The 144,179-nt window shown below is 37.9% G+C and overlaps 7 protein-coding genes across 11 annotated transcripts in view; 4 read left to right on the top strand and 3 right to left on the bottom strand.

Moving 5' to 3' along the window:
• Positions 1-1,412, bottom strand: part of LOC756696 (putative N-acetylated-alpha-linked acidic dipeptidase) — a 51,974-nt gene extending 50,562 nt beyond the window's left edge. For all 4 annotated transcript variants that reach the window (XM_030986811.1, XM_030986812.1, XM_030986813.1 and 1 more), the window contains exon 1: positions 1,318-1,412. The gene's annotated coding sequence lies outside the window, so the exon portion shown is untranslated. The remainder of the gene's footprint in view (positions 1-1,317) is intronic.
• Positions 1,413-2,697: 1,285 nt separating this feature from the next.
• LOC105442813 (cilia- and flagella-associated protein 251-like) lies at positions 2,698-4,264 on the bottom strand. The gene has a single exon (XM_011675391.2). The coding sequence runs from the start codon at positions 4,226-4,228 to the stop codon at positions 2,969-2,971; it is 1,260 nt and encodes a 419-aa protein (XP_011673693.2). The 5' UTR covers positions 4,229-4,264; the 3' UTR covers positions 2,698-2,968.
• Positions 4,265-7,026: 2,762 nt separating this feature from the next.
• On the top strand, positions 7,027-20,739 carry LOC755749 (OTU domain-containing protein 3). Of its 2 annotated transcripts, XR_004064338.1 has the most exons (10): positions 7,027-7,174; positions 8,559-8,835; positions 9,552-9,700; positions 10,605-10,717; positions 12,422-12,550; positions 13,557-13,706; positions 15,345-15,453; positions 16,933-17,099; positions 17,891-20,123; positions 20,288-20,739. XR_004064338.1 is itself a non-coding variant. In XM_001191596.4 (9 exons), exons 2-9 carry the CDS (start codon positions 8,585-8,587, stop codon positions 18,059-18,061), a joined length of 1,239 nt encoding a protein of 412 aa, XP_001191596.2. In that variant the 5' UTR covers positions 7,027-7,174; positions 8,559-8,584; the 3' UTR covers positions 18,062-20,143. The 2 variants fall into 2 exon arrangements, 1 of the variants encoding a protein (XP_001191596.2); XM_001191596.4 differs by lacking the exon at positions 20,288-20,739 and having other exon boundaries at positions 17,891-20,143.
• A 3,915-nt stretch (positions 20,740-24,654) lies between these two features.
• Positions 24,655-31,497, bottom strand: LOC592218 (sperm-associated antigen 7). The gene is made up of 6 exons (XM_030986810.1): positions 31,362-31,497; positions 30,349-30,505; positions 29,656-29,740; positions 28,254-28,343; positions 27,670-27,829; positions 24,655-26,133 (listed from the first exon to the last, which is right to left on the bottom strand). The coding sequence occupies exons 1-6, from the start codon at positions 31,438-31,440 to the stop codon at positions 25,907-25,909; spliced, it is 798 nt and encodes a 265-aa protein (XP_030842670.1). The 5' UTR covers positions 31,441-31,497; the 3' UTR covers positions 24,655-25,906.
• A 10,243-nt stretch (positions 31,498-41,740) lies between these two features.
• Positions 41,741-42,766, top strand: LOC764560 (histamine H2 receptor-like). Its single transcript, XM_001200918.2, has one exon. The coding sequence runs from the start codon at positions 41,741-41,743 to the stop codon at positions 42,764-42,766; it is 1,026 nt and encodes a 341-aa protein (XP_001200918.2).
• Positions 42,767-55,451: 12,685 nt separating this feature from the next.
• Positions 55,452-89,986, top strand: LOC584552 (phosphoinositide 3-kinase regulatory subunit 4). Its single transcript, XM_030986809.1, has 30 exons — positions 55,452-55,543; positions 57,976-58,182; positions 59,496-59,631; positions 60,283-60,432; positions 61,619-61,720; positions 63,018-63,214; positions 64,061-64,187; positions 66,142-66,314; positions 67,581-67,716; positions 68,357-68,452; positions 69,278-69,372; positions 70,657-70,696; positions 71,231-71,395; positions 72,109-72,183; positions 72,778-72,897; positions 73,515-73,616; positions 74,302-74,436; positions 75,318-75,455; positions 76,196-76,378; positions 76,728-76,828; positions 77,767-77,962; positions 79,015-79,359; positions 80,936-81,098; positions 81,779-81,968; positions 82,821-83,036; positions 83,886-84,088; positions 84,804-84,929; positions 85,589-85,746; positions 86,913-87,091; positions 88,390-89,986. The coding sequence occupies exons 2-30, from the start codon at positions 58,046-58,048 to the stop codon at positions 88,619-88,621; spliced, it is 4,416 nt and encodes a 1,471-aa protein (XP_030842669.1). The 5' UTR covers positions 55,452-55,543; positions 57,976-58,045; the 3' UTR covers positions 88,622-89,986.
• A 14,162-nt stretch (positions 89,987-104,148) lies between these two features.
• Positions 104,149-127,668, top strand: LOC100893373 (E3 ubiquitin-protein ligase MIB2). Its single transcript, XM_030986808.1, has 21 exons — positions 104,149-104,443; positions 105,734-105,905; positions 107,002-107,108; positions 109,743-109,952; positions 110,565-110,674; positions 111,198-111,305; positions 111,889-111,993; positions 112,583-112,739; positions 113,386-113,525; positions 114,409-114,557; positions 115,462-115,618; positions 116,458-116,612; positions 116,994-117,120; positions 118,341-118,550; positions 119,685-119,863; positions 120,920-121,191; positions 122,135-122,312; positions 122,552-122,681; positions 123,349-123,465; positions 124,396-124,541; positions 125,464-127,668. Exons 1-21 carry the CDS (start codon positions 104,215-104,217, stop codon positions 125,729-125,731), a joined length of 3,426 nt encoding a protein of 1,141 aa, XP_030842668.1. The 5' UTR covers positions 104,149-104,214; the 3' UTR covers positions 125,732-127,668.
• The last annotated feature ends 16,511 nt before the right edge of the window (positions 127,669-144,179 follow it).

Here is a 144,179-nt window from a genome sequence, read left to right as displayed (position 1 = left end):
AAACATTTTCTGTGGTAATGAACTATGTTTATTTATTCCAAGTAAATTATTAATTTCTCGCCACGTTTTAACCATGTCACCTTTGACTATATAGAATAGTCTAGAATAATATTCAGCTTTCGAAGCTCTAATTATAGAAGTTAACCTGTTTTTGTAATCATTATATATTATTTTTTTCCTTGTATTTAATGTATGTTATGAACTTCAACTTTATACATTCTATCTTTACGCTTAATTGATCTCAAAATGCCATTAGTTATCCAGGGTTTCTTAAATTGTACTTGATGACTAAATTTGCGTGATGTTGAAGTACATACAAGAAAACATTCATCATATAACGTACAAAACTTGTCAATAAAATAGTCATAACATACATTTACATCATTGTTATCATATATTGTGTGCCAATCAGTTGTACCAAGTTTCTCCTTGAACATAAATATTCCTCTGTCATCGACTAATCTTTTCTTATAATTCTTATTGTAAGTTGGAACAAAATAATTTTCGTTATCTTTACATAAACAATATATAGGGAAATGATCAGAGAGATCGGAATAGATGAGTCCTGAATATTTACTTTTATGAATTGTATTAGTAAATATATTATCTATTAATGATGCTTTATAAGATGTAATACGAGTGGGTTTTGAAATCAAAGGATACATATTAAAAGAAAACATTAAACCTAGAAAATCAGTTGTTTTGCAATGTGTGTTATAGTTCAGTAAATCAATATTGAAATCACCCATAATATAAACATCTCTTCGCTCACTTTCCAGTTTTACTAGAATGTCATTCATTTTATCATTTTTTTAGATCTATAATAAATTCAAATTGTCTAGATCTAGATCTATTTCACTTTGAATTTGCACTGAATTATTTTACCTGTTAGCCATTTACAGAACTGAATAATTGTTTGCAAAATACGAGAAATCATAAATTGAATATCATGATCCCTTGAAATATCAAACTGTGATTGTTCGCTAAAGTTGGACAGCCCCAGCCAGGCGCTGGCCATGGCCGATCATCATCGGTTCCCAATCATCCGGCTGGCGCAGGCCGATGCTTTCGGGGCGGAGCTGAGGAGCCGACTTCTACCGACTACCGTGTAAGACGGTACCATGTACCCAGCACTTGCACTTGTGCAGTGCATCAGCATCAAAGTGACACTGCCTGCCGAATCAATCTTCGACTGGATTGTCCCTTTTAATAATGTTTTGTCAATTTTTGTTCATCATTCTCAGAAAAAAAAACATCCAATACATACATCAATATGTAACAAACGTCTCAAAATGTTATGAAAATGTCTAAAATTACCTTTGTTCGGTGACGGCGGCAACGCTCTCGATCGTGATGCAAATACCAAAGGAGACGAGATTGATCAATGCATAACAACTGTTCTGTAGTCTGCATTCAGGCTTTAATACAATCTTTTTAAAATACATGGACATTTCAGCCAAAGCCTTGATATTAAATGTCTGGGATAGCTTCATATGTAAAATTAAGACAATTTTGACAAATTGTTAACCTGTATTATAATCATTGATGACTTATTTAAATCAATACAAGAATCAGAGTGCATTATATGTGTTAGAGGCTTATAAATGCAGACTAACAACAATGCAAATTGAAACAAAAACAATGTTTGAGAATATTAGTCAAGAAAATTAAAAATTGTGTGATTGCTCTAAATCAATCGCAAGTTTGCAGTTTCCTAGCTCGTATGTACACAGTTGCGATTAATCGCAACTGTTTATAAGACCGTCCTAGCTATAGCTGATTGATTCACACTTGTAATGTGATCTTAATCTGTGTATAGTTGGAAAACTTCTTCTTCAAACTCACTGTTATTTATCAGTTGAATGTCCAGGATGAACAAGCACCACACATTTGATTTCCCCTCCAAAAAAATGGTTGGCTTGAGACAGATTACGCAATGGATGCCCCCCGTCCCGTTCCCCCCGTTCTCTCTCTCTCTCTCTCTCTCTCTCTCTCTCTCTCTCTCTCTCTCCCTCAGTCTCTCTCCCTCCCACTCTCTCTCTTTCTTCCTCTCAGACATAATGTTATTGTTTTTTTTTTTCTCTCAGTCTCCGACTGCATTTCTTTTTCAACTGCCTCTCAATCTCGTTATCCCCTATCTCCTCTCATTCGTATTCCCCTAAGTTTGCCAGTTTCTCTCGTCTTTCTATCTATCTCTCTATCTATAAATCACTTTCTCTAAGGTAATCCATTCTCTTTTAATATCTTTCTCTTTTTCTCTCTTTCTCGGCCTTATATTTATTTATTTATTTATGCATATTCACAATTTCACAATTCATTTGAGTTTACATCACATGAAAAAGAATATAATATAATGAATCATTTTCAATTTTACAATCCATTTGAATTAACATCACGTCAAAAAAAATATAACAAAGTTTTATCAAAGACAAGTTGCAACTATGATACACACAAAGGTGATAAGCAAATAGAGCATGAATCGTTACAACACCTTTCAAAATGATGACAAATAAAATTCCTAAAGGGTTGTGAACTATTTACACTATTTACAAAGAACAAGGACAAACAAGAAAAAAAAAGAAGAATGTAATATACATGTATATATCTTTTTCTCTTTATCTCTCTGTCTCCCTCTCTCTCTCTCTCTCTCTCTCTCTCTCCCTTTCTGCTATCTCTCTCTCTCTCTCTCTCTCTCTCTCTTTCTCACTCTCTCTTCCATCCCTGTCTCTCTCTGTCTCTGCCTCTCTCTGCATCTCTCTTCCTGATTTCACAGTAAGTTCTCCCAAGCATTGTCTTCCAAAAACTGTGAGTCAAATTATATTCAACAGTCCTGGCTACATATTTTATGTACAAATGTTTACGTCTACGAAGTGAATGATCATGTATTATCATGATTATGAGTGCCTTATACGGTTCCTCCTCCGATCAAAACAGCATAACCATTTCCATCATCTTCTTCTTCCAGTTTCTACCAAAAAATGCTATCTTGAACACTTTCCGTCTTCACATCTTCATCCTTTTCGTTCATCCATTTTCGTCCATTTTCAGAGTCTTGTGTCTCCTCCAACACATCTTTCATTTCATTTGTGTTCCCTTCCTCTTCCATTTGCTCCACGATTGATGAAAGTCTGTTATTTCCACCCTCCTTCATTTCCAGAATCTCTTCTGCCCGATTCCAAGTCTTTAACTTCTCAACTTCCACCATCAGCATCTGCGCCTTTTCCATCTTCATCTTCTCCATCCACATCTCCTCCCACAAGAGGTCAGCAAATTCCCTTAACTCCTCCGTCATTTCTGAATCCTTCTCCACCTTCTCCTTGCCCTCTAAAGAAATTGCAAGATCCTTCTCCTCTTCCTCTTCCTTGTTCTTCTCCGGCTCCATCTCCTCCACCCCCTCTTCTCCCTTTTCTTCTTCACCCACCTTCTCCTTGCCCTCTAAAGAAATTGCAAGATCCTTCTCCTCTTCCTCTTCCTCTTCCTTGTTCTTCTCCGGCTCCATCTCCTCCACCCCCTCTTCTCCCTTTCCTTCTTCACCCACCTTCTCCTTGCCCTCTAAAGAAATTGCAAGATCCTTCTCCTCTTCCTCTTTCTCTTCCTTGTTCTTCTCCGGCTCCATCTCCTCCACCCCCTCTTCTCCCTTTCCTTCTTTACCCACCTTCTCCTTGCCCTCTAAAGAAATTGCAAGATCCTTCTCCTCTTTCTCTTCCTTGTTCTTCTCCGGCTCCATCTCCTCCACCCCCTCTTCTCCCTTTCCTTCTTCACCCACCTTCTCCTTGCCCTCTAAAGAAATTGCAAGATCCTTCTCCTCTTTCTCTTCCTTGTTCTTCTCCGGCTCCATCTCCTCTACCCCCTCTTCTCCCTTTCCTTCTTCACCCACCTTCTCCTTGCCCTCTAAAGAAATGGCAAGATCCTTCTCCTCTTTCTCTTCCTTGTTCTTCTCCGGCTCCATCTCCTCCACCCCCTCTTCTCCCTTTCCTTCTTCACCCACCTTCTCCTTGCCCTCTAAAGAAATGGCAAGATCCTTCTCCTCTTTCTCTTCCTTGTTCTTCTCCGGCTCCATCTCCTCCACCCCCTCTTCTCCCTTTCCTTCTTCACCCACCTCCTCTACCTCCTTCAAGTCCTTCTCTTCCACAAACTTCTTTCTCTCCTCCTCCTTCGTCTCCTCATGATTTGCGTTCTCATCCGCTGTGTCCTCAACCTTGTCCTCATCCCTTACCAATTTCTTCATCCCCTCTTCCGTTTCGATATCCTTCGCATATCGAGTGATATCTAGAATAAATTAAAAAAATATATTTAGAAGAGAATGATGCAACCAATTTCGTAGAATAACAATATCCCCATTCATTAATAATGATGAGAATGATCAGAGTCAAAAGATAATAAAAAAAGAGATAACTTTGTAACTATTATGCAGATCATGATGCGTGCGCACCTACCGTACCGCATCTTTATTTCGTCACAATACACCATAGAGATAGCTCAATGCAATAAACGCATTTTTATTTCGTCACAATGAATACATTTCTCTTGATATAACTATAAGTAGAATAGACTGATCGGGCCAATAATCAGAATAAACTGTACGGAGTTGCGTCATTAATCGTATGGCATTTAAAGTATCAATTAAATTGCTTTTACGAAGAGCCGGGATGGAAGGGTGTCATCGGTTGAGGGAGGGAGGGAGGGAGGGAGGGAGGGAGGGGGAGGGGGGGGGGGGGGTTCGAGATCAGAAATAATAACAATTGAGAGGGCTTTGTGGGGGTACCTACAAAGGATGTATGAATTTCGCTACACAAAATAAAAATAAACGTTAGGTAACAAGGATCCCAATTTCAACCATAATACTTGCTCCTATATCAGCTATATTATAAACTGTGTTACCTCCTATTGGTCCGATGATATAGTCCTTCTGTGGGGAATCACATAATTCAATCTTTTTAATCTATTTTTAATTCAAAATTTGTGTGGCGACCAAGTAGATTGCATTTCATTTAAAAAATAAGATTACTTGGCAAAATTGAAAATTCTTAATAATAATGTAAATGATGTTTTATGCTAATTAAATCATATCAGGCCTTTTATTAATTTTGTTCGTGGGCGGGGGGGGGGGGGGGGCGAGGGAGCTGATATGGTCAGATCTGCTATTAGCCTAGGGGTGATGTATACCAAAGTTGTCCCTCCCGGGGGCAGGGGGGGGGGCATAGCGCGCCACCACTTTTTCAAGTATCCCAAAATTGATTGCCCTTTTCAAATCTGAGAGGTGCCCCTTTAACTTTGACACACCCCTTTTTAACTCGGATAAGTGCACCTTATGTTTTTACAATGTGTTCCTATGCACCCCTGGTAAATGACCCTTTTCATCACGAGAAGTTACTCCTTTTCACTTCGAGAAAGTGCACTTCTTTTGAACGTTTTGATCTTCTAAACTATAGATTCGTGCGATTGGTTAATCTCCCAACAGATAAATACCATACACAGTTCTCTTCAAGCAGTATGTTTAATTTGTCAATCACCTTGTATAATTTAGGCCCTGTTTTTCTTCTCAAATATTTTAGTGATTGCGGACGGGCGAAGCAGGTGCGGAATAGAACATTTGGGCTTCGTCAAACACACAACCATGCACGAGTGACACCAGGAAGCGGAAACACTATTAATGATTACTGAAACACAGTTGTCAAAATAATTATGTTTAATTCTTCATCATTTTTAAACAATTATTTACTACAACATGTATTAGTATTTTGTGTTGTTTTAGATAGCTTTGTAAAGCGCAAAAATCCTTAGAAATAAACTACTAAGGAAAGGTATAATGCAATGATGCAATTTTACCCATGTTGTAGTAGTATAGTAGTATATATCCCGTCTCTTCTGTCTTGCACACCCCTTCCGCTGCTATCGCAAGTTAAAAAAAGGTCCCAATGTCCGCATAGTAACTAAGCGAGGTATGTGTCCATTAACAACATGATGTTAAACATTAGCACTTAAAAGCATCTCAATCTAACGGAGGACGATGTGAAGAAAAATGTAATGGTGCAGATAAATACAGAAGTAAATCAGCGGCATTCTAAGTCATGAAGCAATCACGCATTTATAATTTAACTAAGGCTTGGCCAGGGCAAATAAAGTTGACTACAACCTGTCAGCCTGTTTGGAACCTGTTTGGAATGAACGATTTTTGGGGGAGGGGTCGTCCTTTATCAATTTCTGTTAACACTCGGGGATGGGTCTGTGAGTATGATTTATATTTTGTTTTGTTTTGTGAATATATATAGCTGGAATTTATGCAATACGAAAGCCTTTACAGTGATCATTTTGTCATTATGCATTAAACATTGGGGAATAACATCCTCCCACCCCCGGAATGACAGTTTCATGCATGCCGACTTTATATTTTATTGGTACAGTACTCCTAAATGATTTGATTTGATTTGATTTATTTATTTCTGTTACATTATCTTTTTCTATTGCATTTTTACAAATATATAACAAACAAACCATTGCAAATGTTACACATTTCAAAAGAATATAATGTCGAATAAAGTAAGGCTGGCTGCCCTAACTAATCGAAAACATCAAACAGGAGGGTTGACATTTAAGTAAACAAAGCTTGTCTGAGCATGACTACCCTCAATGGATACATAATAATACGACTATGGAGGAACATATATTGGGAAAAGGGGAAAAGAGAGCGAGAGAGAGAGAGAGAGAGAGGAAAAAAGGAAAGAGGGGTGTACATCCAGATTCACAGATGTATGTGGTGCAATATGTAGTGGGATTTCAATTCGATATAATCTCATTCTCATTATTTATGCCCTATAAACTATTTCCTAATCATGTATTTCGTGGAAGTGTCTTGATTTTGGAAGTCAAGTCTAAAGTTGCACTTCATTGACCTCATGTGTTCCCTCAAAGTATCAGTCCATGTTTGGGGCAATATGTCTCCTATGCCCCTATGGCTCCCCCTTCGGTTACCTGTACCGATTGGAAATCCCCAACTAATTTTCATTCTGTAAACAAACTATATTCAAGTATCAATGACGTCATAGCGATGGTGCAAGCTGGCCGAGAAGGAAGGAATACGAAATTGACAATGTCGATGTTTTAACGTTTTGAGATACATTCTGATTACAATTACAATCGGAATTCATTCGTTTCTAAATAAATATTATCTTAGGTAATGTATTATATGATTTTACTACAGTTTAAAAAACGTTTTCAGTGTGTTTTTGACGTGAAATGAGCGTGTAGTTGGTCCGTGCAAAAGACCATTAGTGAGCACCTAGTCCCATGTATGGAAAATTGTGTTCCTTATTTAGTACTGTCGTTTGTGTTTTAGAAATAGTTTTTCTCGTGAAAATATATGTCTTCATGAAACTAGATCAGTATTAAAAGGTAAAAAATAACTTTGCTATTTAGTGGTGAAGGAAACCACTCGTTCGTTTGCATGCATGCACTTATGACTGAGTATTAATTAGAGGGACCATTTAATTTTCAGCATTTCGGTAGCCAATTACTTTTTGGTCAAGTTGCCTTGGAGATTTTAGCGCTTCCCAGCTTTGATGATAGATTTCCGACTAAATATTTTCAAAGAATTGTTTTTTCTCTATCTTTAGTAAGTTGAATTTGATTGTAGTTTACTGCTATTTAGATGTCATTATAATGGTAGTTACTAGTGCTAATTTTGAGTGAGTTTTGGTGAGATTTGTACAGAGGTGTTTTGAGAGTTTTCGGAAACGATAAAGAGTGTCCTAATGCGACGCTTTCCAGGAACTGAGGCACTTAAGTAAAATTAACTTTTTCAAAGATGCAAATGATGATAATGAGAATGGCTTGAATTTGCTTCTTGTATAGCACCGTTGTCCTCTCCTGGGCGCACATGGGGCTTGCTTGAGAATGTCTCACAAATTCTACATTCTTTATAGGTTGTCAAATTGAGATACCGTTAGTTTATTTTTAACTTTCTATGTTAGCATTATTATTCTTGGGATGATGTTGTAGAAATGAATAGGTAAGTCTTTACAAAAAAATTGATACCCAAGTCTTACAATCATTTACTTTCTTGCCAACCAGTCCATGTTTGTTGCCTTAGGACCTTGAAAAACTGCTCATTGGCTATTCCATGCCATATCTGTGTCCCGTACATTTCATATAGGTCTACGTCATAAAAAAGGGAAGAATCTTTTGGGTACCGGTATATAATGATACTTTCTCATATTACTACCATTAGTGTTTATTGATAGTCATATCAAGAGAGTTCTCACTCATAGATGATGTATATGAACAAATGTCATAAATCATATGGACACATTGCACAGAATATTTTAATTTTCTTTATATTTTGTTAAAATGTCTCATACATGATACAAATTAAAATGAAACACATGTATTTAAAATATATCTTCATAATACAAAATGATGATAAATATAATATAAGTAGAAACCAAGAATATGGATAAAAAACCCAAAGAAATAAGACATTGCACTGAATTGCCATAATGTGAATCCTTGGCTAAGGGAATGCATTTCTGAGACTTTCTCTGTTTGTTTTTTTGCCACAGGGGTTTATAGTTTAAAGCCGTAGAGGATGGCCCGTTCTGCAGCTCAGAACCAGGAGCGCCAAGGCCAGCGCTCTGCTCAACAAGGGGGTCAATCCAAGCCCAGCAAAGGACAGCGTCAGGATGCAGCAGAACGGAAGAGGGACGAGCGAGCCATCAGGAATGCTTACAGGAAGACGAAAAAGGACGAATCGTACCTTGCAGACGATCAGAACTTTGCAAGCTTTGCCACCCAGCTGCAGAGTATGGGTCTTCAATTGAGAGATATTCCTGGTGATGGGTGAGTTTCAATGTCCATCAAAGTCTGGGTGAATCGTGTCCTTTCACATCTTCAAAATAAACAATAGTCCTCAAATATTTTGGTTAATAGTGCACTTTCATATCTTTAAGATGCACTTTGGCAAGTCCAAGATATTTCTCCCATATGTTACTGACATCATTAATTTTGTGTATACTTGATGATTCTATCAAGTTTACAGCCCTTCAAGATCAACTAACAAGAAAAGTGACACCTGCGATGTTGATTTTTCTTTATTTTTCATGATTCTTGTTAGATGTATTGAATGTGGGAGCTAAAAATGACAAAAATTTCAAGTACTTGCTCATAAAGTCTCAATTGATGAGTCATACATAATTGCTTTTGATTGATTATTTGACTAAGATCTAGGAATGATGTATAGGAGTGAGTTGTATACAAACACTTATTGGCATTGTAAGAAGTGGTCTAATGATTGCTCATGGCTAATGATTGCTAGAGCTCCTGTGAATAATGTGCTGACTGGGCTAGTCTCTTGAATCGTTAGTGAGCGGAGCAGCTGGAGGCACCGGGCCCCACCGGGCAAAGCTGAGGATTGAAATGGGTGATATAAATATTGCAAAATTGTTTACTTCACTTGCATTAAAGAGAGTTTTTGCTGAGCTAGCGCTATGAGCGTCCCTAGACGGTGTGTGCACTCTATAAGTTTACACTATTATTGTTATTATTATCCTTTTCAGAAACTGTTTATTCCGAGCTCTTGGGGACCAGTTGGAAGGCCACGGTCGCAACCACATGGCTCACCGGTTAGACGTTGTACAGTATATGAGAGATCACAAAGACAACTTTGAACCCTTTATGGAAGACGACGTACCATTTGAGAGACATTGTGAGTACTTACAAACATGTACATAACATGTACTGTATATAAGATTTCAGACTCAAGATTCAAGTTTTATTGTCTATATATATTACATTCTCTGTACCCAGTTACCCACATCTAATGTCAAACCTGGCCAGGCATGGTACATACACAAGGAACTGAAGTGCAATTACCTTGTATCGGCACCATTATCTCTATGAAATCTTGGTCCGCATAATATTGTATTTTTTGGCTACGGGTATTAGCTTATTGAAATATATCATACGTTCTTAGTAATAACTAGTCCAGAATCTACTCGGTCCTTTATGTTCCCTACATACTTTATTCAAGCCAACGAAGATGGCATTATCAACGAACTCATAATTATGCTCAACAGTCCAGTTATTTTTTCCCCGTCTTTTGCTTGCAGCAAGTAAGTGGGGCAGGTCGCATTGCTGGTGTTGTGGAGATCAAATTAAATAGGCCAAATTCTGGACTAAGTAATGACTTGACTTGATACATGTAGCTTAGGATCAATCTGTCATACTCTGTTCCCTTGACCATTGCCCAACCTAGCTAAGCCTGGTACCTCTGGCACTGTTATCTCCTGGAAATCAAGGTCCACACAACATTGCATTTTTGGCTACCGGTGTTAGATTATTGAAATATGCGTTCTTAGTAATGACTTGACTTGAAACATGTAGCTATCAATCTTTCATTCTTTGTTCCCTTGTCCAGTGTCCAACCTGGCTATAAGCCTGGTACCTATGGCACTGTTATCTCCTGGAAATCCGGGTCCGCACACTATTGTATTTTAGGCTATCGGTTTTAGATTACTATTGAAATATCATGCATTCTTAGTAATGACTTGACTTGATACATGTAGCTTAATATAATGGTCAATTTGTTCATACTCTGTTCCCTTGACCAGTGTCCAACCTGGCCAAGCCTGGTACCTATGCAGGAAATGACAGTATCGTGGCCTTTGCTCGCCTCCTGAAGGTCAATGTGGTCATTCATCAATTGAATCTTCCAGTATGGAGGGTAAGTAGCCTGATAATATTCCATTCTTATAGAAAATATCACATCATGATATTGAGGGTTCAGCGACACAAAGACGTAACTCCATTTTTTTCCAAAATGAGTATTTGATATCAAAATGTTCTTTGCTCGCCTCCTGAAGGTCAATGTGGTCATTCATCAATTGAATCTTCCAGTATGGAGGGTAAGTAGCCTGATAATATTCCATTCTTATAGAAAATATCACATCATGATATTGAGGGTTCAGCGACACAAAGACGTAACTCCATTTTTTTCCAAAATGAGTATTTGATATCAAAATGTTCAGAAAAATGTGGGCCTTCCAGGAAACAAAAAAGAGTTAACTCCACCCAACACCCCATTGAAGTCAATGGCTAGTGAAACATAGACTAAACTCCTTAAGGCCCAAGTGGTCAGTGACACATAAACCACTTTTGCTCAAAATGGCCAAAATGGAGTTACGTCTTTGTGTCACTAACGCCTCGATATATATAGTTCGACTGTGGACATAAAACAATTATCACTTGGGCTTTAGCTTTGGCATCTGTGCTCAGTGCATTCAAGAAATAAATCCTACCAAAATGCCCACTTACTACACCTGGGTTGAGTGTGGCAAGTGTAAATTAATGTCTTGCCAAAGGATGGTAGTGCTGTTGCAGGGAAACAAACCCCATATTTACAATGCGGCAACTTCTTCTTCTTTAGTTAAGTACAGACCGCCGTTGGCGTATTATCGTACTTGTGCTTGTCGAGTGCCCAGATGAATAGTGCAAGTAAAAATCTCCCTACAAGTTGATACTATGCGCGGCTAAAAAACAGAAGAGGCTCAACGAAGCCTCATTTGTTGTACCCCCTGATTGAAGATCACTAAGGAGGTGCTGTTGACTATACTTGGTGGGAGAGAGTTCCATAGTCTGATTGCATCAGGAAAGAATGTCTTTTGATACGTTTGGGTTCTGGCGTGGGGGACTTGGAACTTGTCTGGATTCCCACGTGTAGATGGCCCAGCGGTTGGAATGAGGTTTACGTCAGGAATGTCAATTAGTCTGTGGATTATGCAGTAGACGATACATACTCTCTGTTGTGCCCTTCTTTCCTGAAGTGTGGTCCACTGGAGTTGCTTTAGCATATCAGTTACGCTGCTTGTACGCCTAAAGTCTCTTAAGGCATCTTAAGGATGGTAGGAAGGTAGTGTTCTGTAAGACAAGTTTGTTTACCTGTGATACCTTTTATTTGGTATATTTTGATGGTTTTTTGTTCTTGTTTGTACATCATACATGTACATGTACATATGTAGCTCTTTATTCTTGAATAAGTTTGCAAAAAACTTATCACAAGCTTCAAGTTCATTAAAGACCCTATCCGATGAAAATACACCTTTATATCAATGGAAAGCTGAATGAATGTAGAACAAAAATGTAAATAATTAAAATATTTCGATAATGATATCATTGATTTTTTTATAAATTAACACTTTCTGGGAGAAATTTCAATTATTTAAAGATATTTGTGGCTTACACCTAGTAAATAAGATTGATCGATCGATCTGGAATTGAAAAACAAGTCAGAAATGATATTATTGATATATATATTTTTGATACGAGTCAGTACTTGTGAATCCTTCAACATGAAATAGTTTTACCATCGCACTCATAACCATTATAACCATGACATTTTTAATTTTTTTTTTTACTATTCTCCCTCCAGATTGTAGGTTCAGATAAGCCCTCATGCAAGGAACTTCATATATCCTACCATAATGGTGACCATTACTCTAGTGTAAGGAAGCTGGGTGACAACTCAGAGAAAGCTACCAACTTCAGGAACGGTGGCGAGGTAAAGTTACATTTCAATGATTTTGTCCGGTAGAACCAGCTATCGGAGTGATTTAATGAGGAGCAACGAGGGAACTTCAGATTATTTTCAAAAAACGTAGAGTGAAACTAATGGCTCGTTCACATAAGGTGCAAGAAATTGCAGCATTATTATTTTTTACCATGTACATTAATGAGAATACGCCCCAGGGAGTGGAGATGGTGCACATTGTAATATATTATTATTGTGTGTGAATGAATCCGATGACCGAGGTACTAATATCTGTTAAGCGCTTAGAGACGGTATTTCGTATTAAGCACTATATTAATCCAAATTAATATTGTATCATTTTTTTAAAAGACACAGTGGTTTCACCACCTTTTCTGTGGATGAGCCTTATTACAAAATTTTACAGGTACATGTAACACCAATTATTATTGAGAATTTGATGTTTGTATTGACCCAGTCATGTTATATTTACTAGTAATTAACCTATTGAATACTCATCCTGATAGCCAGGGATTCTTTGTGTCTCTGTCTCTAGATCGCTTCATCTCCGATGATCCGATATACCTGGCGATAATTTCTCCTTGTTTTATTTCATTAAAAGCATTGGGTTAGGGTTAAGGTTGCAATCGGGCTTAGGTTAGGTTTAGATAAAGTCTTAGGTCCAGGGTTGAGGTAAGGAATTTGGTCAGTGTAGGAAACTGTTGTGGAGCAATTGTTGCTGGAGCAACAGTTGATGGTTGATTATTCTTTTACCTGTCTTCTAAGGAAGCATGTATATGTTTGTAAGTGAGCAACCAGGGGACCGGCGGCTTTAAGTCCTCTCCAAGGGACTTGGTATTGAGGATTAATGCCTTATCAAAGGACACAAGCGCATCGAGTTGGTTTTGAACTGCTCAGTTATGAGAACACTGCTCTACCACTGAGCCATCGCGTAAAGTGTGTCTCTCTCTCTCTCTTTCTGTATGACTCCTCCACTGTCTGTCCGTCTCTTACAGTACGTCTCTTTTTTCCTTTACAGTCATCTAGTTCAGACATTAAAACCAAGCCTAAGGCCAGGACAAAGTCCAAAGTGAGCGATGAGATCGATGCACCGTACACCAATGGAACAGTAGAAGAAGATGGTCTCATCGACGTAGAATTACATATAATGGTCGAGACAGGCTGTGAGGTAAGTCAGAAAGTGAACTACAAAGTATGTTGGTACTCTTCAGAATATGCTGTGGTTATAAAAAGGGGGGTGTTTCACAAAGACTAAGATCAGGCCTGATAATTAACTGATTTAAATCAGTTTCCTTACTCAAAAGGGGCGAATGTTGTTAGGTGCCAGGCTGTGAGGTAAGTCAGAGAGTGAACTACAAAGCATGTAGATACTCTTTCAGAATATGCTGTGTTTATAAACAGGGGTGTTTCACAAAGACCAAGATCAGGCCTGATATTTAACTGATTTAAAACGGTTTCCTTACTCAAAAGGGGCGAATGTTGTTAGGTGCTATTTCCCCCCCCCCCCCGAATCCTCTTTTTTTTTTTACTCAAGGGGGGCGTGGTTGAGGAGGAACCCCCCTCCCCCTTTTTTTTTTAGTGCTCACTATCCCCCCTGTAAGATCGATTTTTAGTTGGACTCAACTATGACATGCTGTTCATGCCACTGTGAGGGACCAATGCCAGTAAATGGTGAAAACAAACAGTGGCATGAACGGCCTGCCATAGTTAAGTCCAACTTAAAGTCGATCTTAGTCTTTGTGAAACACTTATTTGAATTAGCTGGTGATAGGGGCAGTTGTCCTGCAATCATTTAATCCATTGCCGACTGGAACTGGGTGGCCCCTGCATTAAGCCTATGGCAATAAGGGAATTCAGTAATCAGCGGGTTAAAGACCGTGTGCAACCATGTCAAGAGAGACAATAAAACATAGAAATTCAGTATGACCTTGTTTATCTTCTGGATAAATTAAAATTATCAAATACTTAACAGGAAAAACGCCTGATAGAGATTTGACAGGAGCTAGAAAATATGGCGGAGAGAAACGAAAGTTGTTGATAGAATGGCCTTCTTAGATGTGATCGCACCACACCACATATTGCTACCGGTAGTTGCGACAATTCATACAAATTTGACATTGGTATTGTCAGTTTTTCAGGACAAACCCAAGGCATTTTAGTCTTGTATATTACCAAAGATTTTTATATACCCAGAGCATTGGTCACACCAAATATCAAGGAAAAATCACATACTTTCATGATGGGTAATTATCTTCATTATTCCAGTTGATTTGTAATGTATGAGATAAAAATTACCAGAGCTGCCAACTAGTACGATGTTTAAAAGTAAATACGACAGTACCATTTTTTCCTCAATAAAACATAATTTTCAACAAAAAAATAATAATAATAAAGATTTTCCGAAATATTTGTATGTACTTGTGTAGTTTTGTTGGTGGCCATTTTGAATGGCAAATTGCACATCCTTTCTTGTAAAGTATCCTACAAGCATCTCACATCAGCAATTTGGGGATTATCATTGGTTCATTGAACGATCCGAACTCTTGCATATTCAACACAATGTTTGTAAAATGTACTCATGCATAATTCTTCAGTGTCGACGAACACAGTCTAACAAAAAGAATGTACTTATCGATCAAAAATAGGATTTTAATTATGAAAATAGAATTTTTGGGGAAAAAGAACAGTTTTTTTTTGTGGAAAAGAATAGGATTTTTGTTCAGTTGGGATTGGCAGCTCAGGTTCACACGCTCTTTGTTATTTTATCAACTAAGCTCAGAAACTGTTTATGTTTATTGCTTTACAGGATGTGCAATTAATACGAGAGACTTTCATGGACAATGAATGCAACGTGGATGCAACTATAGGAGTGTTACTTCAAGTCACCAACGCTGACTGTGATACATTTTCTCATGGTATGAATGCGCATTTTGTGTTACGATTGTGTATCACATTGCATGATTAATTTTTATACGGGTAAACCAGAAACATATGTGAATCGTGGAAAACGGCATTTCGTGTGAGAAATTGTTGTGAAAATTGCAAAAAGATATAACATGAGTCATGTCTATGAATTATGTTTGGCATGAAACTTTTGTGACACTTAACCTCTCGTGATGTTCGGTCAAAAGTCTCGTTTTACGGTTATTGCTCTGCAGTGTATATTGATATCACAAAGTATCATTGTCCAAGATTGTTTAGTAAGATCCTTTGTCATAAATTGTATGATCTTACATTACATGTCGCTGGAGGAAAGACATGTTTTTTGTTAAAGCATGGGAGAGTGTAGTGTAGAACAAGAAAGAAACGAAGAATAAAGACCAACCGGAACCACATATGTAGAAAGACCACCTATTTGTGTCTCATGAACATTGTCTCTCATTGAAACCTTAGGTTAAAGATAAACTTGAGTTCTGGTAAAAAAAAAAAGAAAATGAATTCTCACAGAATCTAACAAAACTTACACTGAATGTACAAGATTACAAATAAATGTCATTTGCCAAACATTTTTGGTAGAAATGTATACTGGCTGGGTAATGAGCATAGCAAGATAAGGAATTCAAGGCAAGTAGCCCGACACCATTTGTGTAGTCCCATAAACATCCTTCTGTGTACAGTGCTTGTTACTTTACCAAGACTGGGCAAAATTTATTATGATTTTGATGACTCCAGAACCTTGCAGTACACACCAATACTGACATGATCAACGTTTTCTGATCCATTCCACACCTTTTCTTTCACAATGCAATCGCATGACCAGAACTCACAGGGAATAATTTTCCTGGTATCGCATCGCAATTTGCTATGCATTTTTGCAAGACTGCTATACAAAATATCTTTTGTGTAGCAGTTTTCTTCCATAGAAATGTACAGAATTTCATTTGAAATATTTATCCATCAGCTGAAATTGCTAATCAAAAAATTTAAGGAAAATTATTCCCTGACTCAACTTTATCTTTAATAAGGACCAGCAAATAAGGGCTGACTGCTTTGTACTTCTGCTTTTCTTGTTTCCTTCAGGTAGTTGTTATCAATAGGTTTGACTTGATGATATTGCTTATCAAGCAATCTGCTTATAATGACAGTCCTTCTTCCGCAAATAATTTTATAATGTTTTATAATGTTTGAGGAAATATAGTATTTATGACAGTTTATCATTTCGTTTTTGAAAATAGCAATTTATATATATATATATATGTATTTGCTTATTCATGATTCCTTGTCAGAAAAATACTTATTGTACTTTATATTATTATTGTTATTGAAAAACTCTATGCTTACATGAATGCAGAAGGAAAATAAAATAACATAAAATCAAATATTCTGCCCACACATCTTAGGGAAGGAAAAAAAAAGATCAAACTTTTTCTTATCCTAAAATGTCCACCATTCAGATAAAAACTCTATAAAATCAGGAGAGCGATCACCTCAGGGTGCTGCCGGCATCTGGTCTACAGACGGCTCCGGAACTAGATTATTTGGTGTACCTGAAGACAGTGATAGTAGTAGTAGCAGCAAGACACAGCCAAATAGGACTCCCGGGGGGAAAGCCAAGAATCAGGTAAGATCACCGGCCAGGAAACCACCTCTGGGCAATCTGGGAGGTGTTTCACAAAGATCTTAAGTTGAACTTATCTCTAAGTTGGACTTAACAATTATGGAAAGCCGTAAGCAGCTTTGAAAATATTTTGTAAAAGTTGTTTTAAAAGGCATAAATGTTGATTCAAGGCTGTTCTTGATGTGGAATTTATGAAAAGTCTAAACTACTACTAATTTTTGCTTTTGATTATTTAAGGCTACAAATGGCTCTCCATAATGTTTAAGTCCAACTTAGAATTAAGTTCGACTTGAGATCTTTGTGAAACACCTCCCTGCATAACCATTTCAAAAGAGCTCTCATTGTAAAGGGAAATAAATAAGTAGCTTTTCTAAAGATATCAAACGACATGATCCACTAGATGAACATATTTTCCATCCATCTCCAATCTTGATCTTCTTTTTGGCAGGGTTATGTATATATTTATAACCTGGATTTTACGCTAAATTGGGTTATATAGGCCTGGGCCCCGTCTTACAAATAGTTGCGATTGATCCAATTCAATTGCAAGTCCTCTAATCAATCACAATTTAGCAATATCCTATCTCTTATGTACATAGTTGCGATTGATATAAACTCTTTGTAATACAGGGCCCAGGTCTGTTATATTTTCAGTTTCCATTCTACCAGGTTTCATCATCTCAATACCTTTTTTTCTTCTTCATATCAAAATTACACTTCAATGTACTTCAGTGTTCTTTCGTAAATAATGACTAACATGTAAGAGCTCCTTTTACTCCTTGTTATTTGTACAGAGTACCAGGCAGCAGAAAGCCCAGAAGCGGCTCGAGAAGAAGCAGAGACAGGCGGAGAGACATCGACAGAGGATACAGGGCGAAAATTGCCATAGCAACACGACAACCAGCAGTGACGAGGAAAGCAGCAGTGTTGTGCTCGTCGGCCAGATGGGAGCGCTCTCAATATGACGACACCAGATGCACTAGTTATGTTACGAAAATAGACACTTCAGGGATTCAATATAGTATCTGAGTTTTCATTTCATTCTGTCTGTGACGACCGCGCTTTGATGAACATTGCTAGCTGAGAATGATAGTTTGTTATATAATTTTATGAGCGAGTACAAGCAGCTCTTTTGTTTAGATATTCAATGCAAGAGATGAATCAACCGAGGAACTAATTTTGCATTTAGCACACCAGAAGCTAGCTTATGATGATAGTATATTACATAATTTTATGAGCGAGTACAAGCAGCTCTTTTGTGTTTGGAGATTCAATGCAAGAGATGATTCAACCGAGGAACTAATTTTGCATTTAACACACTAGAAGCTAGCTCATGATGATAGTATGTTACATAATTTTATGAGCGAGTACAAGCAGCTCTTTGGTTTAGAGATTCAATGCAACGGATGAATCAACCGAGGAACTAATTTTGCATTTAACACACTAGAAGCTAGCTCATGATGATAGTTTGTTTTATATTTTTATGAGCGAGTACAAGCAGCTCTTTTGCGTTTGGAGATTCAATGCAACGGATGAATCAACTGAGGAACTAATTTTGCATTTTGCAAGTTTTTTAGGTTCATATCCCTGTATTAAAGAGAATGAAAATACAATGTAATAAAATTCTGAATCTCTATCCAATGGGCGATTCAGTGTAATGTTTCCAGTTCGACATATCGTCGGCCGGCTGGCAGAAGGGCGTTAGCGCGCAAGCAACTCAAAAACTACTTTTCGAATTATTCGCATTTAAAGATTTGTTTTATACTTAAACTGCTTTCCATCCCAAAAATTGGTTTAAAACTTAAAAGACTAATAGAAATGTTATAGTAGAACATGGCCACAAGTTTTGTCGGAAATAAGTCTGTTTTATAAAAGTTTGAGGCGATTAAGTGCTAACGCCCTTCTGCTTAACGCTTCATTTTTTACCTGAAATTTGAGCTAACGCCCCTCTGCCAGCAAGGCGACGATATGTCCATTGTCCCCATAATTCGTCAATAAAGAAAGAATCTCTTGATATTGCAATTGAACATTGCTGCTTTCTGATATCACTACAGTTACACTTTATCAAGAGATTTTTCATTCATGGATGAAATTTCATGTGATGATTTTGAGAGGGATACATATAATAAGGGATAAAGAATATTCTTTAATTTAATTTTTCAACCGTACTCTTACTGAAAAACATCCAAGTAGGACGTCTTGTAAGTTTTGAATTTTTTTTTTTATTTCAACTGTTGTTTGATCCTGTATATCAGTCTTACTACCGGTACTAGAATCACACAAATTGTGGTATCTTATCTACAAAGCATTAACGAATGCCAAGAAAATTAGTCATGTTGTACATGAATTGAAGCAGAAACAGTTGAATTTGTTCTTTTTGTTCCCTTCATGGACAGTCGTATTAAAGCTTTTGTCCAAATAAACATTATACTGTGAGCATTAGTAAGCATTGTGCCCCCAATTACTTTTGTAAAGCAAAGAGTGTTAGAATCCACTAATGATTTAAAAAGAATTCCATTTTAGTTATTTGATTCATTTCAAAGTCTTATATTTATATTTTCCTCCTTTATCTTGCCCTTCTTATCCTGTGGATACCGATTCTTATTTTTATAAAGTGCTTAGAATTCAAAGGAAATACTACCGTACATGTTCAAGTATATGCTGGGGCGAATATATGTAAGCATACTTTCTTTAGACCTAGGATACTTTATATTTTTTTGAAGTCTTTTGGATTAGAATTATTATAGGATGTATGGGATGCCTAGTGACTCCAGCACACAGGCATGGTTTTGAACCTTAGACCTCGGTATTCCTAGACCATAGCTTTAACCACTAAGCCATGACACTTCAGTATGCTGCTGTGAGTTCATAATGATGTTCACTGTTTGTTCATTCTTACCAGATATTATAGGGCCCTGTGACACAAAGGTTTGCAATCGATAGATGAATTAACCACATTTGGAATATATTCTGCATACATTACTTGTTGCTATATCTGGCAAGCTCAGGCTGTTACAAACAAACTATGTTTAAAAACTATGCATAAAGCCTCGGTCACAAATGCCATTACGAACTGCTACGAACGCCGTACGAACGATTTTCAGACAATGGAAATTCGGAAATATAATGGAAAAACAGGGAGATTCGTACGAAATTATCGTTCGTACGAACCTTTGTGACCGTAGCATAAGATTTAAATATGTTAGTGAACCGGACTAGTGCAAAATGACGATGGCCAATCAAGATCATTGTTGCATGTATATCATATGTATTGTTAACAAGGTCGACTATTTACCAATCAGAATCAATATTTCATATTTACAATTGATCGCAAACCTTTGTGTCATGCCCCCCCCCCCTCCCCCCAGATTGTACGGAGACTTCATTTGACTTCAGAGTATAACATGTGTACTTTCCTTTTTATATCGGTGAATTTTGTTGTTTTTATATCTATATGGCAATGTTTAAGTGAATTATCCTCTATAGTCTGTACTTAAAAAATGCAAACATAATTTGTTTAACTCGTTAGTCGTTACTATCAAATAGCTTGCTAGTCTTCTTTAGAAGTGATATCTTTAATGGCTTAAAGGTTGAAATGGAGAAAAAAATACTGCTGTGTCACATATTTTGCACTTGAAATTGAAATCATGTTGGAAGGTGACGGTATCTTTGCAGAAATGTTACTTTTGTAAATAGTAGAATATTATTGTACATGTCTACTATAAAACTAAATATAATATATAAAATACTTCAAGGTTTGTGGCATTATTTGTTTTGTATCTTCTATCAATTGTTCCTTTCTATCTGTGTATTTTTTAAAATACATAGGGTATACAGTATATATACACAGTCTTACCTGCTTTTAGTGACCACCTGTCTACAAAGACCACATTTTTTGTTTCCCTTGAAAATGGTTTTTCATTGAAACATGTACTAAACGAACCTGTCTACAAAGACCACCTGCCTACAAATACTACTTTTTGTGTTTCCCTTGGGCAGTCGCTATGGACAGGTTTGACTTAATAGAAATCCCAAAAGGGACAACGCTAATGCCTAGGTCACATATAAACCGGGCCCTGTACGATTTTCCCTACCTGACGACTTGCCGTGGATTTAGAGACCGTACAGGAACCATCCGATTTTCATTTCTACGGCATGTGTGGTCACATATTCTGCTGCGCTCGGGAGGTGCCCTGAGAAAATTGGTCGAGTGAAATCCAAGGCGTCCGTAAGGGTGCCGGCAGGGTGCCGGCCGAGTACCGGCCAGTAACCCTACGGGCTCCGTCCGATGACCAGGTGTACCAATGGCTCCGAGGTGCCCTGCCGGGGCCTGGCCGGGGTCCTCAAGGCGCCTGGCCAGGTGCCGTGTGGTGCACTGAACTACAGAGTGAGTCAGAAAAATGTCCCACTTTTGAAAAGTTGTATTGTTTGAAGTATGAATATTAAATCATGGGTTTCATGATATATCTTGATAGAGTTATCCTCCCAGTACATTTAGGTACCATTTGAATCTATGCATGCATCACTGAATATCAGACAATCTTTACAAGACTGCCAGATCTCTCTTGCGCCAAGTTACTGGATGAGGAATAAAACAGTGCATTGAACAAAGACAGTCAGACACGCGCACACGCACACACACCCACACATACCCACACACACACACGCACACACACGCGCGCACACAACACACACGGTGACAATTGTTTCATAATTACCCCTTTTCTGATTGTGATTTCTGATTGATTTTTATCAAGATCGCTGAATGTTTAAGTGGCATAACCCTACAAATATTTCCCTTTTGTACACATTCACTACCAATATCATGTCATCATCATCACCATTGTCATCATCTTAATCTTCATCATCATCATCATCATCATCATCGTTATCATCATCATCATCATCATCATCATCATCATGAAGCACAAGATCCGCCTATACGCACCAAGAGGATAGCGGCCTCTCAACTTTTCGTACGATAAGACGAATTCCCGACAAAAAGTAACAGTTTGGGTGGGCCTTGTCAAGACTGGAATGCTCATTCGTGTGCGTGTGCGTGTGGCTGTGTATGTATGTGTGTGTGTGTTTTTGTCTGTCTGGCTAATTGGATAATTGAAAAAAACTGGCTGTCTTTGTTCAAAACATTATTTTATTCCTCACCTATAACTTGGCGCAAGTGAGATCTGGCAGTCTTGTAACGATTATCTGATGTTCAGTCATGCATGCAGATATTCAAATGAAAATGGTACCTAAATGTACTGGGAGGATAACTCTATCAAGACATATCATGAAACTCATGATTAAATATGCATACTTCAAACAAAACAACTTTTAAAAAGTGGGACATTTTTTCTAACTCACTCTGTATGTGTTCTCTTGTATCCGCACCTCCTGTATTTTAAACTGCGTTGTACATTTCAAGATGCCGCCGCGAGGGACCCGCACGGACAATATTCATTTTAAATGGCCTCCCCCCCCCCCCCCCCCCCCCCCCCCCCCCCCCGGACAGCAGACACCTTGTGTTGTGCATATCACCCGGGGCTCTTGAGGGACCCGTGAGGGCGCCGTAGGGTGCACGTACGGAACCCTTGAGCACCTCAAGGCGCCCATGAAGATTTTTCATGAGAATTGACCCCCAAAATCGTGAGGGGCCCGTTTCGGGCACAGTCCGGAGCCCGCACGGGACCCGTAAGGTGCCCTAACGGTCAGATAAAAACGCCCCAAAATTCCCAAAATGTCTGATTTTACTCGCCGTACGGGCCCCGGAGTGTATATGTGAAAGCTCCATTACCCAACAAATTCACTTTTTATGCATTCAAATATCTAAGACCACATCCAAACAAACCACAAACATTCACAACTAAATTTTCATACCTGAACAAAAATCAGACGTACAATAATTCTTGTGCCTAGTACATTCTTTATACTTTGCACTCTATATGCAAATACAAGATATAGAAACTGAAAACAAGTGGCCAAATTGATTTCTATTCAAATTGTAACAAAATTTAAAAAAACATAAACAAACAAAATTAGACTTTTCCTGGTACTTGTAGCAGGGGTCAGGGGACAAGTCATTAGACACCCACATGTGTGACATTCACCAATAGAAGGAGTAGTGTTATTTTTCTGAAAATACATTGTATGTGTACACTTTTCAAAAGCTTATTACAGTTAAAGGTAATACAAAGTTTTGGTAATATTTCAACGGGATTAGATTATGAAATTTTAAATTTGCATTACCATTGTAAAATCTCGTGTTAGAATAAGCAACTTTGAAAAAATTGGGCTCTATGATTTCGAGAAATTAGAATATCAAATTTATTGGTGCTCCTGATAAATTTCAAATAGCACCTACGGCCATACAATAGTAGCTGCAACCATGAAAATCTAGGAATATGCAGTTCTGATATCTAATTTCCAAACGGAAGTAGAAACTCAGTCGATTTTAGTCAAGAAACATTGTTTTCAAGCTACAGTAATATCAATCTTGAGAGGGAGCTATACAACATAAAGAGTTAATTCAAAATTTCATCACTTTAGACTTGATATCAACCGTGACACCGATCATTGAATATTGTAGGATCGGCATGCTTCCAATATGTTCATTCGAACCAAACTCATGACCCCATATCAAAACTTTGTATTACCTTTAACAACTCAATTATTCATACCCTTTGTAATTTGATGTTTTTGTTTTGATTTTTGTAACTCAAGAATTAAAAGTGGACTGGTTGAATTAGGGCCTTTGTTAAATACTTGTAGATGTAAGCCTTAATGTGTCACATTCTGAAGAAATATAAATCGCGACAAATCAATTTTTCAAATACTTAAAAATTACAAAACTTGGTAAGGGTATGAATAATATTACTTAAAGATACTATGTCCCTTTTGCAGCCAACATCAAATTGTGTAGAACTTTGCAGGAAATATGACTATGTCATGTATGTCCTATCTGTGAAATTTAAACGTTACCAGTTTCCTAATATTTCACTGTCAGACGCTATTGAGTGACTGACCAGCTTTTTTCTTTTTTGGTAATAACATACATAAAATGAGCTGTAAAGAGTACATGAGCATTTTTCTACGTCAATAACCCAATTCTTGTAATGGCCAAAATTAAACTGATTGAATCTGTGCGCAGCATAAAACGTAAGACCATTCGGTACAATGGTCTGAAAATTAGACTATGACTTACAGGCTCTAAAGCTCTTAAGTCGTTTTGACAACTAATAGTCGTTATTTTCTCACTTAAAGACATTTTCAAGCCCCCTTTTTTCAGGGAAGCTCTAAATTAGTATTATCTTTCAAATGCCGTTGGAATTTAACCTTTTCTTTTTTTTGGCCTGCAAATGGGACATAGTACCTTTAAAAGTCAGGAGGAATTAAATCACACTGATGTGCAAAACTGAAAGTGCTCATATGAAATCTACATGTATACCGGTATATTCATGATTTTTTTTCCCTGCTATATTTGGGCAAGTTCAAGCTTTTTTGGTTGTCTCATATATACTACCAACCACATCCACAAATATAAAGACATCAGCATATTGGATGACTGTTAAATTTGCAAGCCCTGCTAGAGCTTGAAAGGAGAAAATTTATTAAGTAGCATGATACTTTTGATGTCAATTTATATACATGTATGTTCAAAATATAAAATATAACACCAAAGATTTACTGGTAAGTACATCAGATGATCGTATGAAGTTTATCATTAGCTCTATTCTACAGCTTGGAGCAGAGTACTAAATAACAAGTAAAATGATACTTCAATTGTATATTTTTTTATATCATTAATACTTCAAAATGTATACTTCGTAAGAAATAGGACACCAAATACCTTCTATTTGCCCCTTGAAACAAAGAAGATTGCTAGTAATGGACAATAATTGATGCATCACTTCTTTATCACATTAAAAATCAATATAAATTTTGTTTTTTTTAAATAAAAAAAATCATTTTGCAGATAAATGCTTATGTGAATTGTATTTCAATCAAAGAGGAGGATGTTTTTGTATGTGTTTTAAATTCTATTTTATTCCTTACAACATATCTCATTTCAGAATGTTTAATTTTAGATGAACATGATTACAAACATTAATATGATAGGGCTCCACACAAACTGGAACTGGGGTTCTTTACAAATTGTCTCACACAATTATGCTTCTGAGTCCCACATCCTAGTGGTCCTACCCATACATTGTAAAAGTAAATATGGCCTTCAGACCCCTTAAAGGGAAAGACCAGTTTTGGGAAAAAAAATGAAATGGATGCTCTTTATTTCTAATCATGTGAAAGAATATGTTTTGACCAATACATGATGATAAAAAATTTGCCGGGAAACCGCCTACTAATTGATATATTTGGTAAATTAGTTTATCTATTGGACTGTGAGAGATAAACGCATGTGTCGCGCATGTGTGCGTAGTCCAATACACATCTTCTGTGTAAGTGCTTGTAACTTTACGAAGACTGGGCCAAATTTCTTATCATTTTGATGATTCCAGAACCTTGCAGTACACACCAATAGTTATATGCTAGATGATCAACCTTTTCTGATCGATTCCACAACGTTTCTTTCACAATGCAATCGCATGACCATAACTGGTCTTTATCTTTAATATCATTTTGGATCCAAGCAATAAAATAAAAGCGTGTGGGGAGCCCTGCCTTCCATCACAGCTTTAAAGAATCCTTGATATTTGCATGAGAAGTAAAATGTACTTGCAGTGGAAAAATAAACTTACACAAGCATAACGAAAAAAAAATACATATAAATATCTAGAAACTGAGGGATACAAGCATCATTGATCTTCTGTTTTTGATGAACTGCTACTCTCTGTCTTTGCCTCAATTTGACTAGCACTTGGAACCTCCACGATGATTTCTGTGTTTGATGTACTGCAAAGCTCTGCCACGATATTACTCGGAACTTGGTGGATACCGTCATCATATTTCTTCTGCTTCTTAGCTCGTATTGCATCTAACGTCTCCTCCACTGAACGTTTGTCTCTTTTATTTTCGCTCGGAACTGTGAAGACAGAATACAATATATAGATACCGGAGGTAGAATGATCAACGATTATTTGATATGTGGTCTGTATGCACATATACCATTTTGACATCTCATACACCCTTTCCTTATCTCACTTTGCATCTATCTAATAGTAAGCCCGATTAAGCATATATACATGCCTATCTATTGAATCTAAGAAAAACTTTCTATTTTCAAATCAAAACAGAGAAAAAGTTGACTAAGTAACACTGTAATAAATAATTAAATATATTTAATAGTCCCTTTAAATATCATGAAATTAATTAAATAACACTCGTTAATGTCATCTTCACTCATGTAAAAAAATTAAAAATAAATTTAAAAAATGCATATGGTACAATGAAAAACTTTCTATTTTCAAATCAAACCAATGAAAAAGTTGACTGCAATGAATATATTTAGTAGTTCCTTTAAATATCATGAAATTAAAGTACATGACACTCGTTAATGTAATGTAAAAAAAAACTAGATGGAACTTTGACTGCGCGCAGTCGAAAGTGATGCCTCCGTCATAGAGCAATTTTAGAAACCAAAATGGAAGAAATTTTTCAAATTCAAGTTCGGTTGAAATCCATTAACAGGTTCTCAGAATATCGTGATTACAAGATTTTTCTCATATACATGTATGACCCTTTGATCTTTGACCTCATGACCCCAAATGCAAGATACATACATGTCTTGAGTTTGATGGTAATCCATCCATCGGTTCTAATGATAATGCAATCACAAGCTATTTTTGCATACATAATGAGCCCCATGATCTTTGACCTTGACCTCATGACCCCAAAATATAATCAGTTCATTGCCTCATCAAGATACATACATGTCCTGAGTTTCATGGTAATCTGTCTATCTGTTCTAATGATAATGTGATCACAAGCTACTTTTGCATACATAATGAGCCCTTTGACCTATGACCTCATGACCCCAAAATCTAATCAATTCATGGGCTCTGCAAGTTACATACATGACCAAAGTTTGGTAGGAATCCATCAGTCGGTTCTTGAGATAACGCGATCACGAGAACGGGACGTACGTACGTACTGACGGACAACCCGAAAACATAATGCCTCCGGCTACTTCGTAACGGAGGCATAAAGATAACAACAAATAAAGAAGTACATGGAAATTAGAATTCCACCCTCGTAACCATCAAAGTTTCACAGTGAATTTTGGTTCCATAACCCTTGCTCCAGCGCATATTGCTCTGCAGTCATTTCCTTACGGTACACACACACACACAAAAGAAATAAATCTGAAATTCAAATTTGGACCCAACACTTCACCTCAACCCGGCCCTAAACAAAGCACCCAAATTGCAACCATAACCCATACCCTGTCTTTTCCACAAGATAAAGACTGTCCAGAGGAAATTTCACCTGATCATGTGACAGATCACATGACTTTAATACTCAGATCATGTGACAGATCACCTGACTTTAATACTCGGACCATGCGACAGATCACCTGACTTTAACATAGATGGATAGGAAGAATCAATGGAAGACTTACCGAAGCCAAACTGCTTGTTTGGTGTGAGATGACGGGCTGCATCTTTGGCACTCTCCTCCCCGATCAAGTCTTTGTACTTAGCCTTGTAATCTGAAGTGGGTACCACCTTGACCGGTTCTCTTGCCTCTTCCACCTGCCGCGCCTTCTCCGCCTCCTCCGCCTGCACGGATTTCAAGCAACAGGAAAATAAAATAATGCTGTAATATATTCATTCATTAAAGGTAGTACATAATTTTGATTTACCTCATATTTGAAGCCCAGAATTTGAATCATAACTCACATTTGTAATTGATGTTGTCTTTTTTATAAAGTCTTTATTTCAACATTCTAAAGTGACTGAGATGAACCTACAATCTACATCAACATATTTAGTTCATACTGCCAGTAATATGTCAATGACATTATTCTATTTCTCTTTCCATGGGTTGTACAAACATGGGGAAAGAAAGAAAAGGAATAAGCCACACATTTGTGTTACTGATTATATAAATCAATTACAATAAACTTACTGAATTCTTATTGTAACAGGCCACACAAAACAAGAAAACAGAAGAAAAGAAATGAACGATTCTATTTCGACGTACCACTTTCTTTGCCAGGAACCTGGCCTCCTCTGGGTCCCACTTCTCTCCTCTCTTGTAGGCATTGAGTTCCTCCTCAGTAGGAGGGATTTCCTGTATCAAGAAAACATTCAATAAAAGGAATTATGCACAAGACACTTTTGGAACATAATGTACCTTCACAAGCACAAATGATTTGAAGTTGGGTGTTTAGGGCTGGTGTTAGTGTTGAATAAACACTAACACCAGCCCTAAACACAAAAATGGAAATCAGCTGGTGTTAAGGCTTTGACCTCTGAATACAGGGGTGGATCTAGCTTTTTGCCAGGGGGGGGGGGGGGGGGGGGGTTAACCCAGTGGCAGATCCAGGATTTTCCAAAAATTGCGCTGTTTTACTTTTTTTCTTCTCTCCCCCCCCCCCCTTTTGTCCACTTTTTTTCTTCCCTTGGGCGCCCATGGAGGGGGGGGGGGGGGGGGTTTAAACCGCTGAAACCCCCTAGATCTGCCCCTGGAATATCGTCAACTTCCGGTAGCTAGTTTTATCGACTTTGCAAAATTACACTAACACTAACACTAATACTAACATCCAACTTGAAATCACTCAATGTATCCGTTATGCATGTTTGGAAGTTAGTACATGTACATGTATTTAAATGGAAGACACATGACGCATGATTAGTTAGTTTTGTCCCTATTCTTAAAAGTCAGCAGACTCTGGTTGCTGAAATATACCTCAAAATAAAGGAGAAATGGGAATTACAAAAGGATATTACTGTATTTAATGAAGAAACAAATGTGACCAGCCAAACAAGTCTACATTACTTTTGTTTTGATCCTCTTACGGCTTTCAAATTAGACACTATACGACCGACTAGGATCTGATTTGGGAAGAATTTGCAAAAAAATTTGTTATAAACATTCAAAATTCAAAAATCTTAATACGATTGAGGATCTGAATAGTCATATGATGAATAAAATCTAAACTTAAAGGAAATTCATTCTTCTTTGGAGAAGGAAAACCTAAATCAGCTCAGAATCGTAGTGACGTCATACCACTAGTGCATTTGACTATGATTGGAAACTAATTTGGCTTGTATTCTGACTAGAATAATTAGAAATTATGGTTGTGAGGAATATTGATTGTTTAGAACCAAACTCAGTTTAATAGATGATGTATGTTTAGATTTCCATATTTAATAGTAATACAATTGCCATTTCTTCCAAAAATCGGATAGCAGGGGGATCCTGTAGAGCACGATGGGCTTAAGAGTTAAAACCACCAAAATACACTTTCACTGATGAATACATGACAATAACCGACACTGCAATATCTCTCACATCACCATGCAAGCCATTACTTATAAGCAGCATATATCTCTCATATCTCTTATTAATTCTTGAAGCAGCAAAAACCATTGCCCCATACCTTTTTGAACAACATGATATAGCGGTCTACCTCTGCCTCTCCGAATGAGAATGAAGTCATTCCAGCTACCTCTGCAACATCATGTCTGTAAAACAGAATATTTCAAAGTGAAATGACTCATCAAAATTGGTGGCAGGATTCTGAAGTATGCTTTAATGTCAAAGAGTACCATATATACATCTATGTCATTTTCCAAAAAGATTTGTTCATAGACAGTGCAAATAAAAAGTTTGCCCAAAATATTTAATTAAATTATACATATATTCTAAAGTTATAACATTAAATAATTAGGCCATACACAGATTCCCACCTTTTATATGTATTTCTTACAACCAAATTCATTCTGGAAAATCAATACATATTAAAATCTTTAAAGATTATACTTGTGATAGGGCAACAAAATTAAATAAAATTCCAAAGATAATAAACATTATGTATAAAATATGTCTTTTTGCAGGGTAGGAAAGACAACTTTAATTGGGGATTTGGAGGTCTACATTAATGCTTAATCTGGATTTGATGACACAACTCATTATCAAATTAAACAAAAGTTGTATCTTTGGAGATTCTTTTCTCATTTAGCTTTCTAAAAACATCTTAGAGGTACATTGCCTACAACCCTATTTTTGTATGTTCAGTTCACCGACTTGCTGTATGATGGATGGAAAAACATAGGATTACGGTAAGACTTACATTATGCTGCGATAAACCTTGTCAATTGGTGGATACTTCAGTCTGGTTCGTGCGCTGTCATTCAGAAATGCATCAACTTCTTTCTCGACTTTTGCTCTGAATTCGTTCTTCCGCTTCCTGTCCTCCAGCTTCATCTTCTCAATCTGGTTCTTCCTCTCTTCATTTGAAGAAGGTCAAGAAGAGAATAGGGGTCAGGAAAAGAATAAGGATCAAGATAAGACGAGGGGTAAAACACAGAATCAATCCCAACAAAGCTCAAATAATACACACAAAATTGCATGGCCATTCTACATCAACAGCAAAATGTGCAAGGTAAGCAAAGCCCCTTTGTATGCATCGAGCTACAAGTTCATAATGACGTTATCACAGTTTTTCTTCATAATCATTTTGCCTTCTAGAAGGGATGATATTTAGACGACGTCATGCGCAGAGAGAGTTTAAAATACGGTTTGCAAGATTTTCAACATGGATGTCGATTTCGACCCATAATTTCCTGAAAATGGACCATTAAACAGATTTATTCAGTCAAGAAGGTAAGTGGATCCGACGTATAATAGCCTAGATCTAGGCCTAAATTACAATATAGAATAAATTGGATATGCATGAGGTAAAATGAAATTTTGGGGAATTTGGGGGGCATAAAAATATGGCCGTAAATGGCCATGGTGTTTGAAGGAGAATGCCTATGGTCCGCTTCTGGCTCTAAAGAGATGAGCCGACCCTACCCAAATAAGAGGCTTAACGAACGAAAGAGACAGAAAATTCGGGCTATAGTTGGCTGTAATGTTAGTTTAGCTGAAACTAAAGTTTACCGCGCGCGCGGCCGCGGAGCAAGGGACTCGTTGCCTCTCCACAGGCCACAGCAAGCCACAGCCACGGGGTCAGAGTTGATGCAATTACCGGTAGCTTGGCCGCAGCTCTGCACTTAAGTTCTAGTTCTACGTCGTGGACGATCAAATGCAAATTGCAAAATAACTAATCATCAGGAAAAATTGTATCTCCTTGACTCTCACCTTGTGCTAACTTCTTTTCTTTCTCTCCTACTGAAGGAGGTTTCTCCATGGAACTCAAAATACTGCCCAGTAAATCCATTATTTAGCGGTGTGTTTATCGATAACAAACTCAATCCGGCCTGGGAATTTACTGAGGGTAGCAGACAATTTTCATAGCTAGTTAGCATCGGGTTACGTTTTGCCGATTTATAGCGATCAAGCAACAAAAACGGAAACTAGTTAATACGTTGAATCCGTCTAGATATAAGTATGATCCAAAGGGGTAATTTTGCGGGATGTTCTTATCAGCTGGAAAATTAGATCTAGGGTATATATATGTTTTGTTTTGGTTTTCTTGATAAAGAACCGGGGCATAATGTTCGCCATCGATCATGCAGGCGCGCGGATCCAGAATTTCTTAGGGATGGGGGCCCAATTTTTTTGTTTGCTCCCCAAAATTTGAAAATCACGCCGTCCGAAAATGCGCTCAGTGGAGGGGGGGGGGGGGGGGGGGGGGGGGGGGGGGGGGGGGGGGGGGGGGGGGGGGGGTAGAGAGCACTATTTTTTCCTTTTTTTTCGCTCCCGAAAATTTGAAAATTTGCACCCCCCCCCCCCCCCCCCTTGAGCGCCAGGGGGAGGGGGACATCTCCCCCCAAAAGGTAAAGTTAACGTGTTTTTACACCTTTTTTTCCCTGGATCTGCCACTGCCATCATGTACTTAAAATCATGTAGGCCTACTTTTGTAAATGTGTATTCGATAAGCCCGAATAATAATAGAAAACATTTTTTCCCTGCATATAAAGTTTTGGCAAAAAACGGGTCTGCTTAGTCATAATTTTATTTTGTTGAAAATGATATTAAAAAAGCACGAAAATATGGGGCCATTTTCACCTCCACCAACGACTACAATAAAGTGAAGCTTAAGGTAGTGGGCGGATGCACTGAGATTGAAAAAAAAAATCAATAGATTATCTAAAAAGATATCCGTGTAGGCCTAATGATGAAGGATTATAGGGCCCATACCCAGGCGCAGATCCAGGATTTCATAGGGGGGGGGGGGGGGTAAATTATTTATGCGAGCCAAATATTGGTACATAATGGTAAAGCAGTAGCGTAATGCGCAAAAGCGTTTGGAGGGGGGGGGCAGGAAAAAAATCCGTATCACCACCACTCTTAAATGCACGCCCCGCTGAACGTTTTTCAAAGTGGGCGGAGGATTTAAGGGTAAAGTAATTACAATCAGGTAGACCGTAGCGTAAATTGGCCTGGGGTCTAGGGGCAAAGCCCCGGCGGGGGCCAAGGGGCAGAGCCCCCGGAAGCTCAGGGTTTTAGGCATTAAATTACGGTCAGATGAGCTTCCAGGGGCCCGCCTTATAGGCCTAGGTGGAATCAAGGGGATGGTTTTAGGCATTTAATCACGGTCATATGAGCATATTTTGATACCTCATTTTTGTTGTGACAATGACAGGTCACTATTCTTTCTTTCTCTCTTTCTTTCTATTGTTCTTTTATAAACTGTTTATAGGGGGAGCTCGAGCCCCCCCCCCCCCCAAAGGGCCCTAGGTGGAATCCAGGGGACAGAGCCCCGGAAGCTCAGGGATTTTAGGCATTTAATCACGGTCAGATGAGCATATTTTGATACCTCATTTTTTGTGACAATGACAGGTCACTATTCTTTCTTTCTCTCTTTCTTTCTATTGTTCTTTTATAAACTTTTTATAGGGGGAGCTCGAGCCCCCCTCCCCCCCAAGGGCCCTAGGTGGAATCCAGGGGACAGAGCCCCGGAAGCTCAGGGATTTTAGGCATTTAATCACGGTCAGATGAGAATATTTTGATACCTCATTATTTTGTGACACTGGCAGGTCACTATTCTTTCTTTCTTTCCCTCTCTCTTTCTTTCTCTCTCTCTTTTATAAACTTTTTTCTAGGGGGGAGCTCGAGCCCCCCTAGAATCACATAATATACAAGAATTGATTTATACATGCAGAATTTCAAAATAATATTCTTGGCCATTCAAAATATGATAAGAAAATACATGTATAGATATCATTTACACATTTAAGTTCACTACTTTAAAAATATTACAGGTTTAGTTTGCAATATGTATTTAGAAGAAATAAAAAAAAATCAGAAACACCATGCAAAAAGTAGCCACTTTTTCATTAATTTATTTTCTTTCAGATTTGTTTTACATATATATACTTTTCCATGCTACAAAAGCACTTTATCGCTGATATTATGTGTTCAAAAACTGGCAAACACTGTTTGCATAATTTCTTTCCTTACTATAATTATAATACAGTTGAGGGCACTGTTATTATTACCGTAAAACCCAAACAACATGCCATCATTAACTCATCTTCTCATTTGAAAATTAATTGTTGATGTGTGATAGGCCTACAAAGCAAATTTAATAATCACCTCCTTTACTTAGGCAGGTGGACACATTTACTATCATTGCCTCGGTGATCTCTGGGGTGACTTTATCTTCCCTCGCCTTCAGCTCTGGTAGATACATGTAGTTGCCTCGAGATCACCTCAGCGTTCAAAGTTTGTCCAATCGCCGGAATATAATGTAGTCGGTTATTTTGCTTACTTTTATAATTCTTCTTTTGTAAGCACTTCATTGTTTTCTGTATATGTTTTTGTTTCATCTTCCTTTTATGATCGTGTTATACTCTATATAATTATGTTTATTTTAAAAGTGTAAAGCGCATTGAAATGTCAACAGACATGAAATGCGCTATAAAAGAACAAATTATTATTATTATTATTATTATTACTATGTTTCTGTTTCTAATAACTGCGAGCGAGAGAGCGTTATATATTTGTTAAAGTCTTTATAATTGAACAATTTATATTTTCGTCATCAAGATAATTGTAGATACGATTTCAAATTACAGATAGCCGAAATATTTGTGAGTTCAAATTTTGAGAAGGGTTACAGCCCCTAGCCCCCTGGCTTATACGCCCATGTTTCCGAGTCTAGGGGCCAGTTTTTAGAAATCGTCATAATTCTAAGTTCGTGGACTTCCCGTGGAAATATTTTATAACACGCGTTTCAATGGGGTATCAAATAAGTTAGTCTTATGACGGTTTTCGAAAAACGGCAATTGATTCCTTTTCTTTTTAAGCTTTCCCGGGAAATATTGTTCTTTAATAATAATAATAAAGATAGAGAATATTTATTAAGCGCATAATAAATTGAAAAGCGCTTTACAATCATGATAACTTTGAATATATATACACCATAATAAATAACAAAGTATTTAAGCAAATAACAAAAATATTTATGGGAAAGTAAACCAATTCACCTATTATTATACCTGATAAGTAAAACTGTTTGGCATGACAAATTACAAATTCAACAAACAAACACCCATAATGTCGATCCAACCTCCTAACCAGCAATATATAGGAAACCTTCGAAAACAAATAAGATTTCAGGGCTCTCTCAAAGCTGTCAGTGCTCCCAACAACTCCGCATACAAATGTTGAATTATTTTTGGATGAGTTTGATAGGATGCTGCATAAGGTCAATCTAGAAAATAAGGATGTTTACTTGATGGGTGATTTTAATATTGATCTTTTGCAGGAAGATAATACTTTTCATAATATGTTACGATCAAATTCATTCAATGCCATGATTGATAAACCAACCAGATTGGCAAATAACTCTTCTACATTGATAGATAACATTTTTACAAATGTCACCAATAACTATATAGGCTCTGGCCTCTTGTATAGTGAAATCTCTGACCACCTTCCAATTTTCCTGATTTGTAATCATGTTCGCAATTATCCTGAGGACGAAAAGAATCAAGCTATGATACGTAAAATCACAGCTGAAAAAATAGCCATGTTTAATGACGAACTACTCAAAGTAACATGGAATGACGTGGTCGCATGTACTGACACCAATAAGGCATATGCACTTTTTTGGAACTTGTTCTCCTCTCTTTTAAATAAACATATCCCAATGACTAAAAAAAGATCGGCAAGAAATAGAATCAAGCAGCCATGGATAACTAAAGGTATCTTTTGCTCTATTAAAAAACGGAATAGATTATATAAATATAGTCTTCGACACCCAGGAGAGGAAAGCTTGAATAATTACAAATCATATAGGAACAAACTAACCACCATTATTAGACAGTCTCGACAAATGTATTTTGCCAAGCAGTTTGAAAATGCAAATGGAAATGCATCATCAACGTGGAATGTGATCAATCAAGCCCTCAAAAAACAAAAGAGTAAATCAAAGTGTCATATTACCAAAGATAATAATACAATGGTTGATTCAAAAGAAATAGCAAATTGCTTCAATGCTTACTTTGTTGGGGTTGGCCCCAATCAGGCCAATACAATAGCTTCGAACGGAGTCGACTTCTCACAATTTCTTCAAACTCCCTGCAACAAGTCATTATTTCTCAAACCAACAAACTTGATTGAAATCTTGAATATTGCACGTTCTCTTAAAATAAGCTATGCTAACGGTCATGATGGGATAAGCACATATCTTTTGAAACAAGTTATAGGAAATATAATAACCCCACTAGTGCATATTTTTAATCTCTCTCTGACGACAGGTACATTTCCAGAAGCATTTAAGATTGCTAAGGTTGTTCCGATATACAAAAAGGATGACTCTTCCCAAGTCTCAAACTATCGCCCTGTTTCTATTCTCTCGAGTTTGTCCAAAGTATTGGAAAGACTTATATACAATAGGCTATATTGTTTTCTAACAGAAAATGACTTACTGAATCAGGATCAATATGGTTTCAGGAAATACCACTCAACCGATTTAGCCCTTGCACAATTATATGATAAGGTTTCGAATGCTTTGGCGTCTCGAAAGCATGTTATTGGTGTATTCATGGACTTAAGCAAAGCATTTGACACTCTTGATCACAAGGTACTATCAAGCAAACTTCATTATTACGGAGTAAGAGGAGTTGCTCTTGATTGGTTTAATGATTATTTGTCAGGTAGAAAGCAATATGTAAGCTACGAATCTGTAGATTCATCATTATTGCCTATGAAGTCCCACAAGGATCGATACTCGGTCCTTTATTGTTTCTACTGTATGTTAATGATATCTCGAACTCAACTACATCATTACAATATATTATATTTGCTGATGATACTAATGTGTTTTGCTCCAATTCCGATTTTCGATCACTTCAGAGAATTCTGAACACCGAGCTACCTAAGCTGTCTTTGTGGTTTAGGAGCAACAAATTGTCTCTGAATCTGAAAAAAAACTAATTATATTCATTTTCAAAGCAGGAAAAATGCAACTGATAAACCTATACCTGAAATAGTCTTGGATGGTGAATATTTGGAGAAAAAAAAAATTACTAAATTTCTTGGAACTATCATCAATGAAAATCTGAAATGGAGTGATCATGTACATTACGTTTCAAAGAGAGTGTCACGCACTGTTGGTTTACTGTATAAGTTAAAACATTATGTGCCTTTGAATATTCTATATATGCTATACAATTCCTTGATTCTTCCTTACATGTCTTATTGCAATATACTGTGGGCAGACTCAAAAGTATATACTGATAAAATGCTACTTTTACAAAAGAAAGCGATTCGTGTGTGTACCAATGCTGGATATCGCGATCACACTGATCCCCTATTCGCGAGGTTAACAACTCTGAAAGTAACTGATATTAACTTTTTAAAAAAAGCACTGTTCATGTTCCGTCTACATATTGATTCCCTACCTTCCCACTTCCCACCAATGTTTTGTTTGAATAGAAATATTCATACATACCCAACCAGACAATCAAATAAATACCATTTATGTAATCCTAAAACAACAATGGCTATGAAATCTATAAGACATTCTGGTCCGGATATTTGGAACTCACTGTCCGTTGACATCCGTAACTTGAAGTCAGTATATACTTTCAAGAAAAGTGTGAAATCAATTTTATTGAGCAAATATTGACAAATCTCTTAAATTAACACATGATATCATATATGTTTGTCAGCATTTCCTTGATATAGCAGGAAAATCCCCCTCCCATGCACCCTCTATCCCATTTTTTTTTTTTTTTTGGTTGCAAGTCACTGTTTATTTTTTGTTATTTTCCCCCAATTATGTTCTGTGATTTACTTTACTTTACAATCGTTATGATTTTAAATGTTTCTGGGCTGCAAGCGTATCAAGCTGTCACGCTTAGGCTGTAGCCCTTCTGTATCATCACCTCTTCGAGCGTATGTATCTATGATTTACTGAATGTGGAAATGTAATTTAACTTATGTTTTATACTCATGTAAAGACATTGTCACATTATTGTTATAACCTATGATGATTCAGTAACCAATAAATATTTCAACTATTTCAACTAAGCTGGTCAGGAAGTTGTATGGTTCCACAAGACAGGCGCTGCCGTTGAAAAAGCACGAGAAACATACGTTTGGGACAGTCAGGAAATTATTTGTTGAGGATCAGAGATTTTCACCGGGTATGTAAGAAGAAATAAGATCAAGAAGATAAGTCGGGGATTTGTGAATCATTAGGGACTTTTAGATTTGCGTGGACTGAAACGTGTAGCGTCCATTCAAGGTAGTGCATTAAAAGGACGTCGATCGTAGCAATCCCCATAATTGTCTTCGTGCGAATCTCAAAAGTCCCTATTATCTTGTGACACAACATAAGAACTTTGTAAACAGAGTAAACCAAGATTGGCTGTCATCAATAGGTGTTATGAGACATTATTAGATGCTTTGATGTTGCTTATATGATACTTTTTTTCCGATAATATTATTTGCTGATGACGAGCGAAATTAAAGTCAAATGTCATATTCTTGATACTAAAATGGAATGTTGCATGTCATTGTATGTCAGTCATGATTCAAGGGCGACGCTTTGAAAGGGGTATGTCTTTAGAGCTATTTTGAGATTGCTCATGAATGCAGGCTGGTAATGACATTGTATGGCTCTTAAGTTGATGATTATTCCAAAGAAATGGACCTGCACGAGAGAAGACTCTATTGATGTATATTGATGCTGATGATGCTTCCCTTAGTAAATCTCACATTTTCCAACATGAAAGTCCCTCGTCCCTCGACCTGCCTTTTGATTAGCTTATAAACCTCTCTCACAACCCTAACTCTCTTTGTGCTTGTGTTCGTGTGTGTATTTCAATACCTTTATCCGTATCATACACGATTCATAACATTGTTGTAGAATAATGTTCCTTCTTTATTTTCATGATTGTGGGAATATGATTTATTCTTGACTTAGATGCAGTTTACTTTGAGTATCCGACATTTTCTCAATAACATAACACTCGTTAAGAGCGGCAACTAAAATATCACAGATCTCATTCCAGAACACCTGATAGAATTCCGCGGTTATTCCGTCAGAGCCTGGAGTTTTGTTTTTCTTCATTGCGAATACAGCTTGTTTACATTCTCTGTGTGTTAATAAACCTTCACATATTTTATTTTCATCGTCAGAGAGAGATGAAATATTTTGAGAAAAAATATAATCTTCTGCATTTTTAACATCAATATCTTCTTTAGTATACAACTTACTATAAAAATCAACGGTTTCTTTCAATATTTCGTCTTGTTTTTCAATAATTCTTTTCCCATTTCCTGTCTTCAACTGATTTATGTTTTTTCTGCTAGCATTTCTCTTTTCTAAGCTAAGAAAATATTTAGTACTTCTTTCTCCCTCTTCCATCCATCTTGCCTTAGCTCTGATACCAGCTCCTTTAGATTCTACTTTATATATATTTTCCAGCTCTTCTTTTATGACCCTATATTCGTTTTCATTATCATTATTTCCACTTTGGTTATCAATACATTTTTGTAATACATTAAGCTTCATTTCTAAAAACCCTTTTCTATTTTTTTGATCTGCAACTTTATGTTTACAATATTTTTGTGTAAATTCACGTATCTTTATTTTCAAAAGTTCCCATTTCTGTAGGGGACTCATATTTTGAGAATTCATTGAACTAATAACATCACAAATATTTTTATGATAACAGTCATCAGACAGAACACGACTGTTCAGCTTCCAGTAACCTGGACCCTTTTGAACAGTTTTTGTTTTGATTTTTAAAGAAATTGCGTTGTGATCAGCTCTTATTGATGGTCTGATATCTGTGTTTACAACTCTCCCTAAAAAACTTTTATCGACCAGCCAATAATCTAATCTTGAAGCAAGTTTTAGATATTTATTTCTCCAGGTAAACTGAATAGTATTAACATTTATTTTCCTCCAGATATCACACAATTCGTATTTCTTTAACAATCTACTAAAATTTATCGGTTTCTTGTAATAGGAACAGTTTGTTCCCTGAACATGTATAGTGTCTTTCTTGACATTCAGTACACAATTCCAGTCTCCTGCCATTACTAATTTAGATTTTTCGTACTTTTCACAAGAATTTGATACGAAAGTATTCAGATTTCTAAAAAACCGTTCTCTTTGCTTTTTCTTAGTTGGTGCATATACGTTTACCATTGTCAATAAAAGGGTTCCCATTTTAACTCTTAGTAACAACTTTCTTCCATCATCACTCTGCTCTATACTAGTGACATCTATGTCTAGGTGTTCATCAAATAGTATAGCAACTCCTTTGGAGTGATTTGTGCCGTGCGAAAAATAACACGGCCCACGCCACTCACTTTTCACAATTTTTTCAATGTCGGCTGTCCAATAAGTTTCTTGTACAAAGAATATGTGTCCCTTTTGATGTCTAAACCATCTGAAAATTTGACTTCGTTTTTCCTTATTTCTAAGACCACGAACGTTTAAACTTAAGAAATGACAATTCGACATTTACATGAAAAAGGAAGATTGTATAACAAAAATCAAATTGAAATAAGTTTGTTTGACATATCTATCATTTTTTTTCGGTGGTTTTTTCGTCGACTTTTGCTTCCTCTTTTTACTCTTATCTGTATCATCTTTCACTCGGCGTGTTGGCAACTCGGGTGATTCCAAAGATATTTCGGAGGCTTCTTCTTCGCTGCCGTCATCGACATCGCATGAAGAGACATTGCTTGAAGCATCTGTACGTGAGGGCGAAACGTAGGAATCAGGATTGCTAGAGAGAGGAGCAAACTTGTTAGCGGAAGAGGATGACACATTATCCGGTTTGTTTACTTCGACTCTCTCAACGGCTCCATGGGGTGACTCTCTACTATCTCCGTGCAGAAATTGCGTAATCTTTGACTGAGCGCGCGTCTGGTAGTCATGGTGCGATGGGTAGTTGTGAGACGATTCAATTGTCGCTTGTTGTCTTCCAGATGCGACGAGTTTCTCGATGCTGGCTAGAACGTGTGGGGCAGTTGCGGCTTCGGCTGCTGGTATAGCTGGGGTGTCAGGTTTACTAGTAGGATCTTGCATATGTAACGGAGCTGTTGGGGTATCATCTCTGGTGCAGTCTTGCTGGATGTGTCCTGGTTGATTGCAACGGCGACACACTACAGGGCCACTGCACTGGGATCGATGATGACCTTCGCTCAGACATCTCGAGCATACAGCTTTAGGTCTCGTAGTTGACGGGAGTTGGCCATAGTGGAAGATCTTGCCTTTAAAAAGGCCAAAGTTCATGATTCGGGGGAGGGGGGTTGATGGTTGCTGAATATACACAACTCTGTCGCCTGTTAGACAATCTGTCAAACGCCCATCCACGCGGAGGCGTTGGTAGCTAACAGTCCCCAAAACTTTGTACTTTAGTCTCTCGAGTTCATCAATGATCAGGGAGTCATGGGCAGATAGTGGTATGTCCCTAATCAGAAGGCGAAGACTATTTTCATTTTCATCTCTAAGAAATGGGTTTTTGTCATACACAGCAATGTTTACATTCCGTACATTCAGTCCATTCGTAATGATCTTGATTCTCTTGTCCTGATTTTCTACATACAGTCTCCACAGACCTCCGATTTTCTGAATTCCTTTGATATCACAGCTAGGCACACTTTTACAGAGACATTTGAAAATCTCTTCATTTGTAATCACTTTATCATCAATAAAGGGGTATACAATTGTGGGAAGGAGTAAAAAACAAAGTAATATAGCGAATAATTGGATTGTTGGAATTAGGACATGTCAACATTTCAAAAGAAGCAATCATAAAATCATACTGTGATACAAAAGTGTTGATCCCGCCGGACTCGGGGGCACCTAATTGGCAATGGATTAAAATCTCGTCGCATAATGCTCAAACTGACTTCATACAGGAAATTACAGACGCGATCGTTTAGTTTAAAAAGGTTTTGCTTAGAAAAAAACTACAGCACATCGCGAACGATCACATCGATGACGGTCATGAGTTGAGAGGTCTGTAATATATCTTGACATGTTTGTGTAGTCTCTTACATAAATTACCGGCAATAAATCCTTCTTGTCTAATTAAGATATGAATTTGTCAACGGAATCAAGTGACGATGAATCGTCTCAATCGTCTTCTATTATATCGACTACAGTTTTCATAGCATTTGGATTATGCGGTATAATCGACAATGGACTCGTTCTGGTTGTCGTCGGTTACAGTAAAGATCTTCGGAATGCAACAAACTTGCTGATCGCCAACCAATCCTTGATCGACCTGATGACATCGGTTTTTCTGCTTGCGCTCAACCTCGCACCCGGCTTCCTTACCGTATCTCAACCTGTGCTAATCAACAGGTTCATCTGTGGTTTTTGGATGACTTGGTATCCCTTTTGGATGACCGTAACCGCCAGCTCAGTCAACTTGGTGGTGATAACATTCGAACGATTCTATGCCATCGCTTATCCTGTACGTTACCGTCAAGGAATGAACATAAAACGAGTGGCATCGTTGTCTGTGATTCCTTGGGTATATGGGATTTCGTTCAGCATTTTCTTTTTATTCTTGACAAGAATCGACGGACAGGTATGCTTGACCTATGTGTGGCCTAATATGAAGTTGAAGCAAGTTATTGGGGTGTTGATATTCAGTATTCAGTTCCTGGGTCTCATCTGCATTATCAGCATCCTTTACATCTTGATCGCTGTTCATCTTCGTCGTGGTCTACGCGGACAGACCGATGCTGTTAACCTGCGGGAACGCGCTCGAAGGAATGTCCTGGAAACTCTTCTCATTGTATTCGTCTGCTACATAGTCTGCTGGGCACCCAATGACATCTATGTCTTGAACTACTCTCTCAAGGAACATGTCCAATTAGAAGGCATCCTTTACGACGTCACCGTTCTGCTGGCCTTTTCCAATGCCTGGATAAATCCCATCATCTATTCCTTTCGATATGTCAAGTTTCAGAGAGCATGGAAGAAGATGTTTTGCTGCAGAGGCACAGAGAAACAGGACCAATCAAACGTGTTTTCATGTAACCTTGCTAACAAGAACCCGAACAGAGTCAGGGAAGCACCCACAGGGAGAGGGTCTGAGACAGAGATAAAATAACGTGGTTAAAGACATCATGGAGAATCATGGGCTGGGCATGTAGCAAGACTTCAGGACAATTAGATGGACAAATCGTTTAACAGAATGGCAACCAAGGATGGGAAAGAGAAGAAGAGGAAGGCAGAATAGAAGATGGATAGATGACCTAACATCATACATGGGAACGGCCGCTTGGACTAGGACAGCACCGGGGACAGCTAGAGACAGAAGAGAATGGAAATGTTATGAGGAGGGCTTTGTCCAACGTCTGGATGAATTATAGCCTGATAGAGATAGATAGATCGCATTTGATATGCATAATACCACAGAAGAGTTGGTCAAAACCGGGCGTTGATCGAGGTGTACAGTAACAACTAAATTATTCATACCCTAGCTTGCATGGTTTGTCCCGATTAATGTTTCTTGAGAATGTGAATTATTAGAGCTTTCATCTAAATCTATTCATCCAGTCTATGCACCTTTCATTCTTGAGTTAAGAAATACAAAGACCGTCAATATTACAAGGGGATGAATGATTTAGTTGTAAACTGTATTAATTTTGTGTCCACATTCACTATGAACAAGAACATCCCTTCACTGCTATTATGTAAAAATGTGTAGAACAGGTGTCACATGCATAATCACCTGTTCTACACATTTTTACATAATAGCAGTGAAGGAATGTTCCTTTGTCTACCTGAGGAACTGTATATTTTGTCCTCTTTCTTTGTCCGTCATGTTCATAGTGTGCAAGAGAGCAAGAAAGTATAATCTACCTGGACACGTCTTGATGGCAGAATATTTGCCATTGTAAAGGCAAGTGGCGGTTGAACAATGAAAAAATTCATCCGATCTCTCCAAGAATTAGACATGCTCTGATAGATAGGATATCATTTTGCACTTTAGTATAATAACACCTTTTTCATTGATAAACATTATATACCTAGTCCCGAGTCTCATACTGTCATTTTTCATATTACTGTCATTTTTTAAAATTGTTACTTTGTGCTTTAATTATGTACTCATGTGTTTATAATTTATGTTTATCTATAGTGTGTGCTTGTTGTTATCATGATTGTGTACCATCGGCAAGATTCCAAGTAAAAAAGATATGTATTTTCCAGCTTGGAAGTTGTGTATATATGTCCTTTCTTTCTAATATGAAGAAGTAATACATGCATTTTTTCTGAAATTGACAACCCAGATACAAAATACCTGGCTCCTTGTGAACTTGATAATATTAATATTTAGGTAATGAGGCTGAAATCAGTTCTATTTTTTCGTATGATCAACTTAAATTGTTGAAGCTTGAGAGCAAATGTTGATGATGTAAATATGTTTCTAGGATCTTTTAAATACAAGTTTTCGTTCATCGGTCTGACTGAAACATAGCTTAAACATGATGAACCAACTTTTTTCCAACTACCCGATTATAAATGTGTAACAAAGTGTCGAAGTGATAAACGTGGAGGAGGTTGGGGTATATAATATATCTATAAAGTCGGACATTCAATTTTAAAGAAGAATGGATCTGGAAGAATCAAGAAGAATCAAACACGTTGAAAGAAAAATAACGACATATTTTATGTTATACATAGACCTCCTGATGAACAAGTCACAACATTTTAAAACTGTATTGAACTGTTAAGATAGGTTGCAAGAGAAAAGAAAAGATGCTTTATTCTTGGTGACTTCAACATTGATCTAATGATCTGTTAAAACCAAATTCATCTGTCACCCTTGATACTCTGTCTTCATATTCATTCTGCCCGTCAATCTCTAAACCTACTCGCATATAACACAATTATCTGCAACACTTCTGGACAATATTTTTACCAACTGTTCTGACATTGTTATGCAATCTGGTATCCTTGCAGCTGAAATTAGTGACCATCTAGTCATAACATCTATTTTCAAAAGTGATAAAAAATGTTATACCTTTAACTTTTTTTAAACGCAAGGGAAATGATAGCCTCGTCGTACAATTCTGTATGTTAGTACAAGAACAGGACTGGAGTTTACTAAAGAGAATTGCTGATGTTAATACTAGACTTAAAGAAATAATTCCCCAAAGAATTTTATTAACATTATACAACACATCGATTTCATCTCATATTACATACTGCAATATCATCTGGAGCAATTATTGTGCATTATATTTATTAAATAGAATCGTATTTTTACAGAAACATGCTATACGTATTGTTAGTAATGTATCACCACTGATCTTTTTTATTTTTTTTTTAATTCAAAATTTGGAAAGTAATGGAAATAAATAGATGACAGTGACCTTTTTTTTACTTTTAATTGTGTAATCCACAGTTACAGTACTCGTACATCAACAAATATACACTTGCCGTGTACAAGTATAATTTTCACGCAAAACATTAGCTTTCACTGGAGCAAAAAGTTGGAATAAAATACCTAAAGAGTTTAAAAAGTCAAAGTTACTTTCTCAATTTAAACGCAAATATAAATATTATCTTTTGGAAACTGAAAACTAAACATATATATCAGGATATTAGGGTGATCACACTGCCTGTGCAAACAGTCTGCCCCGCGATCACACACACACAACAGCAGTCAGTTGGTAGAAATAGCAATTTTTGTAAATGTATTTAAAAAAAACTAAACAATATTTTTGAATTTTTATTTCACATATATTTCAAGCATACCTTTAACTACAATTCTGTGTAGTTTCATTGTTATAGGCATGTGGGAAATGTGTTAATTATTGAATTAGAATATTGTCTTTTCAGCCATGTGTGACATGGCCCGCTGATCGCCCATTGGCTCGCGCTGCTATTCTGCGTGGTGAAAAAAATGCACCTCAATATATAAAACTTCCCTACAAAAATGCAATATCCTCATGTGTTTCACTAATTGAATTAATTTGTTATTTACACTCAAGGTAGCCACAACTGTACTGGGGTCACTAAAGTTTCTGCCACTCTGAAATTCAGTCCTTGTGGAATGTTATGGCCTGTTCAATGCTATCTCGGAAAATCGTCATAAATCCTCAAATCTGACATCTTTGAAAAAGGCAGATATTCTGTGATGTAGCTGAAAGTCTACAAATTCTTATCATATAATCGGTTTTTCTGAATTATTTGTGGAACACATGAGGAAATGGTTGTGACGGTGATCCAAGTAATTTCCATCGCCATTGTATTGGCATTGCAAAAATATTAGAAATTTAAGGTCAATATTTGGTGTAAATATGATCTATGAATGTATGATTTAAAAAATGCCCCCAAAATGAACAGTTTGACTTTCCTAATTTGCATAATGAGTGCGCGGATATATAATTAGCTGAAATGAGCTAATTTGCATATTTGATGAATATTCATGATTTTATTTTATTACAAAATAATGAAATATATTTCCATACCTGTCTGATATACATAGGTTACACTGATGTATCATGTTCGGTTTCGATTTGATTACATATGTGCATATTAATTAGGCGGACTTAGTTGTTTTCACAACTTTTTTATACCTGCAGATTCGCAAAATTTGGCAAAAATGACTTATTTTGTTGGCTTCTGTTTTCAAAACGGTAATAAATATATGAATTATCTTTTTTGTATGTTTTACCACAAAGATGATATTTTAGTGTCTGATAATTTAATTTATTATTTGTGTCCAAGAAAGTGATGAATAAGTTGTCAACTTTGTCGAATTATGCCATTTTTGACAATTTGACCATTTCTGGCAGGTTTTCGGTAATTTTGCGATATCAAAAAGATGGTATAAAATCCCAACGCATTGACCGATTTCAATTCTGTTTTTTGTTTTTTGAAGCTTTCATAAAGCTTGATCATTTGCAACCATCAAATAACATGTGTTTGTTGTAATTATTTTTGGTGTGCTATACCTATATACACACCAGTAATCTTGCCTTATGTTTATACTTTTTTTAATGTATTTTTAATGCTATTGTATCATAATTTATATATATTGAATAAGGCAGATTATATACCTCACTTAAGAAATCCAGCCATCTGATTGGTCGGAATTGCAGTCATGGTTTTAGCCATTCCCGTAAATAAACGAAAAATGCCACGCCCATCTAATAGTTCAGTCTTGCTTAAAAACTGGTTTGAGCGATGGCGGATACAATACATTGTGTGTGTGCAGCGAATTGGTCGCTAGACAGCAAAAACACCAAAAGGGTATAGCCCTACGTTTTATTATTAGCCGTAGATCTAGGTCTAGATATAGATTTTGATTTTATTGCATGCGATAACGGTGATACAGGTATTGAAGATTTTATAATGCAAGTGTTTGAATTTATTTGGTGGATGAAAAGTTGAATTCTACGCCGTTTTGTGCGTCATTGCAGCGCTGAATTGGGTGACTGTGTTTGTCGCTAATTTTTGACAAATTTAGATAGCTTTCCTGATGGTATTTCATGCAAAATTTCTGTTATATTGATAAGCACTTATTCTTGTCCTATCCAGCCCGTCCATAGTCCCACACACGTATTTGTATGTACTTTGTGCCCTTACACTGTTTGCTGTCTCGATAGCGTAAACAAACTTGATGGTTGCTACTCAAGGCGTGAAACTCGGAGTAGCAACCATGTCCCATTAGTCTGCCTTATTCAATATATTTCTGCTGTGCCTGGCATTGAGCACTTAACGGCAGGATAGAGCAAAGCTAAGTAAATATATTATAATTTCACATTTTAATTACTTGGGAATTGGCAACTGAAAGGCTTTTCAGCCTTTGCTGATTCCCCCACTTCCCCATACTACAATATGTTGTTTTGATATGTTTTTTTGTGTGTGTGTGTGCGTGCGTTCGTTAAAACGTTTTTTAGGTAAGTTATCGTCCCATTTTATGTAACCATGTACTTTAATGTAAATCTACTAGATGTTTTTTCCCTTTACTGTGTAATATGCAATGTTGTTATAATTTATGTACTTGCTGTTTTTAAAGCCCGTCTACACTAGTTTGGTCAGGGGATTAGACCTACCTGCAAGGTCACTGATAGGTGGTTATCTCATCAAATCAGCTCTCAATTAACATAATAAAAAGGGGATCATGGGGGACCAACAGGCACCGATTATGCATTGTTTGCTATATAGAGGGTGCAAGTAGCTACAAGTAGTGCAGTGGTGTTTTAAATGAGATGTGGAAAAATAGACTTAAAACTTAAAAATTGAATTGATTGAGATGTTTAATGTGATGATTGAGTACCAGATGTACGTAGGCCTATGCATGTAAATACACCATGTCCAATAAAATTTCAATATGTTCATCAGCGCTTTTTGTATTACGATTGTAATAATTGAACACTGTCATAAAGGATTTTAAAACATTCAACTTAAAGACAATTTGAATTCCCTATTGTATTGGATATACACATTGTGCTCTGATTACGTACTGATGATCATTTTCATGTTCATACATTTTCAATAGATGACGCAGAAGGCTAATGAAATGGCCTTGGGTAGATTTATAAAAAAATCTTTTCAGGATCGTTTTAAATAGACCAATCTGAAGTTTGGGGGAAGGTCAGTGGGCCGACAACCACTTGAATGATTATCACAGTTTTTACTAGCAACACTGTAGATCATGTTGATTGAACAGAGAAGGAAAAAAAAGGTAAAAATAAAATAAAACAAAAGTTAGGAATAGATAATAAATCAAGAAAAGGAAAAAGGAAATTTAAAAAAAAAATGAAAGAAAGGTCGAAGAAAGAGAGAAGAAAATTGCTAATATATAGTTCTTCATATGTTTTTATTTGTTTAAATATTTTTTAACAAAGTACACGTACATTCGTACGGGAAGGTGTACCTTATGAGTCTCTTTCCGGCCTGTCCCTTTCTCTCTCTCTCTCTCTCTCTCTCTGTTTCTCTCTCTCTCACGCTCACACACACGCCCTCACATGAATAAGAAAAAAAAAACACGCGTATATATATAATACATACGCACACGCTCATACCATTATCTTCAATTTTTCATTACTTTTAACTTGATTTAACTTGTTTAAGCATTTATATTCTTTGCTCACAGAATACACAATGTTCATCCATCACTGCATGGCAAAGAGGGGTCGGACGGCTATGCTCCACCCACCATTCTACCCAGGGGAATGAATAAAGAAAAGGAAAACATCCTTTTAAATGTGTAAAATAGCCCCCCGCCACCCCCTTTGAATTAAAAAAAAAAGGTTTTGGAGGGCCGTCGGGCTTCCAGCAGGAATATACGTGTATTACGTTACTTAAAACCCCGCTGTCCTACTGGTAGCTACTTGCTCCCTCTATATAGAAAACTTCCCCAATCGGTGCCTTTTGGTCCCCCATGATCCTCTTTTTCTTATGTTAGTTGAGAGCTGAGTTAATAAGATAGCCACCTGTCAGTGACCTTGCTATGTGGTCTAATCCCTTTTGGCCAAGTAGTATTGACAGTCTTTAAAGGGACTATGTCCCATTTGCAGGCCAAAAAAATGAAAAAGTTAAATTCCAACTGCATTTGAAAGATAATACTAATTTAGAACTTCCCTAAAAAAGGTGGGGCTTGAAAATGTCTTCAAGTGGGAAAATAACGACTATTAGTTGTCAAATCGACTTTTAGGCTATAGAGCCCAAAAGTAATAGTCTTGATTTTCAGACAATTGTACCAAATGTTCATACGTTTATTGCTGCACAAAGATTCAATCAGTTTAATCTTGGCCATCACAAGAAGTGGGTTATTGATGTAGACAAATGCTCATGTACCCTTTACAACTCTTTTCATTTATGTTATTACCAAAGAAGAAAAAAAGCCACTCAGACACTCAATAGTGTCTGACAGTGAAGTCTAGCAAGTAAACGGTTTTCCTTGCATAATTTGAATATGAGGACACTGCTAACGTTTAAATTTCACAGATAGGACATACGTGACATGTTTTCATAATTCCTGCAAAGTTCTACAGCATTTGAGGTTGGCTGCAAAAGGGACATAGTACCTTTAAGGAAAAAAGGAGAAGAAAAAGAAGGAGTTGAAGAAGAAGAAGAAGAAGGAGACCGAGAACGAAAAAGAGATGGGGGCGGAGGAGAAGGAGGAGAAGGAGAAGGAGAAGGAGAAGGAGAAGGAGAAGGAAAAGGAGGAAGAGGAGGAGGAGAAGAAGAAACTACTTACTATAGAGCTGAGTGAATAAGCACCAGACCTTATGAAGGAGAAAGATGAAGAAGGAGGAAAAGGAGGAGAAGGAGGAGGAGGAATAGGAAGAGAAGGATATGGATGTGGATGAGGAGGAGGAGAAGGAAGAGAAGAAGGAATAGGAGGAGAAAAAGAAGGAGAAGGAGAAGAAGAAGAAGAAGAAGAAGGAGACCGAGAACGAGAAGGAGATGGAGGCGGAGGAGAAGGAGGAGAAGGAAAAGGAGAAGGAGTAGAAGGAGGGAGAAGGAGAAGGAGAAGGAGAACAAGACGAAGAAGAAGAAGAAGAAGAAGAAGAAGAAGAAGAAGAAGAAGAAGAAAAGGAAGTAGGCCTACACTTTAAAAGAAAAGTGTGTGGTGGGGTAGAGATTTTTCCATTATTTTGGTCAGATCAGGTGAATGCTAAAATCGTATGTAATGATGTAAATGTCTGATGTTGATGCGAAAATTTGAAATAAATCGGAGTAATGATAAGGGAGTTAGAATTGTTTGAAATAGATCACTCAATCTTTTGAAATCTTAAGTTTGTCGTGTACAAGATTACATGTATCAGTAATTCTTTTTTCTCCTTACCTTCTCCTTTGGGGCACTACTTGAAATGTATTATGGATAGCATATTATTATAGGTCCTCTGAAAATAAAAAAACCCTCCTGAGCCATAAATTATAAATTTTAGTCATTTTGTGTGTCGAAACGAATGGGAAAGTTATCCGTCACTGCGTCGAAGTGCCATTACCGATTCAGCCAATTTGAAGTGTGCATAATTATGCATAGTGATTACAACTTTGAAAAATTCATAACTTTCTTATTTTTTGTCCGGTCCCATTCAAACCTTCATCAGTCTTGTGCTCAACTTGAACCCCATCTCACAAATAAATAAGTAAATGTGTTTTTGAACGTATGAACTGAATAAAAAGAATATTTTTCTTGGTATAATGATCTCATTCGGCATTTGAACTAGTCGACTGTGGTACTGAACTCAAACTCATCTATAGTATACATGTGGCTCTGTGTACTTTGATCACACTGACCCATTTTTTTTTTCAGATTGAAAACTTTGAAAGTTACTGATATTCATTTTGTGCAAATTGCAGTGTTCATGTATATACCGATTTAATAAAAAAGAACTGCCTTTATCATTTCGTAACGATTTTACTCTAAATAGACACATTCACAACTACCCAACCAGACATTCTTCTGATTTTCATTTGTTTATGCCAAGGAGTGCTTTAGCCCACAGATCCATTAGATATGTAGGTCCTTTCTATCCTTTTCTCTTTCTTATATATCTCCATCTCTCCCCTTTCACACACACATCTTTTCTTCTCACTTTATATCTCTTTTTTGTCCCTTTTGCTTCTCCTCGCTCTCTTTCATTATTGTTGGATATTTCCTTTTCCCTCTATCGTAATATTTTACCTTATTTAATTCAACATGTCTAATGGGTTTTAATTCCCATTTCGTTATTATTCCATGCGGTATTCATGATACTCTAATGCCTTTTAATGGAATTGTGATTGTAAACTTTCGCATTCCGGCCTTGCAGCCGCGAGGAAAGTATTTGACAATACAATTTTGAATGAATGGTAACCTTTTTTGTATGAACTCAGTCGTTTGTAAAGATCATTGCAATTCGGCTTTGCCGCCATGATATATATTTTGTTTTTATTTTCCAGTCCTTAAACCATTTACCTAATATTTTTCTCTCATTTATGTGAATTTTGTTTATCAGGATGGACTTTACCTTGAAGTGACTCGGTAACATGGTTGAACGTTGATGAAAAAAACTGAATAACTTTTGTATGAAATGTTACTTATTATATTACTTCTACTCTAATAACCCTCTAATATGCAAAAAATCTTGAAAAAAATTCTCAAACCACATAGATATTTATGGTTTTCTTTGAAGGCGTCACTGTGTGTCAGGCTAGGGCCTTAGGTGGAATCCAGGGGACAGAGCCCCGGTAGCTCAGTGATTTTATGCATTTAATTACGGTCATATGAGCATATTTGTATACCTCATTATTTCTTTACACTGGCAGGTCACTGTTCTTTCTTTTTTGCTTTCTTTTTTTCTATTTCTCTTTAATATAATTTTCCTGTTGGTAGCTCGAGCCCCGAAGCCCCGCCGTTTCGCGGGCTCTGACATGAGTTGTAGGCCTCTAAATAAGCATATTTCTCGCCTGACTGTAAGGGGAATTTGTCATTTGTGAACAAACGCATAAAAAGTGAAGAAAATTCCCGAAAATTATGCATTTTTTTTTATACTCTTGTTTTAACAAGCGACTCTCTGAATTAGTTAGAATACGTCTTTTGCTACATCTACAACAATAAGTATCAATATGAAAAAAAATGGAGATTAGCAATGTAAAACATAAGTCTGGTGGATAGGCAATTGCCTTGTAACCGGAAGGTATCGGGTTCGACACCCAGCTATAGTGCCTTTTTTTTAGTCTTTGAAAAAGAAAAACTTCTTTTGCTACACCTACAGCAATGAGTATTAATATGAAAAAATACATGCAGATTAGCTGTGTGACACATTAGTCTAGTGGATAGGCAATTGCCTGATAACTGGAAGGTATCTGGTTCGACACCCAGCTAGTGCTTTTAATCTTTAAAAAGGGAAAACGTCTTCTGCTACATATACAACAATGAGTAATATGAAAAAATACATTGAGAATCGCAGTGTGACACATTAGTCTAGTGGATAGGCAATCGCCTGGTAACTGGTAGGTACCGGGTTCGATACCCAGCTTGTGCTTTTTTTTATCTTTGAAAAAGAAAAACTGATGTTGTTGGGGGGGGGGGGTAGCTGGCTCTCGCCATGGCCATTTTAAAACTGGATTCAAGAGCCTCCGTGTGCCAAGTTTACGACGTTTTTTTTTTTTTTTACATTTTCAATCATAATTTCCTCGCTTTATTTACTCTCTACTGTCCCGTTCTATCCTTTTTCTAGTCTGTACTTTGCAACATGAAAACAATGATGAACAGGGTTTCGCCTCTCCTATACATTTAATAAAAGCGCCCTAATCTAATTACACGAAGTGGTATAAAGGGCCTTTTACATTTAAGTCTATTGAAAGCATTCCCCACCTCGCATGTATACCCGAGCAGAATCATATAGTGCTTAAAGGTGAAATTCAAAGAAAATCACAAATATGTCAACTAATGTATCACTAGCTAACAGAAGACCATCGTACAAGTTACATATCGGGTGATTTATAAAAATACAAATACAACCACCTCCATAGCAGCTGGGATATACGAGACATTCGCCGGAAAAATAACGATGTTTTAATGATGTCACTATATGGACCAATACTGCCCAAGCAGGCGACATGAGAATGAACATAATTGCAAAGCTATTTTGTCAAATTATAATGAGTTTAGAGTATATAAATGTAATGGCATGTCAAGCCATTCAAAAGAGGATGTGACCCGATTCTGATAACTAAAATCTTTTGCTTGTAAATACACAGGATAGGGGTTAATTAACAATCAAAGAAAACAAAATTTCAAATTGAAAATCCCCCGGAATGATATTGAGGACGGCATTTGTTCCCTCTTGAACCCCGGTGTGTGCAGCTGAAGATACAATGGCGTCTTATTTTGTTTACAAGCGACAGATTCCTTTATTTTTGTATCGCTGCATTTGTCATCAAAATAAAACCATGCGCGGGGTTTAGAGTGATGCAATAGATTATACATTTAGCCTGACGGTAGTGAAGTAAGAGAAAGAACTCAAGAGAAGATGAAAAAACAGGAACTGAAAATGTGCGAGATGTCATGGGACATCGTCTGCTTGTGCAAATCGTGTCCATACTGTGATCTCATACATCTCAGCAGCGTTCGGGGAACTCTTCAGGTGCTATGCCTGCTATGCCTGGGCTGTATTTAAGCGTTTTGTAATTTATAATAATCATTACTTCGAATGTTTCCAAGCATTGAATTTTGATTACCTTGTCGAATCAAAGTTTTAACTTTGCAATGCAATAATGAAAATAAAGTTAGTTTTTAAAATCAATGAATATCTACTTTAACAATCGACCAACAGTCTTGGGTAAAGAGGTCTATTATTTTTTATTTTTTTATTTATTAGTTATTTGTTTTAATTGACAGTGTACTATTAGATATCAGGTAGGCATAATTATATTGGTTGCTCTGTTTCAAATACAGTCAAGACTGTCGAGCAACGAATTATCTTCTGCTTCTTGTCCTAAAGCCATATCTTACTGGTTCTTTAAACGGTATCATTTGAATTTCCATTTTCGAGCATTATTTTGAACTGTCCCGAAGATGTTTTGCCTTTCTTGAAATGAGACTACTATTCTTTTCCTATGGGGATATTGATAGTGCTGGCCCAGACATTAAATGCGATAGGAATTACCATTAACTATTTGACAAAATGTGAAATAAATCTAATTGCGCTTCTGATGTAAAGTTCACAATGTAGAAATGTAATTCAAAAGAGAGCAAAAGATTTTTATCTTCATGTTTTGTATTTTATCAGAATTAATGCTTTTAAGGACGATTTTCATCCCACGGGTAAATACAAGTTATAATACACCCCTAAAGGCTCTAATCCATTCTGGCGTTAACATTTTTTCCAATTAAAACGGAAAAATACTCTCTAATTGTGTTATATAGTTTACAGGTCTCTGGTTTAGATATGTAGAATGATATTCTGTATCAACAGAGATGGACAATTTTCCAGATAGCATGCTCTTTTCCAACTGATTATAGCTTTCTCCCTCTTAATTTTTCCCTGAATTTTGAAACAAGTTCTCTCGTCATATTGTAAGAAAATCTTGTGAAAAGAAATATTGTTGAATGTCTTGCATTAATTGGAAAATTAATAATTAATAATTTTTATGATGCAGATATAGGAAATTCAGTAATTTAGATGTATTATTACGTCGAAACAAAACGAAAAGGCCCTATAAAACTTTTTTTTAAAGCAGATGTTTCTGCATTTATTGATCATCAAATACAAAACATTAAAAAAACAATAGTAGTTTATATAATTGATTTACATAAAGAGTGATGGCTGAAATACACACATATGAAAATGCATATATATATATATATATATATATATAGAGAGAGAGAGAGAGAGAGAGAGAGAGAGATGGAGGTAAGTCAAAGAATCAAGATAAATGCAGAGGCCAACTACAGTCAAACCTGTCTATAGCGACCACTCAAGGGAACCACAAAAAGTGGTCTTTGTAGACAGGTGGTCCTTGAAGACAGGTTCCTTTGACATGTTTCAATGAGAAACCATTTTCAAGGGAAACAATTAAAAATGTGGTCTTCATAGACAGGTGGTCTTTGTAGACAGGTGGTCACTAAAGCAGGCTTGACTGTATATCATAGGCCTACGCATGAATGCTTGATAAATGCTCTTTCTTTGATATATTTTTTTTCCACTTCATTTTCCCTCTTTCATTTTTTCAGTCTTTCATATAATTTGTTTGTCCACAATTTGAGGACTAGTCACTACACCACCCTACATGCTCTCTAGTGATTTTAAGCATTTTATTCTGCAAATTGGCAGCGTAATAAATTAGTAAGCTATTTTTTATCAAAATAAGCTCACCCATACAGAAGTGTTTTTTCTGAGTTGTGAAAGGTGGCCTGCTGATTTTATTTGTAAGTTCGATGCCATTATGATAACTTAATATTTTTTTCAAAGTAATTATAACATTTTATTCTGTAAAAACTGATTTAAAGCTGGAATTTTAAAGAGAAAAGTGTATTACTCCTTTATTAGTTGTCCCATATACTTATAGTTGTGTAGTGTAAAAGAATTGGGCGTTAACCAACCAAGGAAGGGCGAGACAACGGCAACGCCACGGCAACGTACAACCACAACCACTCTATTTCGCGCGTGAACATAGTTAATGCCTACCAGTTAAAGTTTTGCAGTATTTTTTTTGCAGATCTATTCTAGGTCTAGACTCTACTAGAGGTCTACTACTAGTCTAGATCTAGGACTAGGTCTAGTAGTGTCAAGTACTCGAGACAAGTCCGTTCTCACGACCAGGAGGGGGTGCTGGTCCGAGAATAAGGATCGTCCGCATAAACGAGGATTGTCTTCGTAAACACAGACAGATGCGTCCGCTAAAATAAGGATTGTCCACATTTTCACAGACGTCTCATATTTCCTATCCGTGCATTGCACTATGATTTGCTTACTTAGCCATGGTTTCGATTGAGTGACGTCATGCCTCGTTCGGTGACGCATGCGCACATCTGTCCAATGGTACCGTAGCAGCCGACGAAGATTCGCTATCGGTATGATACCGTTATGTCATCGGATCATTATCAAGTTCTTTCTACCCAATTTACTGAAAGCCCCTCCCACAATGCAGTTCAGAAATGACAACATGGCGTTATTTACCTCATTCCCCATACGTTGATACCAAGATCGTTCGAGCATCATTTACGAAAGCCTATCATTTTTCAGGACAATTCTAACCTGTTAATTCAAGTTTTAGCAGCCATAGCGTCTAAAAAATGTATTCTTAAACAGTAATTTTGACTAATTTTGTATAATTTGTGAAATATTGTGATATATTTTTATGGATTCTTGGCATGTTTATCTATCTGTTGATGTTCGTTGTTCCAAATGGGAGTGTGTGCAAGGCGTGTGCAAGAAGAGATTTTTGCACATGCGATGAACTGTTGCTTATGAATGTAAGCTGCCTCTAGAATTATGCATATAATATGGATTTTGCGCATGTGGTGTAGCTCAATGCGGAAGTGTTAAACTCTGTACACAGGGCATGGGAAGCAAAACGTTATGCATTGGTGATGCAAAAAACGCAATGATTTTCTTGATGCATTTTACATTTGTACAGAGACTTTCACATTATGAGCGCTAAATCCTCCGGAAGACGGACAAACCATAAAAGTAGACGATACATTGGGGTTATTTTATCATATGGAATTTGTTTTTCACATCGCTAGCGCTTGGTTCAGGAACCAAAAACCTGCAGAGCGTTGATGAAAAAAAAACGTCCTTGAAAATGCCAACAATCCTTATTTTTTAGGACGCAATGTGTCCGCGTTTACAAGGACATCCTTGTTGATGCAGACGATCCTCATTCCCTACTGAAGACTCAAGTGCTCAGATTTTTCGGAAGATTGCTTTTTTTTTGCTTTTTTCATTCCGCAAATGACCTGACCCATAGTCCTCATTTATCAAGACGATGTCAATGCTATAAAAACTTTATGTTGAAATTGAGATTTTTCACTTCTTATTATATTCTTTCTTTTCATTTTAAGGTAATTAATTCTTTAATGGATTCTCATATTCTAATTTCTATCTAAATCATCTGTAGACTGTAATGTAAACTTATATGCCCGAAAAATGCCACAAAGTTTAAACTTTTGTTCTTTTTGTTCATATTTGAGATTTACAATACATCACATGTACAAAAAAAGAAGTTAGGTTTTCCCATGGCATATTTGAATGAGTCATTCCTTGGACAATTTGAGGGGAATATATTTTATTGTTGAATCTGTTAAACATTTGTGGATGAAACCTTAAAGATGAAGTTGAGTTCTGGTCATGCGATTGCATTGTGAAAGAAACGGTGTGGAATTGACCAGAAAAGGTTGATCATCTAGCATATAAGAATTTGTGTGTATTGCAAGGTTCTGAAATCATCAAAATGATAAGAATTTGGCCAAGTCTTGGTAAAGTTACAAACACTGTACACAGAAAGATGTATATGGGACTATACGCACATGTGCGTTTATCTCTCACAGACCATGTAGATAAACTAATTTACCAAATAAATCAATTAGTAGGCGGTTTCCCGGCAAAATTGTTATCATCATGTATTAGTCAAAACATATTCTTTCACATGTGGTAATGAGAGCTTCCATGTCATTTTTTGAAATTGGGGCGTTTCCAAAACTGGTCTTTACCTTTAAGCCAAGAGTCTGATGACTTCATCATTTCTGCTGTGTCTGATATTGAGAAGAAGATGACATGATAAAACAGATAAAAAACATTTTAAAAAGTGTTTGTTTTTAGTTTTTCTTTTCAAATCATTTTCTATATTTGTGCTTAGCTATTAGTACCGTGCCAGAGGCAACCACAGACTCTTCCACCGCTTAGTCTAGTATGCACACCTAGTCATCATGGGAAATCAGCTGACTGGTGTGGCCCCGTCTCAGATCCTTCCCGTAGAGCATTACCTAACAGATGTGTCCGATTATGAGTTTGACCACAGTCTCGGTAGTACCCGATTCTTCAAAGTAGCGAGAGCAAAATACAAGTAAGTGTGGATCCTATTCAAGCATGTGTTTCCTTGATTATGGAGCATTTGTTCTGAGCTTTATTTCATCAAAGATATAGGCAGGGCTCGACATGAGCAATAGGCCATTTTCGTATTAAGGTAATCAAATTTAATGCACAAGTCTTTGTGAAGTGCCTCAATACAAATTATATAATTTACCTGATAAGAATAACAGCATTTCAATAGACAGAATCCGAACTGTATACATTAGTTGTTGCCAGGTCGGACAAACATTATGACCTGACCTACCTAGCAACACTTAATATTTGCAGTTTGCATTCTGACTATTGAAATACTATTATTCTTATCAGGTGAATGAAATAATTTGTATTGAGGCACTTCACAAAGACTTATGCATTAAATTTGATTATATTACGAAAATAGCCTATTGCTCATGTCGAGCCCTGCCTATATCTTTGATGAAATAAAGCTCAGAACAAATGCCCCATAATCAAGGAAACACATGCTTGAATAGAGACTTATGTATTACATTCGGTTACATTATGAATATAGCCTATTGGCCGGGACACATTGGCACCCGAACTCTAAGTCTGACCCCCAAACTTTGAAGTTCTACGTAGGGCCCATGCATACAGACTGTGAAAAGTGTAGTCTGGATCCTCTTCCTATAAAGTTAGTGTGGAGTGCCCGGCCCCCCCCCCACTCAGTATTATTTAGGGTACGCATATGCGTGTTCCAACCGACCCCCCCCCCCTTTTCAGCAAAAGTCCGGTGTGTAAAGTCAATACGGCTCGACCTTTTTCTTTTGTATACAAGCCTTTTTCAGCACCCCCCCTTTTCAGCAAAAGTCCAGTGTGTAAAGTCAATACGGGTCGACCTTTTTTCTTTTGTTACGAAAAGGACATTTTGGCAACACGTATGGGGTCCGTCCGTTCTCGGAGTGGGGGGCCGGGGTGGAGTGCTGATACAGGATTAGGGTTTGGGTCATAATTGGGTTGTAGGTTAGGTTTGGGATTAAGGTGAGGTGTAGTGTTTGTCTTGGGGTTGAAGTTACACATTTGATAGAGATTAGAGTTGGAAATTTACCATAGAGCAGGTTTCCCCTGAGAACAGTGTCATGTAGGAATTTCCTTATGAAGAAATAATGAGAGAACACAAACTTTTTCAACAATGGAAACTAATAAATGGAGTGAAAACTGAGTTTCATTAATGCAAAACAGTTTGATATCATTCAGATAAGATCTTCTTATATGAAAAGCTCACTTTTACCAAATTTTACCCCAAAATTGTTTTACCATAAATGTGTTTCTTTGGTCTTGTTGCTCTTTCAGGGAAGGATTAGCAGTGGTGAAGGTGTTTGTGATCCATGACCCTTCTCTGCCCCTCAGGTCATTCAAAGAGAAGATAGAGGACATCAAGACAAGACTTTCCAACGGTTCCAACTGTCTACCCTTCCTTAGGAGCACAGTAAGTTGAAAAGAAAAGAAACAGACACAAACAGCAAACAAACAAACAAACAACAAACCACAATGAAACAAAATGTTCATGGGGGGGGGGGGGTGTGAAGAGTATAAACAAGTTTTGAGAATGCTATTTATTTAAGGTAGCAACCAAAGCCTGATAATCATGTAAAACTAAATTAATACCTGTGGTTGATCAATTACTTGATTGATCTTTTGTAATAAACTCGTTTTTAAGAAAGCAATTATGCTTGGATTTATGCAAGCTACAGGAGCCCTCTGATGTTAATTCTTATTTGAGTCACTAGTTAATCGAAGACGAGTGCTGAACCAAATCACATTAGCATTCTCACTTGTTCTGGAATGAAAGTGGTAAAATTGAAAACGATTGTTCTTGTCTCTGTAATACAAAATTAATATACTGGGTGAGTTGTCAAATATGGACATATATGCTTACCCGGTAAATGCTTAAATGGTACAAATGTCAGAGGGAAGGACAGAAAAACGTGAGGGAGGGACGGAAGGAAGGAGGGAGGAAGGGGGACGATTTTTAAGGTATGTTTATCAGAATTAAATCTATAGAGCTTTGACCACATATTTTAACCAACTGCCCCAATCCCCTTTGTACTTGAGACTAATCCATCATCTCTTTCCACAGCTATCCGATAAAGCAGCCCTTCTGTTTCGTCAGTATGTGCGCAACAATCTCTACGACCGCATCAGTACCCGACCCTTCCTTATCTCCATTGAGAAGAAGTGGATTGCATTTCAGTTGCTTTGTGCACTGAATCAAGCTCATCTAGTTGGGGTAAGAGATTACCTTTCAAGCTTATGAATGAGTGTTTAATAGTATTAATTTGTTTGAATGCAATTTATCAAGCTCTAGTTATGTTATTCAGAAACCTGTTAAACTTCCCCTTATTCGGTCCAGTCTTCTCTCAGTCTGTTTTTGCTATTTTCCAGTATTCAAACCCATACAACAGAACTTACTATGTTACATCCAAGAACTCTTGCCTCAATTTAAAAGACAGTTTGGGTCTCTCAGTGTGTTTCCAAGCTATTAAAGTGGATTCTTTACCACAGATTACCATTTTCTTTCGATATATTTCTTAAATACATTGTGTGGCATAATATTAAATCCTGCCTTGTCATAGCTTGATGAACAATGCTGGTCTCAATTCCGATGACCGGGGTAATAATATATCCGTACCCATTTTTGAGAGACATCGTCGATGTAGTGAGTGCTATATAAACCAGAATATTAATAATTTAGTATTATTTTTCCTGTGCACTGTTTTCAAGAAGTGATGGCATAATATTGTTATATACTAGAATAGTCATGGTCTAGTGTGGTTAGGTCGTCGGACTGGCGATCACAGGGTTCGTGGTTCAAGTCCTGCCGCAGCACTTTTGTCCTTGGCAATCCATTAATCTCCATTTGCCACCCTCCACCCAGGTGTTATTGGGTACCGTAGTAAGGAGTTCCTTGAATGCTTTGAGCACTTATACAGTAGCCTAGCAGAGCCGATGTAATATTTGAGCGCCTTGAGCACGTTACATGGTGAATTTGTATACTATTATTATTATTTAAAGATAAAGGTGAGTTCTGTGAAAAAAAAGAAAATTGAATTCTCACAGAATCAAACGAAAATTACTCTGAATGTTCAAGATTACAAATAAATGTCATTTGCCAAACAATTTTGGTAGAAAATGTATACTGGCTGAGTAATGAGCATAGCAAGATTAGGAAATCAAGGTTAGTAGCCCCAACACCATTTGTGTAGTCCCATATACATTTTCCTGTGTACAGTGCTTGTTACTTTACCAAGAATGGGCCAAATTTATGATGATTTTGATGACTCATGAACTTTGCAGTACACACCAATACCGGTACTTAAATGCTACATTATCAACTTTTTTTGATCCATTCCACACCTTTTCTTTCAAAATGCAATCGGATGACCAGTACTCAAATTTATCTTTAATTTATACAGGTTTGTCATGGGGACATCAAGAGTGAGAATGTGATGGTGACTGGTTGGATCTGGGTTCTACTCACAGATTTTGCCAGTTTCAAGCCAACCTATCTTCCAGCTGTAAGTACCCAACAGTCACTGTTGAAGGGGGGGGGGGGGGACACTCCATAGAGTACCGAAGCTGTGACGTCATACAAATCAATTTTTAGAATTTCTCAATTTTTTCTTTCCAAAAGAGCATCAAAAATAATGTCCAAATGTCGAAAACCAATTTAATATGTTAAGTATTGGCTGAGATATAACCATCTGAATAAAAAGATTTCCCATAGGAACTCAGTGTTATTTGCTCTGGCTCCTAACCACTAGGAGCCAGAGCATATACATGTAACACTGAGTTCCCATTGGACATATATTTATTCAGATGGTTATATCTCAGCCAATACTTAACATATTAAATTGGTTTTCGACATTTGGACATTATTTTTTGATGCTCTTTCGGGAAATGAAGAAAAAATTGAGAAATTCTAAAAATAGAATTTTGATGACGTCACACTTCACCACTCTATTATACCTTATGTTTACTAACATATTCAAATTTATGGCTGTTTTTTTCCTGGTGACCTAATGATGAGGTATTCCATTTACCTGTTATTAATGGATGAACTACAATACTTGGAATCCAGTCTGCATACATCACATGTTGTTATGTTAGGCAAGCCTCTGGTAAGCTTTCTGGTTGTCAAGAATAACCTTTTTTTTAACAGTATGTATATATGAATATATGTTAGTAAACAGGTCTATTGACCAAAAGCCCGCAAGACCATCAATGCTCCGTGTGAGATGATAGATCTAATTTTGTTGATACTGATAATTGAGGTGAATGTATATTGTCCCATACTATGATGTTGATGATATGTTAATAACAAGTTTGAGGAATGTAATTATGGTTATTTAGTGATGATTATGAAGCTGCTTGTGACAATGACGTTGATGTTAATTATTATTATGATGTTGATGACAATGGTGTTTGCAAATGATTTTGGTGAGTATGATGTTGATTGTCTTTATTAATTATTTAATAGTGGGGAAGAGTTAATGATAGTGATAGTGATGATAACAACAGTAAACTTAGAAATACAAATTGTTTTTTTACATTTGATGGTACAGTCAAACCTGCTTTAGTGACCACCTGTCTACAAAGACCACATTTGTTTCCCTTGGAAATTGTTCCTCATTGAAACATGTACTATAGGGACATGTACATAAAGACCACCTGCCTAAAAAGATCACTTTCTTGTCTCCCTTGGGTGGCCTTTATAGACAGGTTTGACTGTACTTTGACACTTATTACTCTCGTAAAAGTACCGGTAGACACAATGATGACCTTTGACATAGGATTGTAATCTTTCCTTCCCAGGACAATCCTGCTGACTTCTCATTCTTCTTCGACACCTCTCGCCGTCGTACCTGCTACATTGCTCCTGAGAGGTTCGTAGAGGGCAGCAGCTCACGGCCTGTAGACAGTGCCACCTCCGAGACAGTAGAGGGCCTTCAAGTCAGGCAAGATGTGAAGGGAGGGGAACTGACTCCTGCCATGGACATATTCAGTGTTGGGTGAGACCACTCTCATACTGTACTGGTTATTAATGAAACAATTTGAATTTTTCATTCTTTTTGGTCTTCTGTGCCATAGCCGGCTAATTCCACCCAGAAAAGTGGAATTTATATTGTAAGTTTGGATTAAAATGAATAAATGTTCTCTTTAAAAAAAAATGGACAAAGAAGGTTTAATCACGGTAGAGGTTTACGGTACACCATGTGTAAAGTCCTGGAAGGACTAAGGAAAGTGGATAGAAAATAAGAAGTGAAAATAGAAAGGCGAGAAAGTGGAGATTGGAAGGAAGAGTATCTTTCAGAAGTGAGTATAGTCCTGAAAAGGACTGTAAACCAGAAAGTTGTAGATAGGATGAGAGGTTTGAGTAGAAGACTGGATTGAGTTGGAGAGTTGAGTAGAGTTGCAGAGCAGGAGCAGGAGAGTAGACTCGATGTTTCGGACAGGTTGACTGTCCGTCTTCACTCCTGAAGACGGACAGTCAACCTGTCTGAAACGTCGAGTCTACTCCTGTGAACATAGTGGCTTAGAACACATTCCATTTTGTCTATTTGTATCGTTTCATGTAGATTGCTACAAAGTCCACACATTATAATTGTGTACACAGTATATGTTCATGATCTGAAAGAACAAAATTTCAACAAAGTATTGAGCCTTTTTCTGTTGCACTAAGGATGCATTATATCCGAAAGAATTCTACCAGACACTGTTGCATATTTTATTCATAAATCGGTACCACATGGTCATCTGGATTATTATTATTTTTTTTAAACCTGTATTTGCTCCTTAAGATTTGTAAATTGACAACACATGGTCATATGAAAAATGGGCTACTTATGTTTTTTCAGGTGTGTGATTGCTGAGCTCTTTACAGAGGGCAACGCGCCCTTTGACCTCTCTCAGCTCCTGGCTTATTGTAGTGGCGCATACTCACCTGACGCTGTCCTGGAGCAGATTGAGGATGAACACATCAAGGTGAAAAAGGAAAAGAAAGATAATAATAATAATAATATTCCGCTTATATAACGCTTAATACAAATGTCTCTAAGCGCTTTATAGATATACTATAATACTTGGATAATAATAAGTACCTTTGGGTCGTCCACATTATCCGATGCAGCTGGAATTTTGTACCATCTTGTTTACAAAGAGTTTCATTGCACATGTTATTGTTAAAGGGAATGGGTAACTTTGTCTCAGATTCTGAAACAAAATCCTGGATTTAGCTCATGTTGCAATGATAATTATAAACCTTTTGGTCAGTCAGGAACCCCATGACTTTTACAAACCGATCGCCTGTCTGATTATCAAGATATTTATGATTGGAAATCAAAATTTAAACAATTTGGCAGTTCATGATCATTTTGAAGCGCAATTTTTTTAGGGCTTCAATATTGCACAGTATCACAGAAACTAAAACACGTAGGGCCATGCTTCTCAGTTTTAACATTGTTAAACGATGCCTTTAAGACCTTTGTTGAGAATTTTCTTATAAGACATGCCATGAGGTTCAAAGTGTTTGCGATGGAAAATGGGATACAAGGAGCAATAACTGTAGACTAACAAATGCGTAGTTAATGATGTTCATTATCTTTTGAAATGAAATCATGTACAAGTCCATTTCCACATGAGATCTCAGTTTTTTGGGTCCCATTAGTGAATGATAGAGAGTTGCATGAAGTATTCTGTCATTACCCTAGGCCCTAGGCTGACCTTACTTGAGCTTTTATGATTGATGTCTGAAGAAGTTAGCCATATACCTTGCCTTAGTTGATACAGTCAAACCTGTCTATTAAGGCTACCCAAGGGAAATAGAACGAGTGGCCACTGTCGTCAGGTGGCCTTTCTAGACAGGTTGTATGGCACACATTTCTCTCTCTCTCTCTCTCTATTCTCTCTCTCTCTCTCTCTCTCTCTCTCTCGGGAGACAACACACATGGCCAATATAGAGAGGTGGCCTTTCTAGACAGGTTGTATGACACACATTTCTCTCTCTCTCTCTCTCTATTCTCTCTCTCTCTCTCTCTCTCTCTCTATTCTCTCTCTCTCTCTCTCTCTCTCTCTCTTTCTCTCTCTCTCGGGAGACAACACACATGGCCAATATAGAGAGGTGGCCTTTCTAGACAGGTTCTACAACACACATTTCTCTCTCTCTCTCTCTCTTTCTCTCTCGGTAGACAGCACACATGGCCAATATAGAGAGGTGGCCTTTCTAGACAGGTTCTACAACACACATTTCTCTCTCTCTCTCTCTATTCTCTCTCTCTCTCTCTCTCTCTCTCTCTGGAAGGAGACAACATACATGGCCACTATAGACAGGTGGCCTATATAGAGAGGTGGCCACTAAGACAGGTTTGGCTATAGCAGCAAATGCGGATGTCCTATAGGGTGGAAGGCATACAATGTAGTAGCCCTTGTTGCAAATCTATTTTCTGATTTTAAAATCCTGGTCACCTTTTTATTCCATTCTTTTGAACTGAATTAAACGAGGCTTCTTCATTACAGTAAGCTGGAAATCAATAGAATCCTTATTATTGATGATAATAATAATATTAATGAAAACGGTGATTATAAGGCACTTTCCACCGAAGTCTCTAAGAGCTAAAAGAAACAAAATACAATGATAAACAATTACATATTAAACGAAACAAAATATTTCAAATGAACCTACAAATTTACAATACATATGAAATATACATCAATGTGAACAGAGTACATGTAAGTTAATCATCAAAAGCAATTTTGAATAAATGTGTCTTCAGACAAGTTTTGAGTTGGTTGACAGTTTTTGACATGTAAAGGTATTTTGTTCCAAAGTTCAGCAGAAGCTTTGCAAAAAGAGTAATGACCATAAGAAAGGGTTGACACCAAAGTACACATGTGGTTTAATTGTTTGATGTTTCAAACCGTATTTGTTGTTGTTTCCTAGGATCTCTGTAAACATATGCTACAGAAGGACCCATCCAAGCGAATGTCGGCTGAACAGTACCTAGTGAAGGGGCGTGGCACGGCATTCCCAGAATTCTTCTATACATTCCTCAAAGTTTACATGGGAGAGTTTGCCGGTGTCCCTATCTACCCGGCTGATGAGAAAATAGCAAGGTAGGAAGCAGGGGGGTGTTTCACAAAACTTGTCATCAGTGACAAATGACAATTTTTGTTTTAAGCTACTGAAATCCTTGCTTCTGATTGGTTATCAGCAGATTTGTCACTGATTTTTGTCATTTGTCATTGAAAAAGGCTTTGTGAAACGGGTCCCAGGGGTTGAGATTTGCTGGGGGAGAGGCAGAAGGAGCAGTTGCCCTCCTGGGGGAAGTTTCTCGAAACCGTCATAAGTCTAACTTCTTGGACTTCCCATTGAAACATGTGTTGTAGAATTAACACCCGTTTCTACGGGATGTCCACGAACTTAGACTTATGCCGGTTTCAAGAAACTGGCTTGATAATCAAACTACATGGCTGGTGAGAAAATAAAACAGGGAGCAGGGGTATTGATTCACGGATGGGATATGGGCCAACCAAAAGGGCAGTTGTTTTCCTTTCCTCTCAATAAATACAGAATTCGCTGTGTCTCCTATTGATCAATGTGTTTGCCTTTTTATCATGACGTTTATAAACTCATGGATAATCACTACTGGATCCTATCAGATCCTGTTTATTGATGATGAATGATAAATCTTAATTGTGGAGACTATGTGTTGCTTAGGGTTGTGCAGAAGTTTATCAGTTGTTTCTGATTTGGTTTCATTAATAGGCTGAATAGAGATTTCAAACTCTAGACATAATTGCATCTATCTGTACACACTGTTCCAATGGCTATTACTGTTTTCTAATGTAACAAAGCATAATCATAAATATGATTTAAACTATGAAATCGTTTTCAGCTTTAAAGGGATCCGGTAACTTTGTCTTAGATCCTTTAAAAAATCCTTGATTTAGCTCATGCTGCGATGATAATTATAAATCTTTAGGTCAGTCAGGAACCCCATGACTTTTACAAGCTGATCGCCTGTCTGATTATCAAGATATTTGTGATTGAAAATCAAAATCAAATTTTGCGTTTGCCAAATGGTTTTCATAACACTACAGTCTATTGGGGAAAACGAGTATGGTAAAACCTGTCACTCAAAGGTTTTACTTTTTTGAGGCACTTCTTTTTGGGGCTTCAATATAACACCATATCACAGACACTGATAACACGTAGGGCCCTGCATCTCAGATTTAACATTGTTAAACGATCCCTTTAATATCTTAGATGAAAATACAGATTTAGAGGAAAAGCGGCAATTTTATTTCAGTTTTCCTACCCTCCCATTTAAGGATATCATTTCTCTATCAAGACTAGTAAATATTGTTCTTTCTCCATAGACTGCGTAAAGACATGGGTAGTATCATGCAGACTCTAGTAGCCAACATGGAGGATGGGGAAAACAATCAGCGCCATAGCAACAATGGACTGGTGATAGTCCTGTCTCTCGTCACATCTTGCTTGAGATCACTCAAGGTAAGTCTGAAAAAATCTTCTTTTTTTTTCTCACCACTCTGAGGTGGTAGGTACGCTTGGGGTAAATAATGTAAAGGACACTCAAATCTGTTAATGGATCCAAGCCAAGGTCAAAGTTCATTTGTTAAAATCTTATGTATGCTATAACTTAAAAAATATTTTTACATGTAAAGTATAGTTTGACATTATTTCAAGATGTGACACAAAATCAATCCAAGATATTATGGCCAGAACGAAACTTGAGTACAACAATTTTTTGAAAATATGATTTGTAGATAATTAAAACAAAGTCTATCTACATGTATGGCTCATGCCAAGCACTTAGAACACCCCAATAAATTAATCTCCAAGATAGGTTACTGTATATATTTCTTTACATTTTCAGAAAGATCTTCCTTCTTTCTTATTGAGATAGATTTAAGCACAGTTCATTCTCTTCCATTAAAACTATAAAATTCTCTGCCAGTTAGAAAACCTGTGTCAAGATAAGAAAACAAATTACAAAATTTCCTATATTAATGAGAAAGAGCATGTACAGCTCTACGCTTCTCCGGCATCTGTGTATGGGTCTTCTGTTCATGATTTGATTGCTGCCACATATTTGCTTAAACATTTATTATTTTATTTTTCTTCCGTTTAGTTCTGTGTCTCACGACTGGGTGCTCTGGACATCATGTTGATGATTGGTAAACATTTACCAGATGACATCATACTGGACAGAATCATTCCTTGTATTGTAAGTACATACAGTAAATCTCTGTGAATAAGACACACTTTTTTTCCGCCAAAAAAATATCAAAGTTGGGGGTGCGTCTTATACACAGGTATAGGATATTTGGGTCCTCAAAATACTACTTTTTAATGGTTTTCGAAAATCTCTGTGTCTCAACATGAATTACAGAATGCGAATAAAGAATAGGATCTACTATTTGAAGTTAACCTACGTTCCTAATTTGAAGGGGAGAGAGTTTTTTTTTCAGTCTTGATAAATTATGCCCCTTCACATGGCACTTTGATGGCCGAAGCTCTCCCGTGTCTTCAGCTCGCTCACCCGTGTCTTGCAGCTCACTCACACAGAGGATATCAACTCACCACTCGAAAACTAGCCTGTCCACATTTCTGTTTGGACTCGGAGGAAAATTTGTCTGTCATCTTTAGTTTTAAAAATGACATTGTTAATATAATTTGTAATAAGTTCACAAGCACAAATTGGCACCTTCAACTTTACCTCGTAGCAAAATCAATGTTGCTTGGGTTTTCTAACGTACTAAGGTGTCTGCTAAAAATTATTATAATTATTATTATTTTTTTTGGTCTTAAAAATAGAGGTGCGTCTTTAATACATAGAGATTTATGGTACTACTTTTGCTCCTGCTGACTGAGTGAATAGCTCAATTTTTCAGAATCTACAAGTAAATGAAGCTTCATGAAATGTAAAAATGATTCAGTAAACCTTTGAAGGGAATACTTGGTGTTTGTGATATGTCTTTAACAAAAAAACTGTGCTTGTGACTATTTCATTACCATATTCATCTAATTCATAAATGCTTTCCCCTTACAGCTCCATTTTGTACATGATCCCTTCCCAAGAGTACGAGCAGAGGCTATCCGTACGATCACCCAGACGCTCATGCTGGTCAAGTCTGTCCCAAGAGGGTAAGGAATGGATTTAGTAGGGGTGTCAATGAAGAGATACCGGTAGACAATGAAATGCCCATGTTCTCTCGACACTTTCAATGCCACAAGTCTCAGTTTGGTATTTTAAAGAGAAGGTTGAATTTTAGTATAAATGAAAAGAAAGTTATGAATTTAATCAAGCTTTGTATTCCCTTAAGAGAAAACAAAGTCTGTCTTGCGTTCCATGCATGGAGTTTCATGGTTTCCTTTACTTTCCTTGTGCTTGTCAACCTTCCACCCATAATATGCCTGGTATTATTATTTAGGGGCTGATTTTATGCATACTTGCTGAACAAAAATGAGTTTCTAAGGTGATAAGTCTCCTTAAAATTCTGTACTTCGAGAAGCTACTAGTGCATGTGCATTCAATACGGTATTCATAATCAAGAAAGCAAGTAAATTTTGCCTCTTTTTACCTTACCCATTCATGTGTAAATTTGAGTACCGTAAATCTCCGTGTATAAGGCGCACTTTTTTGCCGCCGAAAAAATTTGAAAGTCGGGGGTGCGTCTTATACACAGGTACAGAAAAAAAAAAAGTTTTTTTTTTTTTTTTTTTTTTTTTTTTTTAGTTTCGATTTATGGCGCTATGCCTGGCAATGTCGCATATGTTTTCTATGTTTTCTATAACAAATGGTGTACCACAAGGTTCTATCCTAGGTACTCCATTATTAGAAAGATAGAGGATGCTATTCATATCATGCATGACTATTGATGTTTGGCATAGAACACAGAGCTTCTGCTAGGTGATGTGAAGAGGCTGGTGTGGGACACTTGGTATCATGAAGCCTTAGACTGTTGTTACTATTATTTGTGACAAGTTCACAACTTCTACTGCACCTCGATGTAAAATGAAGGTCCTTCCCCGCGTGGGTTTTCGTTTTCGGCAACAAAACAACAACAACAACAAAACAAAAAACGATTATTTTATTTTTTTATTTATTTTTTTATTTATTTATTTATTTTTTGCCCCCAAAATAGGGGTCCGCCTTATACACAGGTGCGCCTTATACACGGAGATTTACGGTATGAATGGGGAGAGTACTAGTTAATACTTGCAGTGTTTAGGACCAGTAGTTAAAACTCTTATTGATGATTAGCATTAAGGATGAAATAAAGCAACTAATGATGATGATGATGATGACAGTAACAAGTATGTACTATTTCAAAAAGTTGATGTGAAGAAATACGAAAAGAATTAGTAATAAATGGAAATGTATGAAAATGATGCATTTGTTTTGATTCCTTTCATATCTTGTTACAGGGATGCCAACATATTTCCTGACTACATACTTCCAAATTTGGTAAGTAAATCTAATGATCTGTCTAATCTGTTGAAACTGATGACGGCATTGTGCTCCAAATGCATGGTATCGAAAAACAGTTGTGAAGGCACTTGCTTTGAATATTAGTATGAGAAATAACCGTCACACTCTCCGACATCTGATTCACACATAAGAATCAAGAAATGTTTTATATTAATGAGATATTTTAGTACAGTCTTTTAGGATAAAGTTCCCTACTCATATATGTTCATGTTGATTTATCATTACCTACATCTGTTAAAAGGATCTGAATGTTTTTGCACTATTATAGACAGTTTACCTTTATGACTGCATGATAGGAGTGGAGAATGTGGATACATTGTGTGCGGGTAAACCTGAATCTGATGACTGGGGTAATAATATATCTGTAAAGCGAATACCATAGACACATTGTTGTATCAATGTATTGGGCGCTATATAAAAGCGGAATATTATTATTACTACTAATATAAATATCGCTATAGGCTTAGACCTGAGAGGATACTGGAGTCATTTTTTCATTTTCTTTTCCAGTCTAACATAGCTCAGGACCCCATAGACATGGTGCGGATGGTATACGCTGAGAACATTGCCGTGCTGGCGGAGACCGCCCTCAGGTTTCTGGAGATGGTACAGTTGGACCAGAATGCTGCTCAGAGTGGAGAAACGGACGGTGTGCAGAATCCAACCCAGTATCAGGTATGAACGGAAAAAATTAAGCATTGCTTAAATTTACCTTGTATTCAGTTGATATACTGGTATTTGATCTATATATATTCACATAATACATATATATATATATATACATATATAGAGAGAGAGAGAGAGAGAGGTGTTGTGGTCTAGTGGATATGCCATGGGACTGTAGATTACAAAGTTTTTCAATTCTAGTCTCACTACAAAACTAATGTCCTTGGGCAAGGCATTAATCTACATTTGCCACTCTCCACCCAGGTAGTACCTGGTAGGAATCTATTTCATGACTGCTTTTGGTGCCTTGGGGCAACAGGGCCAAAGCCAGGGTGATAATACTTTTTTGTATTTTGAGCATCTCTTGGGATGGTTATGACCTAATATGGATGTAGCTATCATTATGATTTGTTATTGAGATTTGTTCTGTATGTATCTTGGTTCCAATGAAGGTAAATTTAATTTTTTATTGAACTACTTGATGTATCATAACACATATATGCAATTATTTATTCTTCTTTCACATGGAGAAACGCCCAAGTTTCTTTGAGAAGATGTTTGAATGTGTGATAGAAGGAAATACTCTCACAATTTATTGCGGTATTGACAGATTCAGACTTCACTGTTTGCATTGACAAAATATATTTTTGAATAGGCTTGGCTCAATCAACCAGTTAGTCAATTAATTAAATCAATTGATATTTTTTTTCTTCTGCTCTCAGGCTAGTTATGATGATGAGCTTCAGAACCTACATGGTATGATCCAGCAGAAGGTCGTCACATTACTCAGTGATCCAGTAAGTTCAAGTTTTCTTCTCAGCATTTAAGGCAATCTCAATATTAAAGACCCACTGATTTTTAGTTTCAGTACGATGAAATAGTTGAGAGAGAATAGCATGTAAACTGGTCACTAATACATGTACATTTACATCACCAGAAGTTGTGCTTGTTTAGAGGCTAAAGTTTAGGAGCACCAAATACATGTTCTTCCTGCCCATGTATAGATATCGTATATGGTAGGTAACAGGCTTGACATCATGAATTGACTTTTGAGGATGCATGTATGTGCGTTTTGCAACTATCTCTCTTATGATGCTATGGTTGCTGCAGTAAAGCACCATTAGTGCTGGAATATCCTGGATAAGAGATGTGAAATGACTATGATAATGTACTTTATTGTTATTCCTGCAATATTATATGCTTCAGGATGTAAAATCTTGTCACCCCAATAAACTGTAATTTTATTCAATTGAAAATGAAGGATATATATATACATTGATGATAAAGTCTTAAAAGGAATAAATTTCCTTGATGTAGCATTCTGCCAATGGTTGGATTTAAAGGCATGAATATGTACAGTATAACTGATTCTTAAATTTGTTTCTCCACAGGAGAACATTGTAAAGCGGACCCTACTTGAGAATGGTATCACCCGTCTCTGCGTGTTCTTTGGACGTCAGAAGGCTAACGATGTCCTGCTCTCACACATGATCACATTCCTTAATGACAAGGTAGGATCTCTTATTTCCTGTGATTATTTTGGGAATACTCCGCCCTAATTGACATTTATTTCTTAAAATCCTTTTCATTTGTTTGCATGGTAGGATGCTTAACACCATGGTAATTGAATTCATAATAATAATAATAATAATAGTTTGTCCTTATATAGCGCATTTCAGGACCGCAGATATATATTATTACCCCGGTCATCGGATTCATGCTTACTCGCACACAATGTATGCACATTCTCCACTCCAAACCCTGAAGAAGAAATAATTCTCAAGGAGTGGAGATGCTGTAAATGAGATCCTGATATGTCCGCCCTTAAAAAAGTAACATTTGAACAACTGCAGAATGTGCATGAAGTTGCCATGAATTAATTACTTCTTAAGATCCTTCCTTGTGTGTCTACTTTACACTAAACATGAACAGATGTCCTATTGCTCTTGAAATGAAGTTGAATGTCTAAAACACACATTTTGTTATGCATTATGCATACGAGTATGATTTCTGTGATGGGATTAGTGATACATGTGTCTGTGACAAGCTTTTTATTGAGAAATTACTATCAAATACCACGTATGTTCCCTTTATGGTTGTATATGAATCATTATTTTGCCCCTTCCAGGAGGACTGGCATCTCAGAGGGTCATTCTTTGACAGCATAGTGGGCGTGGCTGCGTACGTTGGATGGCAGAGCTCGTTCATACTGAAACCTCTTCTACAACAGGTGGGTCAATCGTCTTTCTCAGTCACCTTCTAATCTTGACCATGGCTAATGGGAAAGTGGGGTCCTGTTACTTAGGGGAAAGTTTCTGAAACAAGTGTTTGATTTGCCTAAAAATAATCAGCAGTTTGCATGTTTAACTAGTGTTTATTCTCAAATTTCAGTCAGTTTGATCCACCTTTTTTAGTCATTGTCATTTTACTTAATTTAATCTCTGAAGAGGGTTTGCATCAGTGATATGGCTAGAAATGAGAGGGAGAGGATCAAGAAGATGAAGACAGAAACTCAGAAACATTTAAATATGAAAAGGAATAGGATAAGAAGGAAGTAAAAATGAAAATAGAAAGATGAAAGAAAAAGGAAGATGAGTGAGCAAGAAAAAGAAGAATAAAAAGGGAAAAGAGGATAGAACAACATATTATCATAGAATCAGAAGTAAAATTCTAAGATGAAGAGATGATGAGGACTTATGTTCTTTGCTATCCAACAGAGATTAACAGACCATGAGGAACAGATCATATGTAAAGCCTTGAAGAGTATTACAGGTTTAGGTTATTCAGGTTATCCTTTAGGATTGGGCTAGAGTGTCCGGGTTAGGTCTTAAAGGGCTAGGATCACTTGTGTGGTGAGATATTCTGCAGTTCAGACATTGATAATAATCCCAGACATCTTTTCCCTTCCACCCCAGGGATTAACGGACCATGAGGAACAGGTCATATGTAAAGCCTTGAAGAGTGTCACGGGTCTGGTCCAGCTTGGCCTACTTCAGAAGCCTGCCCTGCTAGAAATGGCCTATGAGCTCGTACCATACGTATGCCATCCAGTGAGTATAAAATCATCAAGTCAACACTGTAAAAACACAACAAGCATGTTAGTGCCTTGATTTGAGATTTAAAGATATAGACCAGTTTTGGAAACGCCCCCCTCTCAAAAAATGAAATGGAAGCTCTTATTACCAATCATGTGAAAGAATACGTATATGTTTTGACTAATACGTGAAGATACAAATTTTGTCGGGAAACCACGTACATATTGATATATTTGGTAAATTATCATATCGATCTGACCTGGATAGATATCGCGTAGTCCCATATACACCTTTATGTGTACAGTGCTTGTAACTTTACCAAGATTGAGCCAAATTTCTTATCATTTTGATGATTCCAGAACCTTGCAGTACACTAATACTTATATGCTAGATGATCAACCTTTTCTGATCGATTCCACAACATTTCTTTCACAATGCTTTCTATACCTTTAAAGGAAAAAAGTGAGAAGTATTCCTCCTCTTCAACAGAGTAGGATTTTGAAGCTCTCAAATTCCGTCCAGACCATCACAGACTTTAACTATCTTTGATCCACAATTGAAACTTTAATTGTTCAAAAATACTTTTTGAAGACATTTAAACTACATTATTGTATTTCATCATAATTAAAACTACATTGCTGTACTTTGTCATAATTTCCTTTCATTTCTCTATAACTGATGTCGATTAATCTTGTTCTTATTTTGATATTTCTTTAGTTCTTGAATTAGTAGTTATCTGTAATTTGTTTTAAATTATTGTAAAGTGCATTGATAATTTCTCCAACAATGAAAACGCTATGGAAGCCTAGGTTAGTATTATTACTATTAAATGATATACTTAGTTGATATTCTTTTGCTGCTACATCTCAAATACTAATATATCTTCTTTATGGTAGAATCTGTGGATTCGTCAAGCCACGGTTGGTTTCATAGCCGCCATCGCCAGGTCTCTCAACATTGCCGATGTGCATTGCAACCTGACACCACTCCTACTACCATTCCTGAAGAAACCCATCATACAGATTGATAAAGAGGTTTGTATTCAGATATCTGTGATACGATATTATGTGTAAATAATGTGACACCACTCCTGCTACAGTTCCTTAAAAAACCCATCATACAGATTGATAAAGAGGTTTGTATTCATATATCTGTGATACGGTATATTGTGTAAATAATGTTTTACAATTGACAGTTATATTTTCTTTTTAAAGATGTGCATTGTATTTAGGCGAGGCGTCAAAAATAAATATAACTGCACTTGTGCGTCCTGGCTGCATTTTTTAAATTAGCTCAGCCGGCTACCGCTGGCGGTAGGACCCTCAATTAACTCATGATGTCATCATAATGGTCTCCGAACAAAAGCATGCGCCGGCTGCCGCCTTTCGAATGGAAACCGAGCCTCTGATCCCAGCCTGGCGCAAGCCGGCTGGGCTAATAAGTGAAAAATAATTGCCCCAGCCAGGCTTCGGCCGTAATTGCAGCCTCGATGCGCCAATACGTGAGGCGGCAGCCTGCTGGTATCGATATTTTTGACGCCTCGCCTTAGCGTACACCACTCCTACTACCATTCTCTTACAGGTTGATAGAGAGCTTTGTTTCTTTAATCTGTTACATTATTATCTCTGTTTAAAATTTTACAGTTGACATTATTTGTATTCTTTGGACATGGATTTGCATTGAAAGTGATAAAAAAGTTTTGTGTTTAATCAAATGTCTGTGTAAGGGTATTTTCTGCCAATAATGTTTCCCTTCTTTTCTTTTTATTGTGCAGGCTATCATCATGAGCGTGCTGAAGTGCCCCGTATCCCGAGCCGTCTACGACTACATCCTCCGCTCCCCGATCATCATCGACTTCTTTGACAACCTGACGGACAGGCAGCTGATACGTAACCTGTGTATTAGACCGGGTCACAAACCAGAGTACAACGAACTAGAAATTGGACAAATGGCACAGGTATGAAGTACAGTCATTGTTTTTTCTTCTTTTTTTTTTTCAATAACTGTATTCAAAGTCAAGGACACGCCCTTCTGGACTTTGTCCGGTGTTTCCCTTTTTCGTTGCAAATGATGTTTGCTGTATTACTTTTTATCATCAAACAGTTTTTGTTTGGAGGAATAAATGTGAATTTCAATTTGATTTGATCAGAGGGAAGATTTATATGAAGAGACTAGACTTTTTTTCCATTTTCAATATTTTGAAATGGCATTATTCAAAAAAAACTTTCCTAAATCATGTCTGCATTAAGTAAAAGTTAAATACAAAAATCATGTCTCTGCAATTTGTTGCAATTTTTCACCTCCAGCTTCTGAGGAAACTGCAGTCGCAGGGGATGACTGAAGAAGACGAAGATAAGCTCTTGTTTCTGAGAGAGATCATGTTGAAGCAGTCTAAGGCTAAGATTGGGTAAGCAAATTAAAGTCTATGCAGTCAAATCAGTCTGTAAATGTATAGACCAACCAAAGGAAACCCTGATGGTAACCTCTTACACAGGTCACAATACACCCATTCAAGGTTGAGGCCGCCATTTTAATTTGCGAGTAAACATTGCGTCATCAATGTTTTCACATCACATCATATCACCAGCTTTGCATGCTGCATAAAAAAAAGGTTACTTGACATTGGCGCCATTTTAAATTGCGAGTATATAAAATTACTGGCAATTTAACATGGCGCCCATGTTCGGCGCATGTGTGCTCTTGTAACCGTGAAAGGGTGTATAGTCAAATCTATTTTGTCTACCTTATTTGACATTTAATTTTTTTTATTTTTATATTTCTGATCTTTATACAGGGTGGAACATTTCACCAATTATGGTGGTCTTCCATGAGGCCCTCTGTGGTAACAATGCTATTCAACAACAATCATTAATTAAAAAAAATTAACAGTATCAAACATTGAATTCAGAGATTCAAATTCCAAACAAGTCGATCATAAAAGAATCAATGTCGTTATTTGAGTAGTTGTTGTATGGATGAAAATGCTATTGATGTTACACACGAAACGTCCATTCTACTTCTACCTTTGTTTAAAAAAAAGGAACTTCTGATGAATTTATATATTCTTCATGGATTTTATATCATCTCTAAGTGACTTTGATGTATTGTTTATCTTTCATGATTGTACTGATTATGCAAGTACGAGTTCACATAATTAATTTGGTATTTGATACGATTCATGGAAAATGATATTAGAGATTTTATGCAATAAACCATAAATGAGTTGAGTTGCATTTAGTTGATTGCATAGTTTTCCTTTTTTGTTTTTTGTTGCTTTGTTCTCTCTCAACCCACGACTCCTCACTAACCTATCCTTTCTTACTATGGTATACGTCTTTCTCTTAGGATGGGCGATCTATCGAACCAATCATCGTCACCCCATGACCCCTTCACCCCAGGTCAGGTCAACCTCAGTGTCTATCCAGCCATTCAGAAGAATCACGCTGACCTCATCAAGCCACCTGACCTCAGGTCAGAGGTCACAGACAAAGCTCAAACCAAGAAGTCCAAGAAGAAGCAGAGTGCAATAGATCCAGCAATGGTAAGAGTGAAATGGTGCAAGCGCATAAAGGCATTATGATACAAATAATACACAGCAGTGAAGGCATTAGTATGAACTACCCACAAAAGGTACCTTTGGAACAGTCTAAATCACCCAACGCAATTGCCGAGGGTATTCAGACTGTCTTGAAGGTACTGAGTGTGAGTAATTTTACTAATGCTCGAACAAAATGATGTGTATTAGTTGTTTTATAAGATTATGTTTTATTTGTTTTTATAAAATGATGTTTTATTACATGATTTTACTGATGACCATGGTCATTAGCATTTGATAATTATGTGTTAGGCAAAATTAATGCCTGGTCACATGTACGCTTTCAACCAATCATTTGATTAGGATCCACGTCATCATCTTATAAATCATAATAAGATATGCGCTATGAAGGAATGGCATATTATTTGAGGATTCATTTATTTACACTCCATGTTGAAAATACAAATCATTTACAATAGTGGCAATGAGAGATGCCACCATTGTAAATGACCATTGCAAGTCAACCTAGTGAACAGATCCTCATATTTGATATGCTGTCTCCTTCTGCTTTTCTTTAACTTTAAATTTTCATTTAAAATCCTATTTTCCGTGTATGCTCCGCTAAGTGTATGTCATATAAACTGGATATGTCTTTTCTGTTTGATCTTAAAAGGGATCTACCGCTATATGCATTATCAAGCACACCCTGGGGCCCATTTCACAAAACTGCTCATCAGTGACAAATGACAGTTTTTTTGTTATAAGTGAAATCCTTGCTTCTGGTTGGTTACCAGCAGAGTTTTCACTAATTTTTGTCATTTGTAATTGATATAAGGCTTTGTGAAACAGGTCCCGCAATCTGATGAATCTGTCAGTCTGTGATTCTCTAGGTGTTCTTCTTGAGAACTGCATATCTGCAGGTTCAATTATGATCTCCATTGATTAATTCTAGTACCCTTACAAGCTTATATTAATACACTATCTATTTCTGATCATTGTCAACACTGTCTTGCATATTCCATCTTCTCATCCTTTCATTTCAACAAAATTTGTCGCAGAACGAGGAATGGAGGAGTATGTTTGGTACAGCCGCCGACACAAAACCAATCAAGGCCTCCCAACAGCAAACATCCATCAACACCCCACCCCTCCACCCCTCAGGGGGTGACCTGCCTCCCCCTCACGCCCCTGTCCAGCGCTCCGCCTCCAAGGCCGCCCCGCAGAAACCCCCCGGAGGCCAGGACCAGACGCCCCCCTCCTCCGCCCAGGCACAGCCCCAGCCTCAGGGGCAACTCAAGCAACAACAGCAAGCAGCTCAGCAACAGGCGCAACAAGGTGTGGATGCAAAGGCAGCAACTCAGAGGCAGAGTCCGACAAAGCAACAGCAAGGAAGTGGCAAGCAGGTACTCTTTCTCTCTGTCCTGCTTTTTTCTTTAAAACATTATCTCCTTGTGTTTTCTGTTATCTTTCGATTTTAAGAAACTAGAGAGATTACATCGATATGCATTGATAGGGCTCTGCATTGATTGGGCTCTTTTGCATGAAACTTAGGATTGATGGTACTTTGCCGTTCATCATCACCAAATTCACATTTATTCGGCAAAAGATAAAAACATCAAAATGAAATCATTACAAATGAAATCATCATAAATACCGGGATTGCTAAAATAAGTTAAAAACTTGTAAACAAGCAACCCCAAACATAAAAACATACAGATACTATACAATACAATACGATGAAATACGATACAATACAATACAATACAATAATAATAATGTTACATGCTAACAAAATATATGAATCAATTATGTATTTCAATATATCAATAAGTGGCAAGTATTGTTCTTTTCAGTTTAAGTTTAAATGCGTTGTGGTTCTTAATACCCTTTAAATAACTTGACATGGAGTTCCATTTGTGAGGACCTTGATATCTAATTGATAAAGCAGAATTGATAAGCAGAAGGTAATGTAGCCTAAATAAATGATTCAATAATAAGGTTAAAAAGATCTATTTCACAATCTACTTTAGCACCCAAAATCATTTTTTTAACCAGGCCCTATTGAATACAACCCGTTAAGTGTAACTTTTATGGAAACCTTGATTTGATTGGCTGTTGGGTGTCGATGGCAAAGTTACCATTAGCGCCAAGTTGTATGCAATAGGGCCTGGTTAAAAAAATGATTTTGGGTGCTAAAGTAGATTGTGAAATAGATCTTTTTAACTCTATTATTGAATCATTTATTTAGGCTACATTACCTTCTGCTTGCTCTGTTTCTTCAAACTTTGACAGATTTTCATCATATCTGTAGATAGCTAATACAGTACATTATGGTAGAATGGGATCGTACCTAAAATAAGGAGTATATTGGCCTAAGTTTCTGTCCATCACACTGTGTAACCGTTGGTGCTCTAACATTATTACTCTAGTCTTAGCCAAGCGGCCAAATATTTAACTCGCTAGCATATATCAGGTACCCATTCACACCTGGATGGAGAGTGGCAAACATGGATTGATGTCTTGCCAAATGCATCACTGCCGGGCTGGGATTTGAACCCTCGACCCTTTCGTGGATAGCCAATTGAAGGAACCACTAAACCATGAAATCTCCGCATTTGTGTTGTAGTCTTGTGTATATGTCACTCGACTGCAGATCACAAGGTACGGGTTTGAGTCCCGCCGCAGCACTAATGTCCCTTGGCAAGACGTTAATCTACATTTGCCACTCACCACCCAAGTGATAAATGGGTACCAGGTAGGATGCGAAAGTTAATGCAGTTGAATGAGCAAGTGTGCGCTTGTGAAATGGCGACTGGCCGGAATCCTCCCCAGGGAGTGGAGAATGAGCATACATTGTGATGACCTGGGTAATAATATACACTGTATCTGTAAAACCCTTTGAGAGGGTCTGCGGCCCTGAAATGCACTATAAAAGAACAAACTATTATTATTATTATTGAACCATGACGTTTGCTTCAGGTATCCCCAACTCAGACGGATGCAGCACAGGGAGGGGGCAAGGGACAGATAAACAAGGGTCTCATGGCCAACGAACCGATCCGTATGTCACAGCTCCAAGCCGCAGCCGAGGGAATACCCGTCAAAAAGCCTGTACAGGAGTCTAAGCCGGTAGCCTCACACAGTAAGTGATTTCAAGTTCGGTGTTAGTGTTAGTGTTTAGAACAGTCAAGAGCTCTTAAATCGTGCTAAAAATTTGCTGATGAAATTAAGAGCCCGATACCGATATCAATATCGATAGATACATTTTTGAGGGCTTGCAATCCCTGATAGTGGCTGTATGAGTTACATATTTGACTTTCCCAATTGGAATATCAACTCAGAAGCAGAAAATTCAAGAGGAAATCAATGTTTTCATCATATCCCTTGCATTAGTTGCAGTTGTGTTTATGTGTTGCACAATGTGTTTACATCCCCATAATATTCATATGAATTTTGTGAGGCACATCCATGTTGTAAGCCAGAAACTGTGTGTCCTTGCTTCCACCAACAATCTCTTGTCATATGATATATCAAAGAGAAATAGAAAGTATTTCCTGACTCTTGATCATGAATATTCAAATTATAATTCAGTCCAAGATCATGAATAATCAAATTATCATTCAGTCCAAGATCATGAATATTCAAATTATCATTCTGTCCAAGGTCATGAATAATCAAATTATCATTCAGTCCAAGATCATGAATATTCAAATTATCATTCAGTCCAAGATCATGAATATTTAAATTATCATTCAGTCCAAGATCATGAATATTCAAATTATCATTCAGTCCATGATCATGAATATTCAAATTATCATTCAGTCCAAGTCTCGTCTTGTCATCTGAACCTGCGAAGCCTCGTCACTCGGAAGCGAGATCAGTATGCCATGGACATCATGCGCAAGATGCTCATCCACGACACCACCTTCAACGCGAAGGCTCCGCAGTCGAATTGGAAACCAAGAGGACTGTTGATAGCTCATCTTCATGAACACAAAGGTGCAGTCAATAGGTAAGATTTAAAGCCCCACTATACTACTTATAGCTACTTGCGCCCTCTATATATATCAAACAATGCATAATCAGTGACCATTTGTCCCCCATGATCCTCTTTTTCTTATGTTAATTGAGAGCTGAGTTTATGAGATAGCCACCTGTCACCTTGGGTGGTCTAATCCCTTCTAGCCAAACTAGTACAGACGGCCTTTAAAGAGAAAACAACTTGGGGAGAAATATTTGATTCAGTCGTATTGTTATTATTTAAAGCAAAATTATATTCAATTCAATTTTAATAGATTTTTGTTTTTATTATTTATAAAAATACAAAATTCAGAAGATTAGCATTGTCATAGTTACAGTAAAATACAAAAAGTAGAAACAAGCTAATGTACATGTTCATTGACATAGTTCAATATTAACTAAAGAATAATGTGTCACTATGCATTACTTATAGTATAGGGACTATAATAATGAATTAGATTAGATAGATAAAATGTGTTCGAGATTGATAAACAGCCCAAATTCATGATGAAGGTGTACGTGTAAACCATTTTTATAAATCATGGTTTGCACCTCCCCTGTGGACTAAAGAACTATCTACAGGTATCTATCTATTCATCTGTCTGTCTGTCTGTCTGTCTATCCGTCTATATGTCTGTTTGTTTGTCTCTATATCTGTCTGTTTGTCTGTCTATCTGTCTATCTATCTATCTACATGTATTCGTCTATATGTCTGTTTGTTTGTCTCTGCATCTGTCTATTTATCTATCATGAGCTAGTAATAAAGTGGATGATGTTATGAAAAGAAAGTGGAAAAAGAAAGTGACTAATCAAACTATCTGCATGTAACTGTTTTACGTACCAGATTACAAGTCAGCTACGATCACACACTCTTCTCGACGTGTTCTGACGACGGCACGGTGAAGGTATGGGACTGCACGAAGCTCATTGGCAAGGCCAACACTAACAAGTCAAGACAAACGTACAACAGGCAACCAGGCAAGATCAAGACGTTGACCTTCTGTCAGTCGTCGCACAGTATCGCTTCCGGGTCAGACGACGGCTCCATACACGTCAATAGGTAATCACTGGCAGCTGCAGAGTTATGGAATAAATTACCTAGTCATCTTAAGCACGTTGATACAGTAGAATTTTTTTTTTAAAGACACATTTTTTGGTTTGTTAAAGTAGTACAATGTTATGATAAAGCAGTTATTATTTCTCTTCTCTTCCCTCATGTCTGCTATTATCCCTTCTTTTCTTTTTTCTGAGCGCATAGGGACTTAAATTTATTTTTGTGATATGCGCTATATACAGTAAGAATGGTTTAAATAGTATTATTATCACTGTTACTAGGTTTGTAGATGTTGTTTATATTGTTTCAATTTAACATTGTCTTCATTGTAACTCTGTTATTTCTGGAAGATATTTTGATGACATAGAAATATTGTGATGTTGTGAACAAAAATGATTTATTCAATATTGACTCTTGCCATGACATGATGTATTGCTTTTAAACAGTATTGAAATGATATCAATTCTGATATACAAGCTATTTTTAGAAATAATTAATCAAATAAATTTTCATAAATCATTGTTAAGTATTTTGACCATTGATTATTTACTCTTACATTTACCTTCATAGTATTATAATAAAAGGTTTTTAAATTGTACTAACTTCAGTTTCCCATTGATAAACATTTATCTGTTAATTAGTGGTTATAAGAACAATATATTTCCACAACTTACACTGACATCTTGTTTATGGAGGGGGGGGGGGGGGGGTTGAGCTTGTACATTTAAATTTGCACTCATTCAAATTAATGTCTTCAACTTGCATTGATTTATGTTTGGATGCACATTCAGCTTTGCATTCATATGATACGATTGCTACAACCTGCTGTATTTTTGCCTTACATTTGTCTTACAGAATAGAAGCGAGTCCACCTAGACTAGCTCCTCTGGACAAACGGCAGCTGAATGTAAGCGAGGAGGGTGTACCAGTAGACCTGGCCCACTTTGATACAGGTCCACAATCAATCCTGGTCTATGCTACATCGCAGGGCTATCTCGTGGGCTGGGATCTGAGATCCCCTACCGAGGCCTTCCGATTACGCAACCAGCAGAGGCATGGCAAGATACTAAATTCTTCTTTTTTGAAGATTTATATTAAAAAAAGGATACTAAATTCTTCTTCAGACTCTTATTGATGATAACATGTGTGAATGAGATATACTTAAAAAGGAAATTCCAAATTGATACACCCAACTTAAAATCAGAAAAATGACAGAAACAGATCAGTAAAGCTATTGGAAAATTTGATAAAAGAGAAACTTTTTAAATTTTAAATCTTCCGTCTAAGATATGTAGTTGCTTTTTTTCTAATTTTGTTTTATTTTCCTATTCGAAATGTATTTTCCATGACTTGTTAAATTGTTTTTCTCTGAGGTCATATTTCAAACCTCCTTCCGTTTATATTTTGTATTTCATTTCACCCATTGCAGATTATTTCATATATTTAATGTTAAAGCAGTATCTTTATATTGTACACATATTTCATACTTTGTTATCATTATGATAATAATAATAACATCTCTATGCTTTTCCAAAAAGCTTTGGAAATTATTACCCTAGCTTTGGCTCTGGCAGCCATTAGCAGCGCACAGTCATTTTACCTCACCTGGGTTGAGTGTGGCAAATGACATTAATGCCGAGGCGGGACTCAAACCGTGTACCTTTTGATCCGCAGTCCGGTGACATATCCACTGGACCACATATGGAATATGAATGCAATATTGACCTTTTCCCCACTCAATTATATTCATTTGAAAATATGATTTTCTTGTAGGTTTGATCACATCCTTTGTGGTTGACCCCCAGCAGTGCTGGATGGCAGTGGGTACAACCAGTGGCAGCCATATTTGCTGGGACATGAGGTTCCAACTCCCGATCACTACAGTTCAACATCCATCAGGTATTGTTGAGAAAACCCTATCACGCTTTATTTCGATATGAAACCAAGGGAGACTTTATTCCACCATGCAAGGTGCTCAAGGTGCTCAAGGTTTTTAAAAGGCTTTAACTGGCTACCGTTTTCTGCGCTCACAACCTCTTTTGATTTCTGAATCCTTTCCAGTGGACACACTTTTCCTTCTTCTTCTTCTCTCTCTCTCTCTCTCTCTCTCTCTCTCTCTCTCTCATTCTCTCTCTGTTTTTGTGTCCATCTGTCTGTCTGTATCTCACTCAGCCCTCTCTTTTTCTCTTCTAGTTTTCTTTTTCTTCCTCTTAAAAAAAAGAAAAAAAAACTCATTTTTCAAAATGTAATCAGTGGAAATAATAACCCTCCAAATAGTCTTTTGTCAGTGCTTAATTCAATTTATGTAATCATCACCTCAACTGTTTATTAAAATCGATTTTCCAACAAAATCCTTTATTACTTCAAGAGACCCTTAAGAGGATTCCTTTAGTTGGAATAATACATTTAAAGCCTGGTAATAAAAGACTGGTACAAAAGACTTTTATTAATTTAATTGTAAATTAATAATATTTTTGGTGCCTAATAATAAAATTGCTGTAAAATAATGTTTTTTTTTGGGGTGTTCTTACTGATATTGTTTTGGTTTTATTATACAGGTGCTCTGGTAAGGAGGGTTCGTCTGCACCCCAGCCAGCAGTCCTTGGTCATCTCAGCGGTACAAGGAAACAATGAAGTCTCTATGTGGGACATGGAGACAGGGGCGAGACGGTTCACCCTATGGGCGAGTCCACACCCTCCCCTCTCCCAAACACAGGTGCGTATTCAGTAATAAGTGAGTTCGTGTCATAGGTCAAATGAACATATCTCCAAAGCTTAATCGTCGTTTACTTGCACGCTCTGCGTAATGCATATGTACATAGGGCTACGTGAAAATGTGTGCGTGCGTTCGACCTTCACTGTTTAGTTTATGTTTTACTTCAATTGACCTTTGGAAAAGTTCGTTCCCGAATCTGGCGCATGCGGGATTTGCAATTACGAACTTGCTTATTCATACTCTATCACAAAGAGGGTGTAGGGGTCGGTTTTGACGTCCCATCCCTCTCCATTTATTAATGAATCTTACAATACCTTGTCAAATTCCTATTGTTGCCTTTTCAACATTACATGTACATGTAATGTACATATACTATTATCCTGTATAATAAGAAAAGTAAGAGAGTCTGGATCTAGTTTTATGAAACTTCCCCATGGAAAAAAAAGAATATTTTACATGCTATTGGAGTGTTGCATGCAGAAAATTTTACTCGTGCGACACTTGTGCCAAACAATTTTTTTAATTGTTTTTTGAACCTGTGCTTTGTAATAGTCTTTCAGGTTGGCAGCATTTTTTTGCTTTTTAACAGAAAGGTCAATATTTTCCTTTTGAGAATGTGCATCATTTCTGCTCTTATTCTAATTTTCAGCACTTGATCCAATCACTTTGATGTTTGTATCCGTTCTAAAATGTTTCTCCCATTTGATGCTCTTCTTGAAAAGCAGCTCTGATGTTATAGAGATATTGACTGCTTTGAGAGGCCTGGCTGTTTTATAGGCTCAAGGGAACGTGCGCGGGTCATGACAGGATGTGTGCCTGTTCCCGAGAGCCTATAAGACAGCCAGACCTCAAATATTAAAGCAGTCAATATGTCTTTTATATGCCGAATTGAAACAAAAATCTACCAAGAGTTCTTACCTTATCCTTTTATTGAGTAAAGATTGGTTAAAATAAATGACAGAAAGTTTCAATCATTTGGGAATCACAGACAAAAAGCACTGTATGGTGTCCGCTTGCACAAAGAAAATGTTAACACATAAACCAATGGGGATCTGAGGGCACTTTTCAAAAGACTATTGAAAATCACGACTGCAATTTCAACCAATCAGATGGCTGGATTTCTATAGAGAGGTATATATTGTATTGTACTTCATCTCATATCCCAGACCTCCCAGCATGCAATCCACGCCCTGTACTGCATCCCATCTATGGAGCAGACGCCGTGCTTCCTGACGGCCGGCTCCGATCAGAGGATAAGATACTGGAACATCACCAACCCTCAGCAATCGTCCATTATAGCAGGATCGGTGAATGATCCTGTAACGCAGCTCAGTGTTTCCTACAAGTAAGTTATTGCTGATGATAAATAACTGGGGGGGTGTTTCACAAAGATCCTAAGTCAAACTTTACCCTAAGGTGGACTTAAACAATATGGAGAGCCATTTGTAACCTTTTAATAAAATAGATTCAAAAGCAAAACTTCAAGTACTTTAGACTTTTCATAAATTCCGCATCATGAACATACAATCTCCTTGATAATAGAAAATATGAATGATTTGAATCAACATTTTAACCTTTTTAAAATACATGTGTATCTTTTACAAAATATTTTCAAGGATGCTCACGGCTTTCCATAATAGTTAAGTCCAAGTTAGAGATAAGTTCAATTTAGGATCTTTGTGAAACACTCCCCAGGTCTTGTCTCATTAGTATTAGAATTGTTCTCCCTGAGGGCCCTGCAACCAAGTTATTACCTTGGCTTTAGTATGGCCACTCGATAAGGCGCACAAGCATTCAAGGAACTTCTTCCTACTGGCCTGGGTACCCATTAACTAAACCTGGGAGGAAACCTGGGTGGAGAGTGGCTAACCTAGATTGATATCTTGCCAAAGGACATTTAAAGCCCATCTGCACTAGTTTGGCCAGGAGGGATTAGACCTCTCTGCAAAGATAGGTGGTTATCTCATCAAATCAGCTCTCAATTAACATAAGAAGAAGGGGACCAACGGTCACCGCTTAGGCATTGTTTGCCATATAGAGGGCGCAAGTAGCCATAAATAGTGCAGTGGTGCTTTGATAGTGTTGCAGCAGGACTCGAACCGCACACCATGTGATTGTCAGTCCAACGACATATCCACTAGACTACGACCCCTCTACTGTGTCGTCTGACATATGCTCTGGGGACAATTACCCCAGGCTCTTATTTCATCAGAGATAAAGGGTTAGAGTTATAGTTGCAATTGGGTTTTAGGGTATGTTTGGTGATCAGGTTAGGTTTGCATTTAGTGTTAGGGTTACGTTTACTAGCGGACGTGGAGAACCTCATTACAGAATGGAATTTTTGTTAAGGTAATCCTCAGGCATCTGCTGGTGGCTTTTTCACTGTCTTGTAACTCTTTCATGTTATATGCTCTGTGTTGTTATTTCTATTTTGTTTATACATGTACCTGGAAATCAAATAAATCAACAACAAAATCAAATCAAAGGTTTGGTCTGGGGTTGAAGTTAAAATTGGTAAGTGAAGATTGTCCATGTATTCTCAAGAAGATAGCCTTTTAAATTTTGGGCCTTCCGTTTTTGTCATCTCTGTAAAGTTTCTTCTAATGTTGATCATGACATCACCTTTATTTCTTTTCCCATCAGTCATCGTGTCATAGACGGTACTGAAGTCATCGTCGAAACATACGGCAAGCAGCGTGGTGGAACGGGTTCGGCTGCGACCTCCGGGAGTGACGAGAGTCAACGACGCAGTGCTGAGCAGGTCCCAGTGGGGCATCGAGATGTGATCACAGATATGGGTGTCTTCCAGATATCGTCCTCAAGTAACGCTTTAATCACATCGTCACGGGATGGTGTGGTCAAAATTTGGAAATAATGATAATGGCTGATTATATAGCACTCATATCTGTCACACAGTGGCACTCATGGGGCTTTGACCATTATTGCCAAAGTCGCAAATGTAGATTAACGTCTTGCCGAAGGACGCCAGTGCCGGGCTGGGATTTAAACCCCCTACCTTTTGATCTACAGACTAGTGACTTATCCACTAGACCACAACACCTTCACCTCCAAAGTGAGAAGAACATTGTTCATGGAACATTCATCTATGTCTATTGTGGAGATAAGAATGATGAGTTTTATTGTTGCAATGCACTCTTAAATACCGAAAGAAGCAATATGTCAGAGCCTGTTCTGTCCGACTTAAGAGGTATGGAACTTTGTCAGACAATGAATCTTAAAGGAGCTTTGTAGGTGGATACACATGCCTTCTTTTTGTAAACTTAAGTCTCTGATCATGACATTTGACATTTGTTGAACGCTTTGTGTGACATTTTGTGGAATCACATAGGAAAATTCTTTATGGCATTTTAAAAAAAAAATCTTTTTTGTTCACCAAATGTCACAAGTGGGATGTTTTATGTACCAAATGCTACATGTATTTGGAAAAGTGAATTACTATAAAGTCACCAACACATTCCTTGAAGTTCATAAAATGTAAAGTCAGTATTTAGGTTGCTCTTACACAGTTGTTACACAACCCTGCTACTTTCACAGCACACCAAACATCAAAATGAATATGATGTTTAATGCTTATCAAATATCTTGTAATTTATTGTACATCTCTATACCTGGTGCTGTTGAACAAGTGTTGTAAATGTATTTGCCTTTAATTTATATATTTTGATGACATTCATCAGTTACCTGCAACTGCTCTGCTATCGATGGGATGTAGAGAGAGTATTCATTTAATATGTTGATGTTGCCCATTTCATCTTCACGTCCTAGAAATCAATCTTGGTCTTTTTCAAGAGGCAGAAAATGAATTATTATATCAATGATTAAATGGTTAAATTTCAAAGACATTAATTATTTCATTTAAATGTTGCATATGCATTTATGCATGATGAAGGGAGTATACTAAAAGGAGCATTAAGGCTTCAAACTCTGAATAAATCTTGGGGCTTGTCTAACACACATTGTAGTAGCATGTTTGAGAACAAATGTCAGTCTCGATTCCACAAAATATTATGGCAGTCTTGCCACATATGTTTATCCATGTTTTAAGGCATTCCTGTGTTATCCCATATGATTTGGCATATAGAATCTTGGTACATTTGTAAGTTGATAACATTGTTTAAAGAGGAGGTTGAGTTCTGGGAAGAGGTGAAAATTAATCTGTGAGCGTTATCATTGTTATTATGCAAGTGTGGAAGAACATCAGATAAAACATGCTCCCTGAAAAGCATGGCTCTTCAAATGCCTTCATATTCTAAATATGGCATGTAACATCGTAAAAATCGGGACAGATTTTTACGCCACGTGTTCGTGTAGTCCCATATACCGGTACATCTTTCTGTGTACAATGCTTGTAACTTAACCAAGACTTGGCAATTTTTAAAAATCATTTTGATGATTCCAGAACCTTGCAATACACACAAATATTTATATGCTAAATGATCAACCTTTTCTAATCGACTTCACACCCTTTCTCTCACAATGCAATCGCATGACCATAACTCAACTTTATCTTTAAGTCATCAGGAGAAGATAAAAATGAAATTCATGATAAAAGCACTCTGCTCGTAACAAAGTGTTTCAGAACACTATAAAATAGCTTCCCTTGCACTAAGTACGGTAGAATAACAAAATGTTTTGATTTATTCAATTTTTTTCCACAGAAAATTATTTATTTGAGACCATATAAGTATTGTACTTTGTTTCAACTCTATTTCAACATGTTATTTTTTATTGCAATTTTTCCCCATAAATGCATGCTATTGAGTGGAAATTTAAAAAGAATTATAATGGTCAAGAACAATTTTGACCAGATAAAACAATGTAATTGTTGAATTATGTGCAATTCTGTGGATTATATAATTAATCGTATATATTTTTATCACACATGTATTATGCAAAGATTACTATTTCACATTAGTCTATGTGTTGTCATAGAAACTAAACAGAATAATAAGATGAGATATTATGGATTTATATAGCGCTTAATATGAAATACACAATGTGCACCATCTCCATTCCTGGGGAATATTCCTACCATGTAGTCACCATGAGGACATATGGCAATTACTAACATATATGCTTTCGTCATCCTATCAGGTCCCCTTTTCTCTCCTGGGTTTGGAGTGGCAAATGTAGATTAATGCCTTGCCAGAGGACATTAGTGCCGTGTCGGGTATCGAACCTGCGACCTTTGCATTTCAAGTCAAGTGCTGACCACTCGACTGCAATACCTCTACAATAAGAAATCGTTCAAATGATTTGTATGGTACCGAACTTGCCAATGTGTAGTACAAGGGAAATAAGCTTATGTTATGTTGTCGTAGGGCTTCGATATGGACTGTAAATCCAGCATCCTTTTCCCAATGAAAGTTTTATGAATTTTTAATGATAGCTTATATTCTCATGGCAAGAGACTTCGTGAATCACGCAATATAAGTGTGATTGAATTATGTGAGCATTATGCGATCTGCCTCACACTCACAAACAAAACAAAAACCCACAAAAACCTTGGGTTTATAAACCAAATGTACATGTAGCTTTGAAATGATGTCATAGTGGCACGGTCAAATGATGATTCATAAACAAGAGTATGATTTGTCATAGTATCTTAACTTCCGACAGAAGGTGAATTCATTAAATGACGAATGGAACCAAGTTTTCTATAAATACTTTCCCCATCACCCATGTATTGAAGATGAAAACTGTATTTTATATCACAAAATTTTGCATGTTTTTCTTCTCATGAAAGTCATAGGAGTAAACAATATCATAGTATTTCAAAAATATATTCTAGATTTTTTTCTTCTTCACTGAAATGTTGTCTTTTTTGTATATGTGATGCTTATGCTTGTCAAATAAATAGTGTATAAAATGGAATTTAAAACAAAGATAACTTGTATAGAAATAAACAAATTCAAATGTATCTCACCAAATACTGCTGATATAGCTTCATCCTAATATTTGTTTTACTTTCACAGAAATCTTAGACCCAAATCAGTTTTGGGTGACATGGTTGCAGAGGAAGAGAGAGGAAGGTGATAAAATGTTTGAAAGGAAAGAAAATATAAATGTTGTTTAATGTGAAATGAGAAAGAGAGAGAGGGATGGAGGGAGAGGGTGAGAGAGCGAGAGAGAGGTGAGAGGAGGGATAGAGAGAAACGTGTTGGGAGGGACGAGGGAGAGAAAGAGATAGAGAGGGAAGGGGTGGGGGAGGGGAGAGAGAGAAACGTGTTGGGAGGGACGAGGGAGAGATAGAGAGGGAAGGGGTAGGGGAGGGGAGAGAGAGAAACGTGTTGGGAGGGACAAGGGAGAGAAAGAGATAGAGGGAAGGGGTGGGGGAGGGGAGAGAGAGAGAAACGTGTTGGGAGGGACAAGGGAGAGAAAGAGATAGAGAGGGAAGGGGTAGGGGAGGGGAGAGAGAGAAACGTGTTGGGAGGGACGAGGGAGAGAAAGAGATAGAGAGGGAAGGGGTGAGAGGAGGGATAGAGAGAAACGTGTTGGGAGGGACGAGGGAGAGAGAGATGGAGAGGGAAGGGGTGGGGGAGGGGAGAGAGAAACGTGTTGGGAGGGACAAGGGAGAGAAAGAGATAAAGAAGGAAGGGGTGGGGGAGGGGAGAGAGAGAAACGTGTTGGGAGGGACGAGGGAGAGAAAGAGATAGAGAGGGAAGGGGTGGGGAGGGGAGAGAGAGAGGGGGTGGGGAGGGATAGAGAGAGAGAAAGAGATAGAGAGGGAAGGGGTGAGAGGAGGGATAGAGAGAAACGTGTTGGGAGGGACGAGGGAGAGAGAGATAGAGAGGGAAGGGGTGGGGGAGGGGAGAGAGAAACGTGTTGGGAGGGACAAGGGAGAGAAAGAGATAAAGAAGGAAGGGGTGGGGGAGGGGAGAGAGAGAAACGTGTTGGGAGGGACGAGGGAGAGAAAGAGATAGAGAGGGAAGGGGTGGGGGAGGGGAGAGAGAGAAACGTGTTGGGAGGGACAAGGGAGAGAAAGAGATAGAGAGGGAAGGGCTGGGGGAGGGGAGAGAAAGAAACGTGTTGGGAGGGACGAGGGAGAGAAAGAGATAGAGAGGGAAGGGATGGGGAGGGGAGAGAGAGAGAGGGTGGGGAGGGATAGAGAGAGAGAGAGAGAGAGAGAGACGTATTGGGAGCGACGAGGGAGAGAAAGAGATCGAGAGGGAAAGAGTGGGGGAGGGGAGAGAGAGAAACGTGTTGGAAGGGACGAGGGAGAGAAAGAGATAGAGAGGGAAGGGTGGGGAGAGGGGGGAGAGAGAGATAGAGGGTGGGGGAGGGGATAGAGCCAGAGAGAGAGAGAGAGAGAGGGGGGGCGGATGACTCACAAAACAGAATGGGGCAGAACCTTATGAAAAGGGAGAGCGAGAGGCTAACATTAGTCATTTCTATTCAATACCATATTCCTTCTGATTGCTATTTCAACCTGTTTACTTGTTCTGTTTTTGGTCTTGCAGTATTGATGATAATGAATGACTGAATCAGGCTAGAAAACCCCTTGGCTAGGGAAATCGGACGGGGAAGAGCGGCGCGCCGCGGGACGTGGCGCAGCCATTTATCTTCATTTGGGGGAATTCCCCAAATTTAGCCTCAATTCAGACAATGCTTATTGTTTTTATATAATTTACAAGGTAAGGAAATTTGTTATATGCTTAAAGTAAATGTAAAAATCAAAATGACGGTCCATATGCCCACAATATAATATATGTTTCGACAAAAACTAATATTTTTTGCGAAATAAATGGCACATGATATCGCGGTGAGGACTTCTATGTCAGGATCATGTATGTCTTGGCCGCGCGCGCTGGCCGCGCCTACGCCTACGCTTTGCTTAGACGGAGTACTACTCGTCAGAGTATGACTGGTGGTGGGATGTATGATGTGTTGCAAAACAATATGGTGGAACTGTCGCTGGCATGACATTGCATGGTTCAGGAAGTGATGCAGTGGATGCAAATTCCCTCACCATCAACATGAACCTTAGACTAGCTTTACTTTAATTGATCCTTAATAACGACAAACAAAACTTTTGGTCAAACTTTTATCGTCTGTGTCGGATTTTCTGTGTGCAAACTCTTGCTCATTCGTTCAGAAAGGCACTCACCGCCAACAGCAAGTACGAAGCCGTATACCGTAGAGCCGAGGGTGATATGGCTTGGCCGCGCCGATGAGTGATCTTGATCTGGAATCCGAACTCAATTTATTCTGGGATAGAGGCCACATTCAAGTAGATCTGCTGAGAATCGGTAAAGTTACTCTAGATTTTCTTTTCATAATCTTTTCCCAATATTCTTACTCTGGAACTTAGTTCGATCTTCGAGGTCTACATGACTAGACTAGACCTCTAGTCTGGACAAATAGAGTCAGAGGTAGGGAGGCCAATGCCCAAATATAACTTTTTAATTACTAATTTGTTTATAATAAAACAAATGTAGGGTTGTGGTTCTAACTAATTCCTAGCACTCTTAAGTACACAGAGGCAGCCCAGCAGACATGTTGTACGATTGATAACTCCTGGCTAACTGACCAGGTTTTAATGTAGCAAAGCATTACAGCATTCTATGTAGCATTCCACATACATTCCATGCAAAGTAGAAGAAACCAATAAATATTCATTTAGTCCCATACAAGTATAAATCAGCATCCCAAAGTATTCTTGAATATTCAAACATAAACAAAGGGTATATATTGAATATTCATGGTATATGTAAATTATACTATAAGCTTGACTGCATCAGGTGAACATTGAAACCAATGAGAGAGAAAGAGAGATAGACAGATGAAAGGATGGTGGATGAAAAGGGTGAATGTAAATGAGGGATGACCTATTAATATGAAAGGGATGAATCATGGATATGAGGGGGAGTTTCAGAAGTTCAAAATAAATCCCTACAAACTAGTCTTCCCCTTACAAATAAAATGTCCTCATTTTATAAGGCATTGTCCTTTCTTTGATTACCCAAACATCTAACACATTAAACATCTTTCAAAATGATACTTTCTATCCTTTCCTCTTGTAAACAGAGAATCACTATCAATATATCCTTTTGTTTCCCATTAAAAGAAAAACTAAACCTTACTACCTGTAAGCATATATATATACACTTGTACAAAACAAATGAATTTTACTCGTATATAAATGACCTATGACTCAAATGTACAGAGTATTAGCTTAATATACATGTATAAGCTGAAAAGAAAAACAAAAATCTGCAAAAACCACATGATTTTATATATACCTGAGCTTTCCCGCTTCCAATCTGTTTCACTTTCCATCTCGGGGAAACACTTCCCGATTCCAATGGTAAAATAGAAACAACTATAAATACAGTGTATCTGCCTTTCTAAAAAAAAACAATCGACTCAAAAAGTTGTAACAATCCTAACAAAACACTTTTTGTCCAAACGCCGTTTCCTTTGTTTCTAAAGCCAAATACAGTTCCAAATTTGGTACGCTCTCATTATTTTGAGCAATTGGTAAGGAAATGAAATCATCTATAGCTGAATAATTCTCTCAACCAATTACTTTCCTTCTTTTTTTTACCTTCTAGAAATGAAACATTCTATCACTTGGAAATTTGAGATTTTCCAGAAGCTATCCATTACATGAATACATAAACACACAACATTCACATTCCTATCATCATAATAACCAGACATAAGTGATTATATCACATTATCATAATGTATGAATCATTAATAATACACACACAAATATAACCCAAATTTAGAAGTTCTGCAATCAAACAAAAATTCGCGAGAAATGCAGAAGGAATTACAGTCCATTCCAATTCTTATTTGTCTAACGCTCGAAATTCTCAGTCCATAATTCTGATGTTCTGACCCGTACAGAACTCATGAAATTCACAGTCCATTCAATATCAAAATCGCTCAAAATTGTTGCCGAGTCCATAGAGTCAAATATATTGAACAGTCCAGTTTAGCACTTAAAGCTCAAATGAGTTTGAATGTCTCTGTCATTCATGATCACAGTCCAATCAATATTGTAATTTTCCATAACCGAAAGTTGACAGTTTAAACGTTCTTTTCTCCCGACGGAAATGTTGACTTCAGATTAATGAAATGTTCAATACCTCTCGATATAGGAAAATAGTCACAGTTGGTAATCGCTATACTTCTGCGGTTTGTGGACGCGTCTACCAGAGCGAGTTTGAGGTAACTGCGTCGTGGTGTCCTCTTGCGTCGTGGGGTCTTCGTGCATAGTGCGGGGTGTACGTTGGGTCGCTGATGCACCAGTTGATGGTTGAGTGGTGTGTTGCTGGTCGTTGACCTCGGGGTTGACATCAGGGTAGACATCGGGGTTGACATCGGGGTTGACATCGGGGTTGACATCGGGGTTGACATCAGGGTTTTCTCTAGAGGGCCCTGGTCTATGGAAATGGTCAGGGGAGTTAACCTGTCGCTCTCGAGTCTGCCGTTGTATGGATTGAGTTGATGACTGTCCATTAGACGCCTCTGACCAAGATGGCTGGTCAGAATTGCCTAACTCAGATTGGATTGGTTGTTGACCCGCTGGAACCTGGAGGTCTTCTGGCGGCCGGAACCGATCAGCTTGTGTTGGAGTGTTAGTTGACCATGGCATCTCTATTGAAGAGTGAGATGCCAAAGGAGGTATGTCAGGCCTGGCCTGATTACTTGAAGGAGGACTTGAGGAAGGAGGGATAACTTCAGGTCTTTTCTGACTACCTGAAGGAGGACGTGAAGTTGAAGGTCCTTTCCCTTGTAGAAAAGCTCTAGACCTGAAGAGTTTGAGTCTGTTGTGATGAACTAGTTTCTTTGCACTTTCATCGTGAATGTCGGCTATCAGATAGTTAAGGTTATCTGGTGAGGATGAGACGATGACGAAAGGTCCCTTCCAGTTGGGCTCCAGTTTGCGTCTAGCATTGACGGGATTGTGTAACCAAACTAGATCTCCTGGTGCATACTTGATGGTCCTAGTTGACGCATCATAGTCCCTTTTCTGCCTGAGTTGAGCTTGTTCTGCCTTCTGTCTGGTATGTTGGAAAGCCTGTCTTAGCCGGGAACACACATCAGTGACATACTCTTGAGGAGAATCATATGACTGAGTCATGATAGGACAAGTGACACTAGCTGGGGTCCTTGCTTCACGACCATGCATGATGAAATAGGGTGTCATGCCAGTGCTTGTATGGACACTAGTGTTGTAGGCTAGCTGCAATTGATGTATGTGCTTGTCCCAGTCACCTCCTTGGTCTGCTATGTACTTAGCAAGTTGTTCTTTGATAACTCTGTTCGCTCTTTCAACGATGCCAGCTCCCTGTGGGTGGTAAGGGGATGATCGAGATTTGCGAATGCCGAGCCTCTTGCAGAGATCCTGGACTAGTCTGGATTCAAATTGTCTTCCTTGGTCTGTATGTAGTGACTCAGGAACTCCATGCTCCTTGATGTATTCTTCGAATAAGTGTCCAGCCACAGTCTGGGCGGTCTGGTCTCGCATGGGGTAAATATTGGTGTATTTACTAAAGTGATCAACAACAACCAAAATATAGTGGTACCCGCTTCTTGAAGTAGGCAGCTCGGCTATATCAGCGAAAACCATTTGAAGAGGGTGATCGGTCTTTATGCTCTGGAGTGGAGCTTGGTGCTTAGGACTTGGAGATCTAATCGACTCACAAGCAGGACAAGTTCTGCAGTAGTCGGTTATATCCTTGTGCATGAATGGCCAAAAGCACATAGATTCAGCCCTGTGTAGTGTGCGTTGAACTCCGAAGTGTCCAGAGGATGGATTACCATGTATCTCTTGCAGGACCTGAGGGATAAGAGATTCAGGCACAACTACCTGAAGAGAGGACGAACCTGAGTTGTCTTGTCGTCGTCGGTATAAGAGATCATTCTCTAGTACAAGACGAGGGAGTTGCCATAGGAGACGTCGTAGACGAGGTGATTGTCGCCGGACTTCTCTCACTGTTGGATGACGGACTTCCTTGATGTACTTGATTATTCTCTGAATGTCTTTATCGTGTTGCTGATGATACTGTAAATCAGCATGATGGCTAGCCAGGATAAAGTTCTCAGGAGCTTTATCAGCCATTGAGTTGGATGACTTTGGAACGGTTGATCCCTGGACTGGTTGAGTGGTAGAGGAGCGTGTGTTCACCATACTAACAGGGTGTGTAACATCTTCCGGCATGCGCGACATTGCATCAGCGTTTTGATGTGCAGTGCCCTTCTTGTGAGTTATGGTGAAAGAATATGCATTCAACTCTACAATCCATCTTGCTCTCCTTCCTGTCGCATCGTCTTGGATAGGTACACTGTTGTAGCCCAACAGAGGGCGATGGTCAGTGAGAATGTTAAATTCTTGGCCTCTAAGATAATGTCTGAAATGGCGGATAGACGAGATAACTGCCCACAGTTCCCTATCGTAGGTAGACCATCTACGCTGGGACTCTGTAAGCTTCCGACTGTAGAAAGCAACCACTCGGTCATTACCATCTTGCAACTGAGAGAGTACGGCTCCAATAGCATCTTGTGAAGCATCAGTGGCTAAGCTAAACTTGTTGTTGAAGTCCGGGTATGCAAGGATTGGTGGGCTTGTGAGAGACGACTTCAGTTGGTCGAAGGCTTCCTCACAATCATCAGTCCAGATGAACTTCTTGCCTTTATGAGTCAAGTCAGTGAGTGGAGATGCTACTTGAGCAAAACTTGGCATAAACCGACGATAGTAGGAGGCAAGTCCTAGAAATGCTCTCACTTGGGTTGGAGTCTTAGGTTGAGGCCAGGATGAGACTTTCTTGGTGTTGACAGGATCGGGGCGAACTCCAGTAGTACTGATCACATGTCCCAGATAGGTTACTTCCTTTCGAAAGAATTGACATTTCGAAGGTTTCAGCTTGAGATTGGCTTCTCGGAATCGTTGTAAGACTTCCCGGAGATTGTGTAGGTGATCTTGAAATGTCTTGCCGAGAATAATGCAATCATCTAAGTAGATAAGACATGTTGACCAATGGAGACCATGGAGGACGGCTTCCATTACTCGCTGGAACGTCATTGGCGCGTTGACTAATCCAAATGGCATGACCTTAAACTGATAGAGGCCAGTTCCAGTGGTAAATGCGGTCTTCTCCTTGTCTTTCGGATCCAAAGGGATCTGCCAATAGCCTGAAGATAGGTCAATTACACTGAAGTAGGACGAGGAGGACAAAGCATCGATAGAATCGTCCTGTCGTGGAATCGGATGCGAATCCCGTACCGTAACAGCATTCAAAGCTCTGTAGTCAACACAAAACCTGTAAGTCTTGTCCTTCTTTCGCACCATAACGATGGGGCTTGCCCATGGACTAAAACTTTCCTCGATGATGTCTCGACGAAGTAGCTCATCAACCTGGTTCTGGATCTCGACTCTCATAGTTGGTGAAGTCCTGTATGCCCTTTTACGAGTTGGTATCTCTGTTGATGTAGTGATGTCATGGTAGGCGAGGTTAGTCTGTCCAATATCCTCGGATGTGCTGCTGAAAACATCAGAGTATGAATTGAGTAGACTTTCAGCAGACTCATACTCGGTCTTGGACAGACTAGAAGTAGGAAGCATCGAAGAAGCTTGAAAAGACGAACTTTTCTGTGTGCCAGCTACAATACTGTCGATGATTTCATATTCTTCCTCACCGTCTCCAGTAGTAGAATAGAACTGCCCAAGGGTGGTGTCTGCAGATAATTGCACTGTCTCAGATGAAGGGTTGATCAGCCTGAGTAAGATGATACCATCTTGCGGTCGAGATAGAGACCTTGCACCTGCTACATGGAGATGTTCATGGATGGAGGGCTCAAAGATTCCATCGTAGTCTTGTGGAATCACATCAGGCTGAGGGGGAATAAGGCGGCCTTGGACATGTACCTCACTCATCCCAGGAAGAGTTGCCTTTCCTATCAGCGAAACATTGCACTTGAGTGGTACTTGATATTGACGACGGTCGACCAGTGGAATACTCATACCAGGCATAGTGAATGTCGTAGTAGATAGAGTGGCATCATGTTTGAACATGAAATCCCAACCAAGGACGAAAGGATGAGTTATGTTCCTTGCAACATTGAACATATGTCTGGTTGTTTTGTCACCAAGATGGATGGTGGGAGAGGTTGTGCCAATGATGTCAATGCCTTCTCTGGTTATCGTTGAAGCCAGAGTTGTTGACTTCTGTAATATACTTCGCTGGCCTTCTGGGATGGAGTAGTAGAAATCTGCACTCATCAGTGATATAAATGAACCACTGTCAATAAAAGCCAAAATATATGAGTTGTCAACGATTGCTGGAATATATGGTGGCGGAGGTGAAGGAGAAGAATGATCATTAACAGCCGAAGTAGATGGAGGATGAGATTTGTTGTCAGTTTGAGTCTGTTTGGTCAAGAGTGGTGAAGTTGATGAGTGACTCTCCTCACCAACTACCAGTAGTTTCCCTGGTCATCGAAACGAACCTTCCGGTGCTGTTCACCGTTCAACTGATGATAAGGGGTATCCCTTGTACCAGATGCGTGGCGGTCGTCAGAACGTGAAGACTTCCAGTTAGCTTGGTTCGAGTATCTTGACTGTCGTGGGCTAGCAGATCTACCATCATCGTATGCATTACGCCTGGGTGGGGTTGACCCGCGAAGTGTGCGATGATGTGTAGGGCTCTGAGTGCGTTGGTGACGTAGGGGGCTGGGCGACCTGAAGCGTCGTTGATGTGGTTGGTATGGTTGGTATGGGCTAGGCGATCGAGATGGTTGGCGCCAATGATCATCTGAATATCGGCGATTCGACCGAGACGGGTGGTCATAAGGACTTGGTGATCTCGACGGTTGGAGACGACGATCAGAGAATTGAGGTCTAGGTGTAGAGTTGCATTTCTCCAACTTGAGTTCTAGCTCATCTAAACGCTGTAAAACCTTCTCAAGCGTCGCCGAGGTGGCATCCCTCTTCGGAGAAGTTGACGCTATGGTAAAGTCTGTTGCCACTGATGGTTGCCCCAACCGATTCGCTCTTTCAACTCGCACCGCCACATCTAGCGCCTCGCTAAACGACGTCGCACCCATCTCGTGTATTCTTATCTGCAGGGGTTTGTCAATACCGGCGAGAAACCTGCGAAATTTCTCTCCATCCTTTCCTGCAGTGTCATAATTAGGGAAAGCTTCTTCCACTAGTGTCGTAATTGCTGCCGCAAAAACTTCCAAAACCTCATTCTGTTGCCGCTTCCGAGCATCGATACATGACTTGAACGTGGTCAAATAATTAGTATTCCCAAAAACAGCAGAAAGTTTCTTTCTAACTACACTGTAATCTTGTTGTTCTGTGCTCGGAATACTCTCCCAAACTGTGAACGCCGCACCCGCTAGTCTGGATGGAAGGATGAGATGCAGTTTTCTTTCTGTCTGGGGAAGAACTTCAACCGCTACTTCCAGCCTTCGTACCCACTGCCCAAAATTCCTACCGTCTTCTCCAGTGAAGACCTCAGGGAGGTCTAGACGAAATGTACTCATGATATCTAAAATCAGTAACACTTGAAAGTCAGTCTTGAATTGCAAGCATTAGTAAACCTGAAATTGCAAGAACACATCTAATCCACTATGAAATGTGTTGAGTCCATACAGGTTTCACACTGAAAAACATGGATCTAAATACACCGATTCACTCGGAAATTTCACTAACTTCAGATTATGCATGTAGAAGAATTCGCGAAGAAGGAAGAATTTCACTGAAGCAGGATGAAAACTAACATTGGTAGGAGCACAGTAGAAACAGCGCCTTTCGAAAAGGGTGAACTAAATTACCTGAAGGAGGAAGCAAATTCACGAAGGAGGAAGCAAATTCACGAAGCAGGGCGTAACTGTATCAATCGAAGCAGGATGAAAAGATAACCAAAACCTTGACTATCAGCCGCCGCTGGATGAAGCTGCCTGAAGCTCTGGGGAAGAAGAGGCTAGAAAAACACCGCTGCCACCAATGTAGGGTTGTGGTTCTAACTAATTCCTAGCACTCTTAAGTACACAGAGGCAGCCCAGCAGACATGTTGTACGATTGATAACTCCTGGCTAACTGACCAGGTTTTAATGTAGCAAAGCATTACAGCATTCTATGTAGCATTCCACATACATTCCATGCAAAGTAGAAGAAACCAATAAATATTCATTTAGTCCCATACAAGTATAAATCAGCATCCCAAAGTATTCTTGAATATTCAAACATAAACAAAGGGTATATATTGAATATTCATGGTATATGTAAATTATACTATAAGCTTGACTGCATCAGGTGAACATTGAAACCAATGAGAGAGAAAGAGAGATAGACAGATGAAAGGATGGTGGATGAAAAGGGTGAATGTAAATGAGGGATGACCTATTAATATGAAAGGGATGAATCATGGATATGAGGGGGAGTTTCAGAAGTTCAAAATAAATCCCTACACAAACATTAAAAGAAAGGATTTTCTTTCACTATGACAACTCACCCATCTGCCGACTCCAGAATTTCCATAAAATAGGAGATATCCAGCTCCTTCCCTACGCCTGGCCGTACGTAAGAGCCTTGAAACAATCAATTTCATGGTCCCCAAAATTACGTTGAGAATTAGACAGGCCTGAGGGAAGAGGCGTGTCATGCCCTGACAACAAGTTCAAAACTTCGCGCGAAAGTACATTTATCATCACCGGCTAGCCTTGAATCGGTCGCATGCAAGCCGCAATACACGCTGAAGTTGAAATCGAACCATCAATGTACGTATGACAACTAGATCCACAAGTAAAAAAAAGAAGGAAAGAACTAGATCTAATTCATTAATATTTACCTTAGATTGTTATTCCAATATTCCAATGACTTGATTTCCTCATGAGTATTATGATTTCAGTTTACTGTAGTGTACAAATCAACTAGAACGACCTCTAAAATCCAAGTCACAGCAAGATCGACACATTAATCCGGAATGATACTATGTACATATGCATGCATACAGTGTATATCGCATCTCTCTCTGTTGTTGTCCCTCCGCTTTTCGGAGATCAGCATCGCATGCGTACTTAACTTGGATCTCTCTCTCTCTCTCTCTCTCTTTAGCCATACGTAATACTAACTATGTATCATCCACTACATCATGACCTTTCATCGACCCCTTTCATTCACTTCTCAATCGGAGTATAGACTGCTCATGTAGACATTCTTTACTGAAATATCTTTTTTAACATTTCTCATGCATGATTTACTGCACAAGCTCGACACTCGATATTAGTGCTTTGAGAATAAGGTACTGTGTCTGAGACTACAAGAGATTTGTCTGGCGCATGATGTGAACTGGAGCTCATACATATTCATATTATGAAGTCGCAAGACCTCTATTTTGGGCTTGAACAATGACATCACTGTTCACATTTTTTCTTCTCAATTTGAGATGGCTGTAGCTATCGGCCTCAAACCAACGCAAGATTGACAGAAACATCGTACTCTATCTACCTTCGAATGTGCAGTTTGTAAAAATTTGTATTTAAAAAGATATAATCTTTTTTCTTTATATTTTCTAGTTTTTAAAAGTGACATTTGTGCACATCTGATATGTCAATCTCTATCAAAAGTTCTTTGATATTAAATTGATTCCATATTTTTAGGCTCTACCTTCAGTCATTGAGAAGGATTTTAGTGAGCTAACCTCCGCACCCTCTAGGACCCTTCTAGTTTCTCTTGTGTGTGCGTTATGTTTCGTCTGCTAGCAAAATTATTGAATACGTCAAAATATGCAAGATCGTCGACAAATGGTGAAAGACCGTTACAGATCCGTGTTTATAGGTATGTTGTGGAGTGTACAATTGTTTTTTTGTTATATATGTTATTCCATAGATATTTTTTTTCTTTATTTTTTCTTCTGGTAATTTTCTTACTTGGACGACGAGCGCACAAATCGTAGGCGTAGAAGCCTTACGCCCGGGCATTGGCCTCCCTATCAGAGGATTGAATTATTTTGACATTATCAGAGCTACCAAGTAGCACGCATTAGGCGTGACATCACGCATTTCGAGGGTCTGAAAATGCTCTTACGCACGACGCGCGCGTAAGAGCTTGCGCGCCGAATCATGAAAATGTCACGCATTGCCGATCTTTGAACTTGGCGTCTCTGTAGTGTACTTTTTATTATTATAATTATCACTGTACCATTGAATCATTATTGTTATCATTATGGCTGTTGCTGGATCTGGATGAATGAACCATTATTGAAGTGAATTCAGATTGTATTGATAGGAATCTGAGGAAAGTAAACCTATTGAAAAAATGAATTTAACTATCACGCTTCTCCCAGTTGTAATAGAGTAATGAATTTGTTTGATATTTTTTATTTTTTATTCAGACAGGATCTAAGTCGAAACCTTTATTGCAATAGCTGATCATCACAAGCTGTCCTGAACGGAAAGAGTCCCCATAATCGTTGAGGCTGGGCTGTGATGGCCATTGTACTGGGCACTCGCGTCGTCCGTGGTCCCAACTGGAAGTGGGACGACCAGGACCACGGCGAGGGCCATGTCGGGACAGTGGTTTTCATCGGGAAAGGAGACATCGCCGACCGACCGGAGAAGACGGTTCTTGTCATGTGGGACATGGGGAGGAAGAATAACTATCGGGCTGGATTCAACCGATCCTATGATCTCAGAATCTTCGACAATGCGCAGACGGGTTAGTCATGATTTTCTCTTTAAAGCCCCACTGCACTACTTTTACATTAGCTACTTGCGCCCTCTATATATCAAACAATACATAATCGGTGACCATTGGTCCCCCATGATCCTCTTTTTCTAATTTAGAGCTGAGTTGATGAGATAACCACCTGTACAGTGATCTTGCTGGATGGTCTAATCCCTCTTGTAAGCTAGTACATATGTGCTTTAAAGCCTATCTGCACTAGTTTGGTCAGGAGGGATTAGACCTCCCTGCATGGTCACTGATAGGTGGTTATCTCATCAAATCAGCTTTCAATTAACATAGAAAAAGGGTATCATGGGGCCCAATGGTCACCGCTTAGGCATTGTTTGCTATATAGAGGGCGCAAGAACCTATAAGTAGTGCAGTGGGGCTTTAAGGAAAAAAATGTAAGAACAACATAATGCACATGTATATCCAAAGGGATGCCTCAAGGTTCCTAACAAAATAGATAAATAATTATCACTTCAGAAAATTACATCAGACAAAGTAATTTTAAAGTTGTATTGAAACATGTACATGTAACAGAGTGAAAAATACAGGGGGGGGGGTGCTTCACAAAGACTAAGATTGACTCTTAGTTGGACTTAACTATGGCAGGCCATTCATGCCACTGTTTGCTCTCACTGGCATTGGTCTCTCTGAGGGACGTACAAATCATAGTCGCACATCTACAGAATTTACATTTTTTGATAAAAATATTATCTAAAGATTATAATGGTATAGTTAAGTCCAACTTAAAGTTGAGCTAAGTCTTTGTGAAACACTCCCCTGGTTTATCAGTCATGAATGCCCTGTCAAACTCCTCTTTGATCATGATTCTGTAATTACAATTGTTGCTTTTTTTGAGTGCTTTTCCTTCATTTTGTCTAAAATTCTTGTCCTGAACCTCTTTTATCAAAGGTTAGTTTCATGTGATTAGGCAAAAATCTTTTATTCAAATGATTTCACAAAAATCTTGAAATTATGAATTTTTGGGATCAGGGCCCTGTTTCATGAAACTTGTTATCAACAGCAAATGCTAAATTTCTATGGCAAATTTGCTCTCGGCCAATCAAATGCCATGATTTTAGTAGCTTATAAAAGTAATTGTGACTTGTTATTGATAACATTTTTAATGAAACTGGGCCCTTTACATCAAGGAGAAAATGATTTTGTTTAAAAGCACTGCAGCTTTAATTCTTGCTCTCTGCCCTTTTCTGAATTACCCAGTGAAACGATATTATCTCTCAGTCACGCTCTCCTTTTCTCAACTCATTTTTTCAGATGTTGTTCATCCTGATGTGTCTTGCATGATATGTGAGGACGAAGGGATACATGGTATCAGATGGAAATGTTTTAACTGCTTTGAGTGTAACCTCTGCACACCGTGTTTCATGTATGGTAAACATGATATCGGTCATCAATTCCAGAGGTTTATCACAAAAGACTCTGCAGGGTAAGTGAAAATTTGCCAACATATTTTTGGGGGAATTATAAATAATAATAATAGTAATAAAAACGTTGCTTATAAAGCGTTTACCACCAAAGTCTCTAAGCGCCGATTATCATCAGTTATTGGGTCACCTCCTTTTTGCCCCACTCTCCTTCCTTTTGGACAATCTTCTAGTTGCTTTCTCCTTTAATATCTTCTCATTCCTCTTCTTATGTACGTCTCCACCTTAACTGTTCTTATCCTACACATTTTGTTCCCCCTTTATATTATCCCTCCAGCTTTTATATGTTACATTCCTGTCTTTGCTCATATTTTTATAATCTCTTCCGTAATGCTTGTACAGTCAAACCTGCTGTAATGACCACTTATAACTAATTAAGCTTATGCCAACTGTAAGTTTCAATTGGATCCAATTGAAACCAATTGAAACCAGTTGAAACCAATTGTCTACAAAGACCACATTTTTTGTTTCCATTGAAAATGGTTTCTGATTGAAACATGTACTAAAGGAACCTGTCTACAAAGACCACTTTTTGTGTTTCCCTTGGGCGGTCGCTATAGACAGGTTTGACTGTAGTTAGTTTCTTCTTTTTCCCGCCTGTGTACATCCTCATCATCCTTTTTAAAATGTCGTCAGCTTAGAGCCAGGAGGAAATTGAATCATACATGTTAACACATAGATGAGGTTCTAGGACATTTACCCCTGGGCAATCACCCCCGGCCAATTACCAGTGGGACACAATTACCCCCCCCCCCCCCCTCTGAAAATTACACCCTTGGACAATCACCTTGGGGTGGTATTCCTTGGGGGGGGGGGGGGGTAGGGGGGTAATTATCCTAGGGGTACTTCTTCGGGGGTAATTGTCCTTGCGGGTGGTTGTCCTTGGGGGGGGGGGGGTAATTTTCCTGTGGTCATCTTCAGGGGTTATTGTCCTTAAAGGAAGTTTTCCGGGGGGGGGGGGGGTAATTTTCCTAGATTGTACGAGGGGTAATTTTCAGGGGGGTGACTGTCCAGGGGGTAATTTTTAAAGTTATAAATATGCAATCATTATAAATTTAAGGAACATATTTAATTTTATGTGTCTCTTTGTTCTGGTAGGAGAGCTCTGTATTGCAGACAAGGTGCAAGGAAGGTGGAAGCTCTTGGTACTTTCCCTGGGGCTCTGGTCCAGAGAGGCAACGATTGGAAATACGGAGACCAAGATGGTATTAGTTCATTCAATTCAATTCAATTCAATTTTATTTTCGCAATATAAAAATCAAAATATACAAAGTAAAAGTAAATTTTAACTATGTTTAAAAAGGTTATATGCGGGGCTTTCCATGAAGGTTGCGAAAACCTGTGAAGTTGGATCGCCCATTAAAGAATGAAAAACAATACAAAAAGAAATATAACATATTATAAGCACACAACAATAAATTAAGTAAAATAAGCAAAGTACAAACACTTCAACTACCTATAAGACAAGAGAAAGTAAAATAGAGAGAAGAAAAACAATATATAAAGGGGGAAAAGAAAGGAAAGGAAAACAAGATAACAATGAAAGAGGGTTCAGATATAAAATTAGAAAAAAAAAAAAAAAAAATCAACAACTATGCTGATTAATAATTATTTAGTAGTAAGATTTTATATTGTTTTCTAAAGGAAGATATGAATTGTGATTCAATTCAAACATTCCTTTATTTCCTGTTTCTTAATACCAGATGATTTTCAGAAGAACTAAGATTACTGGACTGGTATTTTATTCAATACTTAAAATAAATCAGAAATTTCTTTACTAAATGTCTAAACTAAGAAGTGTACTTATCTCATATTCAAATCGCATTTTAGACTTGTACTTACCTGAGACAAAATCTAAGTAAAATACTTACTGATAAGCATTGTGATATCAAACGGTCCATCAAAAGTAATGTGCAATAAATGCATGCTAATATGATTGTGCTCAGGTAATAATACTGCGTAAGAAAACCATGTGTCTGCCAGTCAAGGCCTCCAAATAATCGGATTAAGTCTGGTAGGGAGTTGTCTTAAACTTAGGGTAAAATACTTAGCCAAAAGTTTGAATTGAATACCAAAATTGGCTAAGTATTTCATCTAAGCCAAATACTAAGTAAAAAGCTTTAATTTTGTACTTAAAGGGGAAGTCCACCCTGAAATTAAGTTAGATTTAATAGGAGTAGAAAAATGAGAGAAACAAGTCAGTGAAAGTTTGAGCAAATTCCGATTAAAAATAAGGAAGTTAGGATTTTTGAAGTTGTGATCAATCAAACACAAATTGGCAACTCTATGACGTATCATGCGAGCTCAACTTTCATTTGCTCAGTACTAAAAAAATCTAAAATTTTCATTTTCCCTCAAGAAAAATTTCAACCATACATGCACCCTAAATATAATAATTGCAAATATGTTTCTATACTCCCCCTGCAAGGAACAAATATATATTCCGTCATCAATAACGAAGAAAACATGATTTTATGGAATATTATGCACAAAGCAAATGAAGGAGAGCTCGTATAATAAGTCACAGAGTTGCCAATTTGTATTTGATTGATCACAACTTCAATAATTCATAACTTTCTTATTTTCATTCAGAATTTGCTCAAACTTTCACTCACCTGATTTTCTTATTATTCTGCCTCTATCGAAACAAACTTATTTTGGGGGTGGACTTTCCCTTTAAGTATGGAATTGAATACGGGCCCTGTAGTATAAATATTCCCTCTAGAGCTGTATTGTCAGCCTACAATGTACACTAGTATTTGATTTATCACAAATAAAGATATGGTACCTGAATGACTTTATGGACAGGTACATTAACAAATTAGGAATTTCCTTATTCTATTTTGAGTGCAAAGGAAAATGTGATCTCACATCAACACTCACCTAGGGCCCTGTTTCACAAAGCTTGTCAGTAATAACAAATGCTAAATATCTATGACTAATTTGTTTTCAGCCAATCAAATGCCACAATATTAGTAGCTTATAACAGTTATTGTAACTTGTTACTGATAACCTGTTTCATGAAACAGGGCCCAGAGGTTAACTTGGAGATAATTTCCATGAGATCAAGTTTTTGCTAACTTGTCTGCTATCAATATACTTTTTTTGTCATTTTGAGTATTAAATTTTAGTTTTCAACCTTTCAATATTTACTAATTACAGAAATCATAGTTAAAGCTGATACTTTGAATGTAAGATACCAGCATGGAACATTCAGCACATTCAGTGTAAAAACCAAATAGGTAGATGATAGTGAATTTAGTTCTAAAGGTAACAGTTGTACTACACTTGACTTAAGCCGTCCACACCATCACTGAGATGTACATGTATGATGGCTTCTGTCTCACAACGGCTTGCCACACCTTCCTATCTTCTGTTGGCCTAGTGGCTGTAGTCAGGGAGTCGAGTTGTCTGTTGTTGCAGTCCGCCTTGATACAGTCCGTCCATCTCTTAGCTGGTCTTCCCCTTGGGCGTTTGCGATGTACATTTCCGTTGAGAAGGTTGCGGGGGTATCTTTTTGGATTCATTCTCTTGATATGTCCAAAGTATCTCAATCTTTTTGTGGCAACCCTGTCGATGATGGTTTCTTCCATGTTCAGTGTTCATGATTTCCTAAAAGTAAACAGCAAATTACAGTCAAACCTGCTTTAGTGATCACCTGTCTACAATATCCACCTGTCTGTAAAGACCACATTTTTGTTTTCCTTCAAAGTGGTTTCTCATTGAAACATGTACTAAAGGAACCTGTCTACTTTTTGCGTTTCCCTTGGGCGGTTGCTATAGACAGGTTTGACTGTGCTAGAAGTAACAGAAAATTATCATTGTCAAACTCTTTCCAGGAGGAGATAGCAGTCGTCCAGGTAACATGATAGACGTACAGGGTTGGGGGGATAAGGGCAACCGAGCCGCTGCCGGGGTGAAGTGGCCCGGTAAGACCAACGAGTCAAAGATCTACCGCTACCGTCTCGGAATCGAGGGCAAGGTGGACATCAAGTGCAAGGAGGAGGGCCGAGGAGGAACGTATTATCCCGATCTATTACCCAACCTAGGTATGGTTCAGTCACTGGCTTTAATCATATACCTCTCTTTAGAAATCTAGCCATCTGTTTGGTCAAAATTGCAGTCGTGATTTTAGCCATTCTCCCCTAAAGAGACGAACAATGCCAGTAATGGTCAATAGTTCATGAGTGATATTGCCGCAAGACTCCGGGTACCAGAAAAATAGTTAAATAGTTAAATTAAGGGCGTCATATCAGGATGCAACATCCCCTTGAGCCTATAAAACAACTATTTCTCTCGTAGCAGTCATTATATCTATACTATTTATTGGCTTTGGTCGACCAATTGCACAAACAGGGCATTGCTACAGTCAACTTTTGGCACACATTCATGAAAGTACTTTTTTAGCAATATGATTATATAAGTTTTTATCATGGTTTTTGTACTTGTTTATTAAAATAATGTTCATGTTTTAATGCTCATTTAATAGGGTTCCTCAACTTTCTGTAATTATAAATCTCCTAATTACACAATGCAATATGAATATCATAAGGTCTTAAGATTGATAATCAAGTTTGTATAGGTTTTGCTGTAAAATATAATTAAAAACAATTCACTTGACTTTGATTTAATATGATTTGATTGAATGATTGTATCTCCAGGTGAAACGGAAGAACTGCAAGTTGGTGATACTGTTGTAATCCAGTTGAGTAAAGATACTCTCAAATCACTGGATATTGCCAAGATTAGTGTGGCGAGAGAAACACAAGAGGTAAGACATTAATCTACATTTGCCACACTTGACTCAGGCAAGGTAAATGGTGACCTGGCAGGTATTAATTCCTTGAAATGCTAGAGCGCCGTAATGGCAACCATGCTGAAGCCAGGGTAATAATTTCCAAAGCTCTTTGGATGCGCATAGAGACGCTATAATGCACTAAACAAGAACCAAAAAATGATTATTACACAGAATGTCATTCAAAAATTGCGCTTCAAAATGATCATGAAGTGCCTCAAAAAAGTAAAGATCTTTGAGTGACCGGTTTTTCCATACCGGTACTCCTTTTCCCCCAATAGACTGTAGTGTTATAAAAACCAGTTACGAAAACGTCTTTTGAAATTTCGATTTCCAACCATAAACATCTTGATAATCCGTTGGGCGATCAGCTTGTAAAAGTCATGGGATTCCTGACTGACCTAAAGATTGTAGCATGAGCTAAATCCAGAATTTTGTTTAGAATCTGAGGCAAAGATACCCCTTTTAATGGCTTCTTCTTTTTGTTTTTCTTTGTTAGGTTGCTGGTGAGAAGGGCGTTGTCAAGGAGGTGACCAACCAGGGTGAACTCAGCATCCACTTTTTAAGTGGACAGAATGTAAAGATTAATCCTATCGCAGTACGCAAGGTCAGTTCTAACCGTGATAGAGTACCGAAGCTGTGACATCTTGAAAATCTATTTTTTAGAATTTCTCTTAACATTATGAACCAGAAAACAATAACATTGATTTTCTATTGAAATCTAATTATTTGGATGGTCATATATTCTCAGCTAACACTCAGCCAATACATATTAAATTGGTTTTCAACATTTGGACATTATTTTTATGCTCTTTCGGAAAACGAAGTTCAAATTTGGAAACTCTAAAAATATTTTTTTGATGCTTCACACTTGACCACTCTATGGGCAACTCTGGTTTGGAAATTTGCGTTTTTCGATATAAAAAATGATTGGTGAATATATAGTGTGGGAACAATATGTTCAGCTCAGTCTTGATTCATTCTTCAGTTTAAAAAACATGCCAAACATTAAGATATATATACATTGTAAAGCATTTCAATGGTGGTTGTGGTTGTTCTTAGTCATCTGAACATTTTTTTCTTAGTAGCCATAATCTATGAGCTACCAGTACCCCTGAGGCTTATACTTGTAAACAGATACTGGATGTATATTCATGAACTACTTGTAAATATGTTTTTACAAACTTCAGGTGTCAGCATTCAGTGTCGGGGACAGGGTCCGGCTTATCACCGACCAATCACAAGCAGAGAATCTTCAGAGAGGTCACGGAGGATGGAATCATTCAATGAGAAAGGTAGGATGCATCCCAATGGTTTGAGCAGTACTGGGTGGTGTCGTTGTTCTTTGTGAGAAACATTGACAATGTGAATATAGTAGTAATAATGATAACAGGAGGAGGAGGAGGAGGAGGAGGAGGAGCAGGAGGAGGAGGAGGAGGAGGAGGAGGAGGAGGAGGAGGAGGAGGAGGAGGAGGAGGAGGAGGAGGAGGAGGAGGAGGAGGAGGAGGAGGAGGAGGAGGAGGAGGAGGAGGAGGAGGAGGAGGAGGAGGAGGAGGAGGAGGAGGAGGAGGAGGAGGAGGAGGAGGAGGAGGAGGGGGAGGAGGAGGAGGAGGGGGAGGGGAAGGAGGAGGGGGAGGGGGAGGAGGAGGAGGAGACGTCCTTTTTTGCTGACGGTGTAGCCTGTTTTCATCATAATCTGTACACTTTGATGCTCTCCAGTCAACAAACTTTTCATTGTTTTATAGTTTTTATTCCAAACAAGTTGATAATGTACATGTTTGATAATTCTTTTCAATACTTGAACAATAAATCATACAGCTTTGTTTCAGTATTGCTTTATTCATATGGGAAAGCTTAAATTGTGTGATTTCAAATTAATTTCAGATTCTTGGTCGAGAAGCTAAAGTAGAACAGATCTACAGCGATGGAGACGTCAAGGTCAAAATAGAAGATACATCGATAAGGCTACTCTTCCATCCGGCATGTCTGACATTGATAGAGTCAGGTCAACATGAAACTGTATTTGAACAAAATCCAGAGGGTAGGTCTCATCTATCTATCTATCTATCTTATCTACCTATTTTTCTGTCTATCTTTCTGTCTATCTCTCTCTCTTTCTGTCTATCTCTCTCTGTACCTCGATAAGACTTCTCTTCCATCCAGCATGTCTGACATTGATAGAGTCAGGTCAACATGAAACTATGTTTGAACAAAATCCAGAGGGTAAGTCTCATCTATCTATCTATCTATCTATCTTTCTATCTATCTATCTATCTATCTTTATGTCTATCTTTCTCTCTACCTCCACAAGGCTCCTCTTCCCTCCAGTATGTCTGATGTTTGCTTAAGCCCATCTGTGTACATGTATGTACCTATCTATACATTTATATATATATATCTCTATTAATCTATCTATCTACATACATGTACACCTATCTTTACATCTATCAATTTTTTTCTATCCATTTATCCATCTCTCCATCTCTCCATCTCTCCATCTATCTATCTATACATATATTAATCTATATATCTATCTACTTATGTATCATGGTTTAGTCCAACAATTAAATTCAGACCTCCATTGTAAATTTGGGTAAAAGACTCTACATACAGATTTCACCAGAGTGTTTAAAGCTATGATCATTTCATCAATCTAATATTTGATTGTGTAATCAATTGTTTCCTAGATGGATTCACATCCCTGCTTGACCAGCGGAGGAATCTTGAGTCCCTCCAAAGTGACGGGTCCAACAAGAAACTTAGTAAAGCAGCAGCTATGGGCCGTGTCAGCGATGTCAAAGAAATCCTGGAGGCAAACCGAGACTTGGTAAGAATTTTTCTTTCATTTCTCCATACTTTATATTTTTTTCTATCTTTTCTTTCTTCCTTCTTCCTTTTCTTTCTTCTTTCTTTCCTTCCTTTCTTCTTTCTTTCTTTCCTTCCTTCTTTCTTTCTTTCCTTCCTTGTTTCTTCGCCTTTCATTCTTCTTCTTTCTTTCCTCCTGAGTACAGCAACAGCTGCATGTAATAGCCACGTAATTGAACTCAAAGACATCCGTAAGTCATGCCCTGACTGGCAACAAATTAGTTCCTTTCTTCTTTTTCTTCTTCCTTTTCTTTCTTTTCCTCTTTTGTTCCTCTTTTTTTTCTGCGTCTTCTCCTTCACCATTTTCTTTTCCCTTGTTGTGTCGTTCCTTCTTGCCTTCTTAATGGCCTTTTCATCCTTTTTGTCGGATTTCAATTTGCCATCTACTACTTGTCGGGCAGTGACTCTACCACCAGGCCATCATTGGTCGATGCCACAGTCACGATGAACTGGAAACAAATACATCGGCTCTCCTGACTTATTCTGACTATTAATATTCATCAGTCCACCTTTAAGACAATAGCTTTGAATGTATTCAATATTTATTGATTCTCTTTAAATTAAAGAAAATCCTATTTTCAGAGTTTCTACATTTGTATGAGTTCTCCAAAATTTGCTCCTCAGGCTGGCTTCAGTTCAATCAACATATAGGGTTAGGGTTAGAATTAGGGTTGCAATTTAGTTTTAGGTTAGGTTCTAGGTAAGACTTTAGATTAGGTTAATTCAGAAAAAATAAAGTTAAGAAATTTAGAAACTATTTGAAATTCACTTTGGATCACTTGTGGCCAGAGTATGTGTTCTCGAACCTCTCAATGCCTTATCTGTCTCATTTTCCTAATTGTCAGATTGATTCAGTCTACTCGAATCGCACCGCGCTCCAAGTAGCAGCTCATCAAGGTCATTTATCGACAGTGAAGGAGTTGATGAAATATAAACCTGCTCTGGAAGCAACCGATAATGATGGAGATACCGCACTGCTTTACGCTGTTTATGGGTAAGAAAAGCTAAAGATTTACACATGTACATGTACATCAATAATCAAACACAGATCCAGGATTCTGTAAATGATTTTTTTTTGGGGGGGGGGGGGGACAAGGGTGTGGTGGATGTCTCTCAATGACATCAAAAGAGGGGTTGTGACATGTATGGTGGAAATAATTCACTAAAATCATATCTGACAGGCCAAAAAAGAAAAAAAAGGAAGAAGAAAAAAATCATCAAAACTTTCCGGTGCCAATTAGCATTTGATTGATTAAACATTAAAAATTCATACTTTTTGTTTTTTTACTTACTAATACATACTAATCTGTCTCTCTCATTTTTCAGCTTTTATTGAAACCAAAATTATTTATTGAGCTAGACTTTCCCTTTCAAAATGGGCTGGAATACCTCTTGGGGGGTGTTTCACAAAGCCTAAGATCGACTTTAAGTTAGACTTAACTATGGCAGGCAGCGTTATTTAGCTACGGTAAGAGCACACAATGGCATGAACGGCCTGCCATAGTTAAGTCCAACTTAAAGTCGATCTTAGTCTTTGTAAAAGACTCCCCAGGGGGGTGTTTCACAAAGAACCTAAGTCAAACTTAATTCTTAGTTGAACTATGGAGAGCCATTTGTAGCCTTAAAATAAAATATATTAAATAATGAAAAATCAAATGTTTTTGACTTTTATAAATTCCACATCAAGAACCATGAAATCTCCTTGATGATAGAAATCATGAATGATTTGAATCAACATTTTATGCCTTTTAAAATAACTTTTAAAAAACATTTTCAAAGATGATAACGGCTTTCCATAATTGTTAAGTCCAACTTAGAGATAAGTTCAACTTAGGATCTTTGTGAAACATCCCCTGGACTAAGATATCTTTATCCTGAATTCATTTAACCTAATGCAGTAATAAGCCAGCATTGGTGGAATACCTGTTGGACAAAGGATGCTTCATCAACATCGTGAACAACCAGAAGAGAAGTTGCCTCCATGTGGCTGCTCGTAGGGGTCACATCAAGTGTGTCAAAATCCTTCTCCGCAAGGGATGCCAATGTAATATGCAGGTAAGTCAGTGTTGCCATGGTGATTTACATAAGCTATCATCCTCTCTTTACCACTCTCTCTCTAAGTGCCATATTGATTGATTTTGGTGATCATGCTGTTCCACAACCCTCGGTTCCTAGCCTTCTCTATATTAGCACCACTCCCAGTTTTTCACTCCTCACTCCTCTCTCTTGTAACAATTTTTGCAGACTGTTCATCCAAAGTATCCTTCTTCTTCCCCTACTTCTCCTTCTTCCCCTACTCCTCCTTCCCACCTTTTCCCTTTCAACCCCCCCCCCCCCAAAAGAAAAGACTGGGAGGGGGGGGGGGTAGGGATGGTAATGTCTCATTGAGGCCTGCATGTACATCATCTACTCACACTAAATGGCATCAAAACTGGGAGCGTAATACGCGTATCGCGTTAAGGGTATTAAAACAGGACTGTATTAAAGGGATCCGGTAACTTTGTCTCAAATTCTGAAACAAAATTCTGGATTAAGCTCATGATGCAATGATAATTATTAACCTTTAGGTCAGTCAGGAACCCCATGAATTTTACAAGCCGATCGCCTGTCTGATTATCAAGATATTAATGATTGGAATTACAAATTTTGAAAACCGTTCGCCTGATGGTTTTCATAACACTACAGTCTATTGGGGAAAACGAGTATGGTAAAACCGGTCACTCAAAGATTTTTACTTTTTTGAGGCACTTCTTGATCATTTTGAAGCGCAATTTTTTTAGGGCTTCAATATTACACCATATCACAGACACTGATAACACGTAGGGCCGTGCATCTCAGATTTAACATTGTTTAAAGATGCCTTTAAAGGTTTTGTTGTCTTCTTTCCCCCGTAGGATAAAGCTGGAGACCTTGCCCTCCATGACGCTATCCACAAGGACAAACGAGACGTGATAGACGTCCTTGTACCCTGGCATGAATCCGATCTTACCCTCCGCAACAAGAAAAGCCTATCGGTGTTACATTATGCTGCCCTCAGGGGCAACGACTAGTAAGTATAAATCAGACAAAATGGTTTTCTGTTTGGCTGTTGATTGTAGAGACATGTGTTTCTCACATAATAAAGATTTTGTTATGAAAAGTTGCATGTTTTGCAAAATGACCAAAGACATTACATTTTTGTTTAAACTTTGCCATTTAGAGATATTTAAAACATGTCTCTTGTCTGAATTACGCCCCCCCCCCAAAAAAAAAAAAAATAAAAAAAATTGAGTACTGAGTTTGTTAACAGCTTTTACTTGCTTGCCTTGAGCTCAACTTGCAATCGGGAACGGGTCGGGGGTTCACCCTGAGCACAAGACATTTTTTTCCCTAAAAAATTGTTATCAAGTTTTTAGATATCTTTTCTCGTTGTCATCTTTAAACCTTTCAGTGCTGCTGGACGTCTTGTCTTTTATGCTCCTCACCTGATCAAGATGAGGAAAGATGACGGTCAAAATGCTCTTCATGTTGCCGCTAGCAACAACTTTGAGAAGGTTGCCCGCTGTCTCATCGAGAAGGTAAGCTTCTTTTTCAATCTCTAGATCTAAGCCCTGTTCATAAAAATGTATTTGTCAATGAAGAATTTGTTCACAGTCAATCAAATGGACTTATTTTAGTAGTTTCTATCATCTATTGTAACTTCTTGGAAATAAATAAATTATTGGAAATAAATTAAATGGAACAGGACCCTGTATACTAATATGTTCAAATTTTGTAATTATTACTTCTCATGTATAGTCTGTTTTGAGCCAGTAGAACTCTGTGTTCAAATGTATACACCCTTTTTTTTGGTCCTACACTTAGATTAGATATATTTAATATTTGTGTATGGAACCCCAAACTTACTGAACAAAATATGTTTTGGTCATTGGTCCCTTTTAAAGGGATAGTTGAGTTCTGTTGCAGAGGGCGCTACACAAAATTTTTTTTTGTGAGATAATGAAAAACTGAGTGTCAAATTTGAAAGAACATAATATTTAAATGACAAATTCATCTTTGTTTGATCAAAATCGGTTCAGAGACGGCTGAAATATCCATAAATATAACGATTTCGTACCACCACAGATATTAGATATTTTGAAAAATTTGAAAAAAACCGTTGAAAATCGAAATAACGGCTTTTACGTCGTATTTCAGCCAATGCCGCTGTATCTTTTTTGTTGGCATTTTCGTGTTGCTTATATTACGCGCAATCAGCCGGACCATGTATTGTTATTTTTAATTAAAAAATTAATTAACGGTCGCCGTGTTTTTTTGAAAGTGGAGCTGTATTGGTATGATCGTATTGGCCAAATTCACACATTTTGTGGTCTAAAATTAACCGTTCATAGAAATTTTAGGTTCTAAAAGGGCACTAGAAATGTCATAGATAAGAATAAGAGCAATAACCATGCACTTTGAAGGCATTTGCGGTCTGAAAACAGAACTCAACTATCCCTTTAAGCATTATAAATGGGCAAGTCATGGATTTGTTTTTGTATCACTCATTACTGACCATATCTAAGATAATAGTTTATATGATGACTGTAGCATGGTGATATCCTTGCTAGAGCTTGAATCAGACAAAACATCAATTAAAATGATATTTCTATGTCAATTTATGCTCACAACTCCTTAATACAATTAAAAAATGCTTGGTAGCGTATTGGACATAAATGTACCTTGGACTAGCCTAAGTGGTGATGCAACGATTTTATAATAAACTTGATCTTATTTTTGTTAAATGATACCCGTATAGGACAAGAGTATACTGGATGACCGTGACTCGCTACAGAAAACACCACTGTTGATTGCTGTGTCAGGGGGGAATGTAAACATAGTGACACTGCTGGTTGAAGCTGGTGCGGATGTCAATGCCTGTGATGGTGATCGTGATACCTGCCTGCATATAGCTGTGCTGAGATACAAACACAACCCCTCTGGAAACGATGCAGAAATACTTCAGCCTGTATGTATGATATTAGTGACTTTCGACAAGGAAGGAGGGATAATAATACAATGAGTGATTTCAAGTTGGGTGTCAGTGTTAGTGTTAGTGTAATGAGCAGTCAAGAACTCTTAAATCAAGCAAAAAATTAAGAGCTTGATACCGATATCAATATCGATAGCTTAACACCCTATACTGTGAGCACTGACTTTGCCACACAGACTAATTGATTTCACGACGATGATTTAAAAATAGTTCATCAAGACTAAAGATATCATGAAAAGCACAGAATGAATTTACACTTATTTCTCTGGTCTTAGAAAATAGCTCATTTTACACAAAAGAATGTATGGGTCACATAGTGAAGGACCTGTTTCACATATTTGTTTGTGATCGTCAGACCATTAGCGTCGTTCGTGCGTTAACTGTTGTGCGGGTACAACACTAACACCAAACTGGAAATGAACATTTGTTTAATCCCTAGGGGCTAGTGTTAGTGAATTAGGACATTTGTACGTAAAATATCTACACCAGCCACAAAGGTCGGTTCAGCAGACAAAAATTTTGCAAAATCGTTAACACTAGCTACCGGAAGTTGATGATATTCATTATTCAGAGGTCAAAGCCTTAACAAATGATTTACATTTCGGTGTTTAGGGCTGGTGTTCGTGTTTATGTAACACTAACACCAGCCCTAAACACCAAACTTGAAATCACTCAATGCCTTAGATAATACTGGAAGACAAATGCGATGAATGTTTATATTTTAAGAGAAGAAAAAAAGTTCTGTAATTGTAATTGCAGTGGAATTTCTTGAAAATCAAAAGACTAAACCCTCTCAAAGATAATTCCACCAATGATATTTAGTACTCAAAGTTTAGACCTTTGAGTAAATCATCTTTAAGAGCCGTGAGGTTTGTGTTTCTTCAAATTTTGTAGCATTGATTTTAGTTTTGGTTTGAACCCATTGCCTTCTGCAACTGGGTTATTCCTGTAGTAAACCAAAGGGTAATGTTGAGTACCGTAGCTACAGGTTAAGTGTTTTTAGCATATTTTAGTATTATATGCCAGATTTCTCTATGAAAGCTATTGTTCCAATCCTAGATCATTTGACTTTTGATGACTCTGTTTTTTCTTTCCTTTTTTTCACTACAGTTATGTAAAGGTGTGAGTGAGTCCTTACTGAAAATGCCAGGGGTAGCATTGATCGTGTATCTCATCATGAGAGGTGCTAGAATTGATGTGTATAACCGCTCCCGGAGGACACCGCTACAGATTTTGGAAGGGAAGAGTCTAGCGATTGCCCTCAGTAGCATAGCGAGAAACGTAGTCAGGTATTTTTTTTTTAAGTGTTACGATTACTTTATATCTATATCATCACTTCCCTCTTGACTACCGGTATTATTTGCCATCACAAGTGGTGTGTCATCTTTATCATTTTGATCAACATCATCATCATAATTGTCATCAGCATCATCACCATCAACTTTATAATCATCATCATCATCATATTCATTTTTGTTATCAACATCACTATCAAATTCATAATCATCATCAACATCACTATCAAATTCATAATCATCATCAACATCATCATCATTTTCATCAACATCATCATCATCATCATTTTCATCAACATCATCATCATCATCATAATTTTCATCAACATCGTCATCATCATCATCATTTTCATCAACATCGTCATCATCATCATCATTTTCATCAACATCATTAATAGTTTTGGTATCATTGCCACCTCTATCTTTCATCAATGTCAGTACATCAGCAGTTTTTTTTTCTTTCTGTGCTAGTTTGCCACTGTCATCATGATTACACCTAATACTACATGTACTCTCACTATCACTATTATCACTTTCATCATCATCATTATCATCATCATTATCATCATCATCATCATCATCATCATCATCATCATCATCATCATCCTCACCACCACCATCATTACTTTTTTTTTTCACTGCCATAAATTCGGACATTCATTATATCAACTAACAAATAAGATTTTTTTTTTGTCCTTGTTGATAAGCTCACCCTAACACATCAATTCTGACCGCTAGCTGGCATAGAGTTTGCTCCACAGACATATCCTAACTTAAGCTCTTTTATGGGGAGACGCGGTGGCTCAGTGGTAGAGCAATGGTATTTTAACTGGCAGGTCCTGGGTTCAAAACCAAAGACGATGCACTAGTGGCCTTTGGTATGTAAGGTATTCATCCTCATTACCAAGTCCTTCAGAGACAACTTAAAGCTGTTGGTTGACTGGTTGACTACTGACAAGCATACACATATGCTTTCTTAGCAGTCAGGGGAAAACCAAAACCTCAGACCAGAATGGCTGAATGAACAATGCCCACTTCTCTTTTATCTAGCACTAGCATCCCAGCATCTGTAGATGAAGTGGACCATGCTCTTCCTAACAGCGCTAGTCGGGTTTTCAACCTGAAATCAACTAAGTCGACTCCGACCAGTCCACCACGAAGCCTAGAAAAGCCACAACAACAGCAACAAGGCAAGCAGCAGAAGACATTGAAATCTGGACAACCTCAACAAAGGCAACCCCAGCAACAAAGAATTAATCTGCCACAAAAGTCACCGCAGCTGTATGTGGAAGAAGTGTCGCCTCCGCAGTTTGGCAAATCTGGTAAAGGCATGAAGGGTTTGGTATAAGGAGACCAGTTGGAAAGGAAATCAATATTTCATTTAAGAATGAATGTTATTTATTTGTTCTTCCTATCCTAAGAAGACTTTGTTATGTGTTATTTTATTTACTTGGTTTTGTAAGACGGTATGTAGAATTGTTATAGTAGCAATGGCTTTTTCTAGGTTCCTGCCTGTATCTTCAATATAATTTTATTTATATATATATATATATATATATATATATAAAGATGCGAGATGCCCAGGAAAAATGAACAGTAACGTTTACTCAGTCCAGTGTTTGTGTCAATTACATTTACGAAGGTCATGTCTTTATGTCCAGAGCGGACAATTTTATTTTCTACTGTAGAAATGCCAGGGCTACATGAGGCCTGTCCTCGTCAGCTCGAGTTTGCCAAATAACCCGCTATTTTCAGACTCGGAGTTGTTATCCCATAGCTCAAAATTGCCTTTTCACCAGACCGATACGCTCATCACAAACTAGCTTGGACGGGCGCAGATTAGCCCACTATTTCTCAAATAGCCGGAAATTTTGGAAACAAGACCAAGACTTCTTGCAATATTTTCTCGACCAAATATCCCGCTAATTGCAACCACGGGCTGATGAAGATGCAAATTGAATGGCTAATTTGCGACCGGTAGTTAAAATAGCGGGTTAATTGGCAAACTCCAGCTGATGAATACAGGCCTCTATTTTTGCGGGTTCTAAAATTCGCAGACACCGACTTTAGCGCGAAATCCGCGAAAATTAATGTACTCCGATATTTTTACGTTTACAGCATGTGATTGACATACGCTATTATGCTCCATCAATCTTTCAATGAAAATCAATCGAGGGCAAGATCAACTCTTTATTATAAGACAGGGCCCAGTTTACATTCACAATCAATTTATTCACACCTGTTCTCAAATCTTTTCCTTGGTAGTATTTGAGGGTGTACACAGAATCGACTTTAAAGAACTAGATATGGGTGTAGAGATCGGCGGAGGCTCTTTTGCGAAGGTCTATAGAGGGCGATGGAGAGGAACCACCGTAGCGATCAAGAAAATGAACATAGCTGGCAGCAATCGAACGGAAATAGAGAAAGAGGTGGACATACACAAGTGAGTAATGAACTGCATCCAATCCCACCAAACCCAAGGTAGAATTTTCTTGAGGGGGAGAGGGAGGGGAGTAGGGACCGGCACGGATCCACACACCCCACCCCCCCCCCCCCCCCCCCTCCAGCAATAAAAAAAGTATACAAAAAAGATGGTAACCACAAATTTAGTGTTCACTACCCCCCCCCCCCCCCCCCTTAAACTATAAACCATTGTTGTAATATTCATATTTTTCTTTACAGACAAGCGATGCACCCTAATATCGTCCAGCTGATGGCGCTGGGTTACAGTGATGTATCGGCATACCTTGTCATGACGTTCATCCACGGCTCAACTCTACAAGACTATATCTTTCCCGGAGAGAAAAAAAAGGTCAGCACAAACAAAATTATTACAAATATTGCCTGTATGAAGCCAGAAGGGCTTTATATTAACTCATATAATATAATAAGTTCATAATGCCCTTCTGCAGACAATTGTTTTATTTTTTAATTTTTTTATTTGTTTATTTGTACGGGGTAGCCCGTTCAACATCAGTTTGTCTCCCATGGGGCCCCCTGTAGGGAGTAAGTTGCAAGATAATAATCTTGATGATCATGATGTTCACCTCTATCTTATGAAGGATGACAATTGATAGGATGGTGATGGCGTTGATGATGATGGTAGGGAGGAGGAGGAGAGGGAGGAGGATGAGGAGGAGGAGGAGGAGGAGGAGGAGGAGGAGGGGGAGGAGGAGGAGGAGGAGGGGGAGGAGGAGGGGAGGGGGAGGGGGAGGGGGAGGGGGAGGGGGAGGGGGAGGGGGAGGAGGAGGAGGAGGAGGAGGAGGAGGAGGGGGAGGGGGAGGGGGAGGGGGAGGGGGAGGGGGAGGGGGAGGGGGAGGAGGAGGAGGAGGAGGAGGAGGAGGACAGTGTTGGTGATGATGATGATGTCAGTAAAATTGACGATGGTGATTATAGTGGTATTGATTATATCAATGATGATGATGATGATGGTGGTGGTCACTAGTTCAGGTTTTCAAATTTGACTTTTACACCTTCAGAGTTGCGTGCTGACGGTCCCACAGAAGAACCTGATAGCGAAGGATGTGTTGAGTGCTCTGACCTTCATGCACGCCAGTGGTCTCCTCCACCTAGACATCAAACCAAGCAATATCTTGGTAAGGTTTTCCCTTTATCATTTCACCTGTAGATCATGATCAGAAGTGTTATAAACCCTGTTCATATCTATTTTCAATAGTCCATAGGGACAGTTAGGAATGTGTAACATAGAGTTGCTGTTGTCCAGTGGATAAGTCTCCATACTGTGAACCATGAAGTACGGGGTTCGAAACTTTGATTCCCTGTCGCAGGACTACTGTCCTTTGGTAAGACATTAATCTATATACATTTGCCACATTCCACCCAGGTGAGGTAAGTGGAAACCTGGCAGGAATAACTTCCTTGAAATGCTTGAGCACTGTAATGGCAGCTGTGCTAAAGCTAGGGTATTAATAATGGAGCGCCAGGAGTGGCAATGTGCAAGATTTGAGCGCTACACAAGACTCCACTATTATTATTACTATTATTAGCAGAGAATAGTGCTTTATTTTTGTTCATGCTATTCTAAAAATCTTTTGTGGGTTCAATCCTGCCAGGACCAAGACAAAATATTGCACTATTGCTGGTACCTGGTAGATATGAACGGTATTCACAAAATACCTTTAACATATCAATGACCTTGTATTGTTATGCCAAATGTTTTTTTATACTGTATTAAAGAATTTGATAAGAGCTGTTAAAACATAAATAACATATAGATGATTATTATCCTAGCATTCCATTAGTCTCACTATGATCAAAATCAATATTAGATTGAGTAGTAAAGGATATTATTTGTAGGAATCAGAAAGTACTTTTAAATTCGGGAGTTTGGTCATCTAATGTTACTATGCTGAAGACAACAATCTGTTCACTTAAGAAGTGTAAACTCAGAAGTTATAATCCTGAACATAGGAGCACCTCAGGGGTGTGTCTTCTCTCCCGTACTCTTTTCTATCTATACAAGTAAATGTGTAAGCTCTTACCAGAAATTGTAATGATTATTGCAGATAGAGAAGGGGACTCTGAAGACGTACCTCTGTGATCTTGGTCTGTCGTACATCAAACAACGAGCTCATATGTCGCTCTCAAGTCATATCAGTAAAGCAAGAGGAACACCCATGTACATGGCACCTGAGATGCATGCCAACCACGCGTAAGCAATCTGCCATTTTCTTAAAGGGGGTGTAGCATGGTAAATACTGGTTAACGCCATCTACGACTTCTTTTGGACGACTGCACGTAAACGAATGGACGTGATTAATGGTCAGTGCGCGCTAGTGTTCGCGAACCAGACCGAAATTCTCCTCACGCTTCGTCTGTAGTCATAAATATACCCGATTGGAAAGACACGAAACAGACCGATGCTGTCGATCCTCGCGCTTCGTCCGTAGTCATATTATACCTGATTGGAAAGACACGAAAAGGACCGATGCTCTCGATCCCCGCGCTTCGTCCGTATTATACCCGATTGGAAAGACACGAAATAGACCGATGCTCTCGATCCTCGCGCTTCGTCCGTAGTCATATCATACCCGATTGGAAAGACACATATTCTCGTCATGCTACACTCCCTTTAATGTAATCAAATTTTATGCACTCGTCTTTGCTAAGTGCTCTGTTACAAATTATTTAATTCACCCGTTACAAATAATTGTATTTCAATAGTCAGAATGCAAATTGCATACATTACATGCTTTTAGGTATGAAAGTAAAAACTGTTTGTCTAACCTAGCAACAACTAAAGCCTGCAGTTTATATTCTGACAATTAAGATACAATAATGATAAATAACAGGTAAATGTAATATCTTGTTGCTAGTTGAACATGTATACATTTTTTTATTTTTTATTTTTTATTTTTATTATTTATTATTATTATTTATTATTATTTTTATTTTTATTTTTTTTTATTTAAAAAAAATTATAAATTAAAAAAAAGATATATTGTATAATAATTTGTTTAAATGGTTTATTTCTCATGTAGTTCTGTGAATTTTTTCATGTGAAATTATATAGATTAAAGGTTAATTTTAACACATAGTATTTGTATGTTTGTTTTTCATGTGGAATTATGTAGGTTAAAGGTAAGCAGTGCTCAGGATATCTGGTCGGTGGCCTGCTCCTTCATCGAGCTCTACGGAGAGGTTCCGGTTTACCCTAATACCATGACACTCTGGGGGTTAGCGCATCTTTTTATGACGGGATCGATCGTACCCGATTCCCTCCAAGAAGTCATTGCGCCTCAGAAAGACATTATAATGCCATGTTTCAATGTCAAAACCAATGCTAGACCAATGGCTCTCGATCTGCTGTTGAAATTTGAGGAACTCTGCGAAGAATCGTGACGTCGGGAGACAAACTCTGCCGATGCTGAGCCGTAACCTGTTGAATTCGACCTCAGCGTGCATTTATAACTGACATATGATATTATAAATGACATTATGACATTTTCTCACATCATGACTTTTATAAAGCCATGTTTCACTGAAAGCGTCAATTGTAGACCAAGGACTAAGGATGAACTGTTAACATTTGAGGAACTCTGTGAAGAATCATGACTATGGGAGACCAACTCTGCTTTAAGGCAGAGCTCAATTCTGTTGAACATGACTTAAGGTGCAGTAAATTTGTTGTATTACATTTAACAAGAAATGTTTCAGTGAAGACATCGATGCTAGACAAAGGGCTGGTGACCTACTGCTGACATTTTATGAGCTCTGTGAAGAATCGTTACATCGGCTCTGCTAAGGCTGAGCCTAAATCTGCTCAACACAACCCCACGGTGCATTAATATAAGTTTGTCAAAGACGTTATAAAGCCATGTTTCACTGAAGACACCAACACTAGACCAATGGCTGGCGAAACCGATGTTGAAATTTGAGGATCTCTGTGAAGAGTCGTGACGTTGGGTAGACAAACTCTGATGACGCAGCGCTGTAAGCGGTTGAACATTAAGACGATCTACAAACTTAAATCCACCTTTTTAAATCCACCTAGCATATGTATGAAGTCAGGTGGATCAATACTTTTGGGCTGCCATCCATTCTTATGAATGTTTCTTCATCTTTCTTAGTGGGACACAGGTTCTTTTTTAACCAAAATTTGTTTTGCCAATCTTCATTAAATTGGCAATGCAGTGAATGTTCAATTTTAAATGTGGCGGGAACTCAGAAAGACACCATGTATTCTAGAATATCTTGTGAAGATGACTGAAGAAGCAAGAAACTCTGATAGGACTCACAAAAAGTGTCTTGTGTCAAGCAATATCACGACAGAGCCCTACTTTTAAAAAAACTCTGCAACCTTGTAAAGGTTTGTTTTAGGACTACCAGTGTTTAGAATTGAACCTTAAGGCCTGTTTTCATCAGCTCGAGTTTGCCAAATAACCTGCTATTTTCAGACTCGGAATATTATCCCGAAGCTCGAAATTGCATCCTCACCAGACCGATACGCTCATCACAAACTAGCATGGACAGGCGCAAATAGCGATATATTTTGGAAACAAAACCAACATTTCTCTTGATATTTTCTTGACCAACTATCCCGCTAATTGCAACTGTGGGCTGATGAAGACGCAAATTAACTGGCAAATTTGAGATCAGGATAATCAAAATAGCGGGTTATTTGGCAAACTCGAGTTGATGAAGACAGGCCTTAAAGAGAAACTAGGAGCTCTTCTGTAGCCTGCCAATATGTTGAAAAGTGTTACTACGTTAAGAATGTACATTTTATTATATATATGTATATAACTACTGTGGCAATAATAATAATGATGATGAATATATTCTTGATTTATAGTGCTTATTACATCATCTCTGGTTTCGCAAACCGGCGTATCTCCTGCACTTACGGCTATGCATCAGCTAACAAAACCAATGACCCAATGATGTCTCTCTTAAGCCTTAAAAAAATAATGCTTTTACCCTGGTCATTAGATCAAGGGATGCTAGCACACATTGTGTACACATTCTCCACTCCTTGGGGAGCATTCCAGACAAGCACCTCTCTACAAGCCCATACGATGCTGAATATATTCTTTTTCTTGGATATAGAAATTAAATTTTAACATGCTCACTTCAAGCGCTCGCAACATGCAAGAACAGGATAATTCTGGGCAACAAGATTCCATAATATCCTCCACTTTGTGCATCAAGGTGACCGAATACATATATATGATTTGTTTGTAATCCTGTATATTCGGTGATGGGGTGTGTTGATTTAAAACCACACTGTACTACTTGTAGCTACTTGCTCCCTCTATACAGTGTGAGCCAAACAAAAGTTTACACCTAAAAAATTGCTAATTATTTTTAAAAACATCTATGAACAGTTAATTATTATACATCTTATGAAAGAGTGTTTTATTTCAAATCATTGGGTATCATTTTTGTGTGGTATGTGTTCACACTTGGATGAACAGGAGGCATTGTTTGCGAGAGTGCAAAAATTGATACACGGTATAGAAAACTTCCCCAATCGGTGCCTGTTGGTCCCCCATGATCCTCTTTTTCTTATGTTAATAGAGAGCCTGAGTTAATGAGATAGCCACCTGTCAGTGACCTTGCTGTGTGATTTTAAAAAAAAATTGATAACTATGTAATCAAAGAGCTCGTGTGAATTGTCTCATTTTATGGATGAAACATTTCTTTTATCATTATATCTCAGAAACAATTGCTATGTGGCAATAATACTGAAAGTACCATCAGCTCATGACAATTCTTATCCTGTTGTGTGCATGAAATACTATATGCAGAAGTTTAATCCGTCTAAGTACTATAACTTTGTGATATTCATGTACAGGTATGACGTATAAGAGACTAAAAGTCAGCCATATTGGGATAACTGAAATCATTGTAACATACCAGTACTTCAACAAGATTAGGATTTGGGAAAAGGAAATAATAATAATAATAGCTCACATTTATCAAGCGCCCAGCTCCACCAACCAATTAAATAGAAAATGACAAGTAGTGGTCTATAAATTTTTTTGCCACAGTATTTTATTGATGAATTATTATTTTAAAAAACATAGAATATACTGATCATGCTTTTTTTTTCCATTACTGCATAATGATCATGTTTTTTTCTTCATTATTGCATACTAATACATGATCATGAGATTGATAATTGTTTATACATGTTTAAGTATTGTACTTATAATGACTCAAACTATATCAGAAATATAAATCCTCTGGCTTATAATGCCCTTTGGAATAACTTTATAGAGGAAGATTTTTTTTTTTTAATTGGAAGTATTTACATGTTTTTACTCTTTAGAGTTGTGTTATGCCGCATGTATCCCCTTGCAAATTTCATGTCCTCTCCATTACAGAGGAATTTTTTCTCGTCATTTTGATGAATTATTTTACAAATCTTTAGAATTGTATTATTTTCCTTGCCTGCCTCGTTGCAAATCCTCTGTGTGTATGTAACTACATTAGGCGGTTTTTCACAAAGATCCCAAGTCAAATTTAACTCTAATTTGGACTTAAACATTATGAAGAGCCATTTGTAGCCTTGAGATAAAATATATTAAAAAGCAAAAATTCAACTACCGGTATTTTAGACTTTTCATAAATTCTACATCAAGAACATGAAATCTCCTTGATGATAGAAAATATAAATGATTTGAATCAACATTTTATGCCTTGTAAAATATCTTTTACAAAATATTTTTAAAGATGCTAACGGCTTTCCATAATTGTGAAGTCCAACTTAGAGTTAAGTTCGACTTAGGGTCTTTGTGAAACACCCCCAAGATATAGAATATCTAATTTGAATTATTTTTGTTTTACTCAGTAATAGCATGGTTACTGAAAGTAAGCCTATAGAAGACAATAATTGTCTAGAAGCATGTTTACAGTGTATCCAACACTTTTTAAAGTTTTGAATTTATTTTGAGATTTTCTGAACATTCTTTATACTTTGAGGAATGTATACAAATATTCAAATGTATATTGTACATGTATATGTAAATTTGTCATTTTGAAAAAATGGTCTATATTGAAATGCGACCATATTTGCCAAGAAAACAACATTGTAACAATGTATATTCAATATGACAGAGTTTATTGTGAATAAATCATCAATACTAACTAGAATGATTACATTATGGAGTTATTTATACTTATGACTGATTTCTACTTACAAAGTCAAAATCTTAACGAAGACTGATTTTACTTGTATCATGTCTCCAGGTTGTAACACAGAACCGAGTCTTGGCATGCAGACATACATGTAAATTTTGTGTATTTATCATGTACTTGTTTTTAAGTGAAAGGTCGCCCTCTGTTGAAGAAATTGAGTGAGTCAATGAGTTCGACTGTTAAAAAATGTTTAGAGAGAGAGAGAGAGAGAGAGAGAGAGAGAGAAAACAAATTCTTCGTACAGAATCTTAATTTATGAAATAATTCAGCCTTTTCTCAGAGTTCAAATTTCCCGATTCATCTCAGTTTATCAATCGTTAATCTTGTCCTCACACTTGCAGTTCAGATATATTTTTCTTCAGAACAATGCCTGAGTTAATACAGTCATCATAGTTGGTCCTCCATTCAGTTTTGGCGAATCTGGAAATCAGAACTCTGAGAAATGGCTGAATTATTTCATAAATTTAGATTCTGTATAAAGAAGGTTAACAAAGAGGAGGTTAAAAATCTGAGGTCTTTTTCCTTTTGTTAAACATGATTTTAGACCCAGTGTCGGGCCAAACTAAATTTACTAAAATAATTTTTGTCAGCTGCATTATTAGTTTTGCATCATGCTCGATTATGTACAGGGTCCACAGAAGAAGGGGGCTGTAATCCTACACTTTCATATTCCAGGAAGGGGGATAATGAGAAGAGAGGGTCGATGCATGCAGTTCTCCTGGGTCATGAAAAATTGAGCGCCCCCCCCCCTTTTTTTTTGGTTTTAAAGGCATCGTTTAACAATGTTAAACCTGAGATGCACGGCCCTACGTGTTTTCAGTGTCTATGACATTGTGTAATATTGAAACCCTAACAAAATTGCGCTTCAAAATGATCAAGAAGTGCCTCAAAAAAGTAAAAATCTTTGAGTGACCAGTTTTGCCATACTCGTTTTCCCCAATATAGACTGTAGTGTTATGAAAACGCAAAATTTGTTTTCGATTTCCAATCATGAATATCTTGATAATCAGACAGGCGATCGGCGTGTAAAAGTCATGGGGTTCCTGACTGACATAAAGGTTTATAACTATCATTGCAGCATGAGCTAAATCAAGGATTTTGTTTCAGAATCTGAGACAAAGTTACCGGATCCCTTTAAATGGCTGATTTATTTGTGTTGTTACCCAGAGACTAGAGTGTAAGAAAAGGCGCGTGGCGTTGTAGTACGTAAGCACCTGTGCTTCAAATTGTTGTTTGTGTTACTCTTGAAAATGACTAAAACAGAAACAAACTTAAGATTTGAGAGTGAAGGAAGCTTATTTTCCCAAATTCCTACTAAACTCATTACTGCATTAGTTCATAACCCTGCCAATCCACCCGTCTTAAGAATGGTTCACTGGAATCTAAAAGGGGCCTATCTTTGACTCGAAAAAGGAGTATTACTACCAACAATGGTCCGATAATTGGGGTCTTTTCACTGTAATTACGAGGTAATTAGCCGCACAAAGAAAGTGGGATGTGCGTGGACCGGCTTGTGATTAGGCTGTACAATGAAAATCTACCGCGTCCATCACGCGAGTTGAAAAGACGTGAAAGGATGAACCCACGCTCCCATTAAACTTTTTGAAGTCCTGTGCAGCTTTATTACTTACGAGATGAACTAAGTTCAAGTGTCTTTCTATACCTCGTTAAGACGTATCCCCTCCCTTTCTAGATTAGTTTGTTTCAATAATTTTCCTTTCCCCGCCCCTTCGTATTACTCGCTGTTTTCACGAAGTGACGGTAGTGAAAAAAAATTGCATTCACTTTGCGTTACGATTTTCCTCACTACCGTCACTTCGTGAAAACAAGGACGTATTACTCCGTTTCTTATTGTTTTCCACCGCTTTCTTTCTCTGCCTCTCTCTTTCTCTCTCAACGACTCCCCCTTTTGATTCTTTCTTTCCCTCCCCGACCCCCCCTCTCTCTCTCTCTCTCTCTCTCTCTCTCTCTCTCTCTCTCTCTCTCTCTCTCTCTCACTCACACAACGTTCTCTACCCCTCTCTTTCTTGTGAATTCCCCATTATGTGCAGTAGCTCTCTTCCTCTTTCCAGCATCCTTCCTCTAACGCTCCACTACGTTCTCTCCCCACCCCCTCTCTCTCTCTTTCTCTCCCCTCTCTCTCCCCCCTCTCTCTCTCTCTCTCTCTCATTTATTCTCTCTCCATTCACTATTTTCCCCATCTTACACTATTTCTCTCACTCAGCTACATCCGTCAATCTCGCTTTCTCTCCATCCTCTTAATTCCCCTCTCATTTCTCTTGCTATTACCTTTAATTCTCCCTTTATCTACCAACTTGGTCTCCCTCATTATCTGTTGACATTGTGATTTATTTTGAGGTGAGCTTCCAATAGTCGGAAACACACTTACTAATTAAAATTTCCCGAAATTGTCAGTAAACAGTCTATACTGCATACGAAACATCGACATTTTCCTAGAGAAATTTTTCTGATGTGCCCCCTCCCCCTATACTCCCCCCCCCCAACGCGCCCTGAATCTAATGCACGCAAAGATATCGTTGAAAATAGAACTGATTACTTTTGCAAGTGCTTGGCCAGGAAGCAAGGAGAGAACCTAATAAGTATATCAATCTATATCCTTTTCATGATAAGTTATACATCTCAGCATGAATTACGATTCGGGGATTCATTCATCGATTCAATTCGACATTATAAAAATACATGTAGACAGTGTTGCATGTAACATCTCGTTAAGGGAGACAATAAATAAAAGAATCAAGGATTTCGAAATGAATTGAAAATTCTAATCCTATAATTATCAAGATTTTGTCCAATAATATGGGAGAATTTCTACCTTACTAGCTTGTAAACACGCGCACACAATCCCCGGTTGAATGAAGATTAGGAATTTAAAAAAAATTGTGATGAGGTAATTACAGGATATAATTCAATTTGATAATCAGTTTACCAATTTCCCAATATTCTATGCCCGTTTAATGAGGGTTGAAACCCTCTCAATTCGAAATGGGGCAAGAAAAGCAAGACGGGATATCAGATATATTACTGCATGATGAAGAGAAATCAAGATAGAATTCAAATAAGGCATGTCGTTAGTGGAGACAATTGATTAAAGAATCAAGGATTTCGTAGTGAATCGAAATTACTGATCCTAAAATTACCCCCCAAAATCCAAAGCCATATTAGGGAGTTCCAAGCATTCTTGGGAGCAGGGGCGTCGCCAAAGGGGGGGTGTGGGGGGGGGGTGCGACACCCCCCCCACCTGTCAGGATATTGTCGGTAAAATTGCGCTGCCGTCGGGAAAAAGAGAAAAGGGGGAGGGGAAAAAAGAGAGGGAAAAAAAGAGAGGGAAAGGGAAAGAAAAGAAAAAAAGAAAAGGAAAAGAAAAGAAAGGAAAAGAAAGGAAAGAAAGGAAAAGAAAGGAAGAAAAGAGAAGAAAGAAAGAGAAAAAAGAAAAAGAGAGAGGAGAGGAAAGAAAGGAAAAGAAAGAAAAGGAAAAAAGAGTGAAAGGGAAACAAAAGAAACGGGGGATGAAAGAGAGGAGAGAGAGGGAAGATAAGAGACTGAGAGAGGAGGAGTGGGAGTAAAAGAGACGAGGGGGTTGTTGGGTGGAGTCGTCTCGTCGAGGGAGCAAGAAAGACACGGGTAAATATGTTGCTGTGTCGGGTCAGCTGTGTCGGTATTCTTGCTCGATCCTCGTGTACTATATCAATGCAGAAGTATATTGTCGGTCGGTCGACAAGTTTTTTTCCCTACGAACTGTGACTTCTTATCCGCTTTGACGACTTCGAGAGTGACTACAACAGTTACTTGTATTTTCTCGAAGTTTCACTTGCCTATAATATCAGCTAAAGAAATCAGAAGTTTAAAATTTTCGGGGAAACTAAATTCAAACAAGGTTTAAGAGTCAACAACGGTACGACGAATCGTCTTTCTTTCTTTATATTGTGATGAAACGCCCAAAATTCCGCGCTTCGCGCGGAAGGGGAAACTTCATTTAGACGAGTCGAGAACGGTACAACGAATCGTCTTCGTTCTCTAATAATTTCAGGAAACGTCAAAGCTTTAGCGTTCCGCGCGGGAGGGGGGGGGGAAACTTTATACAGCCACGGATTACCAGTCGAAAACGGTACAATTAATCGTCTTCTTTTCCTAATAATTTAAGGAAACGTCTAAGCTTCCGCGCTTCGCGAATCGTGTTCTTTCTCTAATAATTTTAAGGAAACGTCAAAGCTTCCGCGCTTCGCGCGAGAGGGGGAAACTGAATTCAGACAAAATTAATAGGGCTTATTTAGAGTCGAAAACGGTACAACGAATCGTATTCTTTCTCTAATAATTTAAGGAAACGTCTGAGCTTCCGCGCTTCGCGCGAGAGGGGGGAAACTGAATTCAGACACAATTTAACGGGCTTATTTAGAGTCAAAAGGGTACAACGAATCATGTTCTTTCTCTAATAATATGAGGAAACGTCAAAGCTTTCGCGCTTCGCGCGAGAGGGGAAAACTGAATTCGGATGAATAGGGCTTAATAGGAGTCGAAAACGGTACGACTAATCGTCTTCTTTCTCTAATAATTTAATAAAACGTCAAAACTTGCGGGAGGGGGAAGCTTCATTCAGATAAGCATTAAGAGTCGAGAACAGTACACCGAATCGTCTGCATTTTCTCATAATTTAATGAAACGTCAAAGCTTCCGCGCTTCGCGCGGGAGAGGGAAAAACTGAATTCAGACAAGGATTAAGAGTCGAGAACAGTACACCGAATCGTCTGCTTTTTCTCATGATTTAATGAAACCACAAAGCTTCCGCGCTTTGCGCGGGAGGGGGGGGGGGGGGACTGAATTCCGAAAAGGATAAACAGTCGAGAACGGTACAGCAAATCGTCTTCTTTTTTATAATAATTTAATGAAACGTCAAAGCTTTAGCGTTCCGCGCTGGAGGGGGGGGGAACTTTATACAGCCACGGATTACCAGTCGAAAACGGTACAATTAATCGTCTTCTTTTCCTGATAATTTAAGGAAACGTCTAAGCTTCCGCGCTTCGCGCGGGAGGCCCATCACCCACACCCCACTAATAAGCGCTTTAAAGTGAATCTCTTGTTCACTACCGCCCATCCCTAAAATAAGATCCTAGCTCCGCGCCTGCATTAAAATATATAGCTATGATGCTGACTAAATTGAAGAAATAATTCGTATATTTATGTCGTCGAGGAAAATGACAATTTTGCGCATATGCAAGTACTATAGATAGTCCATAGGAAAAACAATTTAGCCTTCGGCCCCACGTTTATAGGGTTGAATTTGTAGATATTGGACATTTAATTTTGTCGGTAATTGGTGGCTAGTTTTGTCGGTAATTGTTGGCCTCTACACCCCCCCACTGAAAAAGGTCTAGCGACGCCCCTGCTTGGGAGTTCCACCATTTTCAAAAGGGGAAAGTTTACACGCGTCCAAAATCCCAGTTTGAATGACGACCGAGTTTTCATTTATCAGATCGCATAGATATAATAGATATAATAGAGGTGGGCAGAGCTAAAGCGACTTGTCATTAGTGCTAACAATGAATTGAAGATTTTAAAAATCGGGCAGTGAAAATGATGTGTTCTATAAGATCTTCAATTTCCAGAGACCCAAACTAAACTTTGAAAGAGGCTGAGAATCCTAGTTTGAATGAAGATTTGGACTTCCTTTATCACTTTTATGACTAGATAATCAAGACATAATACAGGTGGGCAGTGCTGGGTGGAGATAGTCATTAGATAGTCATTAGACTCACAATAACTTCACAAAACTGTTGTTATCTTCGGAAGAAAGGACACTGATTACCGTAAACTTGGGGGACGCGGAGAAGCAGTATTACCGTGACAAAACTGCACGGGAGGTGGTATTCACTTTTGGGATTCTGTTATTCGCAGTTCTAAAGTTGGTCTATTCTTTTGGACCTGGGTTTGGACCAATGGCGTAGCAGGGGGCCGGGGAAGATGATCTACTTATAATGATGGAAAGCTTAGCTTAAAGTTATAGGAAAGGAAATAATAGACAATCTTGTTTATAAGGTGTTTTAAGCCAGCCCAAAATAATGATGGAAACCCACGCGAGTTTCAAAATAATCTTCTTTCCGTTCTTTGATATCCACTTCTTGGGATAATTTCCTTTTTATTCTTGAATTCTCACTGTGGAGATAATTGCTTTCCTCTTCTTTGTGCTGATGCTGATGTTGTTGTCGTTCTTCTTCTTCTTCTTCTTCTTCTTCTCCTTCTTTTTCTTCTTCTCCTCCTATTTCATCTGGCTTCTTATTTGATGGAATTATCTATCGATTTGCTAAAACCTTAAAGGTAATACAAAGTTTTGGGAAATTTTGAAAATTGGGTGGATAGTGATTCTTTACAATTTTGAAATATTTGGATGCCCATGTGGATGTATCATTAGCACTAGAAAAGTTAGCCCCTAAAACGCTTCTGCTTTCGAGAAAAATGGAATATACAAATTTACCGGTATACTCCCGGTAAATTTGGATAAATTTCAAATAGCGCCTATGGCCGTAGTAGTAACTGCGACTATGAAAATCTCAGAATATGTAGTTGTGACATATAATTTTCAAACGGGAATAGCAAATTGGTCGATTGTAGTCAAGAAACATATTTTCAAAGCTAAAGTAATATCAGTCTTGATAGGGAGCTATATAACATAAAGAGTCTATGATTCACAACTTCATCACTTTAGACTCGATTTCAACCGCGACAACGATCTTTGAATATTGTAGGATCGCTTCCAATATGTTCATTTGAACCAAATTCATGACCCCATACCAAAACTTTGTACCTTTAAGTACTTCATTTTTTTAACAGTTACTTGAAATTACGTTTGCTTTACATTAACTCTCATATTCGAATCCAGAGAAACAGAATAATGGCAGCATATTCATAATTAAGAATGGACCAAAAATAGATTTTAAAATTAAGATAGTATGGACAATCTCCATTTTGGTCGGGAAGTCATACTTACATGGAATAGGCACTATACGTCTGTTTCCCCACTGACTTCAGCTTAACTTCATATATTTTCCACACAAATTAAGATACATGAAAGCAGGGGGCGGCGATTTCTTTTCATGACCGGGGGGGGGGGATGCGAGAGACGAGGGAGCAAGGTGAACGGAAGGTGCAAAGGTGACGGAAGTGACTACCCCCTTACAGGTTTTTTAAAGTTTTGTTGTATTAAAACATTACATTCCTTAGCAAAACTATAGTATAAAAACAAGCAATATACTTTGTTCACACTTCATTTTTACTTTGCTGATAATTAGTGTGCAGACGAAGGGTTGTAAACATTTAGTAGGTACATTAAGTAAGTAGGGAGCTTGGGCATGGATGGGATTTGTATTTCCCATTCTAGGCCTGTGTCATGTACATGTACATTAATATTTTGCGAGGGTGCGTAGCGACCGAGCAAGAAGATTTTTGCATTTGTATTAGTCTAAACGCTGCACCATTGGGTCATCCAGAGCTTAAAAGTGTATGCGAGTCATTAGTCAGCATTTGCTTTACATTTCTTTGTGTGTGCTTTTTCAAATCTCCTTAAAAAATTGAGGGGGCGTGTCCTGCTCCCGGGATCGCCGCCCCAGCATGAAAGTTCAAATACTGAATATATCCTGTTGTGATTTGTCATCAAGGAACGGAGATATTTTTCTGATATATTGAGGATATCATGATAATTACTTTGATTTGATTTGATTTGATTTACTACAAATCTTCTCCGCAATAAATCGAGCATGCAACTGGCTTTAATTGCAAAAATTTCAAGAGACATTGTAGAGTGGTATACAAGTATTTGAGAACCCTTTTTATAAACAAGAATAAAACATTGCTTCAAAGTCTCATAATAAAAGATTGTTTTGATTTTTTTTTTAAATATCGGGTTATCATGTATAACATTTTGATGGATAACATAACTCCCCCCCCCTTTTTTTAAACAATAAAAGTGTCACATTTTTATATCAAACTTGTTCACAGTCAATTCAATGATGGCAGCGATGAAGTAAGTAGTTCAAAACTTATCCAACTTGTTATTGACATCACGTTTCATGAAACGGGTACTGGCGAAATTAATCAAAACAACTTAAATAGTCATCTAACCATGAAGAAAGCTTCGTGATTCAAGTTTTATGAAAAGGGGCCAAGATCATCAAAGAGTTGTAAATGAAAGTACCTTTCAGGCAAAATTGATCAAAACAACTTAAATCGTCATCTAACCATGAAGATAGTTTCCAAGATCACTCTGTAAATGTAAGTACCTTGTAGGCGAAGTTGATCAAAACAACTTGAATCGTCATCTAACCATGGAAGATAGCTGATTTTTACGATTCAGTTAATCCCCTTCTGAATGACAAGACACTGATCCGAAGTTCTAATGGAATTGTGGCGTCTACTTTCTCGAATCTTTAACAAGTTTAATGGGAGCCTTCAGGAGAAAGTCATTGTACAAGTCTAAAGAATTACTTAGGGGAGAGAGACGTGCAAAAGTAATAATAATAGCTAGTTCTTATATAGCGCTTTTCAGGACCGAAGGCCCTCTCAAAGCGCTTTACAGAGGAGATAGCAGAACGGATACGTAACAATGGTGGCGCCACACAACAATCGTGACAAAAGGCAGTCAAAGAGGGAGAGTTCGTCAACGACGACAACGTTTCAAGAACTTTTTTGCTTTAATTGTATAAACTTGAGTGTTTTAAAGTGCCGCTTTTCACGCTTTCATGCTTTCTGAACATCAACGGGCTCGTATTTAGTGGAGGCCAACGCCTTTTCCTAAAATCTCAGTTATTCAGTTTCGAAATAAGTGAAGCTAGTCAATGTGGCGTTCTTTTATCATTTTTTTTGAAAATTTATTTTTCATCACAAAAAAACACTACATAGAAATGACACATTCAGGCAACTCGCTGAACTATAATGAAGAGAACAATAATGTTGGTTACTCTCTGTATACAGTATTTGCAATTTGAGTCATCCCAGTAGACTGACAACCCCAGGAGTCCGACAAAATGCATATTAAGAAAACATAGAAAAGAAGAAATTTCCAAATGGTCCGGGGACCGATAGCCCACGAGACCGACAGCGCACGAGTTCGACAAAACAAAATGGTCCCATAGGTTGTCAATCTCGTTAGCTGTTTTTTTTGTTGCCAGATCTTACCGTATTTTAAAATGATTTTATCGAAAGTTTCTTCTTAAATATGAAATATTCATATCAGTCGCACATGGACATACCATTTTCTTATGATATTCCATTCGAGTCACTCCATAGTTTGCTTGTTTGTTTGTTTGTTCGTTCAAATTTATTTCTGCCCTTTGTACATAATGAAAAGTAATATACAAACTAAGTACATATTATATTACATATTAGCAAAAGTCAAAATACATATATCATCATATCATAATATAGACCAAATAAGTAGTTATCCCTTTAAAACACACTAGTCGACAAATCATTTTAAAAGTGAAAAAGTTGCAGGAGTCCGCCATTTAGTTTCCTTCAAATTAATTACGCCTTGATTATTTTAGAGAATCATAATCATTTTAATAAGAGAAGAAACATGAGATAAATACATTAGTGAAAGGTCGAGAAAAATCCGATTAGAAACAAGAAAGTTACGATTTGTTAAAGTTGTGGATCACAAATTTGCAACACTGTTACGTCTCTTGCGACTTCTTCTCCATTTTGCTCTATAAAGAAAATTTCATAACCATTCATTTTAGAGGTGTTGTGGTCGAGTGGATCCGGCCGCCGCACTAATGTCCTTTGGCAAGATATTGATCTACATTTGCCACACTCCACCCAGGTGAAGTAAATGGGTACCTGGTAGGAATTTATTCCTTGAAATGCTAGAGCGCTATAATGGCAGCACAGCTAAAGCCGGGGTAATAATATCCAAGTTTGGAAGCGCTTAGAGACTTATTGTGATTTGCGCTATATAAAAGCTGAATATTATTATTATTATTATTATTTTCTTAGTTATTGATGACGGAATAAATTTGTGTCATACAATGGTTCTATAAACACACATATTTGCAATTATGTAGGGTAGATGTATGATTAACAATTTTCTTTAGGGAAAATATAATTTTTTAAAAGTTTTTTAGTACAGGGCAAATGGGAGGGAACCTCGCAATATACGTCGCAGAGTTGTCAGTTTGTGCTTGGTAGATCACATCTTTAAAATGCATTTAACTTTCTTACTTTTAATCAGTTCTTGCTCTAACTTTCACTTCATTCCATGTCTTTGCTTCTGTCAAAACCATTTAATATCAGGGTGGACTTACCCTGTAAGATAATTTTATCGAGGTTTTTTTCTTCAATATGACCTATTCACATCTGTCGCATATGGACATACCATTTTTATTATGATGTTCCAAGTCCGTACTAATTTACTTCAAATAAACCACGCCTTAGTTATTATTTCAGAAAATTAGAAAGAATGACGCACCCTCGTCCTCGTCATGTTCAGTTAAAATTACCTGGGGGTGTTTCACAAAGATCCTAAGTTGAACTTAACTCTAAGTGGGACTTAAAAAATCATGGAGAGCCATTTGTAGCCTTATAATTAAATATTTCCAAAAGCAAAACTTGAAGTATTTTCAGACTTTTCATAAAGTCCACATCAAGAACATGAAATATCCTTGATAATAGAAAATATGAGTGATTTGAATCAAAATGTTATGCTATTTAAAATAACTTTCACAAAATATTTTCATAGATGCTAACGGCTTTCCATAATTTTTAAGTCCAAATTAGAGATAAGTTTAACGTAGGATCTTTGTGAAACACCCCCTGGAGTTGGAGATAAAGGTACCGTCTTACCGTGGAGTTACTCCATGGTCATACTGATTATTGGGTCTAATTCTTTGCTGATGTTTTCCTACGCCATCCAGGCACCCAAATTGGTCTTTAAAAACAAGATTGCCGATTGTCTCCTAAATTAATGTAGGGCTTAATGAGACATACGTCTGGCATTTCTGTAAAGGATGGGACGGTCTATTGTAGTTATTAATTGGTCCGTGGCTCAGACGGGTCAGGCCTGAACAGTTAGAATGTCTTCCGAATGGAGATAGCTATTGTCTGTATTGGTCGAGCCAAGGCATCGGGGCCTTTATGTAGCTTTTGTTTTTCAAAACTATTCCAAACCGTCTCAAGTGTTTTCTTTCAAGGAGGGTCGTTGAGTGTCGGAGACCTCTGTCTGGGCTGTTTGATATGCTTTGATTTGACGCTCTATCTGTCGCCCTCATTGTCTTCCCCGACAGGCTATTGTACGGTTTTTGAACTTGGCATTTGAATTAATTTAGGGATTATGTCTCGATTGTGGATTTTAGGACAGGTCATGGTTGTCCTTGAGTGCCTTTGTATCTCAGCTAGCGCTGGAATCTTCGCTCTGAACAGCCAGGTTTGTCTTGATGTTAAAGAGAAGGTTGAGTTATGGGAAGAGGTAAAAAATAATTTGTGAGCGTTATCATTGTTATTATGCAAGGGTGGAAGAACATCAGATTAAACATGTTCCCTAAAAAGCATGGCTTTTCAAATGCCTCCATATTCTAAATATGACATGAAACATCGTAAAAATCGGGGGGTAGGTTTTTTTCGCCATGTGCTCGTGTAGTCCCATATACATCATTCTGTGTACAGTGCTTGTAACTTTGCCAAGATTTGGCCAAATTTCTTATCATTTTGATGATTCTAGAACCTTGCAATACACACGAATCTTATATACTAGATGATCAACCTTTTCTGATAGATTCCACAACGTTTCTTTCACAATGCAATCACATGACCAGAACTCAACTTTATCTTTAAATACGCTGTCTTGTCTGACGGGCGTCGGCCAACGCCGCATTCGAACTTGTCTGTGTCAAGGGATATACGCTTCGTAACTATTGTTTTTCCACACCATTAAACCAGCCCTCTCAAAGATGATAGTTGAATCAAGGAGACTATTCTCAGTAAAGTATAATGGAGAGGTGTTTGAGAGCAGACAACTTGACCTGTCGCTTCCATTGTGCTCAGGCCGACACCACCTATTCAATATGATGATGATTTCTGAAGAAAAATGGTGACCGCCCTAGGATTAATCGAGGGCACAATGCATAATGAGTCGCAGTCTATTTCCAGTGTAGTAATGCCAAATTGGATGTACACATCCCCCATGGCGAAAAGGGGTTAAAAGAGAAGAAAAAAGAGAGGTTAAAAGGGGGAAGGGAAAGGGTGAAAGTAACATGAAGGGAAGACGCCAGTACCTCCTACCAGGGAGGTTCCCCACCTCCCTGCTCCTACTCAACTGTGCAGAAAAAGTGAAAAGTGTGTTCAGCTTGAATTAGCTATAGAAGCCATTCAACCAAAATGTACATCACAGCATATTTTTTGTAATGATTTTTTCAGAATAGTAAATAGTAAAATAAAAAGGAGGCGGCGGCCAAAAAAGAGGAGGGCTGGGACGAGAAAGTCTTTCAAAAAATATAATTTGGCCTTATTTTGGGTACCTAGTTTGTATTTTATACTTGTTATCACGTTGAAAAATGCAGAAATGCAAATGAAACTAACAAACTTTACCCACCCTAACCCAGCCAGCAATATTGACAGATCTAGGCTCTGCTCAATGCTTTAGGAATCGTGGTATAGTGTCAAATTAGAGTATGTGCTTGAAGACTAACCACATCCATTCCCTTTTCAGTGGTCTCTTGAATTCCAATTTCATCCAGTTTAGTGAGATCAGTCCTCCCAAATTAGTAAGGCTGCTCCCTCTACGGCTGGGCCCTCCCGGCGCCACTCGCGATGCTTGATCTGTTGTATACTATACCATGGCCATACTGGGAGTGTCATTCTTTTCACATTCGTTGTGTTCTAATTGATATTTCGTTTTTTGTTGCTAAAAACAAGGAAAAAAACGCAATATACAAGTCATATTAGGAGGCTGAAAGATGTTAACTCATAGATGGATCAGGATCGAATGCAAATGAGGGAGAACTTGAGAGGGGGTCTTATCGTATCATTTTCAATTTTACCTTCCCACACCTCCCCTGCTTCCATTCTGTTGACACCTCATTGTAGTGACAAACACATTTTCTTGTTTATTGGAAAGATTTCCAAAGATACAAATAAAACCACCCCGCTCTCTGAATATGAGGTGACAATTCCCAGAAAAAATGTTGGGGCGGCCGCAGCCCCAAGACCCAAGCCTCGTACGCCAACACATCTTCACTGGAGCGCAGCCTATTCTTTGTTACAGTTTAAAATGTTTGCGAAACATTCTATCGCACGATAATTATGTTTGACCATCATCGATGGACGTACATCCGTCGTTATAATTTTAAGGCAATATTGGTTTTCCCAATCTTACCTTTTGGTAGCAATTATCCCATTAAAAAATAACTGTTCATACTGTTGATTTTGTGTAAGTCCGTAAACATGAAAGCCCGCCATAACTTCCTTTGGTATTGAAAATAAGGCGATACCATCAGGTAGACCGGATTTCAGCCGGTCCGCAAATATAACGACTCGGTTTTATGTCCGGTAATCGCCTTATGTATTCCATTAAAGTTGTTTTAATGGAGGTTTTTAAATAGGATAAGCTTATGTTTACGATTCCAAATGTTTACCTCTAAACTAATGACGTTTTATAAGTGTGTTAAAAAAAATAGAACTGAAGGCTAAATTTTAATCAGCTGCTTCGTATATCCACTTATCTTTTACACATGGAGACGTTCTACTTTGTGCTCTTCAAACTATAACCACTGCCAAAGTTATGGAGGTTCTTCGTGTGTAACAACAGAACTATAATCATACAAAATGTACCGCCGGTGCATACATGAATATGGATTTCATAACTTTCATGAGAATGTATTCAACACTTTTCTCGATGTTTTTTTTTTTTTACAGTATCGTATAAAGTACCCTTTATATGGCCATGTGCAGATAGTTTCTCTTTAGTGACTCATTCATTCTATAAAATAAGAATAGCATCTAAATTATGTGTTATGGTGATTTATGTACTAAATCAAGTCATAATTCTAAAGCTAGGCGATGGAGTGTGTGTGTGAAATGCGAGAGAGAGAGAGAGAGAGAGAGATCGCGAAGAAAAGATAAGGAAAGAGGGAGGAAGGCAGAGGGAGAGAGCAGATGAAGAAATAATAACACACGAAGCAACGACCTTTTATGATGTATAGTGCTGTTTATCACAGAAACAACACACTTATATCATAACATAATTTGATCAATAGTTTCGAAATCTTATGAGCACCGGCGGCCCTGAAAGGTGACAAGCGCCATCTCTCGGCAAATAATAAATACCGCAGGTAACAGGTGCATCTCGACAGTTGCAGGTTGATGTGTGGCGGGCTGGCGAAGAAAAGAAGATGATATGCAGGTAAGAAATAGATCAATGTATCCTTTTTAATAGACAGCTCACTTCATCAAATCACTTGATATCAGGCTGTGTAGTAAACATAGTGTGAGAAAATGTTAATTTTTTTAAAAATGAAATTTAGAAAGGGAATACCTGAACCTAACTGATGTTAGAAGATAATGATAATACTTGTAACAAAATTCCTTCATTATTAATCTGTGAAATATAAACGTATTCAAATTTGGATTATAAACTTGTGATCTTTTA

This window comes from Strongylocentrotus purpuratus, unplaced genomic scaffold, assembly GCF_000002235.5.
Source record: "Strongylocentrotus purpuratus isolate Spur 01 unplaced genomic scaffold, Spur_5.0 spur5_scaffold_16, whole genome shotgun sequence".
Lineage (NCBI taxonomy): Eukaryota > Metazoa > Echinodermata > Echinoidea > Camarodonta > Strongylocentrotidae > Strongylocentrotus > Strongylocentrotus purpuratus.
Note: the sequence above shows the minus strand (reverse complement) of the source record. Positions and strands in the feature narration are given on the sequence as shown.

What these genes read in the sequence shown, in the direction of transcription:
- LOC592218 (XM_030986810.1), bottom strand. Translation starts at nt 31,440, where the DNA reads ATGGATTTACTGGGCAGTATTTTGAGTTCCATGGAGAAACCTCCTTCA. An exon ending in AAGGTTTATCGCAGCATAAT is followed by an intron (nt 29,741 to 30,348) that starts GTAAGTCTTACC and finishes TCTGTTTTACAG; the next exon opens with ACATGATGTTGCAGAGGTAG. An exon ending in GGTTCCTGGCAAAGAAAGTG is followed by an intron (nt 27,830 to 28,253) that starts GTACGTCGAAAT and finishes AAATCCGTGCAG; the next exon opens with GCGGAGGAGGCGGAGAAGGC.
- LOC100893373 (XM_030986808.1), top strand. Translation starts at nt 104,215, where the DNA reads ATGGCCATTGTACTGGGCACTCGCGTCGTCCGTGGTCCCAACTGGAAG. An exon ending in CGATCTATTACCCAACCTAG is followed by an intron (nt 109,953 to 110,564) that starts GTATGGTTCAGT and finishes TTGTATCTCCAG; the next exon opens with GTGAAACGGAAGAACTGCAA. An exon ending in TCCGCAGTTTGGCAAATCTG is followed by an intron (nt 121,192 to 122,134) that starts GTAAAGGCATGA and finishes TTTCCTTGGTAG; the next exon opens with TATTTGAGGGTGTACACAGA.
- LOC764560 (XM_001200918.2), top strand. Translation starts at nt 41,741, where the DNA reads ATGAATTTGTCAACGGAATCAAGTGACGATGAATCGTCTCAATCGTCT.
- LOC584552 (XM_030986809.1), top strand. Translation starts at nt 58,046, where the DNA reads ATGGGAAATCAGCTGACTGGTGTGGCCCCGTCTCAGATCCTTCCCGTA. An exon ending in TGAAACCTCTTCTACAACAG is followed by an intron (nt 73,617 to 74,301) that starts GTGGGTCAATCG and finishes CTTCCACCCCAG; the next exon opens with GGATTAACGGACCATGAGGA. An exon ending in CTCCCCTCTCCCAAACACAG is followed by an intron (nt 85,747 to 86,912) that starts GTGCGTATTCAG and finishes CTCATATCCCAG; the next exon opens with ACCTCCCAGCATGCAATCCA.
- LOC755749 (XM_001191596.4), top strand. Translation starts at nt 8,585, where the DNA reads ATGGCCCGTTCTGCAGCTCAGAACCAGGAGCGCCAAGGCCAGCGCTCT. An exon ending in TGAATCTTCCAGTATGGAGG is followed by an intron (nt 10,718 to 12,421) that starts GTAAGTAGCCTG and finishes TTCTCCCTCCAG; the next exon opens with ATTGTAGGTTCAGATAAGCC. An exon ending in CTGTGATACATTTTCTCATG is followed by an intron (nt 15,454 to 16,932) that starts GTATGAATGCGC and finishes TCCACCATTCAG; the next exon opens with ATAAAAACTCTATAAAATCA.
- LOC105442813 (XM_011675391.2), bottom strand. Translation starts at nt 4,228, where the DNA reads ATGAAGAAATTGGTAAGGGATGAGGACAAGGTTGAGGACACAGCGGAT.